The sequence below is a fragment of the Pipistrellus kuhlii genome, unplaced genomic scaffold (genome assembly GCF_014108245.1).
Source record: "Pipistrellus kuhlii isolate mPipKuh1 unplaced genomic scaffold, mPipKuh1.p scaffold_m20_p_26, whole genome shotgun sequence".
Lineage (NCBI taxonomy): Eukaryota > Metazoa > Chordata > Mammalia > Chiroptera > Vespertilionidae > Pipistrellus > Pipistrellus kuhlii.
The window spans coordinates 8181811-8323428 of NW_023425525.1; the positions used below are offsets into that span (position 1 = coordinate 8181811).

Sequence of the window (141618 nt, forward strand, 5' to 3'; positions counted from 1 at the left end):
GAGCATGTGCCCTGACTGGGAATTGAACAGTGACCTCTTAGTTCATAGGCTGACAAACGCTGAACCACTGAGCCATGCAGGCTGAGCAAGGCTGCTCTCTCTCTCTCTCTCTCTCTCTCTCTCTCTCTCTCTCTCTTTCTTAAAATATATTTTATTGATTTTTTACAGAGAGGAAGGGAGAGAGATAGAAAGTTAGCCTCCTGCACCCCCCCCCCCCCCACTGGGAATGTGCTCGCAACCAAGGTACATACCCTTGACCTGAATCGAACCCAGGACCCTCCAGTCTGCAGGCTGATACTCTATCCACTGAGCCAAACCGGTTTCAGCAAGGCTGCTCTCTTAATAACTTTTGAACCTGCCCTACATTATCCCCCTAGTCTTCTTCTTATTCTTTTTGTTTTGTTTTGTTTTGTTAATCCCCCCCGAAGATATCCACCCCTGTTTTTAGATAAGGTGGGAAGGAGTGGGGGAGAAACATTGACGTAAGAGACACACGTTGAATGGTTGCCTCCCGCACTCGCCCTTGTTGGGGGATCAGGGACTGAGCCTTCATCAGAATTGAACCTGGGACCCTTCAGTCCTTGGGCCAATGCTCTATCCACTGGTTAGGACTAGCCTCCTAGTCTGGGTGTACAGATGTGAGGCCTGTCATGAACCAGATCACTTAGTGACAATCAAGATCAGTAATAATAACAACAACAACATGATCAGTGCTGTAGAGGCAGTATTAACACAGCACTGAGTGGGAAACTGAAGCCAGTCTGTGACAATGGGCTGGGAGAGGGGTGATGGGCCATCCACATGAATAGGGCATTTATTTATTTTTAAAATATTTATTTATTATATTTTATTGATTTTTTACAGAGAGGAAGGGAGAGGGAGAGTTAGAAACATCGATGAGAGAGAAACATCCATCAGCTGCCTCCTGCACACCCCCACCTGGGGATGTGCCCGCTACTTAGGTACATGCCCTTGACCAGAATTGAACCTGGGACCTTTCAGTCCGCAGGCCGATGATCTATCGACTGGGCAACACCAGTTTTGGCGAATAGGGCATTTAATCAAAATGATGATCACGCTGTAATATGATATTCTGTTTTGAAACTAATCAGTGATTACATACAACAGTGGCTCTCAAACATTAGCATGTGTCAGAATCTCTCAGAGGGCTTGTTCAAGAACCATTAATTCAGTAGGTGTGGGGTGGGGCCGGAATATCCGCTTTCTGACAAGTTCCTTGGCAATGCAGATCCCGATGGTGTGGAATATCCCTTGAGGACCACTGATCTAAACGTCTGAATTAAGAGTTGTGCTAGATGGTGTTGCTAGGAACACAATTTAAAGCAAATAGAATCTAGCTGTTCCACTCTCTCACACACACAAATTAGTTTTCTTAAAACTACACTTTGATGGCTTAGTAACTGTTATACATTTTTCATATAACAATTTTTATTGTAAAATGTTTACTAAGATTTAATATTTACCGTAGATATTTGACAGTCAGACAACAGTTCTTTTGTGTGTGGCAAAAGGCATGCTTGCCATGTGCTTGCCAAAATTCTTTCCTTCTCTTCCTGGGAAGCACTCCTAAAACCACATTTCCTGACCCCTCTGCAGTTAGCTTAGACCAGTGGTCGGCAAACCGCAGCTCGCGAGCCACATGCTGCTCTTTGGCCCCTTGAGTGTGGCTCTTCCACAAAATACCACGTGTGGGCACGTGTACAGCGTGATTGAAGGAGTACCCTAATTAAGTAAATAACAATGTACCTACCTATATAGTTTAAGTTTAAAAAATCAGCTCTCAAAAGAAATTTCAATCGTTGTACTGTTGATATTTAGCTCTGTAGACTGATGAGTTTGCTGACCACTGGGTTAGACCATGTGAGTGGATTGTGAGAAGGAGGTTTGGCCTTTTTCCTTTAGCCAGCCAGGTGCGCAGGATCTAGTGAAGGACCAGAATTCCAGGGGCCTACTTAGGCAACTGGTAAGAGCATTTGTTCCTGAGTCACCACTTGCAGAAGAGACACTCAGGATTGCCCTGCAAGTAGGGGCACCTTTTAGACAGAGATGAGAGGGTGTACTAACGGACCTTGCCTTGTGCTTCTGTGGCATCACAGCCCTGAGGTTTAGGGGTTTGCCCCCTGTGTAGCTTAGTGTACCCTGATATTGTGCTGTGCCTCGCACTAACACAGAACACACTGAGTGAATGACCACTACAAATCCAATTTCTATCCCTTACATCCAACATTCAGCCTGTAAGTGGTCTTCTCACCACTCATTTACTCAACCAATACTTACCTGCAGGCTACTGTGTGCCAAGCACCGGTGATTGAAAAAACACACTCTTTCCACGCCGCCATGAAATTTACAGTCTTGTTAGGCATGGGAATAAATTAAAGAAATGTAACATTTCAATTGTTGTGAGTGGTGTGAATGCAGGACACCTGGCACTATAAAGGTTTTTTGTTCCTAGTTAGGAATAAATGTAGAGCACATGTAAGGTGTAATTACCATCTGGGGAAAAGTGACAAAACCAGCCAAGTTTGGACGTGATACAGCATAACATAAATCTGAATATAGCTAAGAGTCATCAGGTTTTATTGTTATCTTTCCATTTATTAGTTTTAACTGATGAATGGGGTGTGCTTCATAAATGTATGTGTGAAGATGACTGTGAAACTCTCACTTACCAGCTGTTAGCTCCCTGAGGACTTGCAAAAGTCCTTTACTCCTTTTTGAAAATCGGTGTTTATAATTTTTTCTAGTAGCAGTAGGTTCTTAGGATATTGGAAACAATTTACTGCTGGGCCAGAGTTTTACAATGAAGGCCTCATTTAGTAAAAGGTAAACCAAATCAAATCACTAAATACCTTCTTGAATAGCAGCTTGTCATGTTGCTAACCACTTTGGCCTTTTTAACATTTCTCTGCTTAACAAGTAAATGTTGGTTTCAGTAAGCTCATAAACAGGATGTATATGTGTGTGTGTATATACATGTACATACATATATGAATATAAATATGTACTTAGAGATATATATTTCACTGGTATCTGATATATTTACACACATATACACAATGTATTTATGGGGTGGGCAAAAGTATAGTTGTAAGGACATTAAGTTTATTCTTGTATTCTTATTTATTAATTGTATTATTTTCATGCGAACAATTGTAAACCTACTTTTGCCCACCCCTATATATCTATCTGTATATATATTCTTCTCTTGTTTAAAAACTTGATTCTCATACTTCAAAGTGATGAAAATCATTACATAAATGACCTTACAGGCATGGAAACTTTTTAAAAATTTATTTCTGTAGTTTGTACAAAAAAAAACAGTTGCTATTATTTTCGCATAGAGAACACTTTAGGCATTTTCAAAAGGGGAGGGTTAGAGCAGGCTGGTCACTAGACATGTAGCCATGTTCTACTACCAAGATACTAGGTCACAGGTAATTTTAATAAGTTTCATTCTAGCCCAGTGGGCGTGGCTCAGTGGTTGAGCATGGATCTACGAACCAGGAGGTCACAGTTCCATTCCCAGTCAGGGCACATGCCTGGGATGTGCTGGCTGGATCCTCAGTCCAGGGCATGCAGGAGGCAGCTGATCAATGATTCTCTCTCATCATTGGTGTTTCTCTCTCCCCTTCTCCCTTCTTCTCTGAAATAAATATATTTAAAAAATTCCTTTTTAGAGGAATTATCGGATTTCTAAGCTGCGAGCGCCCTAGGGATTTATATTTAAATACCCCAGAAAGGAAACTAAAGTAAAAAAAAAGGCAAAATAACTTGCTCAATATAGTAACTTAATTTGGTCCCAGACCTAGACCCAAGGTCTCCTAAATCGGGTGCAGCTTTCTCTACACCAGGGTTCTTGTCCTGCAACTGAAGGTCAAGCTGGATTATCCTTAGTTCCTCCAACAATGCGCTTCTTCCCTCCCAGGTCCGAGTGTTTGATCGGACAGGGCTGATTCAGATTAAGTTGCCTTCTGCCTCCCTGTTTCTTTTGTTCCCACTGTTCTTAGTTTTTACCATCAGCACTGCCGATCTTCTGTCTCAAATAAAAGACACACTCACTTAATAACACCCACAAGGAACGTAACACCCACACAAACTGATTGGCTCGGCGGAGGGGACAGGCTCCTGCCATTTCCAGCCGGGAAAAGGTGAAGGGGACACACTCTGCATCGCGTGGCCACGTGCGGGAGGAGGGGCCGCCTTTTGGTTGGTGCCCGGAGGGGCTGAATCCCACCAATCGGCGTGGGCCCCGCGGTGGAGGAGGGGGCGCGTTCCGGGGGGCGGGGGGAGGGCGGGGCTCGGGACCTGTCCATCACCGGACCCTCGGGGAGGCAGCACCTACCACACCGCGGTACCTTATGGGGGCGGGACCGGGGCGCGGAGGCCTCGGCTGGAGAAGGCGGGGCCAGGGCGGCTGGAGCCAATCCTCGGCGCGGCGCGGCACGAGGGGGCGGGGCCACCGCGTGCGACCCAAACACAGGGGCCCCGGCTCACCCAGGACCCGCGAGGCTCCCCGGCCTTCCGGCTCCAGGCTCGGCCGCCTCCTCCCCTCCCGGACGCCCCTCGTGGGCCACACCGCCCCCCGCCCCTCCTTCCCCGGGGTTGTGCGGCGCGGCGGCGGCGGCGGCCGTTGCCGGGAAGCGCGCGCCGCTGTTCTTGACTCCTCGCCATCCCTCCCCTCACGCGCCGCCCGTTTTTCCTCGTTCTCCGTTAATAACAGCTGGGCGGCTGGGGGAGGAGGAAGGTGGCCCCGGCGGAGTGTGGGCGGGCGCCTCCCACTCAGCCGCGAGCCGCCGTGCGAGCCGGAGGATGGCGGCGGCGGTAGCGGGGGCCGCCCGGGAGGAGGCGGTGCCGAGGCCCGCGGCGCAGAGCACGGCGGCGGCAGAGAGCGGCAGCAGCCCGGCGCGGCGCGGCAGAACCGAAACCAGCGGCAGCCGGACCGCCACCTGAGCCGCCCTTCCCGCCCCCGGAGCGAGGAGCGAGCGAGCCAGCCCGGACCGTCTCCCTTCCCGCCTCTCCGCGCCTCCCGCGCCCGCCGTCCCCGCCAGAAGGAGAGCGCGCCGGCCGCCGGCCGCCCCTCGGGGCGCCGGGCAGAGGCCCTGGACGTGCGGGCTCCCCGGCGGGCCGGCCGCGGCGCCCCGGCCCTGCCCTCCCGCTCCCGCGCTCGCCCCCGCCCTCCCGGCGCTCCGGGCGCTGCGCGCGGGCCCGGCCCGGGGCAGGGCGGCCATGGGCGCCAAGCAGAGCGGCCCGGCCGCCGCTAACGGCCGCACCCGCGCGTACTCGGGCTCCGACGTACCTTCCGGCAGCGGCGGCGGCGGCGGCGCCAATGGGACCGCGGGCGGCGGCGGGGCGCGGGCCGCGGCCGCCGGGAGGCTCCCGGCTCCGGGGCCGGGCGCGCACCAGCCCGGCGCCTCGGGCGGCGCCGCGGCGGCCCCGGCGGCCTCGCGCAGCCGCTCTCTCGGCGGGGCCGGGGGCGCCGGGGCGCCGGGGGCCCGCGCCGCGCAGTCCTCCCTCAGCATCCCCCACAGCAGCGGCGGCCAGTACGGCTCGCAGGACTCGGTGCACAGCAGCCCGGAGGACGGCGGCGGCGGCGGCAGGGACCGGCCGGCGGGCGGGGGCCCCGGCGGGCCGCGCCTGGTCATCGGCTCACTCCCGGCTCACCTCTCGCCGCACTTGTTTGGAGGTACGGCCCCCCCTTTCTCCCCCTCCGTCCTCCCTCCCTGCCCCCCTCCCCGGCTCCCGCGGCGGCACGTGTGTTTGCCTTCTCCTTTTCTCCTTCAGCCCGGGCGCCGCGGGCCGGGCCAGCCTCCCGGCAGGAAGGTCGCCCCTTAACCCTCGGGACGCCCGCCGCCCGGCCAGACCCCGGCGTGTTTGCTTTTCTTAACCACGGGGGACCCTTACCTCCCCGCGGCTCCCCTGCCCGGGGAGCCCTCGCTTCCCCAACCCGCCTCACCCCCCGGAAGGTGAAAGGAGCAAATGGTGTTTTATAACCGCCCGGACGCAGCAGCAGTCCTGGTGCCTGTGGGTTTTGGTATCAGGAAGTCAGAAGACCCGTTGCAAAATGTAGTTTCTATCTTGGGACTCGAGTGGCGAGCGGCGTTGAAAGGCCAGAAGTCAGAGGGTCTCACCTAAACTCGAGTATTTGGAAGCGGAGGGAACGATCTCCTTTGGGTGGTGGTTAATCTGAAACGAATGCTTAAGTTTGCAAACAGTCCCACCTACTGTGCACACTCGGATGGGATGGACGTATTCATGGGAAGTGTGTGTGTTAGCCCCCGTAAACTTCTGCTTTATATGCTGGTCCGCGGGAGTCCTGCTCCATTGGGACAGCATCTGAGACACTGAAAACGGTTTAAGGGGAGGGACTGGTAATTGTCACAGCTCTGCCCACAAGGTGCAGAGGGAAGCCTAGGCGCAGAGCAGTGTTGACTTGAGTTCAGGAAAAGTCACTTGTGAGAAATGGAAATTTTTAGTAGCAAAGTGATGTGTTTTTATGCAGGAACGGCAGGAAGGGGGCACTTGGTTTGAGGAAAATGAGTTGGAATTGTTCAGTTATGTTTTAGGGTGATCCTCGCTACCTCGGAACAGTTACAGGAAATGAATCAAGACACCCCTCTCTTCCCAGTTCAGGGGGGAGGGGGAAAGGGGTTAAGTCTGGTTAGAGATGCCGTAGGAGGTAAACATTCCCATCTCATTGCATTATGTATCTTGATATAACATCCACAACTGAGCACAGATAAACTGCACACACCATCCCCTCCATTTCTGTGCCTTTTTTATTCATGTTTATAAACGTGAGAAATTTGAGTAGACAGTTGGTAAAGTGGGATGTCCAATAATGTAATTTAGCTCTCTGTGCTGATGTTCTGTGCTGTCAGCCTTCACGTTGGCATAAATTAAAGATGGGAATGTCATGTTTAGTTTTTTTCCATCTTTTCAGTACTGCTTTGCACAGTCAGTATAAAACAACTCTTTACCTTATTTCAATAACTTGTTATAAAGTCATTTTGCTATGTAAATAAAAGTTCTTAATGCTTCCTAAAATTGGGCCAGTTTAAAAAATTTGTTTTTTTTTTTTAAAGAACTAGTGTTTTCCTTCTTTTGATTTGAGTATAATAAATTAATAAATGCAGTTGAAGGTACTGTAATCACCACATGGAGGAATAAGAAAAGCCAGTTTCTTGAGAATGGGAGATTAGTACAACAATAAAAGATAGCTGGTTTTAAAAATATTTCTTTATTAAATGAAAACTTGTATTTAGCAGTTAGGATGATCAAAAGATGTATGTTTAAAGCTTGCTAAAGAAGGGGAAGAAGGAAAAGGCTTGTCAAATTAATAGTTCTTATTTCTTTAGTATACTGATTACTGTCTTTTTTTTTTTTTTTTAAAGGTCTAATATCCTTTAACAAAGTATATCTATGGGTTTATTTTCTTAAAGTAAATGCATTCCAGTCAGAGCAGAGGACAAATAGTTGGCACCCATGCTATTAAGTCATAGTAAATTAGCAAATGAAAAAGACCTAGTTCCTGAAAGTTAGAGAGGTAAAGCACTCATCTATTTTCTTATCTAAGTCCCTAGATTTTTATGTTTAGCTTTTTTTTAGTACTTTTGTGTTTAGGGTAATTGGGCCTAGCAGCAAAACAGTGAGGAACGTGTGGCAGTCTTTCTTAATTAGGTCTTTGTAGAGAATCAGCACTAATGACCTAAGGCATCTATTGTATGCAATTAACTTTTTCTTCTATGCATTTAGGAGGATTCTTGAAAAACTTGCTAAGTGCTTGTACCTTAAGTCCTACTTGAGACCAGAAGATAGAATACACCAAATCTTTCCAGTGACATTTGCTTCAGTGAGATTTTTACCTCTATTTCAGTGGATGAGTTTGTCAGGGAAACTCTATAGAACCATATTTCTCATTATCCTGAGGTTTAGGGAGCCAGATGATAATTCTTATTTAGAAATTAGACTTGACTATATTTCACATTGATTTAATTTTTAGTATGTATTATAGAATTAATGTTTATTCGGTTACAAAGTGTACAAATGTGCATATATAAAGTAACTCCATCTGAGTAATGAATAAAGGAATATTTCTGAATTAGTGGAAATTTATTACTGTAATTCTATAAAACTTATTTTCACTGATGTTTGCATTAATATCTCCTAATAAGGAGAATTGATACTAATAAGATTCAGAATTATTCTCTTATGGGCTGTCAGATAATTTATAGAAAAGAAAAACCTAAACCAGTACTATTATATGTTTGTTTTTTAAAATTTGTTAGTTTTAGCAAGGTAAATTGTTTCGATTCCATCATAATGAATTACCAAATTAAATGAGGTGTTCTGTGTTGGTTTGTTTTGCTCTCTCTTGGACATGTATTTTGGTGATGTACACTTCTGTAATTCTCTCTGTTTAGAGAGAGAGAGGTGCTTAATAGAGATGTCTTAGTTTACAGACATTTCCTAGAACTGAGTTGTTGGATAAAACATCAGAATGTTATTATAATACAAACAGGAGTGTTTTTTGTTTTTGTTGAATATATTTGTATTGATTTCAGAGAGGAAGGGAGAGAGGGATAGAAATATCGATGACAGAGAATTATTGATCAGCGATCCCCCTGCAATCCCCCTAGTGGGGATGGAGCCTGAAATCTGGGCATGTGCCCTGACTGGGAATCGAACCAGACCCTCCTGGTTCATGGGCCAATGCTCAACCACTGAGCCACATCGGCTGGACCATACAGGAGTTTTTAGGTGAGGTATGTTTTTCTTGTGTTTATGTTGTTGTTTTTTGTTGTTGTTGTTAGTTTCAAACTGCTGAGTATAATAGTATTAAAGTGAACAAAAGCCTTCTCTTGTCTATCACTTTTGTTTACAACAGGTCTTAAGGTAATAGTCTACTATTTAAAAATCACAGAATTTTTTTGCTTTATTTTATGTCTACATTTTTTTCTGCTGTCAAGTTGCTAGTGTTCATCAAGGTAATTATTATGGGTGGTAATATCCAGTCTTTAAGATCCAGTAAGGATGAGGGAGCTAAATTGCACTATAAAAATATACCAGTGAACAGAGATTATTTCTAAAGAAATCATGTGGGTTTCTAATATTCATGAGTCTGAGAGTGAAAATGTAAAATGAATTAATCTAGACTATTAACCGGTGGGACTGGATTGCTTTTGACTTCTTCCTGATTGGCTTGAGTTTGTTTGGGTGTGGTGTGCTCCTGAGTATTTCAGTAGGCTGATTGTAATTCAGGTGCCACCTGTTATCTAAGAAACAAGCTTCTTTATATGGAAGGAATGTGGATTATCTCAAAACTGAATATGTCAAATAAAATCTGTATTTTTAGGCAGATTTATTTATCTTAATCTTCAAGACAGATGTGGGTTTATTGTGATTAATCTACTTCCTATTCTTGAATGTTCTTTTATTCAATTGAAGACTTTTAAGGGTGTGATAGAAGAAAATGACACTTTTAATGATAACTCATCACTCCCCCAAAACAACTCTGATAATTTGTGTTTTTCACTTGTAATTCCACATAGTTTAAACTCTAGGCGATACTGTGTGTTTTATGCCTTCTTTAAATGCTAAAGTGTGGAAGCTAAGTTTCGGCTTTGGGAATGTTTTGACAGTGCAAGGTGGATGGTGGGCTGCTGGGAGGCGTGTTTGTGTTGCACTGGACATCATCTGATAGGAGCTGCCTGGCCTAAGTACGGTTGATGCTCTGCTGGCTGCGAAGCCACTAAGAGCTCTGCTGTTTCACCTATAGATAGTGTCTCCAGCAAGTCCCCTTGCCCCCTTCAATATGATTGTTTTGCCTGGTAACTAGTAAATAGGTTCTTATTTCCTGGTTACCAATAACATTAATTAGATACCAGCTTGTGTCTTTAAGGAGAATTGCCTTAATGTTATATTTGTTTTATATACTGGGTATAAATACAAATGGTTATATTTAGTAAATAGGTTAAAAGAGAAGTATAGAAACTGCTTTATGTAGCAAAGTACTTTCTAAATGTTTTAATTTTCCATGTACTTGACTGGCATCAACTAATGAGTTAAGTTTGTTTTATACTTAACAGTTTAGAAATTGGGGAAAACATGCCCATTGTATGAATAAAAGGCTCAAAAATACCTTGTGTTAGTTTGTGTGATACTTAATAAATTACTACAAGTTTAGCTGCCTAAAACAGCATATATTTATCTCATAGCTTCTTTGAGTTAGGAGTCTGGGTGCAGCTTAACGTAGATTCTCTGCAAGAATGTAATTAAGGTGTTGGCCAGAACTTGGATTGTTATCTAGAGACTCAATGGGGATTGGGTCTGCTTCCAAGCTCCCTCTCTCCCTCAGGTTGTTGGTAGAACTCGTTTCTTCATAGTTTTAAAGCTCGGGACAGCTTGCTTCTTCAAACACAGCGAGGGAGAGCACCTAGCAGGGTGAGCTGGTGCTGCACTCTTTTCTTATGTGAATACTAGAGTACTGCTGGGGTCCTTCGGCCTAGCCTGTGGGGATTGGGCTGGAGCTGGCTCTCCAACATCCTCTGAGGGGTCTCAGATTGTGAGAGGGCACAGTCTATGCCGAGGGACCCACCTAGTGCATAATTGGGATGAGGGAGGGATTGTGGGAGGGCTCCAGGTGTGTCTAGCCCATCTAGCCTAGTCCCGATTGACTGGCCAGACCCCAGCAGCAAGCTAACCCACTGGTTGAAGCATCTGCCCCTAGTTGTCAGTGAGCATCATAGCAACTGGTCGAACGGTCAAAGGAATAGATGAATAGTCGGACACAGCATATTAGGCTTTTATTATATAGGCTAGGATGTAGAAGTGATCACACGCAGCCCATTGGTTAGAAGCAATTCACTGGTCCTATTCACACTCAAGACAGAAAGGCAGGGATCAGTGTGGACAAACACAGTCTGTCCGCCACATAGATTATAGACTTATTGACCAGCTAAACATACAACTGTTCTGATTTCAAACTCTGTTTTTATTCACTTTGAAAAAGTAATGATGTGTGTGGTGTTAGTTTAGTAAACAGGAATTGATCCCCTTTGGGGCTGGGCATTGTGTTGTTAGGGGTACTAATATGGGGCTGCTTCCTGGTCTTGCTCAGCTCTGGGTTGAGATTGTTATATACAGGTGCTATAATAGGACTACTAACAGTGCTTTGTAGGGTATCATTGTCTAGCAGACAAAGATTACTTCCAGAGCAAGGAACATTTGAACTGTTTTGAAGCATTTAGAAGTTTGATGCAGAAAGGATACTACAGATTCAAGGAAGCACCCACAAATGTCTCAGATTTTTATAGAGTATACTAAAGATTTAAATGTCTCTAGATTGTAAGGTGCAAGGAGGAATGATTAGAACATGAAACTTGAAAAATAGGTTTGGACCAATTGCAGAAGGGTTTTATAGTACTCTTAAGTTGTTTAACCCTACCAAGTTTAAAAGCAGGGTAAGTCATGATCAGGCCAAGGGTACCATCACTGTCAGTTAATGGTGGGTAGCAGCTTTCCAAGAAGTATAGTGCTCAGCCTTGAAAGTTGTATACAATACTTGTTAAGAGGGGAGAGTGGTACCAGGAAGATAAGCTAGAACTTCTTTAGAATACTAGAGGCCCGATGCATGAAGTTTGTGCACGGGCGTGGGGAGGGTCCCCTCAGCCTAGCCTGCACCCTCCCCAATCTGGGACCCCTTGGGGGATGTCCTATAAATGTTTCTCTCTTCTCCGCATCCAGCGTGGCTAGACAGCGGTCTGGTTCCTGAGTAGGGGTGATGGGGGATTGAGAAAATGAGACACACAAATACAGTAGGGAAAGCAGGGACTGTATAGGACCACTGACCTCTGATGGAGAGATGGATCCAGAGCCAATCCATCTTGTTTATTTTATACAGCGAAACCCAGGAAATTTTACTAAAGCCCAAGACAAAGGAGATTATGAACATTCTTTGTAATTGTCACTTCTGTTTGTTCCTGGTGCTTGACTGGATTTAGATAATGAAACCCATTCCCTGGTGCCTGGGCTGAAGGTCAGGCTGACAACACTCCTGCCTCTGGCAAGGTGTGTTTCCAGGACAGGGCTCTGCCAATGCCACTGGATTCAGTTGACAATAATTAAAGAAATGCTTGTGTGCCTTCCCAGGCGCTCTCTACAGTGTCCGACTGCCAGTTTGGATCAGGCCTAAACTGGCAGTTGGACATCCCTCTCATTATCCTGGACTGCTGGGTCCTAATCGCTCACTTTCCTGCCTGCCTAGTCTCCCTAATTGCGCCCCCTCCCTACCCCCCGCTGACCTGGTCACTCCTAACTGCCCCCCCACTACAGGCCAGGTCTCCCCCAACTGCTCCCCTGCTAGCTTGGTAGCACCAAACTACTCCCCCCTCCCCCAACCTGGTTATCCCCACTGTCGCGCTCGATTGGCCTGGTCGCCCCTAACTGTCCCCCCCCCTGCTGGCCTGGTCACTCCTCATGGCCTCACCCGCTCCGGCCTGATTGCCACGCGTAGCCTACTGTTCAGTCGTTTGGTTGTCCCTCACGAACCCCCCTGCCAGCCTGGTAGCCCCACGCAGCCTGCTATTCGGTCCTTTCATTGTCCCTTACTAGCCCCACTGCTGGCCTGGTCGCCCCATGCAGCCTGCTTGTTCAGTCCTTTGGTTGTCTCTCACTAATCCCCCCCTGCTGGCCTGGTTATAGGCAACCATCTTGTGGGGGCGTTAGGGTTAATTTGCATATCACCACTTTACTATATAATATAGTTAGTGGATGCCTAAATTGAAATCATGGCAATTGGTGAGGGAGAGGAAAAGTTGAATTTCATTGAGATTTCTTAGGTAGAATTAATTGATAGGATTGCAAACCTGAGTGCATAGTGAGGTCATTTATCAATACTAACAATACAGAAGGGATGAGCAAGTTTTAGAAATGATAATGAGTTCTTTTAGGCCTGTTAAACTTTGAGTGGCTATAGGATTTCCCATCTAGAAGCATCATTAAACAGTAGGAAGGAAATATGAGTCTTTAATTTGGGACACTACAAAAAAATTGAGAAATTGTCAATTTGCAGATGATAAGTGAAGCCAAAAAGTAAGATTCCTAAGGGATGGCTATAAATTGAAGAGCAAGCATGAAATTCTGGGGAGCAAGAACTTGAAGAGTCAGGCAGAGTAGGAGGCCAGAAATTAGAATTGAAACAGAAGGAAAATATTTTTTAATTTTAAAAGTATTTGTTCATTAGAGTAAATTAAAATACAAAAAAAAAACAACTGAAAATGACTTGTAATCTGATTACCAGAATAAAAATATTGATGTCTACTTTTTATAGATATAGATATGGATACAGATATATAGGAAGGAGCAAAAGTAGGTTATAGTTGTTTGGAAGGAAAATAATCCTATCTAATAAAGAGGTAACATGCAAATTGACTTTCACACTATCACAAGATGGCTGCCTACAAGCAGGCTGGCAGGGTGCTTAGTGAGGGACAACAAATGACTGAACAAGCAGGCATGGGGTGACCAGGACGGCAGGCAGGCAGGTGAGCGATTAGGATAGTGATCCAGGATTGTCAGAGGGTTGTCTGACTGCTGGTTTAGGCCCAATCCTTGGGATCCCTCAAGGGGTCCCAGATAGGAGAGGTTGCAGGCTCGGCTGAGGTATTCCTCCTCTCCCCCTTCCCCCCAAGCAGGAATTTCATGCTCTGGACCTCTAGTACAATAATCCTACCTAATAAAGAGGGAATATGCTAATTGACCCTCATACTATCACAAAAGATGGTGGCATCCACAGCCAATAAAAAGGGAATATGCTAATTGACTGCCATGCCCTCAAAGATGGTGGTGCCCAGTTCCCTCAGCCCCACTGGGGCGGCAGGCATGTGGCAAGGCCGGGCCTGCCTGCCTCTGGAGTCCCCCGCTCCCCTGCTGCCCAGGACTGGCCCAAGGTGCAGGCAAGCCAGGGCCAGCCGAGGCTTGTGCTGCTGGCAGTGGCAGCAACAGATGTGATGGGCATCACCTCCCCTGATCTCTGGGTTGCCTTCCATCCCTGAGGGCTCCCAAACTGTGAGAGGGGGCAGGCTGGGCTGAAGGACCCCCTCTCCAGTACATTAATTTTCATGCACCGGGCCTCTAGTAAGTAATAATGCAAAAATAAACTGTCTCATGTACTCAGAACTGTAAACCTACTTTTGCCTCACACTGTTTACTCCCACATGCACACACATTAGTTTTAGATTCAAAATTTGAGGCATTCATTCTGTATGTTTTGATTTTATACATTTTTGATGTTCTAATATAAGACTTTAAAGTTATAAATTTTCCTCCAAAAATTGCATTAGCTGAATTCCAAAAATTCTGATCATTCATCAGCTGCCTCTTGCACACCCCACATTGGGGATTGAGCCTGCAATCCAGACATGTGCCCTGACTGGGAATTGAGCTGTGACCTCTTGGTTCATAGGTCGATGCTCAACCACTGAGCTATGCCAGCCGGGCTATAACATGATCTTTTAAAATGACTGCTCAGTATTCCAAAATTTACTCAAATATTTAATGAGAACTACTTTGCTAAGTGCTGTCGGAAGAAATAGGATATACACTGAGTGGCCAGATTATTATGACCACCTGACATTTGTAGGCAAATTATTATAGTTCAATGCTGAATTGTATGGGATATGGATGCCGAAGGCCTGTTCAAATACCTTTGCTGTCTGCAGTTACCAAGATAAAACATTTCCAATTCGCACAGGAATACAAGGATTGGATACTCGAGCATTGGAAAAAAGTCATGTGGTCTGATAAATCACGTTTCCAGTTGCATCATGCAGATGGCAGAGTGAGAATTTCTGGGAGAAACAACATGAAAGCATGCAACCCACAGCCTGCATGAATACAACCCTTCAAGCTGTTGGGGGCAGTGTTATGGTTTGGGGCATGTTTTCCTGGCATGATTTGGGTCCTTTAATTCTTGTGGAAAAATGTCTGAGTAGCACAACATATCTAAGTATCATTGCTGATCAAGTTCATCCAATCATGTTGACGGCATATCCCAATGGAGATGGCTTCTTCCAACAAGACAATGTGCCATGCACGGTGGTGTTTCAAGAACATGAGGGAGACTTTACCTTGCTTAAGTGGCCCCCACAATCACCAGATCTAAATCCAATTGGGCATTTGTGGGACGAAGTTAAAAGAACCATCAGGTGGCTGGTACCACAACCATCAAATCTCACAGAACTGGACAAGGCTTTTCATCAGGCATGGTGTCAGATTCCTCGCATCACCTTTCAACATCCCATGGAGTCAGTGCCAAGAAGAATCGCCACAGTATTGAAAGCAAAAGGTGGCCCAACGAAGTACAGATGTGTCATAATAATCTGGCCACTCAGTGTATATTCCTGCTTTCATGGGTAGTTGAATTTTGAGTAATGTCTGTCAGAATCATTATTCTATTCAGTGCTCCCCCTTTTTTTTTTTTTTTTTTTAACAATAAGAAACTTAGTATGTCAAAGAAGAGTACATCTCATCGTTTGAATTTAATAAATTCTGACCATCTTGTATATCCTAATTTTTGTTGGAATGTAATTTGTTTCTAAGTCAGCTCTTGGTTTGAACAAAGAATTTTAGTAGTTTTATTATTTTTATTTCATTAGCTCTGCTCTTAACCCTTAGTTTCTCATTTGTAAAGCTAATTTTGTATTTTTCTTCTTAGTGCATTTTTTAAAAGTGTAACTTTAACATTTTTAGGTGGTAAATTTGCTGTTTTTGTTATTTTTAGTATTGCATTGTGGTCAGAGAATCTTAAGACTTTTTCAGTTGCAAATGATAGAAACACAGCTCAAAATAGCATTAAGTGGACAAATACTATATTGTCTCAAGTTATTAGGACCTAAAGGTAGCTCACGGAATTGAAGGAACAAGTGGAGGAATCAAGGTCAAGGTTCCTGGAGTTGAAACGTAGCAGTTCTGAACGTACCCACACCCACTGCCTGGTCTCCTTTGGCATTTTACCTAGTTTTGTCCCTTTCTATTGAGTTCTGTAGACCTTCTTTAAGCTGGTGGCCTGTAGGTCATTGCTATTTTCTTCACCTGTGATCTGAGAGGCCTGAAGGGACTATTTTGCACCCTTTCCAACAGAAGGACGCTGGTTTGCACACTTTAAGCCATGTGCCTAACGAGAGAGCAGTCACTGAGCATGAGATGGGATGCCTGTGTTTAGGCTGCATTCTCTTAACATGGGAAGAGCTTGGGTCTTCAGGTCGAGTTTCCTGGGTTTAGTCCATTTACTTCTTAAGTAAGTTACTTAACCTCTTTATATCTTACACCTTACTTTTCTCATCTCTAAGATCAAGGTAAGAATACTTACTTTGTAGATTTATGAGGATTAAAGAAATTTATATAGCTACATTATACCATATATTTTTAACCAACACTTGAACCTCTCTATCAAAAATGAAAGCATTCAAGACTCAGACGCCACTCCACATCCTCCTCTTCAAGAAGACCATATACTTTCCTCTTTTCAACTTCTCAGCTTTTGCAAAAGTAATCAAAAATCTTAGTTTTAGTTTTTATATGTGTTTTATTTCTAAGAGTCTCCCCTAAATATTTGAGTTATGTTTAAAGCACATTTCCAGCCACATTCCAAAAACTGTTCTTCAAAATGTATTTGATAACAAGGTTCTTGATTACCAAATTATTGTTTTTTAAAATCATATATAAAAACTTACTGCTCCAAAAAGAAATGTGTTTTATTTGCATAAAGAAAATACATGTAAACTGAATTTTGAACCAAAGCAAATAGATATAATGTGGACTATACAAATTGGGACAATTATAAAATTGTCTTAGAAATAAAATTATGCTGTGTTTAATAGTTCTTCTTTTATAAATATTTGAATGTGCTGCAAGATATTCTTACTCAATCTGAATGTGCTGTGTTGGTGGTTGGAGATGGGTGTGATGGTTAGAGAGAAGTCAAGTCTGGCCAGTTAGTGCAAGCTACTTCTCCAGGGCAGAATCTGAAAAACTTAGCATTCTTATAGTTACTGTATGATTTACTGTATCTCAGGCAACCTGGATGACTTGGCATTTGATAAAGCAATTCACTACATTGGCTGGGGCTTTGATACCCTCCAATCTCAGAGCTCTAAGGTCTGGATTTGGAATTCTCCAGATTTCTTATCCAGTATAGCACTTTTTCAGACACAGTGCACTTGTCACCTTAACTCTCAGTTCCTTAATAACTCCCACTGTTTACTTCTTCCACCTTGTTGCCTTATACAGAGTTGTTCCTTTGCTTTATCTTTTTATCTTTTTCTTTATCTTTTGTCTTTGCTTTTTCTTTTTGGGGGACTCCCCCCAATTTTGATCTCTAGTACTCTAGTGGATTTTTGTTTGTTTCTATCATTTTTTAATTTCCAAGAGCTTTTTAAAAAAGATTGGTTTCCCCCCCCTATATATTCTATTCTTCTTTTATGGGCATAATATTTTTTCTAAGAATATTAATGATTTGTGCTTATGTGTGCATATGTGTGTATAAATGTTTTTTTCTCCTTTTTTACTCAGTTTCTTCCCAGTTGCTTTTTCTCATTGTTTTCAGTCACTGGTTTGGTTCTTTCTTCAAATGTTTAGTGATCATGGCTGGTTACTTATACTTTAAATTAAGGCACTAACAAAGCAGATTGGAAGCTCTCCGTGAATGTAGGGTCACCCATGTTAAATTACTGTCTTGGTCTGATCATATTTTCCAAAATGGCATTTCTCCTTTTTCTTGGCCTGGAAAACATACTTCTTTTAATACCAAGTTCTAGGAACAAAATGAGAAGACAGTTGAGAGTCATAAACACTCAATATGGTCCCTTCATTTAATCATCATATTCAGTAGGTACCTCTGCCATTATATACTTCTGTTGTCCCCAAGTGCAAAAACCTTGCCCTCTCCAAATAACAGTCTAAAGCCAGCATTGCGAAGGAACAGTTGCCTACTTGCTTGAAGTCAAGGAGGACAGCTGGAAAACTCTTAACTGCTTCATACACAACATGCAGTGAATATTTCTGTTTTTAGGCCTCTTTTCTGCCTGCCAATTCTTGTGCTTGATGTAAATCAGGTTGCTTTCCTCGTTCTGCAATTAAAGTTACTAGTCATTTATTTTCTTTTAATAGTCTAGTGGTATTGCTTTTTTTGTTTTTCATTTTCGCTATCCTTTTATAGGCTTACTAGAGTGCATGAATTCATGCATGGGTGTGGTCCCTCGGCCTGGCCAGTGAACGGGCCACTTGGGGCAGGCCAGGGGGAGGGACCTTGGGAGGTTAGCTGGCTCAGCAGAGGGACCGCGAGAGGTTGGCTGTGGGAGTGCACTGACCACCAGGGGGCAGCTTCTGTGTTGAACATCTGCCCCCTAGTGGTCAGTGCACGTCATAGCTACGAGCCGGTTGTAACGGTTGTTTAGGTTTTTATACATATAGATTCCCTTTTAAAAAATACATTTTTAGTAATTTTAGGATGTTTGGTCTTCACAGAGACTGATAAATTTGATTATGCAGTCATCTTTAACTGCAAGTTCTCTTATTTTTTAATTGGTAGAAGAAATATGAATCCATTTCTTTGAAATTTAGACAATTCAGATAAAATGAAAGTCATTTTCAGTTCAATGATGATTCCACTCTCTCCATTGTCAGTGTTATATTCACATTATAACTAACGTCTTAATAAATTCATGTACATTCTTACAAGTACAGAGAAAAAGTTTTATTTTGTATGTGATTTTGCCATGGAAACTGTTATTGTCAAGAATGTGGGCACACTATATTCTAAAACCTTTTTTTCTCTTTAATGTGTTCAGAAGGTTTTTACATGGGAGGACATATAAATGGAACTTTAACTGCTTAGTACTTGCTATTCAGTAATATGCACGTGCTGTGTTTTCTTTAACCATTCTGTTGAGAAGCATTTAAGATATTTATACCTTCTTACTTTTCCAGTGTTGTAATAAATATCTATGAATATTTATACACAAATTCATTTCTTTACTGTGACGGAGGTCAGAGGTTCTAAATAGGTCTCACTGGGCTAACAGCAGGTGTTGGGGGGCTGCTCTGAAGGTTCTGAGGGAGAACTGCTTCCTTGCCTTTTTCAGCTTCTAGAGAATGTCTGCAGTTCTTGGCCTGTGGTGACTCCATCTTGGAACAAGCAACATTGGGCCAAGTCTTTCTCAAACTGCCATCTCTCTGACATTTTTAAAAACCATTTTCTGTTTCCAAGTTTTTATTTTTTAATTTATCTTTATTGTTGAAAGTATTATGTTTCCCCTCCCCTCTTTTTTATTTTCTTCTACATTTTTTTAAAGCCTGTTCTGAAATTGGACCTATCCAGATAATCTAGGACACATGTGTCAAACACAAGGCCCTGCGGGCCAAATCCGTCCCGCCAGGCCTTGCAATGTGGCCCGCACCGCGCTGTCATCACTGCACTCCACTGCGTTTCCATCACAATGACAGTTTATGACTGTTCAGTAAACCATTCGTCCCACGATTTAGGCTGGATTTTAGATTTTGTCCCCTTCTCTGATTGAGTTCGACACCCCTAATCTAGGATGATCTCCCTATGATAAGAGCAGTGATTAGCAACCTAAATCTGCTTGGTCATGTAACACTGGAGGGTCTCGGGGATTAGGTAGCAGTCTCTTTGGAGAGCTATTATTCTGCCCACCACAAGGTGATAATTCTTGAAATAAATTATATATATATATATATATATATATATATACACACACACACACACACACACACACACACACACACACACATATATATGATATTTGTGTGTGTGTGTGTGTGTGTGTGTGTGTGTGTAATGAGTTATCTGTAGGATAGAAAGAAAAATGATTGACATCAAACTATAAAAAAATATTTTGAAAATAAACTTTAGCCCTAGCCAGTTTGGCTTAGTGGATTGAGTGTCGGCCTGTGGACTCAAGGGTCACAGGTTCAGTTCTGATCAAAGGCATGTACCTTGGTTGCGGGCACATCCCCAGTGGGAGGTATGCAGGAGGCAGCTGATAGATGTTTCTGACTCTATTTCTCTCCCTTCCTCTCTGTGAAGAATCATTAAAATATATTTTTAAAAAACTTTAATTAGCTATAAGCTCCTGTTCCTTAAAGTTATAAAGAATTTTTTATCTAAAAGACAGTTAAATGCATTTTTTTTTACTTTTTAAAATTAAATTATTACCTATGTACATATTTTACCATTGTCCCCCCTCCCATATAAATGCTTTTTTAAATGTCTAAATTCTTAATGTCTTTGGCATAGTTCTCTGATTTTTTGTATAATTCTTTTATACTTGGAATTTTATGTATAAAACAGATTATTAAATTCTGCTATGAGGCTAGGTGCTATTGGTAATGAATGTAACACACGGGACCCTCTTTTTACTGAGCTGAGTAACTGTCATGTTCTCTGTCTTTTTTTTTTTTTTTAACTTTTAATTTTCCCTGTGAGCCTTCTAATTTTTTTATTGTTGGCTACTGACCTCTTTGTGGAAAGAAAGCAACCACTTTATTTATTTTTTTTAATATAGGATTAATTTTATTTGTTAGAATGCACAGAACCTGAGTGCATTAGTTTGAAGAGTTTTGACAAATACATTTGACAGTGCACTATGTCAGCAATGCTGTCAGAACAGAGAACACTTATCTTCATCCAAAAAATTCTCATGCTCCTTCCCAGACATTTTCACCCAGGGGCTGGTTCATATTGCCTGTTTTTGTTACAGCTTGCTTTTGCTTGTCCTTGAATGTCATATAAATGGAGTGTACAACGTGTACTCTTTCATGTTGAGGGTAAGTTAGAAATGGGAGACATTGGAAAGCTGAATGAGGTTATTTCTTGCCCATCCCATTTTCTCTGCTCTGTCCCCTAAAGGTCACAATGTACAGTAACATTGTCCTCTAATGTGTGGACAATAAAACTAAGAATACTCAAAGTGTTTATATAGTAGAAGGCTTGAATATGTAAATATATCAAAGGTAAATTTAAGAATGGGATCTGCTTATACAAATATATCATTCTTAACCAACTCTGAAAGTGGATAGATAGCTTAGAAACAAATAATATCAGCGTGGTATAAAATTTGTTTTGGCCATTTTCTTAACAAATTAGTGTGTATATCTATCTATAATCTATAATAATAAAAGCATAATATGCTAATTAGACCGGACTACCTTCAGGCAAAGCCAGGGCTACAAAGGAAGCCCAGAGGTGCCTGCTGGTAGCCTAAGGGAAGCCCAGGTCCTGGGTGCTGAGTGCCAGAGGGAAGCAGGTGTCAGCAGCCAGGAGTAGGAAGGCCTACTCTTACACAAATTTCATGCATTGGGCCCCTAGTATATATATATATATAAAAGCCTAAGTGACAGTTATGACTGGATGACTAGCTGGTAGCTATGAGGTGCACTGACCACCAAGGAGCAGATGCTCAGTGCTGACCTCTGGTGGTCAGTGTGCTCCCACAGTCAACCTCCCATGGCCAGCCAACTTCCTGTGGTCCCTCTCTCCAGTCAGCTGGCTCCAGTTGCCCTGATTGGGACTCAGGACATGGTCCCAATTGCTGATGAGGCCAAGAGACCCCACCCATGCATGAATTCGTTCACCAGGCCTTTGGTGTGTACATAAATGAAAAAAAGGCCAGAAGGTCCACATATTCCAGATTGGTTATTTCTGACTAGTATGGATACTTCTACCTTATTTTCATTTTAGGATTATCATCTTTTATTTTTTATTTTTATAGTAATCATTATGTGACTTTTATGAGCAGAAAAAAATTGGTAGTGATAATCATCATTATCACCACTCTTACTGTTGACTACTCTTGTCCTATCATTACTCATACTTCCAGAGTTCAGATTCATTGTTGAATCAGTCCGACTCCAGGTGTGTGTTCCCTTAGCCCTCAGACTAAGGAGCAAACTCTATACTGGACAGCATCCTTAAGAGTTCAATTTGGTCCCATAAGTTTCTCCTGAAAGGAAGTGTTCTGTAACCAAGCAAGTTTATAACCTATTAAATTTTTACAATAAAGAAATCTAGCTAATTCATTTTAATTCAGCATTTTCCAAATTAACTTAATAGCAATATGACTCGTTTTTATTTAATCCTTTGTTGGTGTTTTGTGGCTTTCAAATTTTAATGGGCATGAGAATTAACCCCACCTCCACGGTTTTGTTTTAGTAAGTTTGGGGTGTGGCCAGAGAGTTTGCATTGCTAACATATTAACAGGTGTTGCTGATGCTTCTGGTCCAGGAACCATACATTGTACTCCCTTTGTTATGCGATTGGCAATTCCATTCGCCTTGAGATATACACTCATAGAACTTTTATGTTAAACTAGTTACCCGGTGCATGGATTCATGCATATAGAAAGGAAGTTAATTAGAAGGTGGCTGAGACTGGCCGGACACGCCCTGTAGTCAGTCTCCCACGGTTCCTCCCCAGCTGGCTGCACCTGGCTCGAAGGGCTTTTCTGGAGGGAATGAGGTCCCTTTGGCAGGTAGGGTCTCTTGGCCTGGCCTGCGGTGATGGTGCGGAAACCAGCACTCCATCAAGCGTGCGAGAGGGCACTAGGTAAAGTTGCTGTCGTAAAGGGTGTGGAACACAAACACAATTGTGCAGTAAACCAGATTCAGGGCCAACAGTGCCCCAGCAATAACATAACCTACAGCCGAAGATGGAATCGCACGGCCCTGTGAGAAATTGGGCTTCCTCTTCTCTGGTTTCACTGCAGCTCAGCAGCTCTTGCATTGAGTATCTGCCCCCTGGTGGTCAGTGTGTTTCAGACCAGCTGGTTGGATTGTGGGAGGGACACAGCATATTAGCCGTGTGTGTGTGTGTGTGTGTGTGTGTGTGTAATGTTTTCCTGCTAAAGAAGGTATCTCAGAAGTAGGACAGAATTGACTGTAGCAGTGGAAAGAGCCTCCAAATGAAGCTTAACCAAGTTACCCAAGGGGCATTATGTCTCTTCTGTCACCAATATTTTTCTGCAAGTCTGTGAGCTTCAATTTAGTCATCTTTAGATGGAAATGATTAAACCTATGTCACAAGGTTGAATAGGATTAAATGACATAGTATTTGCAAAACCCCCACTACAGGGCTTGGCACATCCCGTGTGATTCTACTGCATGCTGAAGCATGAGAATTTCAGCCTAAGGTTTTTAGACCATCAAGAAATTATGAATTCAAATGGCAGACGCAGCATATAATATATTCATATTCCCAGTGGTGATACTCCACACCCTCCCCACCTAGTGTCGAGGTTCGGTGGATTCTCCATTTAGTGCTGGGAGGCGGGTAAAAAGAAGAATTATTTGTAATGTATCTTAGTAGTGAAACTTCAACCCTTTGAGGATATCCTAGCTCAAGGCAAAAGTCTGCTATTACTGTTCACTTTACTGCTTTGGGTTTCCAATCTTCTCCCATTTTAAATCCTGGATTTTGAATTGTTTCTATTAGGAGGGTTGCTCTATCCCTCATTCCACTACACTCCTGAAACAGCATTCTCCATTATTAAGTTCAGTAGGTTTTACCAGATTGCTTTGTACGCAAGTGCAAGCTGAAATAGTAATGTGGTAACATTTTATGCAAGTCAGATTGGCAGAAAGTAATAACATATCATTGCTGGTGACGGGGGTTGTAAATGATATCGATGTATATGTAAATTGTTGTGGTCTTTTTAGGAAATGTAAAAAGAGCATATGTCAGGCAAACAGTGTCATGTCAAAGGAGCAGGTTGTGGGAAGTATGTTTGCAGCAAATACAAGTGGCAATTTTTCAGTGATGAAGACTGGAGAAAAATAGGAACAAATACTGCCAGTCTCTTATGTTTAGGGGTCTGAGGTGGTTGGCCTTGCTTAACTGAAGAGCAAGAGTAGGTAGACTTAAGGAACATTCACATAGACTTATCTATACTAAAAGTGTAATATGCTAATTATACCGGACGTCCTTCAAAGCCAGGGCTGCGGGGGTAGCTCGGGTCCCAGGTGCCTGTCAGAGGTCAGAGGAAGCCTGGGTCCCGGGTGCCAGAGGGACCTCTGTGCTGGCAACTGGGGGAACGAAGGCCCACTCTTGAACAATTTTTGTGCATTGGGTCTCAAGTAAGAAATAATTGAGAGAGCTAGCTAATTAAAACATTTACAGCTTTCTTCCTTGAGAAGCCACCAGAGGTGGAATGAAAAAAACGAATGCCAAGTGTTATGCTGGAACTGGCTCTTCTTGAAGTGGGTTGTTAAATTTAGGATTTTGGTAACCATCATTAAAATTCAATGATATAAACTTACAATTCAACAAATTATATTTAAGACAAAGCGTAGTAAGTGCTTAAAACTTCCTAGTTATTTTATTACATCTCTTCCTATTATCGGTATTCTTAAGGTTATTGACATCTATTGTATCTATATGGTGGAAATACTATGTAATGACATGTTGCTGCTCATTTCTTCCCAGTTCTTTGTTCAGGGATGACACTTAGGAAGCTCAAAATTGGACACAGACAGTTTATACAATGGCAATAGCAAATACTTAAAAATTAGGACACCCTCCCTCACACCTCCCCCACCTCCCCATTCTGGAGAACAATTGCTAAGCATCTACTAGGACACCCCTAGGTGTAAAATTTTGCCCTCTGAGGTACCAGTTGCCTTTCATCTCTGTAAATGTACTTATTTTCTGAAGTTTGGGCCTCTAATTTTATGTATAAAGCTTTCATTGTTCTTGGGGAAATGGGGAGTTACTGGTTCTACTCAAATGTTTTTTTTTTGTTTTTTTTTAATGTCTGAAGTGTAAAGAAAGATACAACTTTTAATTTAGCTTTTATTTATATACTAAAATAAAAGGCCCGATGCATGAAATTCATGCTTGGGGGAGGTGTCCCTCAGTCCAGCCTTCACCATTTCTAATCTGGGACCCTTTGAGGGATGTCCAACCACCTGTTTGGCCGGATACAGGTGGTTGGACATCCCTCTCACAATCCAGGACTGCTGGCTCTCAACTGCCCTCCCCTGAAGAGCAGGTCACCCCCAACTGCTCTCCCCTGCAGTCCTTGTCTCCCCTAAGTGCCCTCCCCTGCTGACCTGGTCACCCCATCTGCCCTCCTCTGCTGGCCTGGTCCCTCCCCCCAACTGCCCTTCCCTGAAGGCCATCTTGTGGCAACCATCTTGTGTCTTGGTGTGATGGTCAATTTGCATATTACTCTTTTATTAGATAGGAAATATAGTATTTTTTGCAAATTTGTTCTTGTAGTTTTTTGAAACATTGTTATTTAAAGGTATCCTTGAAAAAATATCCTTACTAATAAAAGGCTAAGTAGTCGTCACACCCTCACATGTGATGCCCTCATGCCATCACAAGATGGCTGTGTGTACAGCGGAGGTAGGCTTCCCACAGCCCCACGCACACACTGCAGGGGTGGGGCCCCGGTGGCCACTCTGCACAGCTTCTGCTGGGCTTCCTGTAGCTACAGAGGCGGGACCCCTGGCTCTGACCTACCTCTTTGGGGTAATCCATCAAGGAGCCCAAGGTGGGTGGCGATCGATTTTTGGGTTCCTGCACTGTGAGAGGGCACAGACCAGGCTGGGAACCGCCTCCCCTCCCCCTCAGTGCATGAATTTCATGCACCAGGCCTCTAGTTCCTTTATAACAAATAACAACATATAATTTATCTTTCTTGTAAGCCATTGGTTTCATTTATTGAGTTCCTTGTAGCAAGAAGGAATACAGAAATATACTTTCTTTTTTTTAATTATTTTTTAAATCTTATTTCTTATTTTTTAATCTTATTCATAATCTTATTTTTTAATCTTATTTTTTAATCTTATAATAATGTGAATAATAATGTTCATATTATTACAAAAGTTCCTCATTTTTTCCCCCCTCCACTAGGTTCCCACCCCCCATTGTCCTCATCCATAGGTGCACAGTTTATGTTCAGTCTCTTCCCGCATCCCCACTGCTCTTTTCCCCGAGAATCACCAGTCCACTTTCCTTCCATACCTCTGATTCTATTATATTCAACAGTTAATATTGTTCATCAGGTTTTTTAATTCCCTTGGTTTTTAGATTCACTTGTTGATAGTTACATATTTGTTGTTCATAATTTTTATCTTTATTTTCTTCCTCTTCCTAAAGCAGTGTTTCCCAACCTTCTCTCATGATGAGAATCACCTGGTGGAGTTGTTAAAACACAGATTCCTGAATCCCAACTAAGAAGTGCTAAACTAGAATTTTTGGGAACATATAGGTAAAATTGTATACTTAACTAGTGCTCTAAGACAGATTTTATATACAGAGCACTAAGTTAGGTATGCAATTTTACCTATATGTTCCCAAAAATTCTAGTTTAGCACTTCTTAGTTGGGATTCAGGAATCTGTGTTTTAACAACTCCACCAGGTGATTCTCATCATGAGAGAAGGTTGAGAAACACTGTCCTAAAGAACCCCCTTCAGCAATTCATATAATTCTGGTTTGGTGGCGATGAACTCCTTTGGCTTTTTTTTTTTTTTTTAAGAAATATTTTTAAAAAATATATATTTTATTGATTTTTTACAGAGAGGAAGGGAGAGAGATAGAGAGCTAGAAATGTCGATGAGAGAGAAACATCAACCAGCTGCCTCTTGCACACCCCCTACTGGGGATGTGCCCGCAACCAACGTACATGCCCTTGACCGGAATTGAACCTGGGACCTTTCAATCTGCAGACCGATGCTCTACCACTGAGCCAAACTGGTTTCGGCTCCTTTAGCTTTTTTTTTAATTTGTGAAGCTATTTGGCCTTTGATTCTGAGTGATAGCTTTGCTGGGTAGAGTATTTTTGGCTGTAGGTTCTTGCTATTCATCACCTTGAATATTTCTTGCCATTCCTGTCTGGCTTGCATGGTTTCTGTTGAGAAATCAGCTGACAATCATATGGGTGCTCCTTTATAGGTAACTACCTGCTTTTCTCTTGCAGCTTTTAATATTCTCTCTTTGTCTTTTGCTCTTGGAATTTTAATTATGATGTGTCTTGGTGTAGTCCTCTTTGGGTTCCTTTTGCTTGGGGTTCTGTGCGCTTCCTGCACTTGTAAGTCTATTTCTTTCACCAGGTGGGGGAAGTTTTCTTTCACTATTTCTTTCAATATGTTTTCAGTATCTTGCTCTCTGTCATCTTCTGGGACCCCCATAATTCTGATGTTGGTTCGCTTGAAGTTGTCCCAGAGGTTTCTTATACTATCTTCAACTTTCTGGATTCTCTTGTCTTCTTGCTTCTGTGGAGGAGTGTCCTCAGGCTCTTTGAGTTCCAAATCTTTGACTTGATTCTTGCGATCTTCCATTCTGTTTTTAGGGTTCTGTATAATATTTATTTCATACAATGTATTCTTTATTTCTAGTTGATCCTTTTTCATATCCTCATAGGTCTCATTTATTTTATCAGCCTTTTCTAGGAAATTCTTGAAAAACCTTATAAGCATGGTTTGGAACTCTATATCCAGTTGCTGCTTGTCCTCCATTTCTTTCGTTTGTGATCTGTTTCCTTGTCTCGGCATTTTTGCTGCTTCCCTGAGTTGGTAGGGTGGCTTTGTGTGTTAAGGTGCCCTATATGGTTCAGTGGGTCAGCTTCCCAGTTACCTGAGGTAGACACTCTTGGTGCTCCCCTTTGTGGACTGTGTGTACAGCTTTTTGTAGTTAAGTCTTTTTTATAAAATATATTTTATTGATTTTTCACAAAGAGGAAGAGGAGGGATAGAGAGTTAGAAATATCAATGAGAGAGAATCATCGACCAGCTGCCCCTTGCACACCCCCTACTGGGGATGTGCCCGCAACCAAGGTACATGCCCTCAACTGGAATCGAACCTGGGACCTTCCAGTCAGCAGGCCAACGCTCTATCCTCTGAGCCAAACCAGTCCGGCTGTAGTTAGTCTTAATTGTTGTTGGTATCACTGGGAGGAATTGACCTCCAGGCCAATTGGCTGTGAGGATCAGCTGTGTCTATGCCGGGAGACAGCCTTATTCAAAAGCCTCTGTGTTCAGCTTGGATGGGGCGGAGTTTCAGGGAGGAGCCTACAGGCTTGGCTTCCTGTTAGCCCCGCCCTATGAGGTTCCTGAGTCTCAGTGTTCCTCAGTGTCCTTTGGTACTCATTGCTTTGGTATTTGCTGCAAGCACCTCTGAGAGAAAGGTGCCCTCGAGTTTCACCCACTACCAGACAGTCTAGTCCACATGTGTCAAACACAAGGCCCGCGGGCCAAATCCGTCCCGCCAGGCCTTGCAGTGTGGCCCGCACCGCGCTGTCATCACTGCACTCCGCTGCGTTTCCATCACAGTGACAGTTTATGACTGTTCAGTAAACCATTCGGCCCGCGATTTAGGCTGGATTTTAGATTTTGGCCCCTTCTCTGATTGAGTTCGACACCCCTAGTCTAGTCTCTCCCCCAATGAGCCCAGAACTGGGGTTCAATGCAGTTAGAACTGGGGTTCAGTGCAGTCCAGAGCTTTTGTCTACTTCCTGCTAGGGCAATCCAGCAGCACAGTCAACAGTCAGTCCTCTGCGCGCAATGTACGCAACTCCTGGGCTCTGCTTTTTGCCGCTTTCCTGAGTTTCTGCCTTATAGCTTAGAATCCCTCTGTATGAGCCTGGGTCCCCAAGGTCTCGCCCAGAACTGGGGTTCAGTGCTGTTGGATCTGGGGTTCAGCACAGTCCTGAGCTTTTATCTCCTTCCCGCTAGGGAACACCAGCCAGGCACTCAGTCTCCCCCTCCTCTCTGGCTCCGTCCTCTCCCCATGTGCGCACCGTGCCTCCGTACCTTAGGTTTTTACAGCTCCTCTGATTTTCCTTCTGGTTTTCTCTTTCCTTCTAGTTGTGGAATTTCCAGTCAGTCGACTTTCCTGTAGTTTTGGATGATGTCCACTTTATATTTTAGTTGTATTTTTTGAAATTGTTGTGTGAGGCTGCAGTTAGGCATTTGCCTATGCCTCCATCTTGGTTCTCCTACTTTCTTCTTTTTAATGTGGATGTGTGTGTGTGACTTAATTCTTGTACCAGTAGTATAGATGAGGTTGACCTCTTGATGTTAAGAAACATGACTTCTCTCGTGTTTTTACTTATGACTAGAATTTGATATTTTGTAAGTTTTAAGTTTCGTTTTATATTTGGTGTCTTTATGTTCTGGTACTTTAGATAATGAGTTGGAAAGTATTTCATAAGACTTGTGTTTTGTGTTACATTTATCTGTCATACATATTTTCAGTACTTACAGGAATAAGAAAACAAGATTGAAACATTGTGAAAATATTCTAAGTTGCTTATTTATTACTATCTGTATAATATAGTGGTTTAAATTTGGGGGTCTGTCATTGGGTCTTTGTGACTCTGGCCCAAGTATTTAAACTCTGAACCTCTATTTTCTCAAAATTAAAGTGGTGATAATAGTACCTACCTCATGTAGTGGTGTTTAAGATTAGATGAGATAATGTAGCAGAAGCAAATTGCTTGGCTCATAGTAAAGTGCTCTGCAAGTGGGAGCTGACATTATCAAAGTAATTTCTATCTGCACATTGCCTTAAATGATGGGTATGAAAGCTTATAGTCAGTAAAAGATTACACGAAATACTTAAAATGATAAAAGCATTGCAACAGTCATGAAGAGTAAATCCAATTTTTGATAGCACATTAGATGCATATGATCAAGGTGGATCTAGAGATAATAACCTTTCATTTGTTCAGGATAACAGTTAGATTCCAACCATACCTGCAAATAATAAAACCATCTACTTTATTCACTGAAATGTTACAGTGGCTATTTTAGTTTTAGAAAATATTTTGGATAAAAATAGGTGATTTTCCTGATACTGCATAGTCCAGCTTCTGTAGAATATAATTTAAGAAAAGGATTCTTGGGTCCCTTAGTAATTTAAGTTACATGTTGACTGGTGTCCATGATAAAAGTTACAGGCTTTACTCTCTTTGCCTACCCAAGTCTGCTTTTTGTTAAGAAACTCTTATGTCCAACTAATAAGCAAAACAGGAATGAGAGTCCATAAGGGGTGTCTTTTTGTGTTTATTTGCTGTTTTATTCTTGGTGCCTAGAGTTAAGATTGTGTTGCCACTTTTTGTTCTTAGTATTGATTGGGTTTTCCCTTTTTTTTCTACTCTGCTACCTATATCCCTTCTGGAACCAGTAGTTTAATGGTAAGTATGTAAATAAAATTTACAAAGTTTTTGACCTAGTGAGGAAGTTTTTACCTCACCTGTCTTGGTGAAAACTTTGTAGACTTCAGCTATCTCTGTGGTTCCCAGGTTTTCATTATTGCCTTGTTTGTGTGTAGATGAATAAGACTTTAGTTGAAGGTTCTCCTGTCCTTGCATGCTGTGTCAGATGGCATCCATCATTTGTGTGTTTCATAGTGATTTTTCTGGGAGCTTGCACTCTTCCCCTTCTTTCTGCCTTTTTTTTTTTTTTGTGGGGGGTGGGGTAGGAGTCATTGGGTTTGGAAGGAGAAAGATCATTCTCATACCCGCATTTTTATTTTTCCTACTGTATTTGGAATATTTCCAAATTTTGCCAGTTAGCTATCTGTAAGATGTTTTTCTATACACATTAAAAACATAATAACTATTGTCTTTGGGCAGAATTGTAGATTGAGCCCAGGTTCATTAAATGATACTGTTTTCATCCATTGACTCAAAATTGCTAAATACCCTATTCTGTGTTCAATCTCTTGTTTCATACGTCAAGATTCTTGAATCTTTTCACTATTTAAAAAAGGTAGGAATATGTTTATCATAGTAATATCTACTTGTCACCCAGGAAAAAAATGAGTCATCCTTCAAGATGGCTTCAAATTCAGGCTTAAATACCATCATCTTAACAGGGCCAGCGGGGAGGGGAAGAAGGCCTCAGGGGAGAAGAAATGATTTCTAGGATAAATAAGTGGGCCTTTAGAAGAATAGATGGGAGGTACGATAGTTTGTGATGAAGTCTGCCTGGGTGTAGTGTCACATCTAGTCTCCCCTTGAGGGATACGAGTCAGTTTTCCCTGGCTAATGACACTTCCAAGAAGGACACTTCTGACAAATACCTTCCTTCCTTCCTTTTGGAGGATCGTCTTCAGGCAGATAGATAAGAGGAGTTGTCTATTTTTTTTAAATGTGTGTTTTTATTGATTTCAGAGAGGAAGGGCGAGGGGGAGAGAAATGGAAACATCAATTATGAGAGAGAATCATTGATTGGTTGCCTCCTACTGGGGATGGAGCCTGCAATTGGGACATGTGCCCTTGACCACAATCGAACTCAAGATGCTTTAATCTGCAGGCTGATGCTCTATCCACCGAGCCAAACTGGCTAGGACCGTTTGCTGTTTTTTAAGTCCCAGAGTGGCATATTTTGGGGTGGTCTATTCTGCTGCTCTTTGGTAGCTGTGGTTAATTATCATCCCATTCCATGAATACACCACAACCTACCGAGTAACCATTCCATTGTTGGATATTTGTTTCCATTAATAGTGGCTATTAAGAACACTACTGATGTAAATATTTTGTTAATGTGTTCGGTGCACATGTGTGAGTTCTCTTTGTATTAACTCAAAGTGTGGTCCTCTGACCAGCAGCGGCAGTGGTGTCACCTGTGAGCTAGTTAGAACTGCGAGATCACGGGCCCCACCCTCACGTACTGAATCAGTGTCTCCGGCCCAGGGAACTGAAACAAGCTCTCCAGATGAATCTCACGCAAGTTTGAAAATCACTGTTCTGGGGTAGACCTTGAAGTGGAGTTTCTGAATCCTGGGCTGTGCATGCCTTCAGCCTCCCTTAACCGAGTTTCCGGTGTGTTGTGTCAACTTGCTCAGATTGGTGGTGTTGAGAGTCCATCATTGCTCAGCAGTCTCCATCAATTAATACTGTCAGTTTTGCTTTTTTGAAGTAGAATTTCAGTAGTTTCTGAATTCACTTCTAATTGTATTGTAGTTGGAATTTGCCTTTTCAGATTTACTGGGGGGGGAAATTGATTTAGAGTTAATGAAGCCTTTTACAATATTATTAGGAAAGCTTTCAAATAGACTCAGAAGTAGAGAGAGAGATTGCATGAACTAATAAATCACCCATGTTTACCAGTTAATTATATTTTACCTATTCATCTCATCTATCTCTTTTTTCTGAAATATCTTAAGCCAGATACCCTATCATTTCACCCCACATACTTAAATGTGCATGTCTGAAATACATATTTTCTTACATGATGATGTTTTTATTACTGAATGCCTTTTCTACTTTAAAAAGTTAGAGCAACATCACATTAAAATATGTAAAAATTCTGAAGGGCAAAGGACAGTTTATAGATTATTACCATTGGCAATATTGTGAGATTTTGAATGAATTTAGTCTTTCAGCATTCTCTTCACTCTTCTTATATATTCAGTTAGATAATCATACTGATGTGTTCTGTTTCCCAATAGTCAAAAGTTCAGGTTTTTTAAACTGATTAACCTAGGTTTTATTGGTACATAGGGATAAGGAAATGTGTTAGTTTGAATAAACTCAGTTTGTATCATGATGTAATGACAGTTAAAAAAGATTTTAGACCTAACTAGTTTGGCTCAGTGGATAGAGCGTCAGCTTGCAGACTCAAGGGTCCCATGTACCTTGGTTGCAGGCACATACCCAGCAGGGAGTGTGTAGGAGGCAGCTAATTTTTCTCTCATCAATGTTTCTATCTCTCTCCCTTACTCTGTAAAAAAAAAAAAAAAAAATCAGTAAAATATATTAAAAGAATAAAAAATAAAAGAGACTTTATTCTAATTTTTTATTATTAGAGGCAGCCCTTTGAAAGCCCAGACATACAATCTTTCACATCTGTCAGTACTTGCAGTTGAGTTTGCTGAGTTCAGTTCCCTGAATCAGCACATCCCAGTCTAAATAAACTTACAGCAGAAATAAGAACACAGTTAAGGTTTTATAGTGAATCAAGCGATAAGTATTTTTTGAATGTCTATTTTGTTGGTCATTGTTGGATATCTGTGAAAATATAGATAACTTATAGGGTAGATGAAGGCAGCAATTCAGTATTCTAACATTACATGTAATTATACAGGATAAAAGGTGCTCAGTAATTTTTGCATTATAATGATCAGTTAAATACTAAATCATGCTTACTCTACAGATATGTAGCATGTAATATATCTTTTTTTTTTTATATGTTGATTAATGGTTGGAAGAGATGAGGCCTGGACGTAGGTGAGAGGAAATAGATAATGCAAGGCTTTCTTTAATGAATAAAAAGTCTGTGTGTGAGTGTGTGTTTTAGAGTGTAGTAAACAAAATAGTGACATACTCAGATCTCTGTTTTGAAGATGGCTTATAAAAATGTGTGAGTAAGTGTGTATGTGTGAGTGACATAATCAGATCTCTGTTTTGAAGATGGCTTTTGGGGAGAGGGTGGGCTAGAGCAGGTGTGTATAGAGGTAACTATGGGTCCAAGAAAAAAAATACAGTAGCTAGATACAGGGTGGTGATGGAAGTCTAGAGAATTGGTTGAACTTGACAGATACTTGGGAGGGAAAATATACAGGTTGGAAATGGATTCAGAATAAACAGGTGTGGCTTCAGGGAAGCAGTGACAGTACTGGCCTGACTGGAACATCATTATTCCTCAGCTCTTTTGTAAACTCCATTTTTTTTTTTTTTAATTAAGTTCACTGGTAGCTTGCTAACAGGTTTTTTCATAACCAAAATTTTTCAAATGGGTTTTCCTAGTTCCCCCTTTTGAAACAAATATTCAGACATTTGAACAATTTTTAATGACTCCAGGGATCAGCAAATTTTCAGTGAAGAGCCAGATGGTAAATATTTTAGGCCATTTGATCTGTCATCTCTTTTGTAGTGTGAAGCCAGCCATAGGAAATACATAAATGCATACACATGGCTGTTTCGCAACAAAAGTTTATTAGTGGACACCGAAATTTGAATTCCATCTATTTTTCATGTATCACAAAATATTGATTTTTCTCCCCCCTCCCAACTATTTAAAAATGTAAAACTGTTCCTGACTCAAGGATTGTACAAAAGCAGACATTTAGCCAAAGGGTCCATAGTTTGCCAGAGTTATCTCAAGTAAGTTTCTTTACAAGAAACTTTCAAGATAAATAGCAAATAGGCTGTAAGATAATGCATTTTATTCCTAAGGAGTTATAAATTGTCAAATCTGTAATGTTATTATCTCATTCTTCCCATTTGTGACTTTGGGGAGTCCCAAGAGTCAGGTATACACATAGAAACGAGGAGCTATAAGCAAGCTATGGAAATAATTAATGAAGAGTGAAGTCCCTGAAGAACTGTATTTTTAAGAAGATAATTAACACCATACCAATGAGGGTTTCCAGAGGCCAGCCCCTGTGGGAAAGGAAGTCAATAACTTTTGTCAGACTGAATACAGATATCTTAAAAAAGTAGAAGTGGGTTATAGTGTAGTAGTTTGGGAACTTGATTTGTGCTTGGGAGCTGGCATTTCTTTTAGCCTATGCTATGCGTGGAATATCAAATATTAACAACTAGTAGCCCTGGTCAGGAATCTATATTCCAGTAGCTCTCTGCAGGACCTAGACTCTCCATGGCCCAGAGGCCCATCTGAGGCAAGCATTCTGCCAGGCTGCTCACAATCACTGCCCTCTCTCAGCGGCCTCCCCTCTGGGACTGGAGGACTCTGGTGGGGCTGAGAGGACTGGGCACCACCATCTTGTGACTATGGGTGCTGCCGTCTTTGTGACAGAGTGACTGTTAATTTACATATTAACCTTTTATTAGATAGGATTATAGGTCTTCTGCTAAACTGAAAAAATTCTTATAGAACCAGCCCTTTAATTCTAAATCAAATTTGACATAGTTAAATCACAAGGATTAAATTGTATATGCATAGTATTAGGAATTACTGGCAACATTGGGTCTGATTATATGATTAAAAATGTGGGCAAAGTTTAATCTACTTAAAAACAATATGATTACAGTCAGGTGCTCAACTGCTACAATTGGCATTATTTTTATTGTGATACTAAATATTAATGTATTTTTAGCCTTCATAATTATTTCTTCATTTGTCCTGGTGGCCATAAAAAATTAAATTATCAACAATAACAGAAAACACTTTTTAGCCAAATATGTTTAAGATTTTAATAAAGCTCCAGTTGCCAAGAGCATTTTAAAAACCTTACCAAATTTTGTTAGGTACATTTTGCATTTGATTAGGTATCTAAAAACAGTTATTTGGTAAAGATGTAGTGTTTGTGATAAGTAGATTTATGTTACATACACATGCTTTTGAATTACTATATTCACATTTATTGTTGACTAGAGGCCCGGTGCATGAAATTTGTGTACGGGGAGGGGGGTGTCCCTCAGCCCAGCCTGCACCCTCTCCAATCTGGGACCCTTCAAGGGATGCCTGTTTAGACCTGATCCCACCAGTCAGACATCCCTCTCACAATCCAGGACTGCTGGCTCCCAACTGCTCGCCTGCCTGCCTTTCTGATTGCCCCTAACCACTTTGCCTGCCAGCCTGATCACCCCCTAACTACTCCAGCCTTATTGATGTCTAACTGCTCCCCTGCCAGCCTGTTTGCCTCCCAACTTCCCTCCTCTGCCGGCCTGGTCACCCTTAACTGCCCTCCCTTGTAGGTCTGGTCCCTCTCAACTGCCCTTCCCTGCAGACCTGGTCACCCCCTAACTGCCCTCCCTTGCAGGGTTGATCACCCCCACCTGGCCCTCTCTTGTAGTCCTGGTCCCTCCCAACTGCCCTGCCCTGCTTGCCTGATCACCCACAACTGCCCTCCCTTGCAGGCCTGGTCGCTCCCAACTGCCCTACCCTGCTGGCCATTTTGTGGTGGCCATCTTGTGTCCACATGGGGACAGCCACCTTGTGTGTTGGAGTGATGGTCAATCTGCATATTACTCTTTTATTAGATAGGATAGAGGCCTGGTGCATGGGTAGGGGCCAGCTGGTTTGCCTGAAGGGTGTCCCAGATCAGGGCGAGGGTTCCCTTGGGGTATGGGGTGGCCTGAGCGAGGAACCTATGGTGGTTTGCAGGCCAGCCATGCCCCCCTGGCAAGCAGAGGCCCTGGTATTTGGAATTTATTTACCTTCTACAATTGAAACTTTGTAGCTCAGAGCAGAGCCAAGCTTCCTGCTCTCTCTGTGGCAGCAGCCATTTCTGTTGGAATTAATGCATCTTCTATAATTGAAACTTTGTAGCCTGGAGTGAAGGCCTGAGCCAGCCAGGACTGCAGAAGCTTGGCTTCCTCCATCACCCGGGGCAACCCTAGCTTCCTCCTCTTCCAGTTCCATGGCTGCCGCCATTTCTGTTGGAATTTATTTACCTTCTGTCATTGAAACTTTGTACCCATGAGTGGAGGCCTGGGCCAGCCAGGGTGTGTGGAAAGCTTGGCTTTTTCCATTGCCAGGGAAACCCAAGCCTCCCTCCTCTCTGTGGCCTCAGCCATCTTGGTTGGGGTTAATTTGCATATTCTTTCTGATTGGATAATGGGTGTAGCAGATAATTTGTAGCAATGGGTGTAGCAAATAATTTGCATATTCTCTCTGATTGGATTGTGGGTGTAGCAGAGTGATGATTAATTTGCATATTGCTCTTTTATTCGATAGTATAAGAAATCTTTGCTATGCCTTACTGGCATGGCTGAGTAGTTGAGCGATGACCTATGAACCAGGAGGTCAGGATTTGATTCCCAGTCAGGGTACATGCCCAGGTTGCTGGGCTCAGTCCCCAGTGTGGGGCCTGTAGGAGGCAACCAATCAATGATTTTCTCTTATCATTGACTAGAGGCCTGGTGCATGAATTCATGCATGGGTGGGATCCAGCTGGCCCACCCCAGTTGAGCCGATGGGGCCAGGCTGGCCTGGGGGAAGGACCGCAGGAGGTTGGCCAGCCCCCCACCCTGGTTGAACTCCTGGTGGAGGGAACAATTTGCTTGTTAAACTTTTATTATATAGGATGTTTCTCTTCCTCTTCCTTCTTCTCTGAAATTAATAAAAAATATATATTTAAAAAAATTGCTGGCCCTGACTGATTTGGCTCAGTGGATAGAGCATTGGACTGTAGACTGAAGGGTCCCAGGTTCGATTCCAGTCAAGGGCATGTACCTTGGTTGCGGGTACATTCCCAGTAGGGGGTATGCAGGAGGCAGCTGATCTATATTTCTCTCATTGATGTTTCTAGCTCTCTATCCCTCTCCCTTCCTCTCTGTAAAAAAATCAATAAAATAGATAAATATTTTAAAAATCTCTGCAACATCACAGCCATAAAACTTTTCATGGAAAACAATAGTATAGTTAAGTGATATATATTTGTTTAACCTGGTGTTCTTTTTTTCTCCAAATATTTTTCAGTTAGTTGACATTCAGTATATCAGTTTCAATTGTACAACATAATGATCAGAAATGTATATAGCTTATGAAGTAATCACCCTTTGTTCTAAGTCTCTGCTCTTGGGGAAAATCCTTGTTTTAGTTTCTAATTCCATGTCTATTAATGGGATATTAAGATTTATTTGATCAAGATAAAAGATTATCTCCTTTAGAAACAAAGTACCCACAAATTTTTAGGGTTTTATTAAAAAACTAGTAGCCCAGCTCACAAATCCATGCACTAGTAGCTTGCTGCCACCCTCCAGTAGCTCTGCACCCCATCTGCCCTCCTGTAGCTCCCCCTGCCCTCCCCGCCCCCTTCATAGCTTGCTGCCCTGCCCCTTCCTGTAGCTCTCTGCTGCCCACTTGTAGCTTGCTACCCTATCCTCCTGATCCATGATCTGGTCTTTACACAGTCATTATGCTTCCAGGCATAATGACCATTTGCATATTACATCTTTATTATATAGGACTAGAGGCTCAATGCACAAAATTCGTGCACAGGTAGGGTCCCTAGGCCTAGCCAGTGATCAGGACCAATAGGGGCCTTCTGGCCCCTGGCCAGGGCCTTCCTTCATTCCGTGCGACCCCCTGGTGGTCAGTGCACGTCATAGCAAGCAATCAAGCTCCAGGTCTCTGTGGGGACACTTCTCCCGCCTCCGCAGCAGTGCTAAGGACCCTTTGGGGGGATGTCCGACTGCTGGGAGTGGGCATAAGCTGGCAAACAGACACCCCCCAAGGGGTCCTGGACTGCAAGAGGGCACAGGATGGGCTGAGGGGCCCCTTCACCCTAGTGCACGAATGTCGTGCACCAGGACTCTAGTCTTCAATGAGGGCGAAAGTATACATAAGAGGGAGGATATAGTTGTCATTCATTAAATGTTTTTTTGAGTTGTCTACTCTGATCTGGCATGCTGCTGTGAAGTAAATAAAAAACCTTGATATGAAATATGAAGAAGATATATTTTAAAATCATTCTTACATTATTGAGTTCAGTGGAATATTTGGTGTTTTTATTTGAAAGTTCTAAAGATGTTTGACAATAGTTTCATTAAGATGATAACTGTGCCTGTATTTTTAAAATAAGTCTAATGAAATCTGGTACTACATATTGAATTTTGTTTTCATTTATACTTTTAAAAATTTAGAGCTTTAGTAAAATTCACTGAATCTTTAGTAAATAGATTTTATAGTAGCTAAAACTTGGTTAGACAATAAATGTAAATCTGATAGGAACAATGTGTATATTTGACAGACAAACAACTGCAAGCCATGGAGGTTCTACCCCCGCTGATACTGTTTCTAGAGCTAATGATCAAACTTCGGTCATAAGTTTTCTGCAACTGAAGGGAATTGGAAACATAAATATTTAGAAGCAAACTATTTGGGACATTGAATTTATTGTGAATTTTAACTGTGTTCTGATCAGAGTTTGAAGTGTTTTGCTTTAAGCCACTGAGTGCAAACAGTAACTGTAATGGTTAGGGTTCTGTAATAATTCTGAAAATTTTAGTTAAACTTTTGTTGCTCTTTATTTGACTTCTGTGTTACTCTAGGACCATGGCTGCTGATGGGCTTTATTCAGCTGCACTGTGTCTTAGATGAGAAACTGTGGCTCAAAGATGTATTTTTCCTTCTTTTCTGTGAATTCCCAGAGCAAATGCAGTTACTCTCTTCTTTACTTCACCTTTCACCCAACTGAAGAGAAAAAAAAATCATAGCAGAAGCTATTTTTGTCCTATTTATGAAAATAAACAAATAGGCTCTGAATGTGTTCACTCATGCTCAGTTCCAAAAGTGCATTACATACTGCTGTGGTTTCAATGTGTCCCCCAAATTCAGGTTGAAGCCTAACACCCAAGATGATGGTAATAGGATATGGGCTTCTGGGAGGTGATTAGGTCATGAGTGTGGAGCCCTCATGAACGGGATTAGTGCCCTTATGAAAGAGGCTCCAGGGAGCTCCTTAGCCCCTTACACCAGCTGAGGATACCACAAATGACTGTGTTGGCACCTTGGTCTCCAGAGCTGGGAGAAATAAATGTCTTGTTTATAAGTTACCTAATCTCTAGTATTTTGTTACAGCTATCTGAATGGCTGACAATCAATATCTTTCAGAGTTTCTCTATTATATCATATTTGTAGGTTATATGTATTTAAAACAATCTAGACAATTAAAAAAGGCAAAATATAGGATGATAGATAATGGGATATTGGGGGGGGGGATTGGCAGTAAGGTGATTGACAGGCTAGATTGAAGACAATAAAAGGAATAATAAAATAATGAGAGAAAAAAGGAAAAGCAAAAACTGCAAATGTTTATAGATTATGAATCTGCTGAAGACATAAAGTCTGTCATTCCTTCTCCTTGAAAACAAGCAAGATCAGAATAGATCCCCTCTAAAGGTTGCATGGATAGAACATTTTTGTGTATAAGATACTGTTAACGTAAAAGTATTCAAAGAATTTTTGTGAGTTTATTTGAGCCAAACTGTCGACAGTTACTGGGAAGCAGTATCTCAAGGGATTGGGATAATGCTACAGGGAATGTTGGTTTCTCATCTATTTTTATACATTGCAATTAAAGGAGGGGACATAGGCGGGTTACATGAACCATTGGTGATAGATTAGAGATGGGAGAAAGCAAAGCCGGGGGAGGGGGTAGGGGAGGCGCGGGGGCAGACCCCGGTATTGGATAAAAAGTAAAATGATAAACACATACTTAGGTGGGTGCAGGATAGTTAACAGTCAGCAATTAATGATAATAACAATGGAGGTATTTGTGGTGTCTGTCCTGGCATTCAGGCACATTAGATTGTGCCCCAAAAGGTCTGGAAAAAGGGAAGTTGCAAATTATCCAAACATTTGAAGGATACGTTATTGTAGATGCAAAAAGACAGATAGGCTCAGTTAAGGTGAAGGTTGATCTTGTCGGCGAAAGTACTGGCCTAGGACATGATTACCCACTGTAACTGCTTTTAGTTAAAGTTTTAATTTGACCATCTTTTGTGGTTACTTTAGGTCTTTAGGTTTGTAGGACTGCCATGCAGGCCTTCCCTGAACTTGTTAGGTTAGCATGTGGCGCCCCCACCCTTCACAGTACTGTTAATTGTTTATTTACAAATGCTTATGAGAGAGATCTGGTAGGTGTGTGTAGTACAGAGTGCAATGAAGAGAGCCCTAGCTCTACTGCTATCTTGTTTTATGACTTTTGGCAAAAATTTCACTTCACTGAGTTTTCTTGTCTTAGAAGGAGATTAGAGTAGATGCTAGATGCTTCCATAGGTCCCATTCACATTCTCCTAAACCTGTACCCAGATGGTGTGGGAGTTAATTACAGTGAACATGGAGAAGTCCCTCTTCTTAACAGCGAGGGTGAACCTAGTCTCAAGAGTGTAAAAATGTTATTCCTTAAGTATAATACTTTTGTTTTCTGAAAAATCAGCAACCAAACAAGGGAAAAGAAATTGCCCACCGCACATCTTTTTTTCAATCTGCAAAGAAACTTTCATTGCAGAGTTAAGCCTGGATCAACCTCTCCTTATTAGTTTATATTACCTTCCATTTCTTTTTTAATAGCTGCATAGTACTTCATTGTATAGGTGAATAATGTTTTATTCACAAGATCTGTTGCTGACCATAGGCTATTTCAAAGAGTGCCACAGTAAATTACTATGTGTGTATTTAATGAAAACATAAATTTATTTTTCTCTTAGGGTTCTGTGAGTAACGGGGATCAATTGATGGGATTCAGGGGTTCTCACTTGGAGTCTCTCAAGCAAGTGTAGGTGGAAGCTCGGGCTGCAGTCTCTTCAGCCAGAGTGCAAGGAGCTTAAACCAAAGGCATGGTGGCCCAAGGACCGAAGTGCCCTTCTCTGACCTCCTGGGTCAGAAGCAGCAATCAGCTATCAGAGCATAGGTTCCCAGTATTTGGTGGGCAGGGTCTTTTGCCCACCTTGGCTCCTGCAAGCTCTGTTTAAGCTGCTCCAGGAACCAGTTTATTGCCGCCTGTCATGTGACTGGGGTGGAGGAAGGGAAGCTGCTACTGAGCTGAGCTAAAATTAACCACAGTATACTGTTCCAGAGTTCCAAAATAGTGACGTCAGGTAGATGCCCTCGTGCAGCGGTTGTCTAGATGGAGAGAGAGATTCTTCCTACTCTGTCTTCCCAGAATCTTCTATCTTGCATATGTTATTTGGTATTGTTGGCGACACATCTTCAGGGTGAGATACTGCAACGTACTCTGTGTGGAATTGTACAGTTTTGCATTCCCACTAGCAGTGGATGAAGTGCCTGTGTCCCGTAGCCTCGACAGCAGTGCATTGTCAAGCTATTGAGTTTTTGCTGATCTGGGATGAGTAATAATATTTTAATGTAGTGATAAACTAAAGCCCAAGGAGAGAAAACAATATACAAAACTGAATTTTTAATTTAAAAAATGTTTTTTAAAAATATATGTATGTTTTTTTGATTTTTACACAGAGAGGAATTGAGAGGGATAGAGAGCTAGAAACGTTGATGAGAGAGAAACATTGACCAGCTGTCTCTTGCACACTCCTCACCGGGGATGTGCCCGCAACCAAGGTACGTGCCCTTGACTGGAATCGAACCTGGGACCTTTCAGTCCGCAGACTGATGCTCTATCCACTGAGCCAAACCAGTTTCGGCTTAAAAAATGCTTTTAATACAGTGTGGAAAATAGTGTTCGAATATGAAACCGGACTGTCAATGGGTCCGTGCTGACTGTTAAGTAGAGATAGGGTTGAATCATACCTGAGCTTTTATTCCAATACCGCCAGCAGTATAGGAGAGCAGCAGGTCATCCACTGAAGTCTGCTCTGCAGCCCCCCATAAGCCAGCTGCTTATATAGGGTAGGACAAAGATTACATGGGGAAGTAGGCAGTGCAGGCTGGGTTGGGACTCTGTTGTTTGGACAACAAGATTGTTAATCTTTCCATGATAATAGGCAGTTCTGGAATGGGAATGGACCACATTCTAACATTGACTTCCAGGTTGTCTCCCAGATTCCCTGGGGTCATGCAATGCCCAGCCAGGTTAGATTGTTCTTTCTTTTAAGCAGTCAATCACGGTTAACAGCATGATGAATATTTCCCATAACCAAAGCTAGTCCCCAATATTCTGTTTTTGCCCTTAACAAAATCTCACTCCTGAAGGAAAAAACAAAGGTCCCCTACTGGAGGGACTAAGAAATGGCATATCCTGTCCTAACCAGTTTGGCTCAGTGGATAGACCTTGGCCTATGGACAGACCACAGGGTCCGGGTTTGATTCTGGTCAAGGGAATGTACCTAGGTTGCAGGCTCCTCCCTCGCCGGGGCCTAGGTCGGGTTCATGCAGGAGGCAACCATTTGAAGTGCCCTTCTCACATTGATGTTTCTGTCTGTCTTTCCCTCTCTCTCCCATGCTCTCTAAAAATCATTGGAAAAATACCCTCAGGTGAGGATAAAAAAAAAAAGAAAGAAAGAAATTTATACCCTATGAAAGAGAAATCTTGAAAATTTCTAAAGAAAGTTGTCGTTTTTTCGTGGTGAAGGGGCAGGACTCCATGTTGATGAAAACACCTAGGTAACTGTGGTGGCCGACAGTGGCAGCAGCAGCAGGGTGATGGGGGCACCACCTTCCCCTGATCAGCCCGGTCACCTCCCACAGAGAGAGGCCAGACTGCAGCTTAGGGAACAGGCCTAAGCCATCAGTAAGACATCCCCTGAAGGCTCTTAGGCTGTGAAGAGGGGGCAGGTTGGGCTGAAGGACCCCTCCCCTCTCCAGCCCAGTGTACCAATTTTCGTGCACCAGGCCTCTAGTTGTTCTATACTGAGCTGGGAAAGGTAATTAACACAGCACAGTTAGAATACAATCATAAGTTCAGGTTAATGTAAAAAAATGAGAAAGATATGAGAGTGATGGGGCCTTAAATTAAAAAAAGATGGGGGTGTTTTGTAGTGAACCAAATTCTCCTCATTTGAACTTGTTTTATTGGAAATGGGATGATCTTATAAACTGATTTAAGTTGGATATTATAGTCACAAATTGTAATATCCCAAGTGGTACATAAGTAGTATAGTATTGTAAGTATAATATTAAAGTTTGAAATGCTCTTTATCTTTCATGCTTGTAAAACAAAATCATAGTTGGATATTTGGAATAGTTAAGTAACATGTCTCTCTTTTACTTTTTAGGATTTAAGTGCCCTGTATGCTCAAAATTTATACCCTCAGATGAAATGGATTTACATCTTGTGATGTGTTTAACAAAGCCAAGAATAACCTATAATGGTAAGTCCTGTAATTTAATGTCTTAAATGAGAATTACCTTAGATTTAATGAACTTCCTGGTTCAGTTAAAATTTAAAAGGCCAGGAAGCACCACTATGAGCCCTGGAGGCCTGCTGGTTTCAGTTAGGCTTGGTGCTTTGGCTGTGCCATTATTTCCTGACCACAGTGTCTCTAGATATTCAAAACCCTAGAAGAGATTTTCCATGTGGTTTTGGTACATTTTGAAATAGACTTGAAAACAAAAAATCAAATAGTTCACTCTTGACTTTAAATAAATGGAATAAAATAAAGGAAAAATGAGAGCTTTTCCTAAAATTTCATGAATAGAAGGACAAAATTCAAAAATTATGAGAAATTTCAGATTTTTCAGATGTACAATTTGGTTTGAAATAGAATAAGTATGAAGAATGCCAGTAAATAGTGAATCCAATTGAAAGATTGACTTAATTCAACAAATGTTTTGTGAATACACTTAAGTTAAAGAATGGTGTTAGGAACTTGAGATGAAACTGACTAAAACACAATGGACCCTTCAATCTGGGATCATCCACAGGTTAATCAGCGTAGGAACATTTAATAATCTGGGATTTCTCTTCATTAAAAAAATAATGTTGGGAGAGGTAGAATTTAGCATTGAAATGGACATGTTACTTTGAGTAGCTTTTTTTTTTTTTTTTTTTTCCAAATTGGTTTAGGAATCTCATAAGATAGTGTTTCGGCCACACTATTACAGTAGTGACAATAGAACACTTTTTCCCATTTTCCCATTTCCCATAAGTAAAAGTATTGTTTAGTAAATGTACCTTTTGGTTATATCCATACCTTTTTATATTATGAAATTGACATTTTTTTTATTTTTTATTGATTTTGTACAGAGAGGAAGGGAGAGAGATAGAGAGTTAGAAACATCGATGAGAGAGTGTCATCGATCAGTTGCCTCTTGCACACCCCCTACTGGGAATATACCCGCGACCAAGGTACATGCCCTTGACCGGAATCGAACCTGGGTCCCTTCAGTCCCCAAGCCGACGCTCTATCCATTGAGCCAAACCGGTCCCGGCTATATTATGAAATTGAATTGGCTACTTTGCATAATGCAGTTGAATTTCAGTTACTTAAGAAATAAAAAAGCTTTCCCATTTTCCCTCTAATTTCAGGCAAAAGTGATTGGGCTTTCTCATACTTACACTATTATCTTATTGTTACTCTATAATTATTATGTTTATTATCGATGTCTTTAAAGTAAATATCCTTAAATCTTAATACTCTGGCCTTGAACTTTAAAAGCACAAATGTATTTCTTTTGTCCATGTAAAATAGTTGCACACAGTCTTAGTATTCTGTACATTTACTTTTTGTACAATATATTTAGAAAACAGTCTTTTATGTGTCAATATTTGGATAAAGTCATTAAAGTTTTCTATATCACTTGTTTGAGATCTTAAAGAACCAATAGGTAGTTTTCTGCTTGGAGATACTGTAAACAGAAGATTTAGGTGAGTCAGAATCTTTGAAACAAGACTCTTTTTAGTCACCTGGACACCTCACAGCTTCATATTTGAATTCCTAGAAGTTGATTCCTTAGAGAAATATGCATCTAAATTGTGTTGTTAAACAAAATTCAGCTGAATACATTTAAATATCTAATTGACTTTATTCAGTGTTTCAGGAATTGGGCAATATCCCATCTAGCTGATACTGGGACTGTACATAATGAAGGGCTTTTACAGGCAAAGGTGGGGCCAGATAAGGAAGTTTTTATGAAAGAGCCAGTAGTTTGAGGCAAGACCATCTTTCTTGACGGGAAGATGGGTCTGTCCAGCAGATTACCTAGCTAGTGTTGATCAGCTAATTTCAGATTGACTGGCTATAGGTTACATTCCTGGGAGAGGCTGAAACTGCAATTAGGTGAGGTATTAAGCTTTGATTTGCTGACTTGGGACTTAGCACAAGTGACTCCATCTTTGGCCTGTTGTCTCTTTTTTAACAACTCAAAAGAGAATTTTATTCAGCATAGTGGTTATTAATTTATACTTCTTGCAGTCTTATCTAAAGTAGCTAGATCTGAATTTTTGAATTCTATATGTTATATGTATATGACTTAACTGTACAAACATTCATAGTGAGCAAGGAGGACTGGACTTGTTTTTTATGCTGGATGTATTTATAATCAAATTCTAGAAGCGGATGAATTGTAGAAATTTGAATATAAGTTGGTAATTTGCAGTTTCAAATTCATACTCACAGAGATGATATTCTAAATGTTAGCCTAGCCCGCAACAACTTAAAAAAAACACCTGTGAATATATCAAAATACCAAAGTCCCAGTAACTGAAGAACAGAATTGACTGATGAGGTAGAAGCTCCTCAGGGTTTAGGCAGCTGGTTCAACAGAGGTTCAGATAGGAGGTCCAGAGCCATCACAGAGGGAGGATTCAGAGTGTTGTGGGTGGTTATCTACTACTGGTGGTATTTTGGTAGGATGGGGAAAATTTCAAAACCCCACAGTGAGTGTCCGTCTGTATAGATTGCCCTTAAATCAGGGACTGCCTACTTCATATACCTTCCCTCTTCTCGTACTTCAGTTTATGCACCTAGAGATTCATTGTGTAGTCGGTGAACGTGATACAAATTTTATGAGCATACTCACTCTTCATTTCCTCGTTCCCCATCTTCTAAAATGTTTAAGAACGAGCCAAAACATGAGGTAAACATTGTCAGCAAATTCTTAGTCTTGGTTTTGTTGGTTTTTAAACTTCACTGGATCTTAGCATGTTTTGTGTCTATTATAAAGTTCAGTTTTTATTTTAGAATTCTGTGGTTGAGGGCAGTAAAATTTGTATTTAAGAAAACTTTGTTTTTTCTTTAATTGGTATCTTTTATTTGTGTGTGTGCACTTGTACCTGGAGGGGAGGGGTAGCTTGAAATAAGTTTGTCTTCTGAGAATTCATGATAAACTCATGTAGTGAATCAAAGCAGAGCTTTTTCAAATCATCAGAAAGAAGTAAGATGTTACTCTTACTCTGTTAAATTGACATATTTGAAGAAATATGTATGGAGTCATTTGGTAGGGAACTGATTCTGTAATGAAAGTGAGTTAAAGGAATCCACCTGTGTGCTGTCCTTAGGAGGAAGTGCTGTCAAGCTCACTGGAATGTGGAGGCAGATGCTGCAGCCTTCAGGTGCCTGGCTTCTGTGCGCGCGGTGCAGGCAGCGGCAACGTGCTTCCTCCCTCTGGATACTGTCTGGCTTTTCAGCCAGTTGTGGTTCCCATTATAAGTTATACACTTTGCTTTCTGCCTTACATACTACATTTTCTTGGTTTTAAGACACACATCCTTTACATACACACACTTTTTAATGTTTCTCAATTCAGTATGTTTTCTGAATGGGCATGTCTCTTACAAGTGAGGCTAAAAAAAAAAAATTGCCAGCAACCACCAAGCAGAATTTTAAATAAGGAGGTGGTTATTGTCTGAGTTTCTGTGAACTTGCCCTTCTGTGGAAGACTTCTGTTATTATTTATCTTTTTGTAAGAGAACATTTATTTGGTAAATTATAGAGGTAGAAGAAGTAATTTCTAGAAGAAATGGGCTTAGGAAACAAGGTAAGAAAGCAGATGAAGGGCCACTGGAGTTTGGGAGTGAGGATGTTGATAATTACAGGCTGGAGGGGAGAAAGGAGGCAAGGGAAGGGGAAAGGCAGGGATGTGCTCCTGGAGAAGGGACAGTGCCCGATTTCTGTTATTGGATTTGGTGCCTGTGCTCATGTGTTTGAATTGGTGATTTCTCTGGCTGAGTTTTAACCTAAGTGTGATTCCTGATTGCAGTTTTAAGTGACTTAATAAAGATTACATTATAGAGCGGCATTGAAGTGAAGTGATTTTTTTTTTTGTACTATAAATTGGCTGTCAAGCCATGAAGTAAAAAAATTAATGCAGTAGGAAGTGTCACATCTCTTACTCTATATTATGGAAATTTCAAAATAGGCGGTATCCCAGAAGAGGTTGGCTAAACTATTCTAAAACCTACATGGGATTTCTATAGAAAAATAGTTACCTTCTGTAAATATATATATATATATATATATATTTTTTTTTAATTGATTTCAGAGAGGAAGGGAGAGGAGGAAGAGAGAGCTAGAAACATCAATGATGAAAGGGAATCATTGATTGGCTGCTTCCTGCACACTCCCTACTGGGGATCAAACCCACAACCTGAGCATGTGCCCTTGACCAGAATCGAACCTGGGACCCTTCAGTCCACAGGCCAGAGCTCTATTCACTGAGGCAAACCGGCTAGGGCTACCACAGCTTTTTTATCCACTCATCTGCTGATGGACACTTGGGTTGCTTCCAACTATCGCCTATTGTAAATAACGTTGCAGTGAACATAGTTGTGTATATTCTTTTGAATTAGTGTTTTGGGCTTCCTCTGTCAAATTCCCAGAAGTGGAATCTATGAGTTAGAAGGCAGTTCCATTTTACATTTTTGGGGGTAACTCCATAATGCTCCGCTCTACAATGTAATCTTTATTAAGTCACTTAAAACTGCAATCAGGAATCACACTTAGGTTAAAACTCAGCCATAGAAATCACCAATTCAAACACATGAGCATAGGCACCAAATCAAATAACAGAGGGTGCACCAATCTGCATTCCCACCTGCAGTGTACCAGGGTTCCCTTTTCTCCACATTCTTGCCAACATTTGCTATTTGTGGATTTATTGATGACAGCCATTCTGACAGGTGTGGAGTGATCTTACTTTTTTTTTTTTCCTTTTTTTTTTTTTTTAATATATTTTATTGATTTTTTTGCAGAGAGGAAGAGGGAGGGATAGGGAATTAGAAACATCGATGAGAGAGAATCATCGATCGGCTGCCTCTTGCACACCCCCCACTGGGAATGTGCACCGGTGGGGTCCCTCGGCCAGGCCTGCACCCTCTTGCAATCTCGGACCCCTAGAGGGATATTGGAAAGTTGGTTTTGGCCCAGTCCCCACAGGTGCACTGGTGGGGTCCCTTGGCCTAGCCTGTGGGGATCAGGCTGAAACGGGTAGTCCCACATCCCTCGAGGGGTACTGAATTACGAGAGGGACCCTACCGGCGCACAAATGCATGCACTGGACCTCTAGTATGCAAATAAGATCTTTGGTTAATCTCTTTCTGCCCTCCCCCCACTTTCCCTCTGAGATTCTACAGTCTGTTCCATGTTTCCATGCCTGCCTATGTGTTGAACGTCTGCCCCCCGGTGGTCAGTGCATGTCATAGCTAATGGTCGAACAGTGAGACACTTAGCATATTAGCATTTTATATATGTAGACTAGAGGCCTGGTGCATGAAAATCGTGCAAGCCAGGAGTGGGGGAGGGGGCTCAGCCCAGCCTGTGCCCTCTCGCAGTCCAGGAGCCCTGTGATGAATCACCCCTGCAGAAGAGGCCCCGCCCACCTGCCACAGCCCACCATTGGTGTCCTGGGCTTCCCTCTTTGGGGCGATCATGGAGCCCCCCAATTGATTGATCACCCCACCAGCCTGTGGCCTGGGCTTCCCTTTGTAGGGCGATCATGGGGTGATGGCCAGGTCCCCAACCAATCGAATCCTACCCTCTGCGGCTGGCCTGACACCAGTGGGTGTCATAGCGTGGTCATCCAGGTCACCTGGATGGTCGTCCTACCGTTGGGTCAATTTGCATATTATGCTTTTATTAACATACGTATGCATAGACACAGACTATAATGCCTTGAAGGCTTCGGTTGGGGCAGCTCCCAGGAGGGGAGAAATGGGGACATCTGTAATACTGTCAACAATGAAAACAGATTTTAAAAATTTATTTAAGACCACTTTGGAGAACAGTATGGCACTTTATGTGGGAAGTGGTTATGATGTGCTGGGAGGAGTAAATTAATACAGAAACATAGGAAGACTTGGGTTTAGTGATTGCTGGACTTGGAGAGGGAGGAGTCACTGGGACTGGAGGGTTGGTGGTGGAATAACTCACTTTGTGGTAGAGAGCATAGGAGAGCAACTAACTGTTCTCAACAATATGCCAGGGATGGCTCTTTCAGATGTAAAAATTATGAAATGTGATTTTTTTAAAGGGTTTTTCTCAAGGAGAGAAGTTAAGGATTTTCACAGAAGGTCATTGAGCATTTTGTTCATTTCAAGAAAGATGTTAGAACTGTTAAAAAAAATGACTTGTGAATATTTTTTCAGTGACCACTTATTGCTTGTATAACGTTTTTTTAAAAATGCTTTTCTCCCCCTCCCCCCCTCCCGTCTCTCTGGCCCTGATAATTCAGAACACTGCCTGGATTTGCCTCAGAGTGGCCTTGAGAAGTATCTCCCGAGCCACTCCCTGGGGGTTTGGTTTCAGGGTAGGCTCTGCCTTTGGAGGATTGTATTTAACTCTTAGCATCTTAACAGTGTATTAAGGTAATGTAAGAGTAAAAGTAAAAAAGAAAAATATTCTAGATAGTCTTATTCCTTTGCCATCTAAATATTTATAGTGTTTATGATTTACTTCATTTTTCATTTTCTGCTAAACTGATTTTGGGATCTTGGGGGTCCTTGACCCTCCAGCACCTTCTAGATTTTAGTTACTTTTAAGCCCTTTAAACTGTACTTCTTAGCATTCATCTCACTTCCTAGCACTTCCCTTGTAATGCTTTTTTAACTGAAAAAAAATCTTTGACACCAGTTCTTGGTTTTGAAATACCATTTTCTGGTAGAGAGAACCAGGCTCCTTGGATAAAGGGTTAGTTCTAGGCTGGAGATCTATATTGTCTGAAAGCCAGGAGTTGCTCAAAACCAAAAACAGGAGATTAGGTCCAGGGACATGCAAAACAACCTGAAAGAGCAACACGATTAATATGGCATGGTATTGGATTACAATCCAAAGTATGAAATAAATATATGAGTGGATCAGCCCATTAATACATCCTACAGAAGTGTAAAAGTTTAACCTGAGACTTAATCCTACGAGGCAAGTCATTTATTTCTTCAATTAAAAAAAAATAGTTAACATTTCCATTTGTTGTATGTACAAGATTTTTTTCTTCCAAAATGTTCTAATGTGCTTTCTATAAAGATTTTAAATATCCCCAGATCACACTAAAACATACTGTATGTGTACGTATATAATTTGAAATACATAATCTTAATGTATTATCAGCATTATAATAGTTGATGAAATGGATTTAGGGTGATGAGAGAGCCACTTTTAGAAGCCCCAGTTTTTAGAGGGAAAATGTGAGTTAATTTTGTTAGGTTTTATATTGTGGAATTCCTAGTGAGGACTTCTATTCTGAAGTCTTCCTCTCTGGACATTTTATGGTAATTACAGTGTACAGATGAGTGCACATATAGTTTATTATTTATTAATGTAAGACTCAACTGGACTGTGTGTTTTGCTCTTTATTAACTTATAAATAACTAAGAAAGATATACACTGTTTTATGCTCAATGCTGCTTTTTTTTTTTTTAAGTTTATGTCTGGCATTTTATAGTTTTGTTACTGATATGAATGACATTTGTTTTTACCATTTGAATTTCAAACTGGTTTTGCGTTTTTCCAGGTATCTTTGGTTAGGTGAAATTCATCCTCATATAAATCTTTTGAGAAGAAGTGGTGGGAAATAATACCCTGAACTTATGATATTGCTTGTCTGTAGTTTGTCACTGAAGCAGCAAACCCCTGGCTTTTGGGCATTTTCTTTGTCCATTGGCTGCTCATTTGTTGTTTTGTGTTTTCTCTAAGTCTCCTGAGATCTTACGTTTCATTAGCTGTTCAAAATATTTATTGTGAACTTACTATATGTAAAATACTGTGCTACTTGCTAGAATAAGCAAAATCTAGGTTCTGTGCTCTGGTAGAATTTATTCTTATTTCTTAAATACAGAGGTGGCAAAATATTGGCTACATCTGTTTCACAGACTTTTTTTGTTTGGCTTACACAGTATCAAAAAAGTTTTTTGAGTCAGTGTTTTGAAAATAAGAAATGTCACCTGAAAACTTAACTTTGCAGCTTGCTCCTTTCAATATATATGCCTTTTTAATAAGACTGTGTGTACCAGTTTGTCATGGTTACCTATTAATCCCTGAAAGCTAGGCCAAGTTCAGGTGGCATTTATTGTCACAACTGGGCTGTTTTTAAACAGTTGTTTTTTGTTTTTTTTTAAATGAGCTACTTAAATGTTTTCTGGCAACTCCCTTTAGGCATTTGAGTTGTGATCCTTGTACAATGTTTATCACTCAGCCTACTAATTTTCTTACAGATGGGTTGGAAGCAGAAGGGAAAGACTGTTACACTCTAGCCTCAATCAACAAAAGCAATAGGCATACACACTTGAGTTGACTTTTTCCACTTTACTTCAGTAAGATGATATGTAAATTTTTTGTATTTAAGTATTTTTACGTTCATCAGCTCTTTTATTTTTAATCGTCAATATTAAAGAAAATGTCAGGTGTAGGTATTAATGACCTACAATTTATTTGAAGAAAATGAGGCTCAAAGAGGTTTGTGCCAAGTTCAAGCCTGTTCTTTTTCCATGTGACTGCCTTTCATTTGCTTGTCTCATTACATCTTCTCAGCAATCTGGAGAGACAGGTGCAGCCTGCAGGTTTCATCACTTGTTTAGCTTGGAGGAACCAAACTCAAGAAGAGTGCTTTCTTGCCATTAATCACATAACTATTCCTCAGAGCAAACCTGCTCTTGCCAGGTACAGTGTTAGTCATGTACCAAGTATAATCTTATTTAATTCTTACCATGCTGTATGAAGTAGGTATTGTTATCCCCATTATTTCCTGAATAAGATGGAGAGTTGGAGTTTGAACCTAGAACTATATATAATAGCATATTATCCGATTGTTTGGTTCCTTTTTTGTTGCCATTATGAGGCTACATTTGGTTAGGTGTAGGGGTTTTTTCAGATTGCTATCTTGCTCTGCAGTGATTCAAAACAAAAGGGGACCTGAAACTTAAGTTTAATTCAAAGTATACTTTATTTTTGTATATTTTCAGCAGTTTCAAAAAACATATATACATATATTTGTTTTCTTTTTAATGTGGACAGCATATTTAAGAAAATACTTGTTTAGAGTTCAGCAAATCAGTGTAGCAATTAGTTTTAAATTTTGGTTTATCATTGATTTTTTTGCAAAAAGGGCATATGAAAGTTAATTTGATTTAAAGATTAGGCAGTATAATAATTTCTTAGGTGATTTGTATGACTTTTTGCAGCTTGTGAGATAATTAATTTTATAAAGTACTTTATCCTGAGCTAGCTTTTTTACGTAAGTTAAGAACAAAAAAGGCCCAAGAAAGCTAAATATGTAAGTATTGAGTTAGTGTCCTTTTGTATATTTTACCTTCAGTTTGGGTTCCATTTTATTTTACTTACATTTTCTTGGAGAAGGTGCCCAATTTCAATTTTCAGAATATTCCCAGGAATACATGTTTTTTCTTAAAAATCATCAGAAAAGTTACAAGTTTTTTTCCCTCTTGAGGAATTAGTCATTCATATATATATATATATATTTGAGAGATAGAGTTAGGAAGAGGGAGAGAAATGACAATTGGTTGCCTCCTACATGCCCCCTACTGGGGATCAAGCTCCCAACCCCAGCATGTGCACTGAATCCAACTGGCAACCAACTGAGTCGTACCAGCCAGGTTAGTTGTAGTTTTAAATTAAGTTTCTAACAGTGCAGATGAAAAGTGGCTGTTTTTGTCAGTTCTCAGTTATATTTAAACTAAAGAAAGCGTTCATGCAGTAATTGTCAGTGCAGAGGAAGCTAGTAATTCCTACTGGAAACAGAGTAAGTTTCATAAGAAGTTATAAAAACTGACACTGACTAGGAACTTTGAGTTTTAAACAGTTTAATGAATGCTATCCCATGTTTTTATTGATATATTTGTCTTACACTAAAAATGACAATTTCCCTTTGTTAAAATATTATTCCTAATTCTCTTCGGTATTCAATAACAGCTCTTGGATCTAAATCTAGAATAATGTTAACTTCTTTTAAGTTCATTAGAGATAACTTTGTCAAAAAATACTTATTAATAAACCTTGCAAGCCCCAATTTTTCATACTTTGAGTAAATGCTTCTTACTAATGTTGTGAATTTTTTTTTAATTCTTGATTTTTCTAGGGATTATTTCACATTTCAGCTGCTTTTGTTTTCTACTGCTATCATTGAGGGTTCAAGAACAAAAAATAAGTCTTCAGGTAAAAAGCCTGATACATAATAGTGCTTGGCATTGTATTTTGCTGAAAGGATCATATACCTGTTTGGATGCTTGATCGGAAAATTGTGATGATTATGAAATTTTCGCATGGAGTTTTCTTGGCTGCCTCTAACAAATTTGGTTTTATTTGTCATTTTTCTTTTTCTCCCCCTCCCCCCCAAAAGGATTTTGGCTGTCTGCTTTTATTCATGTGTCTTGATCTGCAATTATTGTATGGATATGTGCTTGTCCTTGCTAAATATTTTAATTTTATGTATTTGGCTGCTTGAATTTTAAGTAATTTCTTTGGTCAATGAAAATTAAGAGCTTGAGGCTACAAGTGAAATATCAAAGTTGTGTGTTTTTTAATTAGTTTATAATTGTATGCTCCTTGTCTTCTATATTTTAAGGTTTCATGTTTATGAAAATTAAATAAAATTTAAACTGTAATTCCTCAGTTGCACCGGTCACATTTCAGTGCTCCTTCTGGGCCATACGTGGCTTGCAGCTGCCATTTTGGGCAGCACAGAGGAGGGACTGTTTCTGTGGTCACGGAGAGTTCTGAGGGCAGCGCTGTTTTCCTGTCCGGTAGGAGGAAGTTAGCAGCAACATGTGAGCTCATTTCTGGTACCAGTTTTTATAACAGTTTAGTAACTTTCCAAGTTGAAGTATATGACTAGCTGTGAGCCATTTTCTTTACATATGGTAGCCATTTCTGTCTTGAGTATTTCAAACTTACAGTTGCCTAAAACATTCATTTGCGTTAGTAATTATGTTATTTCAAAGTGAAATTGTTTCTTGTACCAAAATTCATGAAGTAGTAAAAAGGCCAAGTAATTAGTCTAAATTTGAATTGAGTCCAGGACTCACTAATTGTAGTAATTTCTGGTAAGTTACTTAACTTCTTTTAGCCTCAATTTGCTTATCAGTAAAATGGAGGTAGCATTAGTTATGTCGTAAAATTAAAAAATTTAAAAGACTTAAATATGTCTAAAAGCATGTAACAAAGGGGACATTTATAATACCTTTAAATGTAGAATGAAGCCAAACATTTAAATTAATTAGGCAGTATTATTCGATTGGGGCTGTTCTCAGCCTGTCTATTGTAACTGGTCTCTAGAAGTGGCTAGGTCAGGAGTATTCTGGAGAAGTTTCTGGTGGCCAAGGTATTGTTTCTGACATTATGTAAAATTGAAACAACTATTAATAAATACCAGAATGGGGAGGAGGAAAAATAGAAAAGGAAAAAAAAAATGTGGTTATTGGAGAAGTCTGCAAAGTACTTTCTAATATTTTATATAGTTTTACAACAAAATTTTCCATATAATTCTTTAAAATTTCATCTCCATAATATTTGAGTGCCTTTATTATACTTATGTTAAAAAAAAGTGAAAGGAAACTCAAGGTTGACCAACATTTTGCAGTTGCCTAGCTAACCAATAGTGAGAATGGAAATTCATATTATGTTTTCAACTTTAAGTTTTATGCTCTTTCTACTTCAATATCTGTTTCCTTGATAGTAGTTGTGTTTTTCAGGTAGGTGTATATTTCAGAATCTCTAGGGATGCGTCCAGGTATATGTAATTTTTTTTTCTTACATTGAGACAGAATGCATACCCAAGTGATTCTGGTGCCCACCTCTGGCTAAAAATCATTGCTTTCTTCCAGGTTTAATCTTTCTTCTCCTGTTTCAGTACATCTAGATAACTTAGTGTGTAGGCCACATGAATAAGACTGATATGTAGGTAGATGAGCAACAACACTTGAAAAAGCAATTCAGTTTCGTTTCCTGTTCACAATCTTGATGGTTTGTCTCTCCATTTGATCAGTGCTGGTGGCTAGGAGGATTCCAGAGTAACCAGCTCCAGAAGTTAAGTTCATTAGTGTTTCCCCTTCTGCTTCCCTGAGATCAGTTTTGGCTCCTTAATACTAATGGTCTGCTCTCATTGTGTCCAGGTCCTCAGGCATTGCTTCTTGATGTTTTCAGTTGCTTGACTGAAGTTTTTTTGTTTTTGTTTTTTGTTTTTTATCTTCACCCAAGACATTTTTCCATTGATTTTTAGGGAAAGTGGAAGAGAGAGAGAAAGACAGAAAAACATCAATGTGAAACACATCGATTGGTTGCCTCCTGCAACCAAGATATGTGCCCTTGACCAGAATTGAACCCAGGACCCTTTGGTTCACAGGCTAATACTCTGTCCTGTGAGCTAAACCAGCTAGGGCTTGGCTGAAGATTTTTAATAATATTTCCTCAGCTATCTTGAAGATGCTTCATTGTCCTGGATTTAGTGGTATTTGCAGGCCATTTTTAACTCTGAATGCTCCACATTACTAATAAGCTCAAAGGTGAATGAAAAGACCATGTCTTGATGAAGTGGGAGAGGTGCATACTCTAGCAAACCCTCAGGTAGGCTACAGTTAATCACATTGTGTAGTGGATTTTCAAAAAAAAAAAACATTTTCAAAAATACAAAGTCAGATTCTATTGGAAATTACTTTCAAATTTGAAAATTAAGCATTTGCTATTGGAGGCAGTTACTGAGGTTTTGCAGTGAGTGAACTGTCTTATAACTCAGAAATTCTTATCAAAATGCAGTTGAGCAGGGGCAATAATATGCTAATATTGGCTTTTAATTTTCTGATCAGAGATCGTGTCACTAGAAACTTTACAGTGAATAAACAGAGGGCTACTCCTGTGTTGAAATTAATGTACTTGGAAGGTCCTTCTATATAGGTGTGCCTTTCTTAACATAAAAAATATAGTTCTGATAATTTTTCATTACTAAGATTTAGGGAGCCTATGATTAACATGACTGATTTTAATATGGCATTCTAGATTAAACAAAAAGTTTTAAACTTAATACCTACAAAGTATAACATAACATTCTTATTTTTCAAAATACATTGTTACGATAGATATTACATGCAGACTTATTTATGCATTGGAGGGGGCGGTCCCTCAGCCCAGCATGAAAATTTATGTATGAAAATTTATGCATTGGACAGGGGTGTCCCTTAGCCCAGCCTGGCTCCTCTCACTGTCCAGGAGCCCTCCAGCAGGAGGTGACTTGGCGATCAGGGGAAGGCAACACCACCATCACACCTCTGCTGCTGCCACTGCCAGCAGCACAAGCCTCAGACGGCCCTGGGCAGCTGCCATCTGAGGCTTGCCCGTGCCTCAGGCCGGCCCTGGGCGGCTGGGAGGATGAAGGGACTTGGGAACTTCAGAGGCAGGTCTTGCTGCACTCCTGCCAGGGCTGAGGGAACTAGGTCCTGCCATCTTGTGGCTGTGGGTGCTGCCATCTTTGAGGCTGTAGCAGTAAATTAGCATATGCCCTCCTATTGGCTGCGGGCACCGCTATCTTTGAGAGCGTGGTAGTCAATTAGCATATTCCCTCTTTTTTAGATAGGATTAGATTTATCTTTGTTGCACTGTAAATAAATGGTCTTATAAACAAGATAAAACCAAGGCCTTTTAAGATGTTAGTTATCCCAAATCAAAGATTAATAAAAATACTATTGCAGTAAACAAATGAGACTTAACAGTCATAGACAGTTATTTTTCTGTGAACAAAGCATTCAGAAGCCTGTACTTAGTGAATTTCTACTTCTGTTACGTAGGCTTCTATGGCAAAAATGTAATACTTTTTCTCTATTAAAGTCTGGTCCATCTCATTTTCTTAATTTATGACATTTGAGATTCTATGGCTTATTTAGCCTTAAATCTAGATGCATTGTTCATATATTCCTAATATAGAAAACATGATACCCTATTTCATCAATTTTAAGACACAATTCTTCATACTTTGAAAAATGAGATGCATCTTAAAATTGATTTGTATGATAGGTTGTTTTTTTGTTTGTTTTTGTATTATAGTTTAATGGAGGCATTTTCCCCCCTTGATGATATGTAAAACTAATAGGTAGTCATTGATGTTTTATGCTTGATAAAAAGTGATGATTCTTTTTAAAAAAAACCTTATGATGTGTGGTATATCTCTGTGGTAAAAAAAAATCTTAAGTGGTGAGAATATACTGGTATCATACTAGAGGCCCAATGCACAAAATTTGTGTAAGAGTGGGCCTTTCAGCTGAAACCGGTTTGGCTCAGTGGATAGAGCGTCGGCCTGCGGACTGAAAGGTCCCGGGTTCAATTCCGGCCAAGGGCATGTACCTTGGTTGCGGGCACATCCCCAGTAGAGTGCGTGCAGGAGGCAGCTGATCGATGACTCTCTCTCATCGATGTTTCTAACTCTCTATCTCTCTCCCTTCCTCTCTGTAAAAAAATCAATAAAATATATTTAAAAAAAAAAAAAAAGGGTGGGCCTTCCTTTCCTGAGCTGTCAGCACCAGCTTCCCTTTGGCATTCGGGACCCAGGCTTCCCTCGCAGCCCTGGCTTCATCTGGAAGGTCGACAGGTTTAATTAGCATATTACGCTTTTATTGTTATAGATTATTTGGAATTATAGACTTTCAGTGTTTTCTTCAGATCCCTTTCTTTTTGTTCTTACTATTATCATCCTAGTGTCAAAGCTAAAACAATTTAGTAATAAGTTTGATGTTCTTTATTCATTGGAAACCAGCCCAGGGTTTGGGGGGGTGCATTGCCTAACTAACACTTTCTGAGGGTTTGGGGCAGGAGCAGGTTTGATAGAGTGTTCAAAGAGACAAGAAAGGGATGATTGGCAGGGAGCTCCAGGTCCTACTTTCTAGGGTAGAGTAAACTGGCTGAAATTGAGTGGGAGGACTGATTGGTGTTAGGTTCCTTTGGCAGTGAGGTGTTCCCCTAGTGCATGCTGATTTTGGGTTAGGTTTGTGACATGGATGGGGCCACTAGGATGGCCTTATTTTGTGGGTCTCCATATACCAATTAACTTTATCACTAATTAGGTAGGTGCTTTACATAAAACTGGTTCCCTATCTGTGGAAAGCTGTCCAGAATTTAAAAAAGGAGAAGGAGGCAAGACTTGGGGTTGGGGATGAAGTGGAGTTAGGGTAGTGGGTGGGACCTCCAGGGTTAAGAAAAAAAAAAAAACACTGAGGGGCCATTATTAAGCAGCATTTTTCATTTACCAAGCTTTACTTGTCTGGAAATCCTTTTCAGGTTAAGACCCTGGCTGTGACATATTAGCTTGTGTGCTACTCAGTAGTTATCTAGGGAATACTCACCTCAGCCGTATTCCCTAGATTTCAAAAGCATAAATCCTTCTGCTAAGGCCTTTTTTTTCCCTGCAGAAGTTGCCCTGGTACCCCGTCCAGCCTTTCGGGTCAATCATCTGCTGCTACCTTCTCTTTTATAGGCCACATGGAGTTTGTGTTTCCTCGTAATTTGCGGTCTCAAAATTAATAACTAAAGGGGAATGCTTATGGAATGTACTTTTCTACAAGGAACTATTACATTTATGGGCACAACTAAATTTGTTGGTTTTTATAGTACAAATACTTTTTGGAAACTTCCTTACCTTACTCTGTCTTCAGCGTTTAGGTAGAGATTGGTGCATTCTTTCCGCTTTACTTCAAATACGGGTGCTGAGTTTTATATATTCCTGACAAAACATGCTAGTCATCACTCTTTATCAGTTAGCATTCACGTGGTGCTTTTTTCTGCTTATTGTCCTGCATTTGTTTCCTCTTTCCTCAGAGGATGTCCTGAGTAAAGACACTGGGGAATGTGCGATCTGCCTGGAAGACCTGCAGCAGGGGGACACGATAGCACGGCTGCCTTGTCTGTGCATCTACCATAAAGGGTGAGTTTATCTCTGCGCTCACACCGATGTTAGCCAAGATCTCCCTCAGCGTCTCAAACATTGTACTGAGGCGGAAAAGGCTCTTCTTCATTGACATACTCTCCCCCATTTCTTAACAAATAATGCCCCTTTTTACTGCTAGAATTAAGATTTTAGCCCATATCTGTTTATACCCCAAAATCTATAATTTGTCCAGCATTTACTGTGACCCAGGTATTGTTCACAGCTTCTAAAATAGGTCTCTCCTGTAAGCCTCGTATCAGTCTCATTTCTCAATAGGAAATGAGCTGGGGGACCATAGTAAAAACCTCTAGGTCACCTGGCTAGTGAATGGAAGAGCCCAGGTTCTACCCATGTCGGTTTGGCTCCAGATTCGGCCTGGTTTCTTCTAACGTATTTGTGGTTTAGAGCAACACAGGAAAAATTTTAAATTAACTACAAGAAGAGTATTAGCCACGCTGGGTTTTTTTGTTGGTGGTTTTTGTGTGTGTGTGTGTGTGTGTGTGTGTGTGTGTGTGTTCGTGTATTCTGTGTTAATCCTCACCGAGGATGTATTTTTACATTTTTTTAAAGAGAAGGGAAGAGACAGAGAAATACTGATTGGTTGCCTCGACCAGGGCTGGCGATAGTGCCTGCAACCAAGGTAGGTGCCCTTGACCAGAATTGAACCTGGGACCCCAGGGCCAACTCTCTATCCACTAAACCAAACCAGCAAGAGCCAAACCACCTTGGTTTATGGCATGTGCAAACTGGAGATGTGTCAATGGAGAGAATGCTAAATAGTTTGCATCTTGCTGGGGAAAATTCCTAGCTGTTGGGCAAGTTACTTAACCCTTTGCACTCCGCTGTCCCCTCTCAGGGGACATCGGAATTCTAGCATATCACTCGGATGTCCCCTCTCAGGGGACATTGCAATTTATTAGTGATTACGGGGAATTGAGTTAATTCAACGCACCTGCCGCAAAGTAGCGTCGAGTAGCTGGTAGCCAATGTCCAGAATGGTTCAGAGTGCAAAGGGTTAAGTTTATCATTTGCCACAGGGCGCTTTCTGTGGTGATGGAAGGGTTCTGTATCCGTACTGTTAGCAGAGAGCCACCAGCCCTGTGGCTGCTGAGCACTTGAAGTGTGGCAGGTGTGACTAAGGAACTGCACTTTTCCTTCATTTCACCTTAATGAATTTAAGTCTAAACACCCCCATGTGGTACGAAGCTACTGCATTGAACAGTGCAGATTGACAGGATAATGGTGTGCACCCTAATATTTAACTTCCCAACAAAATCATAAAACACTTCATAAATGCAAGTGGATAATGATATACTTATTGTGTATGTATATGTATTATAGGATAGAATAGAGTTAAAATAAGTACTTAATATTCACATATAAATATGGTCTTTTAAAATGTAATGCAGTATTGTCAAGATTTAAAAGCAGTTTTTGATTACTCTGTTAGGTTGATATTTATATAAATGAATAACTTTTGAAAAGAAACAGCTTTTTTCAGATTTGTCCTTTGATTTTGAATATTGGTAAAGTGGTAGTTCTTTTGATTCTTTTTATAATGATTGTTGCTTAAATTTTCAAGTGTTTTATAGCATAATTTTACAAAGATTATTTCTTTAACTGGTTAGAGTAAGCAAAATGTAATAAACACATTTTTATCTTTTACTTATATGTATATGCCAAATATGATAACTTAAAAGTATCTCATTTTTTGCAAAGAGGTAAGCATTTTTATTATGGCTATTATGACATTAATAATTAAGCATAAGTGTTTCTCCTTTTCTGGTTTTATTCTTTTCTAGCTGCATAGATGAATGGTTTGAAGTAAATAGATCTTGTCCTGAGCACCCTTCAGATTAAGCATCAGCTTCCTGTTTTATAGGTAATTTCTACCTTTTTTGTTTTAATTGCCTTTTGAAGTGTTATCTGTATTATACATTATCAACCATTTTCTTGGCTTATCCAAACTACTCCTCATCTTTCAGGCATTTCATGAAATTGCCACAAGTCAGTCCCATCTTCGGGCTCCACTTCTAATCCTGGTTCTCTTGCTGTTTCCACTGCATCTGCAGTTACTTCCTCCACTGAAGTCTAGAGCCCTCAGTCACCTATGAGGGTTGGAATCAACTTCCCAACCCCTGTAGTGTTGATGGTTTGCCTTCTTCCCATGAAGCACTAATGTTTTCAGTGGCATCTATAATACCAAATCCTTCCAGAGGGTTTTCAAAGGAATGACTGGCAAATACAGCTTTGCGAAATGTATTTCTTGAATAAGACTTGAAAGTCAAAATTAGTGCTTGATTTCCTGGGCTGCAGAATGGATGCTCTGTTAGGCATGAAAACAGCAATCATCTCGTTGTACATCTCCATCAGAGCTCTTGGGTGACCAGGTACATTGTCACTGCGCAGTACTATTTTGAAAGGAATTTTTTTCTGAGCAGTACGTCTCAGCAGTAGGCTTAAAATATTCAGTAGCCATGCTGTAAGCCATGGTTTATATGCTGTTCTCCAGGTTTTGTTTTACTGTTTATGTAGCAGATTAGGTTGAGCATTCTTAAAGACACCAGGACTTTCAGGTTGGTAATGAGCATTGGCTTCAACTTAATTGTATTAGCCCCTCGCAAGAGAGTCAGCCTGTCATTTGAAGCTTCAAAGCCAGGCACTGACTTCTCTCTGGCTATGAAAGTCCTAGGTGACATCTGTAAGGCTGTTTTGTCTCCATGCAAGTGTGTGGTGGAATGTAGCCACCTTCATTACCTTGGCTAGACCTTCTGAATAACTTGCTGCAGCTTCTAAATCATCACTTGCTGCTTCACCTTGTACTTTTATGTTATGGAGATGGCTTCTTTCCTTAAACCTTATGAACCAACCTCTGCCAGCTTCACACCTTTCTTCTGTCTCTTCACCTCTCAGCCTCCATAGAATTGAAGAGAGTTGGGGCTTTGCTTTGGATTAGGCTTTGGCATGGAGGCATGTGGCTGGTTTGATCTTCTCTAGACCAGTAGAGCTTTGCCCATATCAGCAATAAGGCTGTTTTGCTTTCTTATTCGAGCATTCAGTGCAGTAACACTTTTAACTTCTTTTAAGAACTTATCCTTTGGCCCCGGCCAGCATGGCTAATTGGTTGAGCAACCTATGAACCAGGAGGTCATGGCTTGATCACCAGTGGGGGGGCATTTAAGAGGTAACTGATTAGTGATTCTCTCATCATTGATGTTTCTATCTACATCTCCCTCTTCCTTCCTCTCTGAAATCAATAATTCAAAAAGAAGAAAAAGAAAAGCTTATCTTTTGTATTCATAATTTGGCTAACTGGTACAAGAGCCTAGCTTTCAGCCTATCTTATTTTTCAACCTGCCTTTCTTACTACACTTACTCCTTTCTAGCTTCTGATTTAAAGTGAGAGATGTGGGACTCTTCCTTCCACATGAACACTTAGAGGTCATTGTAGGGTTAGTAATTATCCATTGTTCAATATTGTTGTGTCTCGGGGAATAGGGAGGCCCAAGGAGAAGGAGAGAGACTGGGGACCTGGCAGTTGCTGGAGCAGTCAGAACACACTCAGCATTAAGTTTGTCTTATGTGGGCATGGCGTGTGGTCTCCAAAACAATGACGTTAGTAACGTCAAAGATCACTGATCACAGATCACCATAACGAGTAGAATGATGACAAAGTTGAAGTGTTGACATAGTCTTTATTGTAGAGAGAAAGTACTATGTGATGGTGATTTTTTATGATATTTTAAGCATTAATTGGTTCTTGATCTGTTCTTTTGAAGAACACTACCTTTATGAGTTTTTAGAATAGTAAGTGTGTGAAATTTTACGGTAACTGAAGCAGTGTTCATGGGAAATGAATGTTTGTTTTGATTTGTATTACTAGTGTGGACCTTTGCTTAAATCAAAATGTATCTACTTTTACACAGGTTTTCTTCTCTTCTCAAGATGCTTAAAAAAACAAGAGGAAATGGGGATCTGTCTCTGGAAAAACAAAAAATGCAGGCATACTCAGCCAAAATCTGAGTTCTGTGCAACTCAGTTGATGCAGAGGTGGACAATCATATAGGGAAAAACCCTGCTGGAGGGAGGACATTTGCCACAGAACTCAGTGCACCAAACATGACATAAGGACTCACAGGGATTTTGAAAATGCTGCACATCCCTTACTAGTCATCTACATCGGTAATGCTGATAAACATTTTGTATGCAGACGCCAAAGTTAACTGATTTAAAAGTTGATTTACTTTTTATTAAGTTCTCTAGAGCCGCGCAACTAGTGTTTTGATTTGTTGTGTTTTTTAGTTTGGGGGTCTTTTTATTTTCTCCAACATGATGTTTCTGCATTCATCTATTTTTAAGTTGAAGACCACATACTTTTCTTCCTATAAATTAAAGTTTTAAATGTGAAACCAAGAAATGTAATCAAGCAGTGAAACATTCTCTGAATGTAGACCATGATCTCAAGTTCTAATATTTCCCCCCAAAAAAGTGGAAAATAGACTTCTACATAGGAAAGCTAAAATACTTAAACATTTTAAATTAAAAGTTTAATGTTAACAGAATGCAGTCCAAAGAGTAAATCAGGTTACATAATTACATTTTAATGAATTAAATATTGGATTGTCTACTGAATTGTAATTTCTTAAGTATATTCTCTCCTCTTAAATAAAACTGCTCGACAGCCAATCAGCAATGAATCATCTTGCAGCTATGCAATTTAAAAAAAATACAAATTATCAGTTTTAAGTGCTGCCAACTGCAGTAATGTTGTTTTAACGGGTATTTTCATTTGTTCTTTTCATGTAATTATTTAATTGTGCTTTGCATCTCCAGGCAGTTTTCCCACATTTGGGTAAAATGTTTTAGCAGGTTGTAAGCTTCATAACTTATGAAAAGAGTAAAATAAAATTTTCTTGAGTGGAACTTGGAATAATTTGAGGGACTTTTATATACTTTTAAAAATCAGAAATCAATTAGGATGTCAGATTTATAGCAGTATGCATCTTTAATTTTCCAGATAATCTGGAAGTTAGTGTTTGATAAATGATTTTTAAAGCAAATATGAAGATTTTGTTAATTTATAATTTATTAGTGTGTTGTTGCTGTAATTGAAAATGTTATAGAACATTTAAATTCAGTTTTGTGTAGAAAGAAATGTGTTAAACAAAATTATGTGAATAAATATTCCCACAAAATACATCTGAATGGTTAAAAAACACTGGGAGAGAGTTATTAGGGCTGCAATATGGAAATATCCTATTTTTCCTTTTTTTGTGTTTGAATATCAGAAATCCCAATAAGTAGATTGCTATTTTCAACCTGGGGAAATGTTATCAGTGAGCATTTAAGCAGTGCACTTCTCTCGGCATAAGTGAAAGTTGCACAGAAACATTTTCTTGTCTTAAGCCTTCTTTCATGTATTTAAGTATTTGTTTTTCTATTTAATGCTACTATTCTTTATTCTCTTTTTTCCTCTCTATTGCTTCTGTTTCTTTCTCGTGTGTGTGTATGAGTGTGTGTGTGTGTGTGTGTGTGTTTTGTTTTTGTTTTCTTAAAGGGCATGTACAGGAGCAACTGCTGCTACCCAGCAAATTTGTGTATTATAAACAATTAAAAGAGTTTTTTATTGCTTTCTGTGTGATTTTGGACCAGATAACATTTTCCCTAAGTTATACTGTGAAATGCCTTTGTTATGCTGTACTTGATAAAAGAAGCCCAAACCTCCAGTGTGACAGCTGACAGCACAGTTTCATAGGTGCTTTCTGAATCAGTTTTGGAAAATAATTTTTTCCTCAAGGGAGATATTCTTAAATTTTTTCTGTTATCATGAAATCTTAATATGAATCTATTCCACATTTTCAATTTTGTGAGTTTTCACACACACATACCGCAGGAAAAACCTCTTATAATGTGAATAATTCATTTTTTTCTACCTCTGGTATAATGTTACTTAGTTTTCTTCCATTCTGGAAGGAACGAGTTTACTGTGGCAGTGGTGGCTCACTGCTAGAGCTCTTCTGGAAGTTGACTTTCCGATGTGATTTGCTCACTGACTTTTAGAGCGTGTCGGCCTAGGCTCCCCTCGGTTCCCCTTGGTTCTCCTCTGCGCTGATCCTGGGCCGCGTCTCCGTCTTTCTCTGTGAGGTCTGCTGCGGCTGCTCCGCGTCTGTTAGTGTCAAGTGCGACTTGTCACAGCGTTTGTCTGGAACGTTATTAACTTGTTTATAGCAGTCCTTTTTTAATTAAAACTTAAAAAAGTTAAAAAAAATTTACTTTAAATTCAGTCTCCATCAATAAGTTCCTAAAAAGAACTGAGAAATTGAAAAGAAAATGCTTTTCAAGCCCCCGATGCTCTAGTTTTTATTCAATGTTGCTCTTCTGGAAGATGTTATAAGTAATATTCTACATAATGCCACATAATATTTATAACTTGTATGCAGACACTGAATAGTGTAAGTAGGACATAAAATGACATTAGATATTTAAATGTGTAGCTCAAAGTACTGGCAGCTGAATATTATGGAGACAAAATAAAGATTGAAAACCTAAGTTGTCAAGTTGGTGATAGCTTTCTAGAATCTTTGTAAATACTTATTTTCAAATAAGATCACACTTGCAAATATAGGAAGCAGTATGTTTTGAAATTTCACTCACTGGCACCTTCTTCATAATGGATTTAACTGCCAGTTTTGACTCTGTCTTACTGAGATCTGACTGCCCCCCCCCCCCCCCCCCAAGGATGTGTAAGAGCAGAATTACTGTCTGACTTTTGGCTCTTTGCCAGAGAAAAAGACTAAGTAAGCACATTAACCTGTGTTTTTCAGAGGTGGTTATGAATCGGATATAGATTGTGTTTTAAGAGCAGTGTTTATGATTGAAATACAAATAATGGTTTCTATAACTGATTTTTCTGTAGTAGCTGAAACATTTAAAAACATGCTGTTATCTGTTACTTACTATATATGTTTTCTATTTCTTTTATAGGCTATACAGTTATTTCAGTTTTCACCCACTAAATTAGTGGAATACGTAGCCCAAATGCCTGAGGGCACCCTCAGCATATTTGCAATATGTATTTTAGTTAATAAAAATGGCAGATTCTATTTCAAAGCTTATTTTACTTTCTAAAGTTGGGTCTAGTAACCTGTAAGAGCAATCATTTAAATTAACATAATCATAACAAGACATACGGGTCTTCCTTTAAATGAAACAGATTGTAAATTTATAGTAAATATTGCCTAATTTTTTTTTTTTACTGACTTGGCGTAAAGGGAAGAAGGGAAATTTCCTAACAGTAAGCTACATTTGAACAAAGCATGAGATTCTTTAATTAAAAACTCATGAATGATTGAATTAACATCTAATTGACATACACTTTATGCATTGATAATAATAACGAAGTCATCTTACTCTTTGTAGAGTAAGGGTCCATATAGATTCGGTTATTGGGAACTTTATAAAACTGCATAGAGGTAAATGCTGCTTAGTAAATATAGTACTGTGTGTTGCAGGAAGTCTTCTAGTTCATTTGGGCCATTCTCTTGCAATTTGATTTATTCTGAGGTGAGCTCAGTACGTATTGGCAATGGTGGTTAAATGTGATATGGTTAAATGTGATGTGTCCCACATCACATTTAACCACCATTGCCAATATGTTCTGATATTTTCTAAGTTAAAAACAGATATTTTCTAAGTTAAAAACTCTGGCATACCAATATTTTGTGTTTGGCCCATTCCCTCCCCTCCACCTCCTCCCCCCACCCTCACCCCAGATATGTAACTTCTGATGTTTTCTTTGCTGTATTGTGAATAACAATAGTTCAGTTATCTTTTTTCTGGGAACTTCTCATCTCTACTGGGATCTTTCCGTTCAGAAACTAAGTTGCCACTTGGCTTTCTACAGAGGAAGTGGCTACTTGTTGTGCTCCAGTGGTGAGTTTTACTCAGCAACAGCTGGTGCAACTTCCATAAGGATTTAGCCAGAGAACACTCGGAGTGCCTATCGCATTTTGTGAATGCTGTGCTTAAGATAGGGAATTGAATGTTCTTTTTAAACACAGAATTCCTGCATTGAATGGGGAATACCTGGTCTTTTATGTCAGGCGAGTTTACTTTCCACATTGATTTACTGTGGAAAGTAAAAGGCATTGAAGAAAACCAGATGTGTTGATGTTGATGAAAATACAGCGTTACTTTCTTTACCGAGTCAGTACATTTTCAGGTATTAAAGCCATCATTAGTTTTAGACCAGCGGCTAATAATAAGGTAGACTGTTGGTTGCTTATTTATAGAGAGGCAAAGAGCAGCATGGTATGAACATACACCCCAGCAATAAATGAAATTTTTGGAAGTGGTATTGTACTGCTTAACTCTGCCCTGGACTGTGGAGCACCTGTCAGGACCTATTCTTAGACACAGAGTAACTTGTTTCTTCGATATCTAGTTCTTAATTAAAATGGAACCATTCCTAATTGATATTTTTAATAAAGCTTCCAAATGAGCTTGCCAAAGTATCCTGTAATTTAGAATAATGCTTTCAAGAAAATCTGTCATTTCCACTTTTATGTCTATAAGTTTACAGTACTTAACAGTAAAATAGAGTTATCTGAATGCTGAAAGGTTACGATGGGTTAATTAATGTTACAGTTTCTCTATCTGCTTTTGTATAATCATTATCACAAAGTTGGATCCAAAAGTATTGGTTAAAATTTTGTGGTAATGTAAGAAATGGCTGTTTGTGGTGGTAGTGGAGAAAAAGCTCTTTCTTCATTACCTTAACCATTTGTGCTGATTTACTTGGAAATTTCTAATGTAAAACCTATCTGTAAATTTTGTATTTGCAGCACAGTTTTCAGGATGAAAGTATTGTTTGTAGCGTAGTGGTTAAGTGGTTAAGGGCATGGATTCTATCTGGAACCAGACTGCCTAGTTTACCTTCTCCGTGCCTTGCCTCTGCCTATAGAAAAGGTAATGCTGCTGTCTACCTCAAAGTTGTGAGGATTAAATGCACCAGACACTAGAGCATCTAATAATGTTCAGTGGTTATTATGAACAATGAAAATACGTGTGCCATCTATGAATAAATATTTTTGTTAGTCTCTCCAGTCATAAGGTGTAGGAGTAATGCCTTAGACCTAAGCTGATGTGTTTAAGAAACCTAACTATAATAGAGGACATTGTGAGTTCTGATCTTTCCTCTTGCTAAAATCTAGAGATTTCCTATTTTGGCAATTATATATGAAACACTACTTGGTTCTATGGACTGTTGGGGACCAACAATATTGAAATCAAAGATAGCTGACCTCTAGGAACTAATCTTTATTGGGTGAAGTGAACCAGGGTAACATAATAAAGAATAATAAATGCTGTGATTGCCAGATCCACAGCGTGTTGTGCAGGTAGCAAGGAGAGTCATGAGTAAACCAAGTCTTTATGAGCAAACAGATCCTAACTGTAGGACAGTGGTCGGCAAACTCAAAGTCAACAGAACCAAGTATCAACAGTACAACGAATGAAATTTCTTTTGAGAGCCGAAAACCCGATTTCTGCGCATGGGCCACAAAGTTTCAATCGTACTGTATGTGCACACCCGCACGTGGTATTTTGTGGAAGAGCTACACTCAAGAGGCCAAAGAGCCACAGTTTGCCGACCACTGATCTAGGAGATACAGATAAAAAAACGTGTGGAGTGGGAAGTTTGGGAAGGGTATTCCCAAGGCAGAAAGCATACCTCAGCCAAACATGACAGTCTTGGAGTTGGTATATCTAGATAGTTAAACAGATGACAAATCCTGAAGGGATGTATTTAGGCCTAGTAATAATTAATGTTGTTTTCTAATACTTTTTTAAATCGAATTTATTTAAACTACAACAAAATTTAATCAACAATATAGTTGCCGTTGTTTTCTACTAGTGCCCAACGCTCAGGAAGCATTTTAATCCCTCTGTTGTAAAATTCTTGTGATTTTGATGCAAAAAATTCGGTCAATGCATTTTTGAGGCATTCTTCATTATTAAATTTTTTTCCAAGAAGAAAGTTTTGCAAAGAACAAAACAAATGGTAATCAGAAGGGGCAATATCAGGAGAATATGCAGGTTGAGGGAGAACTTCCCATTCCAACTGGCGCAGTTTTTCAGCAGTGATTCTTGCAGTATGCGGTCGTGCGTTATCGTGGTGAAGAATTACGCCCTTCCGATTAATCAGCGCGGGTTCTTTTTCTCTTAAAGCTTGGGCTAACCTTTCCAATTGGGCACTATACACTGCACTTGTAATGGTTTGGTTAGATGGTAAAAGTTCATAATGAAGAATTCCTTTAAAATTCCACCAAACACACAACATCACTTTTTTCGCATGCAAGTCAGGTTTTGGCGTGGGCTGCGGAGCCTCATTTTTGTCCAACCATTGAGGCCGCCTTTTCAAATTAACATACAGCACCCATTCTTCATCTCCGGTAACAGTTTGCTCTAAAAACGGCAAACGGTTTTGACGAGAGAGGAGTGAACTGCAAATTGTGACTCTTTGATTACGGTTGTTGTCTGTCAACTCATGAGGAACCCATTTTCCAAACTTTTGGACTTTGCCAAGTGCACGCAATTGATTGGAAATTGTTTTTTGTTGGGTAATTTGAGGATTTTGCACCAAAAGAGCTTGAAGAGCTTCTTGATCAAAATTGGACACACGGCCTCGACCACTCTTGTCATCTAACGAAAAATTTCCCTCGCGAAATTTCTCAAACCAACGCTGGCATTTTCTGGCGCTAACTGCATCTTGACCAAGAACACTACATATGTTTTTTGCAGCCTCACTTGCTTTTCTTCCTAATTGGAACTCGTAAAGCATGCAGTGCCAAATATGCTCTTCATCCGCCATCATCTTAGCCCTAGTTTTGCAACAAAAACCAAACCAAACAAACTTTTTCAAGCAAAACTTGTTAATTGCACTTCACACGTTCTGTAGATACCACGTGTTTGAACGTTATGTCAATACAAGTCAACGCCAAGCAAGATTTTAAATGAATGTTTAAAAACGACATTAATTATTACTAGACCCAAACTCTGTGCCAAACTATACTTGAGAGATTTTAAACAGGAAAAAGACAAATCAGGAAGAAAAGGAGGAGACTAGCGGTAAGAGTGCTGTAGAAACAATTCATTTTGGTGGTCATTTAGTGTAAGGCATGAAAGACAATACCAGGACAACTCCCAGTTGTACTTTTATCACATCTTAATACACTGTGGACCCATAGTTTTATTGCTAGCTTTACCCAGTGGCCAGATAAGTTGCTATTGAACGAGTACAAAACCGTTTTACATAAATGTTAAAGGCTTGCTTTTGAAATTAATTATTACATGTTCTTACAAGCTAATACCTTTTTAAAGTAGGATTGGCCACAAGCCTTACAACAGAAAACACGAGAATTCTCGTGATCCGTCTGCAGTGTGTTAAGGACAAGATCTCTGCCTGGGAAAAGCTGATGATGCCAGAAGTATCTGCTGGAGAACCTGAGATAAAGAACACCAATTCTGACACCCAAGGATTGGATCTTAAATGGAAGGCAGAGCCTTGAGAAGCCAGTCAGGAATACTGGGCAAGTCGTGAGGAAGAAGGGGAGTGCGTGCGTGCGTGCATTAGGGTTCAGGAGGTATTAGACACAGTTGTTGCCAGTGCTGTTAGAGGAGGCGGTAAGTACAGGTGTGCAGGTAAGTACACTGAGCTAGTTGGATGTCTAGGTTGGCTGACCTGGACCTTTCCCGGCATCCCTGCTCCCTCCTACCCACAGTTGCCTGTTGGAGGAGGGCTGTGCTTCCCCTCCTCCATCTGTCCCATATCTCTCATCTGTCCCATATCTCTCCATTATACCAGTGTCCTCAGACATTCACACCAGAAGAAAGCTGCTGTTGGGAGCAGAGTCTATGGAAGTAGCAAGATGGGAAGGGTGAATATTGCTGTCTGAGGGATGCTGTTGGGATGGGTGGGTCAGGTTGGCAAGAGGAGGACCAGGAAACATGGGCCAGTTCCTGGGGAAAACGATAACTCCAGGCAAAAGTTGGTAATGGGTATGGCATATGAAATATATGACTAGAGTGGGTGTGCGAAACCTACTTCCTGAATAAGCATCTGTGTCAGACCTGTCAAGGGGTAAGAGAAGTAAAGTCCCTGAAAATTCTTCATCTGACTGGTAAGTGTGAGTGCTGCTGAAGCAGATGAAAACCGGTGAGAGTGCTGCAAACAGGGAGTGCGGTGCAAACAGCCAGACACGGATGTGGGAACTCGTTTTCATTTTTAGGGGCTTGTTTCCTCAACAAGAACAGTGTTATATTTCTAACCCATTTTTTCCCACAGCTTTTAAAAATCAACTCGGCTAATCCGAAACCGGTTTGGCTCAATGGCTAGAGCGTTGGCTTGGGGACTGAAGGGTCCCGGGTTTGATTCCTGTCAAGGGCATGTACCTTGGTTGCGGGCATATCCCCAGTAGGGGGAGTGCAAGAGACAGCTGATCGATGACACTCTGTCATTGATGTTTCTAACTCCCTTCTTTGTACAAAATCAATAAAATATATATTTTTTAAAATCAACTCGGCTAAGTTCTAATTTACACACAACAAAAACATCCATTGGAAGGGTACAGTCTGATGAGTTTGGACACCTGAGCAGCTGTCGTCATAACTGAAATAGGGAACATTTGTATCACCATCACCCTCAAAAGTTACCACCAGCCCTTTCCACTCGGGTCCCACCTACCCATCCGTCCTCAGCCCTGGGCAGCACTGACCTGCTTCGTGTCGCTGCGGACTGGATGGAAACACTCAGAATGCCCCTTGTTTTGTGCATCGGCTCTGTGCTAGGCATCAATGTTGTTGCTTGAGTCAGTTCTTTTTTTATTGCTGAGTAGTAGTCCATTGTATGAATATACCACAGTTTGTTAACCATTCTATTGGTGGACACCTGGGCCATTTCTAATTTGGGGCTATTATGAAAAAAGTGTTTATAACATTTTTATATAAACCTTATGTGAACATGTGATTTCATCTTTCTTGAATAAATGCCTAGGAGTGGAATTACTGAGTGGTATGGTAAATATTTTTTTACCTTTGTAAGGTACTGCCAAACTGATTTGCCTATTTCTGCCCTTCCCCAATGCTGCACTGTCTTGGTTATTATATCTTTGTGCTTTGCAGTAATCTTGAAATTAGGGAATGTAGGTATTCCAACTTTTTTTTTTTTCTTTTCTTTTCAAAATGTTTGTTTTTTTAGTTCCTTTGGTCCTTCATGTGAAGTTTAGAACCAATCTGTCAATTACTATAAAAACTCCTGCTGGTACTTCGAGATTGCATTGAATCTATAGCTCACAACATGAACTCTTCCAGCCATTGAGCACATTAACATCACCATTTCAGTTTTTTAAACAGTCTTCAGTATTTTTAAATAGTTTTCAGCATATGGATCTTGATAAACTTATATCTAATTATTGCATGGTTTATAGTGTTATTGTAAATGATGCTGTCCTTAAATTTTTAATTTCCAGTTTTCTGCTAGTACATAAAAACAATTGAATTTTGTACATTGACTTTGTATCCTATTATCTTCTTTAACTCACTTATTCTAGTAGCTTTTTTATAGATGCTTTTGAAATTTTCTGCATAGATAGACATAGTGTCTATAAATAGATCATTACTTTGTAATCTGTCTTTTATTTTCTGTTTCTTTTCCCTTTTCTTTATTTTTAGCTCCTGTCAACTTCTTCCTTCTTTATTTTCTTCCCCCTTCTTTTTTTCTCTCTTCTCCTCCCCTCCTCTCTCTCCCTTCCTTGGTTCCTCTTTCCTTCTCCCTTGTACATTGGCTAGATCTCCAGACTGATCTGAATGGAAGTGCTAAAAGTTGAGAACGTAAAGGGAACACATTCTGTCTTTTACTGTTACATTTATTTAACTGCAGGGGTTTTTTTTTTTTGTAGGTGTCCTTACAAAACTGAGGAATTGTCTTCTGTTCCCGTTTCCTTAGAGGACTTATGAATAAATGTTCAATTTTGTTAAATACTTATTTACTGAAGTATTGGGTCTAGTGATAATTAATGTCGTTTTTAAACATTCGTTTAAAATCTTGCTTAGCGTTGACTTGTATTGACATAACCTTCAAACACGTGGTATCTACAGAACGTGTGAAGTGCAGTTAACAAGTTTTGCTTGGAAAAGTTTGTGTTTGGTTTGGTTTTTGTTGCAAAACTAGGGCTAAGAAGATGGCGGATGAAGAGCATATTCGGCACTGCATGCTTTACGAGTTCCAATTAGGAAGAAAAGCAAGTGAGGCTACAAAAAACATCTATAGTGCTCTTGGTCAAGATGCAGTTAGCGCCAGAAAATGCCAGCGTTGGTTTGAGAAATTTCGCGAGGGAAATTTTTCTTTAGATGACAAGAGTGGTCGAGGCCGTGTGTCCAATTTTGATCAAGAAGCTCTTCAAGCTCTTTTGGTGCAAAATCCTCAAATTACCCAACAAGAGCTTGCGACAACTTAAAATTGTTCACAAAAAACAATTTCCAATCAATTGCGTGCACTTGGCAAAGTCCAAAAGTTTGGAAAATGGGTTCCTCATGAGTTGACCGACAACAACCGTAATCAAAGAGTCACAATTTGCAGTTCGCTCCTCTCTCGTCAAAACCGTTTGCCGTTTTTAGAGCAAATTGTTACCAGAGATAAAGAATGGGTGCTGTATGTTAATTTGAAAAGGCGGCCTCAATGGTTGGACAAAAATGAGGCTCCGCAGCCCACGCCAAAACCTGACTTGCATGCAAAAAAAGTGATGTTGTGTGTTTGGTGGAATTTTAAAGGAATTCTTCATTATGAACTTTTACCATCTAACCAAACCATTACAAGTGCAGTGTATAGTGCCCAATTAGGAAGGTTATCCCAAGCTTTAAGAGAAAAAGAACCCGTGCTGATTAATCGGAAGGGCGTAATTCTTCACCACGATAATGCACGACCGCATACTGCAAGAATCACTGCTGAAAAACTGCTCCAGTTGGAATGGGAAGTTCTCCCTCAACCTGCATATTCTCCTGATATTGCCCCTTCTGATTACCATTTGTTTCGTTCTTTGCAAAATTTTCTTCTTGTAAAAAAATTTAATAATGAAGAATGCCTCAAAAATGCATTGACCGAATTTTTTGCATCAAAATCACAAGAATTTTACAACAGAAGGATTAAAATGCTTCCTGAGCGTTGGGCACAAGTAGTAGGAAACAACGGCAACTATATTGTTGATTAAATTTTGTTGTATTGTTTAAATAAATTCGATTTAAAAAAGTACTAGAAAACGACATTAATTATTACTAGACCTAATCATATGGTTTTTCCTCTTTCATCTGCTGATATGATGAATTTCTTTTTCTTTTTTTTTAGTGTTAAGCCAATTTTTTAAAGTACTTTTGGATTCAATTTGTTACTATTTAGTTAGGGTACCTCCCACTCCCCATCTGTATCCATGAGGGCTGTTGGTCTATAGTTTTCTTGTAGTATCCTCGGTTTTGGTGTCATGGTAATGGAGGGCTCATTAAACGGGAAGTGTTCATCTTTTCTGAAAAGGTTTGTACGGAATGCTGTAGGTTTTCCTCTATGCCCTGCTTTAGCCATATCCCACAAATCATTGGTTGAAAAAAAATAATGAAAGCAACATTGGTTGAAAACAAGGATTGGGAGTGTAAATAACATTTACCACATTAGACAAGAGCCAGCCATCTGTCCTTTGAGGCAGGCAGATTCTCCGAATGAAGGTAAAGAGTCTCCAAAGAGGACAGACTGGTCGTTGCCACAGAGATAGTCCCAGGATTTGTTCCCCCTCCTAGTGAGCTTGTAATGTCTGTACTGTAAGAATTTCAGCAGAAGTATTTCATTGAGGTTAGGTTCAGATGTGAAGAAAATGCAAATAACATAAGGGACCTACCTTTGGAGGCATATAAAGTGACAGCTGTTAAGTTTTTGTTAGGGGGTAAGACAGGATGAAAGGATGCAGCAGTCAGATCTAGAGCAGTAGCAGTGGACTAGGACAAGCAGAAGAGAGCTTTGCCTTTGTTTCCATCAGAGAAGATGGGCGAGTGAGATGTTGCCCCCGTGAGAAGAGGTAAAGGCAGTCTGTGAGACCATTAGGTGGCTGCTAGGGGGCACCAAAGGGTAATGACGAGAAAGTTAGTTGAAGTTTGAAATACCTGTCTAGCTGGTGTGGCTCAGTGATTGAGCGTCTACTGATGAGCCAGGAGGCCACCATTGGATTCCCAGTCAGGGCACATGTCCAGGTTGCGGGCTCAATCCCCAGTAGGGGACGTGCAGGAAGCAGTCAATCGACGATTCTCATCATTGATGTTCCTATCTCCCTCTCTCTTCCTCTCTGAAATAAATGAAAATATATTTTTTAAAATATGAAGTACCAAATTTAGTTATTTTTATTCTTCCGTTTATAAGGTGAAGAGGCAAATCACAGGTTACCTTGTAGTCATCCCAGGATACTCGAGAATGTTTAGCTGTAAAAGACGTGGCAGTTCTATTCTCAAATTGGTGAAGGCAAAGAGTTACAGAGACAAAATGTAAACATAAGAAATATCCAAATGCAAGAAATTTTTATGTTGATAATGTAAAAACAATGTTAGAAGAATTTTTTTTTTCCAGCCAAAACCGGTGTGGGTCAATGGATAGATATAGCGTCGGCTTGGGGACTGAAGGGTCCCGGGTTCGATTCTGGTCAAGGGCATGTACCTTGGTTGCGGGCATATCCCCAGTAAGGGGTGTGCAAGAGGCAGCTGATTGATGACTCTCTCTCATCGGTGTTTCTAACTCTCTATCTCCCTTCCTCTCTGTAAAAAATCAATAAAACATTTTTTAAAAAATTAAAAAAAAAATTTTCAAAAAGAAGGAATTTTGTAGTTAGTTCAAAAGCATGCCAACAGTATATTTAGCTATTTATATAAGCAGTAGATATACTTCTGTTGTATGTAAGCCATCATGCAATTAGGAATCCATTTATTATAGCAGCCTTTCTTAATTGTTTTTTTGTGATACATTTTAATTATCCTTTGCTGGGTAACAAACCAACCCAAATTGAATGGCTTAGAATCACAGTATTAATTAACTCATAATTCTGTGTCAGAAATGTAGGCTCTTGCCTGTACTTGTTCCTGCAGCTACAACAGCAGGTGGGCCCAAGGGGAGGGACCGATGGGTCTGGCGTTGGTTGCCTCAGGCCAGAGAGAAGTGCTGGCTGCTGGCTGCTGAATCCTGTGTCCCCAGCAGGTTTGCCTGGGATTAGTCACATGATGGGGGGGTTCTCAGCAGAAGGAGGGCGAATCCTCTTGATTGCCAAGGCTTCTGCTTGCGTTCGTTTGGCATGGTACCATTATCCAGTGCAAGTCACAGAGGGAAATGTGATTTATTGGGGGGCATTCACCGCAGCCATCTGCTGTACCTGTTACAGCTCTCGTGCACAAATTAGGCTGGCCATTCACATTTAAATGACATCTGCGTGACATTGGATGCATCTAACTATGAGGCTGTTTTTACTATCCCTGAGTTAAGTGGATATCAGCATTGGTTACAATGAAAATCATATTGGTTATTTTTATTTTTTATAAATATCTTATTGATTTTTTACAGAGAGGAAGGGAGGGAGATAGAGAGCTAGAAACGTCGATGAGAAACATCGACCAGTTGCCTCCTGCACACCCCCCACCGGGGATGTGCCCGCAACCAATGTACATACCCCTGACCGGAATCGAACCTGGGACCTTTCAGTCTGCAGACTGACGCTCTACCACTGAGCCAAACCGGTTTTGGCTGGTTTTGTTTTTAAATTGTATTTCAGGCCTGTATATAGAAATATTTACCAATACATGCTAAATTTAGAGTAGTAGAATTGGCATTTAAAGAACGGGATCTTGCCCAGCTGGTGTGGCTCAATGGTTGACCGTCGACCTATGGACCAGGAGGAGGTCACTCTTCGATTCCTGGTCAGGGCACATGCCCAGGTTGTGGGCTTGATCCCTAGTAGAGGGTGGGCAGGAGGAAGCTGATCAGTGGTTATCTCTCATCATTGATGTTTCTATTTCTCCCTCTTCTTTCTGAAATCAATAAAAATATATTTAAAAAAAATAATGAAATCTTATTTCTTGCAACCACTGTAGCCATGATGTTTTAGTTTAAGGCCCAAACCTCTTTACCTGAGGTTTAGTGGACCCAGTTTCTCAAAGCCCCATGGGCTGACTGTGGCCAAATCCATACTTCTGCTAAGCAGTCTTTAAAAGGCTAACCTTAGGTTTACCTGTACTTAGAGTGCCGTAAGCAAGCGGTGCAGTTACAGCTATGGGGCGCCCTGCATCCCTCTTCCGCACAGGATGCGCTCTCGCCAGCACTGCTCTCGGCTTTCCCTGTGGAGGCGAAAGGCCCGAGGTCAAGTGTCAGGTCCCCGGGCTCACTGACCGTTACTTCTGCTTATCAGTTATGTGGCCCTGGGCTTCATTCTTCAGCACCTTCACTTCTTCTACACAATGGAGATGATTACAACCTTCCTCCTAGGGTAGTTGTGAGGATTAAATGAGAAAATACCTAAAGCCTTTCATTCAGAGATAGCCCACTTTATAGGAAAGTCATCCTGGTTTTCATTTCTTGTAAAGTTCGGTTTTACTGAGGTTTAAATGACTATTCTTCAGTTACTCTTTGGACCTATGTAAATGCGAATGGAATGTTTACCAGTATCTCCTAAATTAGGTTTTGTAGGCGATTACCTATTTTCTTAGGTGATGCATACTAAAATACTACTGAGAGAAAGTTATATGATACATGTAAGTGCCATAACAAAAAGAAAAAACATTGAAAATGTATAGTGAGAAAGGTAAACATAACAAAATGCTAATAATCGTTAATATATGTAGGATATGAATGTTCATTGTGTTTTAAGTTTCTGTGCATTTGAAATACTTCATAATAAAAATTTCAGAGAGGATGGAAATCTTCATTTCTCTCAATCCCGTTCCTTTTCATTTCCCCCAAACTGGCACCCAAACCCCCTCTTCCCCTTTTGCAGGGCCTCGAGTGAGGTGACAGCTCATTGTGGCTTTGACTTGCATTTCCCTGATTGGTGATGCTGAACACCTTTTCATGGGCCTATTGGCCTCCTCATCCCCCTGTGTGTCTTTGAGAAACGCTTGTTCAGGTCCTCTGTCTATTTTTAATCAGATCGTTAGGGATTTGTTCTCAGTTGTATGAGTCCTCTTTGTAAGTTTTAGGTATGAATCTCTTACTGGATTTGTCCGTGCAAACATCTCCCATTCAGTGGCTGGTTAAGACAGTGCAGGGGTCAGATGCGTTCAGAAGACCCAGCCACGTGCTGGACTTGCTCAGGACCGTGAGGGAGATGACAGGAGACAGAAGTTTCTCTGTGTGTGTCGACCTGGAGGAGGTTTTGGTCAGCCAGCTCCTCTCCTGACATGTGAACTGCCCGTCAGGGGCCGCCCCTCCGGCAGGCAGCCGCTTTCATTCCGAGTCAGTTGGTTGTCCTAATAGCTCGCTGGGCTCAGTAGCGGTTTGTGGTGAGGTGGGCAGAGGCCCGGGTTCCGTTTCAGAAGGGGAGTCTGGACGTTCCCGGGCCTCTTGCGGGGGGGGGGGGGGGGGGGGGCGGGGGAACCAGGAAGTGAGAAAGGGAAGTGGGGCAAGAGCAAAGGCGAATGTGGTCACCTCAGGCTGTACCCGGGCCCTGGTGCCAGGAGCCGGGCACACTTCAGGGAACTGGGACGTGGGGTAGGGCTTCAGCCAGCAGCACTGCAGTGCCGACTTCCCCTTTCGCCACGCACATGGATTCCACTGTGTTCAGGCAGATGGAAGCGTGAGAGGCCGCGTGAGGAGGTTAAACGTGTGACCGTCACTGAGATTGATTTCATTAGCAGCTGAGCAGTGGATGTGTAGAAAGCGGTCGGCCATTAGGGTTACAGGAGCTGTCAAGTGTCTGCCTAGACCAGTGGTCGGCAGACTCATTAGTCAACAGAGCCAAATATCAACAGTACAGTGATGGGAATTCCTTTTGAGAGTCAAAAATTTTTAAATATATTTTATTGATTTTTCACAGAGAGAAAGAGCGATAGAGAGTACCAGGGCCCGGGTACAGCCTGAGGTGACCACATCGATGAGAGAGAATCATCGATCGGCTGCCTCTTGCACACCCCCTACTGGGGATGTGCCCACAACCAAGGTACATGCCCTTGACCGGAATCGAACCCGGGACCTTCCAGTCCGCAGGATGACGCTCTATCCACTGAGCCAAACCGGTCTCTGCAAGAGAGCCAAATTTTTACACTTAACCTTCTTCTAACATCACTTCTTTAAAATAGACTCGCCCAGGCCGTGGTATCTTGTGGAAGAGCCACACTCGAGCTGCAGTTTGCTGACCACTGGCCTAGACTGAGCACTCTCAACAGAGCAATGTCACCCCTGAGGGAGTGGAAGTTGGTTCTTGGGGGACAGAAAAGAACTTGGTATTCAGTGGTTTGCGGCCTTCCAAAGATCCCAAGTACATCAAGTCCATAAAACAGTTTGTCTGTGGTGTCAGAATTTCATGGTGGGAGTGGGAGGAGGGAAACGGTCTGAGAAAATCTTCCAGGGGCGGCGGTGAGCACAGGTTGAGCTGGGCCGGGTGATTCCAATGGCAGGGCCTCGTTCACCACCACCAAGGCCTCCTGGGGAAGGGGAGCGAAGTACGCGCCTCTCAGCAGGAGGGAGCCCTGCACGCTGCCTGTGGGCACCCCTGGGCCATCTGGAAGTGCTGGTGGCAGACGGGCACCCATCACAGCTGCTCTGGCCCATGAGCTGCCGGCTCCACTGGACTTTGTCCAAGAGGCGGGCTGGTGGCCCACACACGCGGGGCCGGTTCCTGGACCCAGGGCGACAGCAGGGTGGAAGTCAGGGTTTCCGGAGTTGGCCCATCCCCCTCCACCTTCCTGATTTGGTCTGTTTTGTTCTGTCCTCTCCTGCTGGCTCTCAGGACGCCCCTCTTTCCCTTCTGCTTCATGCAGAGCCATGGTGACGAGGGAAAGAGAGAAACACTAGGACCCGGGAGCCGCCTGCTGCCATCAAAGAACGCAGTGCCCTTGGGCCACGGGGCTTCCGTGTGGGGAGCAGCTGGTGGAGTCGGATCGGGATGCATGTGGGCTCGGGCTTCCCTGCCGCAGCTTCTGAACGGCTGGACGCGTGCCCGTGTCGGGGCTGCTTGGCGCTCAGCCCACAGGTGTTCAGCCTTGGCCATGGCCTCCGGTCTCCGGGCTGCTGAGGAGTCGGGAGCTTGCGCTGTTTGAAAATAGCTGTGGTGTTGTGGGGTTGGTGCGCGGGGCTCAGGATGGGAAGGATGGCCAGCCGGCCCTCTGCTCTCGCCTGGTCCCTGATCCTCACTGAGGCAGTGCTGGAGGGAAAAGGAGCTGGAGGTAACCTGAGCTCCCATTGCTGGAGCCCTACCCCGTGTGCTTTACATACACTCATCTATGATAATACTTCGCACAACAGCCCTGCGAGGGGAGCTGCTGGTGTGGGCAGGAAACTCAGGCACAGAAAAGCTGAGTCACTTGTCCAAGGTCACACCGCTTCTGGGAGCACTGGGGTTTGAACCCAGATCCTAGCCCCCGAGAACGGTCTGTCACAGTGGTGTTCTGGGTGCCCTGGGCCGGCCTCCTTGCTTACCAGTGTCTCTGAACTCAGATGAATGGGCTGGAGCAATGCAGTTGCTTTTAAAACCATGTACTTTGGAGGGAGTCTTACCCAAATAAATCCCTCAGTCACCCTCCGTCACTGGTCCCGACTCCTCTGGGCCATGTGCGTGATGGGTCACTGCTGGGCGTGTGCTGCCCTCTTGTGATGAGAATCGCCCACTCTGACCTCCAGCTTTCCCTGTGCACCTACTGCTTTGGTCAGTCCGGTGCTGGGGGTTGGAGGGCCTGTGGCCAGTGAGGAAGCCACTGGCTCACTCGCCAGGAGCTCCTGTCCCTGCGACTCTCAGACAGCGAGGCCTGTACATGGGGCTCTGGATCCTGTCGCTTTTAGCTCCTCGGACCTAGGCGTGAAGACCAGGCTACCCAGCGAACCCTAGGGCAGGGAGATCATTGTTTCACCCACCCCAATGGCTAGGATTACTAGGAATGGGTGTGGCAGAAAGGTTATTGCTGAGTGAGCCGAAGGTCACACAGTCAGAACGGGGAAAGTAACACCAGCAGAAGGCCCGTGTCCTCGTTCTTGCCCGTAACGTGTGTGACCGTGGGCATGTTAGCACGTGTCCTCACTGGCCACACGAAGGGTTTTGTCATCTCAGACTTTGTCAACTTTTCTACGTTTGCCAAAACGTCTTTATTGAAGGGTTTTGCCTTTCTTTTGTTCCATTAAAAAAAAAAATGTCTTTAGAGAAATAGCGATGTGAGAGTCAGACATCAGTTGGCTGCCTTCTGCATGACAGCCCACTGGGGATTGAGCCAGAAGCCAGGGCATGTACTCTGACCAGGAATGGAACTCATAGCCTCTGGGTGCATGGGACAGCGCACAACCAACTGAGCCACACTGGCCAGGACTTGTTCCATTTCACGTGCGTCCTGATCAGTATGACACGATGCCTATCCACCCTCACTGGGTCTGTTTCCTTATTCATGAGATCAGTCCTCCTTCACGGGGTTGCTGAGAGGAAGTTGCCATCAGAACCAGTGTGAATGGGCTCGATTAGATTGGGTTTTTTTAGGCAAAGTAAGGGCACATCCATATATACGAATATTTTATTTATTTAATATGTTTTTATTGATTTTAGAGAGGAAGGGAGAGGGAGAAGCATCGATGAGAGAGAATCGTTGATTGGCTGCCTCCTGCACCCCCAAACTGGGGATTGAGTCTGCAACCCGGGCATGTGCCCTTGGTTGGAATCGAACCCAGAACACTTCAGTGCACAGGCTGACGCTCTATCCACTGATAGAGCCATACATATGTATACTTTTATATCAAGGAAACCTGATTTTGAAAACGCAGCTGTCCTGTCTACTAAGTGGTTCTAGCACAGTATCAACCTTCAAAGAGATGCCAGCTTGTGGGCCGTTCATCTTCCCTGCAGCCCAGCTGTAGTTACTGCCTGTGCCCTTCTGAGCGATGATCTGTGTGGGGAAGTGAGGGGTGAGAGTGGGGGTGGGGCAGCCTGAACACCATCCAGGGCAGTGGTCGCCAACCTTTTGGACCTTGGACCACTGGTTGGTGACCGCTGACCTAGGGCTAGCATGCCCACACGAATATTTTTGCGGCCCAGCCAATATAATGGTGTGAGCAGTATTGACAATTATGAAAGGAAATAGGTCTCCTGTCCAGATCCCAGAATTACTGACCCTGACCTTGGAAGTAATCACTGCAAACAAGGTTTCCCCTGAAGTAGGAAAGATGGTGGCAGAGGAGAGAAGCCAAGTGTCAGGAAGAAACATTAATTTTGTCATCGCTCTTGTTCTTTTTGTACTGCACTTCCCGAAATAAACCTACCTTTCTATGAGAACTGAACCTTTTGATTTTTTGTGGCCCACAGACTTAAACCTTGTTTATTCGGTCCGTGTTAGCCTTTGAGTTTGACATGCTTGAACTAGGGCGAGAGTCCAGGGCAGGAGTGTCAATCCTATTCAAAGGGACACTGCTGGCTTCCTTCTGTTCTCTCACTCCACCTGCTTCCAAACCACCTGCTTCACCCCTACACTGCATGGAAAAGAAGCCGGACACAACAGATTAACACTGCATGATCCCCTGTATATAGGGGCATTAGAGTAGTCAAATCATAGAAAGAGAAAGTAGAGGGCTCGTTGCCAGGAACATGGGTGTGGGGGTTTGGGGGAGAGGATGTGGCATTAATGAGGACAGAGTTTCGGTTTTGCAAGAACAAGAGAGTCCCGGAGCTGGGTGGTGGTGATGGTTGCGCTGCAGTGTGACTACATGTAATACCATTGAACTGCACTAAAAATGGGTAGGATGGCAAATTCTATGTTATATATTTTACCACAGTAAAAACAAAGAAGGCAAAACCCGGGAAGATGACATGCAAAAAGGTAAAATACTGAGTTAGTATAATGTTATCACAAGTTTAAATTTTTATTTCCATATTGTGATATTGCTTTTATAGTTAAAAAATAAAGCACTGAGACAGAAAAAATAATGAAAGAAATTTGAGATATTTTGATATTTGTTATTCTCCAAGAAAGTACCCAAGTTGTCATGGGAAAAACCAGAAACTTGTTTAGCATCCTGGCACTTACTTTATAATTTACTATTGTTTATTTATTATTATTTTTTTTAAGTTACAGATCATCAGGGGCCCATGACCGTTTCAGTGCTTAGTGCCACTAAAGGTTCTAAGCTGATTGTGGGTGCAGCTGATGCAGTTTTAAGGCTGAGAGAATGGTGCTGGGATGGCCCTGGGCCCTGCAGCTCTGCCTTGAGCCCATCTGCGGGGTAACTTGATCCAGGGCCTCCTCATGAGTAAATTCCACCTTTATTAAAATTCCTATCCATGTGCTGGGATAATGGTCATGGCTTTGTCTTCCAGCTCCACAGCAAGGTTGGTTGGTTGGTGGTTGTTTAATTACTGAAGTAGATGAGTGCCAGCCCTGGATAGCAGTGAGCCAACTGCTCCTTCCCAGTTCAGGAGCTGGAAATGCCTGGCAAAGGCTCCTGGGCTGGTTTTGTGTGCTGGGGCTGGCTCCCCGCGGTGCCAGGAAGACATGGGCCCGCCTCGCGGTCAGTGAGTGATGCTTACATGGCAGGGCTCTTTGTTAACAATGATGGAAACTAATGCCTGTGCTTTTCACTGACAAAGCTAGGCTGTTGCAGGAAGCTCAGTGTTGAATATTTTTTGGACTTGACTTTGAGACCTTCCAGCCCTATGTTTGACCTTGTTGAGAAGTTCCCTAAACCTAAGAGATGTGGACAACCTGTGGGTTCTCCTGTGAGCGGAAAAGAGAAACATCGGTTTGGTAATAACCAGCACGTGCTGAGCAGCGGCCGTGCGGCTCTGTGTGACTGCTTTCCTTGCATCAGCTGTTTCATCCTCAACCCGCCCTGCCAGTCGGGGCTCTCCATTCCCTTTTCAAGGCAGAAATGGAGGTTCCAGCAGCCTCACTCAGGACCAGCCCGATGCCGCCCGGTAAGTTCACAGCCGGCAGGCATGTGCCAGAAACACACGTCTGAAACGTGGGAGCTGTGGCTTCTTTCCTGTGAAAAGAAAGAATTGTATCCGAGTTTTCGGAATTCTCTTTTCTTGTCCTTTCCCGTTTTCCATTGTGTCTGTCTTGCCTAGGAAAGTCCCCACGTCTCTGCCCACCAAGTTAAGGTCCCGAATCTACTTTTGTGAGAGAAAAACCTGTCATTCCTCACCTAGAAGACCAAGGTATTTCCAAATGGAACGTAAGCCAACAGCATGTAGATTTTGAGTCTCTAAAAGCCATCACTTGTGGTCGTTTCCGAATAAATTTTAGACTCAGAAGTTGAGAGCGAGGGGTGTAATCCAGTACTAGTGTGTCGGCTAAGAAATGTGGCTCTCTGGCTCTGTGCATCCGCCTTGGTGCTTTTGGCATATCTGTGCCCAGATTCTCTGGCAGAGGAGGATTGCTGCCTCAGGGTGACTGTAGGTGAATGTGCAGATCTGGGGGAAGAGGCGAGGTGGGTAGGAACTGCCAAACAGCGCCTATGGGAATGGCCACCACGCGGCTGGTGACTGCACAGAATTTCCCCCACAGCCCAGGCACCGGTAGAACTGCACCCTTCCCAACAGGCTGCTGAGGACACAAAGGTGCTGCTTCCCCTTCCCCTCTCGTGTCCAACCCCTCAGCTTGGTACCTCTGGGTCCTCCACTCAGCCCAAGGGCCGAGGAACAGAGTGGACATCGGGCGTGGCCTGCCAGGACCTCTCTTGGCACAGCGGGGAGGCCGTGAGATTTGGTCCAAGCCAACATGCCCTGGCCCCCGCCCCTGCCTCAGTCATTCCCTCCGAGCAGCCACTGTCTGGACTTGGTGGTGGACGGAGAGGCCTGTGAAAGACCAGAATGAAGACGCCTCTGACGGCACCAGGCTCTCCCCACGGTCACCCAGGGCCCCGCCCAGTGCACTGGAGGTGCCAGCGTGGGGATCAGGAAACTGCTCACCAGATCTAGTCCCTAGGGCATCCCGGACTCAGGCAACAGAAACAGTGTATTCAGGATTTATTAACAAACTAACTTGCAAAAGGGCAGGTCATCTAGTCCCACCGCCACCCTCCCCCGTTAGCACCCAACGTGCTAGCGGGTCCTCAGAGCTGCCTGACTCTTGGCTCCAACTCCGTCACCCTCACAACTCCTCAGGCGGGAGACCTGAGGCGGGCAGGGGAGAGGGGGCTCTGTGGGTGCCAGGACACAAGGGTAAGCCACGCCTGTTCCTCAGGGCGGACAGTCTTCCTGGGGCAGAGCAGCTCTGCCTCAGTGGGAGTCTCTGGAGGTCAGCCCTCGCCGTGGGAAAGCCAGCAACGCCCTCGCTCTCAGCTAGAGCATCCAGTGGTCTTGGTTGGCAGGGAGGCCCCAGGATGGAAAAGCCTGTGCCGAGCCGAAACCGGTTTGGCTCAGTGGATAGAGCGTCGGACTGAAAGGTCCCAGGTTCGATTCCGGTCAAGGGCATGTACATTGGTTGCGGGCACATCCCCCAGTGGGGGGTGTGCAAGAGGCAGCTTGGTCGATGTATCTCTCTCATCGACGTTTCTAACTCTCTATCCCTCTCCCTTCCTCTCTGTGTAAAATCAATAAAAATATTTTAAAAAAAGAAAAAAAAAAAGAAAGAAAAAGCCTGTGCCGAGTCTTCTCCTTGGCACCCACTGCCACCCCACACGGGGCTACAGCTGTGAAGTGGGAGGGCAGCACCACATTGCAGGCAAAACACTTGTTGTTCACGGAGCATCTTCTCTGCACCATGTCCTCGGCGGCTCGGTGAGGGGGGCATCGACATCCCAGTCCCCCAGCTGCCAGGGCCGGCGTCCTATGAGCTCAGCCATTCCTCTGGATGCGGTTTCCATGACCGTGGGCACTTGGGACCGTCTCTGCATGTACGCTTCCAGTAACAATATGGCTCACAAAGCCCACGCTTCTCCGTGAAACTGCCCGTCAGAGCATCTGTGAAGGCCCTGGGCTCCCGGCAGGCCCCAAGCAAGACGCCACCTAAGACGGGTGACCGCAGAGCGGCTGCTGCTGCTGCCAGCGCCCCTCCCAGGGTCAGAGCCTCGGACAGGAAGGCATCCTCTCAGGAAAGGACCAGCCGCTTCTCACCCTCAAAGCCTCTGACCTCCTCGAGCTTGAACAAGTTCCCATTTAGGCTGTTGGAGAAAGAGAGACAAGTAAAATGCAAATATGATCATACCCCCTTTTGCTGCACACCCTTCAGTGACTTCCCACGGCTCTTAGGATAAACACCCAACGATGTCACGGGACACACACGCCTTTTGTGGTCCAGCTTCCCCGTCCTCCGCCCCCGTTGACCCTCTCGCTCACTGTCTGAGCCCCGAGGCGCACGCTCCTTGACATCATGCTCCTTCCTGCCTCCGGGCTTTTGCATATGCTGTTCCACCTGCCCGGGACCACCTTCCCTCCCACTCCGCCGGCTGACTCCTCGTCATCTTTTACGGCTTACTTCCAGTGCCACTGCCTTAGACCGTCCCGGGACCTCACCCGTGGTAGGTCCCCTTCCTAGCTTTCCCCTTTGTAGCACTCACCACGATTTAATTAAATAATTACTTGAGTGATTTTTAAAAATAATTTTTAATGTTTTTATTGATTTCAGAGAAAGGAGGGAAGAGATGGAAACATCAATGATGAGAGAGAGTCATTGATTGGCTGCCTCCTGCATGCCCCACACTGGGGATCAAGCCTTCAACCTGGGCATGTGCCCTGACTGGGAATCCAACCTCGACCTCCTGGTTCATGGGGCGCTGCTCGACCACTGAGCCACACCAGCTGGGTTTGAATGTGTGTTTTTTCACTGTGTCACCCTCACTAGATGACAAACCTACGAGGGCAGCTCCATTTCCTTCGCCACTGGATTGTCAGTGCCAACACAAGCACTCGGTTATTCAGCAAACGAATGAAGAGCAGCGCCAGTTCCTGGGGACACAGCGGTGACCGGACGCAGGCCCTCCCTCAGAGACAGCCTCACGGGGAGCTGCTGCCTGCAGTGTGGGATTGGACTGGTTTCTACGGACAGGCTCACGGCGCTGGGAATAGATGGAATTGCCCTCCTGGGGGCAATTGGTACCTGGCGCACAGCCAGTGGTGCTCAGCACACACTGCCATCACCACGAGGGATGAGCGGGTCTTACCAAATCTCCATGATGCCGGTGTTCTTCTCTAAGGCGTCTGCCAGCCGGGCGACCCCCTTGGCTGTGATCTGGTTCTGGATAAGCCTGGAAGAAGGATGTGTTGTTAGTGTCAGGCACACGGCGCCGGATCAACCCTGCCCCCTTCGCCAGGGTACCTGACAGGATGGTGGGGGAAGACGGGGCCGGGGAGAACTGAATCCTCATGACCTTTAACCTGGGTAAGATCACCTACATCCAATCCAGCCTTTGGAATGCTTGATGTCTCTATTTCTTACAGTGAGCATCATACATCCGTGCGTTCCCACAGAGACAGCTTAACGGGTGAGCATACATATGTGTGTGTGCTTGGCCCAGCTCTCTGCAGAGGAGCCCAATCAGGAATGCCTGGAGACCACACAGACTCTCAGACGCATGCTGGGGAGTAGACAGGCAGGTCTCCTTCCAGGTGGTGAGGGGAAGGCAAGGCAGTTTTCAAAGCTGAAGTAGCAACCAGCTGGCCATTCTCTTTTTTGCGGGGAACAATGGCTTCAGGAGGGGGCCATGCCCTCCCCGCCATGAGAGGGCGAGAGGAGCAACAGTCCCTGATGCCCCTCGGGGCCCCGTGGGGAAGCAGTGATCAGTGATAATGGGGCCTCGAGGAGCAATCCCGTTTCACTGGGCAGCAGCGATCGGGATGGAGCAGTGGGTGCAGACCGCCGGGAGCCTGGCAGAGCCTGAAACGCCCCCCTGGGCAGTTCCCTCTGCAGCGATGTGTCTGCTTCATCACGGGCTCTCCCCTCACTCCTGGCCATCTGCAGTGAGCCTAATACCGAACTGAACCCTGAGACCTCCTGGGCTTTGACCCAAGGAGGCAGCCTTACCAAAGTGCGAAAGGGCCAACCCCTTAAAGAGGCGGCAGATCACAGCGGTTCAACTCCCCACTCCCCAGCGATGGGTCCTTGAAGAAATACACAGGCTCTCTGTGCCTCAGGTGCCTTATCTGTAAAATGGGAGTAACTGAGAGCATCTTCCTACCAGCAGTGTGTGAGGTTTGAATGGGACGACATGTTTGAAGCCGTTCTCGCAGTCCGTGCCACGGGCCCAGGGGAGGGGAGCCCGTGTTGCCATCACTGTCCACGCACACGGGACAGTGACAGCAGCCTGCAGCTGGGACCCAGTGCTCCAGCCCCCTCTCCTCAAGGCTGGACCTCAGACCCCGTGCAGAGGTGATGACCTAACACGCGTGACTGCATGTCACTTGACATGCTTGCCAAAAGCAGAACGAGCACCTGGCCGTGGGCACGGAGTTCTGCGTTCAGTCCAACTGCGTTCAGTTCAGCTCTGCCGCTTTCCAGTGACTTCCTTCGAGGCAGCCACCCCTGGCCTTGCAGGGGGCTCAGGCACACGCTCTCCAGGCTATCCCCACCCGGGCCCGTAGAGCTGAGCTGGCACGAAGCAGCCCAGGCTCCCTCTCCAGGCCCGGCCAGCTCGCTCCCCCCGGGGGGCTGGCCTGGCCTCACCTCAGGAAGCGCATAAGAGGAAATCTACCGGCCAGGAAAAAGAAAGGAAACCAACCAACCAATCAAATTATATAAAAAGCACAGTCTGGCTGTTTCCACCGAAACTGACACGGCGATCTAAAATTCATTAGGAAATGCAGGGGGCCCAGGATGGCCAAGACCCAGGTTGTCCTCAAGACAACCTTAAGGACGAAGAACACGGCCAGAGGACTCCCAATTCCCAAGCTCAAAACTTCCCAGGAAGGGGCACTGACCAACCAGCACAGCGCTGCTGGCACGGGGCGAACACGTGCATCCGTGCACTAGACGAGAAAGCCCAGAAATTACCCGAGAAACGCTACTCTGGTGGTCAACTGACTTTTCAGCAAAAGTGCCAGGGCCGTGGGAAAGGGGAAGATGGTTTTTTCAGCGAGTGGTGCTGGGACAACCAGGGGCAAGAGAGCAAAGCTGTACCCCATTGTCTCGTTCCACACGCAAACATCAACCCGCCTGGATGGAAAACCAAGACGAGAGCAAAACCACAGCACTTCAGAGAGTGGCGAGCGGTGAACCTCTGGGGCCTGCATCTTAGAAAGATACCTACAGCACAAGCAGCCAAAGGGGAAACAGACAGACCGGACTTCCCCAAATTCAAAGCTGCTGCGCTTCGGAGGTCGCCCTCCAGAAAGTGAAAAGCCAGAGCAGCGCCGGGTCTCGTCCCGTCTGCGGCCATCGCAGAAGCGTCCGCCGTCAAAGGGAAGTTCTCCGTGGCTTCTGACCGGCTCCGGCTCCTTCCCGCATTCCCGTCACCCACTTCCAAGGAGCTGAGGCAGAGGGGCGGAGTTCAACCCACGCCGGCCTGAAGGGGTGATGAAGTTCAGGTGTGTGGGGACACTGCGAAGGGCCACACAGTGGCAGGAAGTGCAGGGTTCCAGGAAGGAATACGTGGTCTCCGCTGGAGGAGGCGGCGGGAGGGAGCTAACGGTGGCGCCTGCTCACATGGCCATCCCCAGCACGGCCGCTAGCACTCCACTAACGCTGGACAGAGACCACAGGGAGATCCCCACACAAACAGCCACATCGCACCACGTAGGAAGGGATAAGGTCAAATACATGGGAGAAACTATTTTGTTTTAAATACATTTTTACTGATTTCAGAGAGGGAGAGGGAGAGAGAGAGAGAGAAACATCAATGATGAGAGAGAATCATTCATCAGCTGCCTCCTCGCACACCCCACACTGGAGATTGAGTTCACAACCCGGGCAGGTACCCTTGACCAGAATCGAACCCAGTGCATTTCGGTACACAAGCCAACGCTCTATCCACTGAGCCAAACCAGCTAGGGCACAAGGAAGAAACTATTGAGATGATACAGGAATACAACTTCCATTAAAAACAAAAAAGTGAGAAACCCCACAGAAGAAATATTTGCAAATCCTATCTATACTAATAAAAGCATAATATGCTAATTAGACCGGACGGCAGAACAGCGGAACCACCAGCCAGACAACCTTCCCGGATGAAGCCAGGGCTTCGAGGGCTGAGCCCCTTGCGTGAATTTCGTGCACCAGGCCTCTAATATCTAACAAATGTCTGGCACCCAGAATATATCAAGAACTCTTACAACTCGGTGATAAGAAAGGCAAATAGTCCAATTTAAAAAGGGGTAAAGGATTTAGAGACATTTCTCCAAAGAAGATATATCAACGGCCAACAGCAGCATGAAAAGACACCCACCATTGTTAGTCATCAATGAAATGAAGATCGAAACCACAACGAGACACCACTTCACACCCACTAGGAGGGCAAGATTCAGAAAGACGGCCAATGACAAGGGTTGGAGAGAACTTGGAGAAAGGGGAACCCTCCTACGTTGCTGATGGGAATGCAAAGTAGAGCAATGCTTTGGAAAACAGTCCGGCAATTCCTCACATATTCATAGTGATCACGTGACCCAGCAATTCCATTCCTAAGTAGACACCCAAGAGAAATGAAAATGCATGATCACACACAGGCATGCACATGAATGTTCACAGCAGCATTATTCATGATAGTAAAAAAGGAGAAGCAACCCAGATAGACATAGAAAATGTGGAAGAACCATGGACATATGGAATGTCACCCCTCCATAAAAAGCACGGATATGTGCTAAAATGTAGGTGAACCTTGAAAACGTGCACTATGAAAGAACACAGAGACAAAAGGTCACATGCTATGATTCATGTCTATGAAATGCCCAGAACAGGCAAAGCGGAGTAGTGGTTGCGGGACCAGCAGGGGAGGGGAAGGCTGGGGAATGAGTGTCTAATCATACAGGTATTGGGGGTAGGGAAGTGGGAAGGGTAAAACTGCCCTAGAATTAGATAGCAGTAATGATTGCACAACCTTGAAAAACATTGCAGTGGTGAATCAAAAAGGTGAATTGTATGGCATACGCAGTTTAAATCCGTGGTCGGCAAACTGTGACTCACGAGCCACACACGGCTCTTTGGCCCCTTGAGTGTGGCTCTTCCACAAAATACCACGACTTTGGCAAGTATTTTGAAGAAGTGGCGTTAGGAGAAGTTTAAGTTTAAAAAATTTGGCTCTCAAAAGAAATTTCAATAGTTGTACTGTTGATATGTGACTCTGTGGACTAACGAGTTTGCCGACCACTGGTTTTTTTTTTTTTTGTTTGGTTGTTTTTTTTTTAAATATATATTTTATTGATTTTGTACAGAGAGGAAGGGAGATAGAGAGTTAGAAACGTCGATGAGAGAGAAACATCGACCAGCTGCCTCTTGCCCATCCCCTACCGGGGATGTGCCCGCAACCAACGTACATGCCCCTGACCGGAATCGAACCTGGGACCTTTCAGTCCCGCAGACCGACGCTCTACCACTGAGCCAAACCGGTTTCAGCCGACCAATGGTTTTAATCAAACGTTTTCAAAAGCAGCCCAGTGTGGAATCCCAGGGTTCTGAGTTACCATAAATGCTTCAACGTCTGGTTGACTTTCAGCATCTCTGCCATGCTGTCTGCCACTTCATCATCGAGTGCGTTCTGGGTGAGCCTGGAGAGGAAGGGGGCGGTGACTCGGAGGGTCTGTCTGGCGCACCTCTCTAAGGGATTCTCAGCCTTCCGGCGGGATCTGGGAATTACCAGAATATTCTCAGCGACGTGTTCCAGTGCAAGGCCTGCGCGAGGCTTTTTCCGCCTCCTGTCGAAATGCCGTTGGCAGCCAGGCTGGGAGGAAGACACGTGAGGGGATCATTGCAGGAGGCGTTGGCTTCCGCAGCCCGAGCAGCCCGGAGACTGGCTGGAGGCCCAGCTGCCTGGAGACAGGAAGTCTCACGGGCAGCCACCGGGCGCTGCTGCTCCAGGGCACAGGCTCAGCGCGGGAGGTCAGGTGGAGACAGCAGGCACGGTCTGTCCTCCCAGAGCAGGGACTGCCACTGCCCCGCCGTCTCAGACTCATTCCAGGGGCAGGAAGAACGCCAGTGGCGGGGAACACCGAGGCTCTGAGGTTTGGCCAGAAGGACAAGGGGTCCCTCTGTCCAGCACTCGCCTTGAGAATGAGGAAGGGCAGGAATCCACTGCCCAGTGCCCCTCTCAGTGTATCTGGACTTAAGAATTCCTCCCACCCCCATGGGGCAAGGGGACACGGCCGAGGGGCTGGCAGTATCCTCGGCCTCGGCCTGGGTGGGTGCCTGTGTCAAACCACCGAGCTGAACACAGAGCCGTGGACTTGACTCACTTAATGTAATGTCTCCTGTATGTCCATAGAAACGTTTAAAAAGACACACACACACACACACACACCTCTCTCATTAGGAAAGCCGGCCGCCCTCTTCCCTTTGGCTCCTCCCCTGCCACCCAGGGGTCAGACACAGCGGTTACCTGAGGTTGGTCAAGCTGGGGTGGTTCCTCAGAGCCTCTGCGAAGGCCTGTGCTCCTTCATCGCCGATCTGATTGCCCCACATCCTGAGGGCAGAGGCGAGACAGTGAAGGGAGCGCCCGCTCCCCCTGGCCTGCTGGTGAGCCGTCAGCCCCTAGTGAGCCGTCATCCCCTAGTGAGCCGTCATCCCATAGTGAGCCGTCAGCCCCTAGTGAGCCGTCAGCCCCTAGTGAGCTGTCATCCCCTAGTGAACTGTCATCCCATAGTGAACTGTCATCCCATAGTGAGCCGTCATCCCCTAGTGAGTCGTCATCCCCTAGTGAGCCGTCATCCCATAGTGAGCCGTCATCCCCTAGTGAGTCGTCATCCCCTAGTGAACTGTCATCCCCTAGTGAACTGTCATCCCATAGTGAACTGTCATCCCATAGTGAGCCGTCATCCCCTAGTGAGTCGTCATTCCCTAGTGAGCCGTCAGCCCCTAGTGAGCCGTCAGCCCCTAGTGAGCCGTCAGCCCCTAGTGAGCTGTCATCCCCAATGAGCCGTCATTCCCTAGTGAGCTGTCATCCCCAATGAGCCATCATCCCCTAGTGAGCTGTCATCCCCTAGTGAGCCGTCAGCCCCTAGTGAGCTGTCATCCCCAATGAGCCATCATCCCCTAGTGAGCTGTCAGCCCACTGTGAGCCGTCAGCCCCTAGTGAGCTGTCAGCCCACTGTGAGCCATCAGCCCCTAGTGAGCCGTCAGCCCCTAGTGAGCCGTCAGCCCCTAGTGAGCTGTCATCCCCAATGAGCCATCATCCCCTAGTGAGCTGTCATCCCCTAGTGAGCCGTCAGCCCCTAGTGAGCTGTCATTCCCTAGTGAGCTATCATCCTATAGTGAGCCGTCCTCCCCTAGTGCCGTCATCCCCTAGTGAGCCATCATTCCCTAGTGAACTGTCATCCCCTAGTGAGCCGTCATCCCCTAGTGAACTGTCATCTCTTAGTGAGCCGTCCTCCCCTAGTGCCGTCATCCCCTAGTGAGCTGTCAGCCCCGTAGTGAGCTGTCATCTTTTAGGGACCTATCAGCCCTGCAGTGAGCTGCTTGGGGTTTCAGAGTCAAAAGGATAAAGAGCATCTCCTGGGCAGAAGCCAGTGGGGCCCCGAGCGCCCGGTGAAAGCTCCTGTGCCTCCCACGGCTTGCCCAGCGGCCTGTGGTGTGTTCGGAGCAAGAAGACCGGCAGGTGCTCACGGAGAGACCAGGCTGTCGGTCTCTCCACGTGTGCAGTTGTCCATACTCACCCGATCTCCAAGATGGATTTGCTTTTCTTCACAGCCAGGGCAAGACACTTGCCTCCCTCGCTGGTTATCTGGTTTTTCCCCAGTCTGCAGAGAGAGAGTTGAGCCCGCGTCTGCCTCCTGCTGGGAGGGGACTCGGTCACCCTCATCCCAGCACAGAGGCCCCTCTGGGCCCTCTCGGGGGCGTGGCCTTTCTCTGGGACCCACGGCAGCTACGCCCCACACTCCCACTCGGAAGGACCCGAAGGCCAGAGGAGACCAGTCAGGATTCCACTCCAGGTGATGGTAACCACCTGCAGAAGCTCGGCGACTGGAGCGGCCCCTGGGGTTAAGTGACCTCTGAGTGTCACTCGTGTCCGTCAGCAGAGTGAGGAGGTGCTGGCTGCAGCCGCAAATGGTCAAGGTGAGTGTCCCCAAATGGTTAAGGTGAGTGCCCTCTTCCAGGCCTGCTGCTCTGCCACCGGGTAAAGCAAGCTCCCCCTTGCAGCTAGATGGGTGCCCTGGTCTGAATGTGTGTGTCCTCCCCAAGGTCATGTTCCACAATCCCCACCCGCAGGGTGATGGCATGAGGAGGTGGGGCCTTTGGGAGGTGCGTAGGTCATGAGGGTGGAGCCCTCAGGATTGGGGTGAGCGGCTTATAAAAGAGGCCCCTCTCCCCCTTTTCCACCAGGTGAGCACACAGTGAGGCCCCATCTATGGACATGAAATCGGGCCCTCACCAGACACGTAATCTGCCACCACTTTGGTCTTGGACTCCCCAGCCTCCAGAACTGTAAGAAATGAATTTCAGGTGTTTATGAGCAGCCTACCTTATGGTATTTTGTAACAGAAGCCTGAAGGCTAGGCTGGTGTGGTCCAGGAGGTCACGGTTCAATTCCCGGTCAGGGCACACGCCCGGGTTGTGGGCTTGATCCCCCGTGTGGGGCGTGCAGGAGGCAGCCGGTCAATGATTCTCTCTCATCACTGATGTTTCCATCTTTCTCTCTCTCTCCCTTCCTCTCTGGAATCAATTTTTTTTTATATAGAGATGTAAACATATAGATATAAAAAAAAAAAGCCCGAAAGGGGAAAAGGACCTTCAAAAAGGGTGATAGCTGGGGCCTTTCTTCCTTCATTAATTAATGTCATTAAAATGCCAAGCTATCCAGCCGCCAACTCCGAGCCTCACCCCCAGTTAATAAATCCTGCGCGTGGCCAGCTCACCTTCCACGCACAGGTCTCCTGACTCGCCAGTAAGGCCCCCGGGCAAGCAGAAGAAGGCTTTGCGGGGAGAGTCTTCACGGAGAGTCTGTTTGTCTGAATGAAGAGCCGCCCCGCCTGCCCCACTTACTTCAGGTGCGTGAGGCCTGTGCACTCTTCCACGATCCTGGCGACGTAGCCGGCTCCGACGTCCGTGATCTGGTTGTTGTACAAGCTTCGGGAGAAAGCACAGGCAGAGAGCGTGGTGAGTCACGACGTCATCTAAAGGAGCCCAGTTTTAAACACTGAGGATGTGCCGTCTGGGTTGAAAGAAGAAAGAAAGGGAACGTGGGGAGCCGAGATTGGGGCTCTGGGGCCTCACAGGCTGGGTTCAGAGCCGCTCTGCCACGTTCCCGCTGTATGGCCAGCGGCAAGTTCCTTACCGCCTCTGTGCCTGTTTCTCCGTCTATAATACTGGGGTGAGAAGGAACCCCGACAGGGCTGTCCTAAGGACTGTGTGAGATCATTCCATATGTGCTCGATGAATGACAGGTGATGGGCATTTTTAGATGAAGATGCTGATGAGCTTCTTGACGGGGAAGTTTCTGAGTACCGGGCCTCCTCAGTGTCTGCCTTTCAGTCATTTTTGCCACTTGATACCAATTCAGCAGATCGCCCCAAGAAGTGGGCAGTGGGGACTGTACGGATGCACAGAGCTCTGAGCTGAAAGGGGCCTCTCTCCTGTGTTCCCATGTCCTCGCTGCTCAGCGTGGGGAAGTGAGGCCCAAAGAAGCTGATTAAAATCAATTAAAAAAAACAGTGGCCGTGGGGCTGGCTGTGTGGGCCCACAATCTCCCATCGCAAGCTCCAAAATTCCAGACGCTGAAAACCCAGTTTTTCATCACAACTTTGGCAACTGGTATGGAGCTGCTCATGGTCCTCATCCCACCCAGCTTGAATAATCATTTACGTCTGGCTGCAGAAATACGGAAGTATTTTAAAAGGGGGTCCCGCCATGTCAGCACTACTCGGCATGTGCTCTGGGTTCTGACCTGTGTCTTGCCCCCAGGGTTCTGGCCGAGGGGTCACGTGCCCAGCGCGGTGAAGTCTGATGAACAAACAGTATTCTGTTTAGAAAACGAGCCCTCGCTACCTTCTCATTGCATCCCCCGGCCAGCACGCATAACGCCACTCGCCTATATTACCAGGATCGTAAGATACAAGCGAGGAGACTGAGGCCCAGCGTGACTGCCCGACTTGCTCCAAGAGTGGGCAGCTGGCTGGACCCAAAGCAGAACCAGGACTCCTGCTTCCCCCTCCGGTGGTCTTCCTGTGCCCGTGTCCATCAGTCCCAACCATCTGATCACACGGGAATGGCCATCTCCTGCTGCTCGGTCCTTTTACTGAGTAGCCAGCCCAGGGTTCTTGGGAAACACGTACCCTAAATACATCAGAATCTTGTACTTGGTCAGCTCTTCATAGAGCACCTTGACCCCACTGTCCGTGACCTGGTTCACGCTGAGTCTGAAAGAAAACAGCAGAGAAGAGTGACCCATCTGAGCAGCTGCTCACTAGGAGGGGCATTCACTCCACCGGGACGCAGAAGCCTCCCCTGGAGGTCCTGGCCTTCCCCGTCCGAGAGGACGGCCGGAACAGCCGGCCACACAGCCCCCACCGCGCCTGGTCATGGTGGGGCCGACAGACCCACCCAGAGCCAGCCCCTCGGCGAGCCTGCAGCTCAGCCCGGATTCAACTCAAGGACAAGAGGAGACGCAGGAAGGCCACGCGCGGACAGCCCGCTCTGATATCCTGCCTTTGGGGGCAGCCTCCGTGTGAAGGAGCCAATGTGTAAACAAGTGGTTTTGGCTGTGTTCCAGCAACACTTCACCTACAGACACAAGCCAAACGGGGCCGCAAGTTGACCTTTTTAATCCCCTACTGGGGATGTGCCAGCAACCACCGTACATGCCCTTGACCGGAATCGAACTTGGGACCTTTCAGTCCGCAGGCCGACACTCTATCCATTGAGCCAAACCTGTTTCGGAGGCCCCTAGTCTAAATAATCAAACAGGAAGCTAATCAAGAGTCAACAATAAGAGTCATTGTTCTTTACTGAGATCTCTGGAAGCTCAGGGCTGCTGGCTTTGATCATGGCAAACAACTAATGCTAACTTGCAAAAACTCTGCCTTTTATTTGTTTATTGTCTTTGAATTTATCGGAGTGTGTTAAGAGGGTTAAGTTAGGTAGCATTTGTAATGACTTCACCCACTCTCAATGAATGCTGATTGATCTTACAGTTGACCTTTGAACAACAGGGGTTTGAGCTGTGTGGGTCCAATTATACTATGTGGATTGTTTTCAATCAATATATTGAAAAAATTGGGGCATTTATGAAAATTTGAAAAATTCACAAACGGTATAGCCTAGAAATACCGGGGGGAAAAATTAAGAGAGAGATATACAATATAATGAGTGCATAAAATATATGTATTTTCTCTTCCTTATGACTTTAGTAACATTTTCTTTTCTCTAGCTTACTTTAAGAATACAGTGTATAATACATATAACATACACAACATGTACAGAAGTGAGCAAAAGTAGGTTTACTGTTATTTGTATGAAAAATAATACAATAATTGATAAATAGTAATACAATTATAAACTGTGTTTTGTACATTCACTACTGTAAACCTACTTCTGCCACACTCTGTATTAATCGATTGTTTATGTTCGTGTGAGGCTGCCAGGCAATGGTAGGCTTTTAGTAAGTAAGTGTTTGGGGAGCCAAAAGTTATATGTGGCCCGAGCTGCTTTGGCTCAGTGAACAGAGCGTCGACCTGTGGACTGAAGGGTCCCAGGTTCGATCCCAGCCAAGGGCACATGCCTGGGTGGTGGGCTCGATCCCGGGTGGGTGTGTGTGCAGGAGGCAATCAATCATTGATGTTTCTCTCTCCCTCCCTTCCTCTCTGAAATGAACAAAAAAATGTATATATTATATAAAAAAAGTTATAGATGGATCTTTGGCTTCCGGGGGCCAGCGTCCCTAACCCCCGCGTTGTTCGAGGGTCTGCTGTACTGCAGTTGCTAGGATACGAGCATCTCCTTTTCCCAATGAGGACCCTGAGGCTCAGAGATCAAGCAACTTATTCAAGGACACCCACCGTTGTCAGTCTGCCTGACTTCAAAGCTTTGTTCCTTGACCAATGTCACCCCAATCAATTTAATTAATAACAATAATAATAATAATAATAAAAGCTTTGTTCCTTGACCAATTCACCCCAGTCAATTTAAATAATAATAATAATAATAATAATAACAGTAATACAAGCTTTGTTCCTTGACCAATGTCACTCCAATCAATTTAATAATAATTTTTTAAAAAGCTTTGTTCCTTGTTCTCAGCCACCCTGAGACAGAGACGGTCTGGAAGTTCCAAGACCAGTGGTGGTGACTCTCAGGGTGATCAGAAGACCCCACTCTGTGGTGCTAGTCCTGGTGTCACCCAGCCCGGCCAACCCGGCCCGCCAGCACTCCCGGTGCCCAGCCCTCCAGCGCCCCCAGTGCCCGGCCCGCCAGAGCCCCCTGTGCCTGGCCCACCAGCGCCCCGGGCAGCCTCACCTGACGACCGTGAGGCAGCTGAAGCAGGGCTGCAGCTCCCGCACACCGTAGTCGTTGAGGTTGTTGTTGTCCAGGTCGAGGGCCAGCCGCTTGCGGAAGTGGTGCAGCACGAAGGCCAGGGCGCTGCAGTCGGCCGAGCAGGCGTTGCAGTAGGTCAGCTTGAGGTAGTTGGCGCAGATGCCCTTGGCCGCCAGCCGCCCCACCTTCTCGCTCTGCGTCTCGTAGATGCAGCGCAGCATCCAGATGAAGGTGGGCATGGCCTGCACCTGGCTGAAGCCGTCGGTGCGCGTGCGGGGCAGGCTCCGCAGGTGGGCCCGCAGGCTGGCGCACAGGTGCGCCCACAGCGCCCGGCGCTTCCTCCGCAGGGCGGCGGCCGGCACCAGGTGGCTCAGGAGCTTCTGCTTGGCCTTGGACAGCAGCCCGCACAGGAAGAGGTTGGTGAACTGGAAGTGGTCCTTGTTCTTGAAGGGGTTGTCCCCCGCCGGGCGGCGGGCCCCCAGGCACGGGAAGGGGAGCAGGTGGGGCGGGCAGGCCGCCGTCACCGCCGCATCCTCCGGGGGCGCCCACTCCTGGAAGAACCGGAGCAGCGCCCGCGTGCCCGCCCTGGCGTCCACCACGAGGGAGAAGGCGGTGAAGAAGGCCTGCAGGGTGGTGTGGAAGAACTCGTAGGACTGCCCGCCCTCCCCCAGGCCCGGCTCGGGCACGGCGCGCAGGAAGCCCAGCTGCAGGTCGGCCTCGGGCAGGGCGCAGGCCTGCACCTCCTCGGGGCTGAACACGAACAGGTCCCGCTCCATGCCCCCGCGGGCCAGCCGGCCCAGCGCGCCCAGGGTGGCGCGGCCGGCGCGCAGGGCCTCCGTCTGGCTGCGCGTGTTCCTCTGCACCAGGCTGGTGGGCTGCGTCCGGTTGAGGTGGGCCTCGGTGGCCAGCAGGAACACGTCGGTCAGGGTCACGGTGCAGTCGGGCAGCTCGGGGGCGCCGCCGTCGCAGGCGCCGCGGTGGAAGTGGCGGAAGCAGCGGAAGATGATCCAGCAGAAGAGGGGCACGGCGCACAGGCTGCAGAGGTTGGGGCTGGCCTCCAGCTGGTCCAGCAGGCGGTCCCGCGCGGCCGGCTCGGGGAACATCCTCCCGGCGTAGGCACGCAGGTGGCCGCGGGAGAAGCCCCGCAGCTGCACCTTCTTGCGCAGGAGCTGGCGCGGGATCTCCACGCCCGTGCGGGCCGTGAGCAGCTTGGTGGCCCCCCGGAGCAGCGCCCCGCTGAGCAGGTTGGCCAGCAGCACCAGCGGGTGGGCCGGCTCCCAGGGCGACGAGGCGTCGGGCGCGCGGCTCAGGTCGAAGTCCGAGTGCAGCTCGTCCAGGCCGTCGAAGGTGAAGAGGGCGGCCTGGGGGAAGCGCAGCAGGAAGGCGAACACCTCCTCGGGGTCCCGCTCCGGGTAGCAGCAGTGCTTGAAGAGCAGGTCCTGCAGGCTCAGCGCGGCGCCCGCCCCGAAGCAGCTGAAGGTGCGGCAGCGGAAGTGGAAGGAGAACTTGAGCCGCGGGTCCAGCTGGCCGGCGGCCCACAGGCCCTGCAGCCGCTGCAGCAGCATGGACTTGCCCACGCCCGCGTCGCCCGAGACGAAGATGGTCTCGCCCTGCTCGTTGAGGACGCCCGCGGCGGGGTCCAGGAGGCGGGCTGGGCTGTCGAGGCTGCCCAGGCTCTCGTTGCTGAAGCCGACCAGCTCCATGATGGTGTCCGTGTACACCTCCTCCAGCAGCACCTCCTCCTTCTGCGAGTAGCACAGGATGAACTTGGAGTCTCGGCCCAGCTGGTGTCGCAGCTTCTGGATGTACAAGCTCACTGGAGGGGAGAGGGGGAGAGGGTGGTGAGAGGACCCAGGAGAGGTGGAGGCAGAGAGAGAGAGAGAGAGAGAGAGAGAGAGAGAGAGAGAGAGGCAGAGACCAAGCAATCAACCAGGGCGGCTGCAGGAGAAACCAGCTCACAGGTAACCCCACAGCCTGACCCTGAGGCCGAGGGCAAGGAGGCCTCACACGCAGGCCCCGAGGACGCTGAGGAGCCTGAGCTCCAGGATCTGCAGGTCGTCAGCCCTGACGGCTCTGCCCGACCTCAGACCTGGCCAGTCAGAGGGTGATGGCTTCCACAGGGCCCAGAGAGTGGGACAGACCCCCTCTTCCCCCCCACCGTCCTCCACACAAGTGGTCATGACAACTCCAGCTGAACACTAAAGCTCCCTCACCTTCCAGGGCCAGGCCTCGGGGCCCTGCCGCCCCGCCCATCCCCGGGGCCCTGTTCCACTAGCTGGAGCCAGACCCCGCCGAAACCCGTGTGTTGAGAAACTGCCCTGACCTTCCTATGGCTTATGTGCTGCCCTGGAAGCCACACGCAGCCTCACAAAACCACACGCCAGGGCTTTCGGTGATGGAATGAGCACTGGATGTTCCTCTGGATGACAAAGGAGCTGCGTCTCCTCCGACTCACCCCCCGTGGGTACACGAAGATGAAACCAGCCTTCTCCCCGAGGAGGAGCACACAGCCCTGTTCCCGGGGGAGGCCTGGGCAGCACCGACGTGTAGCAGGTGCCCCAGGTGACCCCGCTGCCTGCCCCAGCGGCGAGGACGCAGTGACGCGCTTACGTGGGGGCCGCGCTCTCAGCAAACCAGAGCTCGGAAACGGGGCTCACACCAGAAGGCAGGCGGGCCTTCCCCGCACTCCAAGGTGCCCAGGCCCTGGCATCGGGCGCACTAGCCCTGGCACACGAACACCTGTTGCCTAAGGGGGCGCCACGGTGCTTTGCAAATAAGCACTGGCAGTCAGGGGTGACAAGGGAATACGTTGCCTAGAGTCATACCTGGAAAGATTTTTTAAAAGAAAAAAAAGAAATGCAACCTTGAACTTGTGCAGCTGAGAACAACAGGAAGTGAGCAGGAGGTCAGAACAGAGGCATTCTCACGGGCCCCTACACAGAGCGACCCCATGCCTGTGGCCACTTCCATGGCAGCCCCTGGGCTGCACGTGGGCAGCAGGGACAGCTCTCCTCTGCTGTAAGGAGCACAGCACCTGGGCAGGAAGTCAGGGCTGGCCGGGGTGGACCAGCTTCCTGTCCTCTTGAGCCTACTCCCTACACTACAGCCTTTCCCGGCCCGGGCTGTGTGCTTGGTGTCTGCAGTCCACCCCCCACCCACCCACACACACACACACACACACCCTGCCCCGCGGACTCCTACCTGGGTCAGTGTTGACCACGGTCTTGCTCTGGATGAGCGGGGAAGGGGAGAAGCCGACCTCCAGCAGCCAGGGCCCGAGGTCCACGAAGGCATCGGCGAGCCGCTGGAGCACGTAGAGGAGGAACTCGGACACCTCCTCGCCCTTGCTCTGCACCAGGTCCAGGATCTTGCGGACCTGGTGGTGGCACAAGCACGAGGGCGTGAGCGTGGCACCAGGGGTGCGCTTCCACGGGCCCGGCCCACACCACAGGCCCCCCGGCTCTGACTGCAGCCCGGGGCTGGACCAGCCAGCCAGCCTGCCAGCCAGCCCGCGGAGATGCTATGCACCGAAGGCCTAGAATCTGTGGCCTGGGCCTCCTTAGCTGGAGAGAAAGCCACGCAGATCCACAAAACCACGAGGCTCCCCTGGGCCTAAAAGTAAGGGTAGACTCACAGCGGGACTGCGCCCACCTCTGGGATGTGCTCCGTGTCCCCTTTTCTCTCTTGAACTAACACCACTGCTCTCTAGGAATGAGTCTCAGGAGAGAGAGCCAGCCCTCTGGCATATGTGGGCACCGGGCCACCCAGCCAGGGGACAGTCAACCCCCATGTAAGCTGTGCTGTGAGAAAGGCTTTGTATGTTATTAAAAACCAAGGGGGGAAGTTACAAGGGTGAGCCCCTGTGCCTCCCCAGAACCCCTTCAGGTCTCTTCTGAGGACGGCAGGCTCCCGTGGCACACAGGTCTGTCACTCTCCGCGCAGGGAGGAGTGTGGGGTCTTGCCAGTTTTATTTTTCAGATGACACAAGGCTGGGTGGAACGAAGGGCTGCTCAGACCTCCCGCCGTGGCGTGGGGAGAATTCTTTATGATGGGCCCGGCTTCGAATGCAGCCGTTCCCGGACGGGAGGGCCACGCTCAGAGTCTAAGCAGCGAGCAGCTCCCAGACGTTTAAAGTCCCTGATCAGGGGTGGGGAATGTCTTGCCCACAGGCCAAACGAGGCCCACAAAATCATTAGGTCCGGCCCTGCCAAGGCCCTAGGGGCATGTTAATTCAATGTGTGCCCGCAGAGAACAGGCTGATTTTTCCGTTGACGATTCTGTATCATCAGCCAGCGAAGGATGCTATAACTATCCAAGGGGCCATTGGCAGAAACGAGGTTCCCCACCCCCTGCAACGCCCTGGCCGGTGCTTTCTGCTTGTTTTCTCTCCTCTCTCTCCTCATCATCTAAAGTAGGGGTGTCGAACTCAATCAGAGAAGGGGCCAAAATCTAAAATCCAGCCTAAATCGCGGGCCGAATGGTTTACTGAACAGTCATAAACTGACAATGTTAACCAGAAATGTGAATTTAAAATGAGTGGAACAATCTTTTCCTTAACAGTGCTGTTAACCAACTCACATGCTATCAAGGATTTGGCCCGCGGGCCTTGTGTTTGACACGTGTGCTTTATATTCTAGGAATGGCTGTGGTGGCCAATTCTGCCCAATGTACACGGCATCCTGCCAAGGCCACCTCCCTTCCCTCCCTCCGTCCCTCCGTCCCTCCGTCCCCCCCTCCGTCCCCCGTCCCCCGTCCCCCGTCCCCGGCACCTTGTCCGGCTGCGTGGGGCAGGCGCCCACAATCTCGGCGTCTTCGGCCGAGAAGTAGTCATTCTCCAGCAGGTTGTCCACCAGGCACTGCGTGTTGCGGATGTGCATGACCAGCAGCTCACGGTTGGTTTTCAACAGCTTCACGTGGGAGCGAGGACGCTGCGGCCGCGGGACCGTGTCCATCTCGCCGAGGCCCCGCTTCTCCATGGCTACAGCGGCGAGTGGCTCCGGGTCCCAGGTTCATCCTGGCTGCACGTGTCTTCCTGGCGGCGGACGATCGGGACCCAGGGCCCCTGCCTCTCCACGCGGCCCCTGAGGAGACGAAGGCGGTCACCGAGAAGGCCTGGGCCAAGGGGTCCGCCCCCCTCCGGTCCCGGACCGTGTCCACCCCGAGTGGGCGGGGGTCACGCCTCACACAGCGGCCGGAGGCCACCGGAGGAAACACCCTCGTGGACACGCGTCTGCCGCGGCGGGTGCCACTGCTAAGGTGGGTGCCCGGAGGTAAACAGACCTTTTTGTTTGCTTGTCTTAGCAAAACTTGTAAATAATGTTTTTTATTTTAGAGTGTGCCTCAATCCCAGACGAGAACAGAGATGAAAAAGGATATGGTTTTCCATAAAAAGGCGAACTGGGACTGGGAGCCTCTCCGATGCGGTAACCCGTCGGTTCCCACGTGTGTTGCATGTGTTACGTACTGTGTTCTTACGAAGTAAGTGAGAGGAAGGAAAGCACTGTTAGGAAAATCGTAAGGGAGAGAAGATATGCTGACAGTATTTCCTGCCTGTAAGTGGACCGGCGCAGTTCAAGCCCATGCTGTTCCGGGGCCGATGGTTCCTGCCTTTTTGGTACCTTTCCCATCGCCGTGAGTTTCTTGGAACCACCGAGACCCTCTTCTGAGCGGCGGAAGCTGGTTTCTGACAGACGCTCTGCTGACCTGGCTTTCTGTGTGTAAGGAGGAGTGAGACCCACCCGCCAGCTTTGTCTGTTGAAACCCCGCCCCTGAGAGTCCCAAACAGAGGATCAGAGATGATAATGATGCTCAAAGGTAACACCTCTTTGGCCAGGCCCTGTCTGCCTGAGCCTCCAGGGCAAACCTGAGGGCCTTCGCCAATGCCAGTCACATGACAAGATGCTGTCACCCAGGGGGCCGAGGCAGGCGGCCTGGGGTGCAGGGAGCCTCCAGGAGGCGGCGGGCCCTGCAGCCTTCCCCTGAGGGCCGTGTCGCGAGGGGATCCCAGCGGCACACAGAATGGCCAGCGGCCAGAGCTCACACCGAGTACACGCGCTGCCTGGCCCAGCTCGGGTCCAATGCCCTCCTCTCGCTGGGAGAGGCAGGATAACACAGGTCAGACGTGGTCTCTGGGGCCGGCCGGGCTTTAACCATCCTCCCTGGGCCTCAGTTTCCTCCCAAGGAGAATCCCTACCTCCACGTGGTACTGTAAGCACTAAGTTAATATTCACCAGATGCCTAGATCAGGGCTTGCTACAGCAAACGCTCGGTAATGATCACCTCATTTAATCTTCACTCCATCCTTAGGACAGCCGTAGATGGTCCCTGGTCCTGCTGGTTTACAAACCAGGAAACTGAGGCACTCAGAGGTTAAGGAGCTCCCTCCCTGCAGTCACAGGGCTTACAGTCCGGCGGGGCAGTGTGGTGAGCACAGGGGATGGATGAGGAATGGATGGAGAGGGCCAGGGCATCCATAGCTCTCCCGCGGGCTGCCTGGGCCCCCTGGAGCCCTCTGGAGCGGAGGGAGATGTGGGGAGAGCCCCCGTCTTTTAGGGAACGTGAACTTGAGACATCCAGAGGGTCCCAATAGCCCCTACCACACGAGTGGTGGGTCAAGGCCGCCCACCGCTGAGGGACATGGCCTCCAGGTCACCCGGGCCCGCACCCCTTTCCCCGGATGTCAGGTGGTTTCCCACTCTCCTCGGGAACGCACCCTCTCCCTTGAACTTGAATAAGGTGTGTTCTGGCGGGCGGGCCCCGCGGCTCCTCTGGCCATTGGCCGTGAAGGGAGGGACGCCAGGTGTGCTGCCACGAACCCCCTGGCTATTCAAGGACAAAGTGGTGATGGGAACAGCATGGCCTCCCCGCCCGCCAGCTGCCCCGAGGCAACCCAACAGGAAGCCAGCCTCGGGCACACGCCACGGAGCGCGGACAGAGCCGCACCGAGGACAGGGCACGTCGCAGGGCGGGCCACCTCGTGTGGCTCCTGCTTTCCCAGCTGCACCTCCCACCCCACCGGCAGCTCCCTCGCGCTCCCAGGCTCCGGAGACGCAGCCAACCCGAGCCTCCGTCCTCCGGAGACCGTCTCCTGGCCCGCTTTCGTCTTCTGTGGGATTTTCTTGTTTTACTCTATTCGTGTTCCTTGTTTTATTTTCCATCTCGTCACCTGGAACACCAGTCCAGTCCCAGCTGCCTCTGCCATACCAGGAAACGAGGAGCCCCCGAGGAGAAAACTTAGCAGATGGATGAGGCTACAGTTATTATTTGAAGCTTTTAAGCTCCATTAACTCTCTGAAAGCACCAAATTCCTCAGAATTTCCAAGCAGATTCAAAGTCTCTCTCAATCTCTCTTCTCCTTTTTGCTCTGCCTCCCCGCTCTCTCCCTCCATCTTTCTGTCGCCCTCCCCCCCCCCCCCCCCCTCCCTCCCTCCCTCCCTCCCTCCCCCCTCCCCCTCTCTTTCTCTCTTCTGAATGTGCCAGACAGCCTGCGCTGCGGACACAGAGCTGCCACCCTGACTGCGGAGAAAGGCACGCAGACAGAGCCAATGGGACTGATGCTGAGGAACACAGACAGCCTTTCACAGCCGCTGGACTTCCGGGAAGCCACGTGCCTGGCTCCTCATTTCTCGGAGCTAAGCATGTCTTTCTGGCCAACAAACCCCGCTGGGTGCACGCAGAGCCAGCCCCACCCTGACCCGCTGAAACCACGGACTTCTGGAATGGAGCAGAGTGCTGTCCAACACCCCCGTTTTAGAGACGAGGAAGGGCAGAGGCCTGTCTGATCAACTAGTTCTGGAGCCCAGGTCTCCAGTGCTTCCTGCTTCCCTGAGAAGCTGCCTCAGCAGCTGAGGGTGTCATCCCCCGCCCCCAGCAGAGAGGCCGCTGGCTCGGAATGGGGCAAGGACAGGGACTCCACCTCCCCCTGGGCCTCCCCTCAGCCTCTCCCTCCCGCTGGAAACTCCCAGGCACTTTATCCCCACCCTTCTCAGAGGTCAGGAAACTTTCTTTCCTAAATTCCCCCTTTGCACGGATGGGCGGGGTCAGTGAGGACAAAGACTCTAGGGCCAGCAGACTGGGTTCCAATCATCCGCTGTGTGATCTGCACAAAGGATAGCGCCCTCCTGGGCTCCCGTGCTCTTACCCGCCAAATGCAGAGATAACAGCACCTCACGGGGTCCCCAGAGGATTCACACACACACACAGACACACACACACACACACACAGAGACACACACACACACACACACAAAAAGACACACACACAGAGAGACACACACACACAGAGAGACACACACACACAGAGAGACACACACACACACACACACAGAGACACACACACACACACTGCTCAGAACAGCGCGGTCACATTGCAGGCACTTTGCATGACCTCCGTCTGCTCCCTCGCTGAGGCCCAGCATTTGGCTGAGGGGTCGTGTCCAGCTGGTCAGTCACTGCATCTCCCGCAGAGGGACAGAGGAACCAGATCAGAAAGGGCCAGCGGGATGAACCTGGCACGGGCACTGCCCCAGCAGGGGCCTCCTCGGTGCCCGCCAGAGGAATGTGTCCATCTCCAGAGCTCGCAGGCTCTCAGGGAGCGTCAGGCGCCCAGTCTGCTGCTGGGGAAGCTCCGGTTTGCAGGCCCCCGTCGTCGTCGTCGTCGTCGTTACCGCCCTACGGTCAGCGAGCTTGCCCAGAGCCCAGCTCTCGGCTCCCAGAACGCCGTCCTGGCACGGAGCCCCCTCCTGCCGTGTGGCCGTGGGGTCCTCGTGACTGCCGTCCTCCTGGGGGTACCAGCTTCTGAAAACCGCAGCTCCAAAAGCACCCTGCTTGGGACTCATCTCTGAGGGCCAGTGGCACAGACACCGTGACGAAGGCCGACGGCCGCCTGCAGCCAGCCCCGGCCTGGAGCTCTAAGTGGACGTAAGTGCTTCCAGGAGGAAAGGGCCGCTTGGCCACAGGTCCGGAAGCCAGGGGACGTCCGGAGGCGGCTCTGAGGACCCACACTGAAGGTGTCTGGGGTTTCTCGAGTGAAAGGCACGCGGCAAGAACAAAATGTATTTGTCGTCTGAGAGGCCGGCGGTGAACTTGGCCTTGGGTACATAAACACTCTGTGATCGCTGGCCAAGGCACTTAGCCTGAGACTGATTCTCCCACTGGAGTGTGTGTCCACACACAGCCACTGTCTGGGACACAGGGCGCCGCGCAGCGTGGCCGGAGGGCACCTGCGACGTGTCGGGGCGACTGAGAGGTTGGGAAGGTGGCACACCCTGCGCCTGGACCACCCCGTGGGGTGCTGCTGCAGGAGCGGGCCCGCCCAGCCAGCCGAGACGCACCCGACCTGCTACTGCCCCTCACTCTGACCTCAGGACAACGTCCCAGGAGCGAGAGGGAGGGGGCCGTGCGGTCCGCTCCTCACCAGCGGGCACGCACTGGGAGCTCTCGGCCCCTCGCCACGGGAGGCTTCTTCTGTGACCGGAAAGCTCCAAATAAAGAATTTCCCCCCCTAAACCCTGTACCTTTGAAGTGTATGCAAATTCTTCTGGTGTGAGGAAGAGGGTGAGGAGTAAGGAACTTTATAAAAGGTGGGGAGTGCCCATGGAGAAGTCCGTTGCGCCATGGATGGGATGGTGTTTAGGTGCAGTTATGCCCACTGAGTCCTGACCTGGGGACTGCCAACCCTGGTTTCTGTCTTCCCAAATGCCCCAGTCATTGTTAACATAACATCTGTCTGGAGGAAGGTTATTTCAGATGAGTTATCTGAAAATAAACATCATAATCCACTTGAATAACATTAGCTGATACCAGTATCAAGGTTCCCCGCACCGACCCCACCCAGTGACTGTTGGCTCACCCGGCATAAGCAATGGCTGAGGTTAACAGTTGCAGATCTGGGGTGGATTCATAAGCAGGAAGTTCTTCAGAAGTGAGGCCCTGGGTGCAGAAACACAGCTCTACAAAGAGCATCAATAAGCACTCTCGTCCTGTCCAGTCAGCGAGTGCTGGTTCCGTGCTTAGCAAACGGGAGCCTGCTCCAAATCCTGGGTGCAGCACTTGCTGCCTGGTGACTTGGGGCTAGTTAGTGAACCTCATTGTGCCTCTGCTATCTCATCTCTAACATGGGGCAAATGATCTACTGCACAGGATTGCTGGAAAGATTACATGAGCTTAAAAGAAGAAGAAGAAGAAGAAGAAGAAGAAGAAGAAGAAGACGACGACGAAGAAGAAGAAGAAGACGACGACGACAAAACAAAGTTCCAAAGAAGAAGAAGAAGAAGAAGAAGAAGAAGAAGAAGACGACGACAAAACAAAGTTCCAAAGAAGAAGAAGAAGAAGAAGAAGAAGAAGAAGAAGAAGAAGAAGACGACAAAACAAAGTTCCAAACCTAAAGCCTTTGGAGATGTTATTCATAGTAAGTTCTATGTTGGCCATTATTATCCAGGGTCTACCAACCAGATCAGCTGCATCGTCATTTAATTCCTTCCAAGCCTCACACCAACCTTCCACACAGGTAGAGTCAGCCCCATTTTACAGATATAACCCGGGGCTCATGAGGACTAAGTACCTTATTTAAAGCAACACAACTAGGAGATGACAAGACGAGCCCTGGAACCAAAGGAGTCATCATAACCATTATTAACATAACTAGTGGCCTGGTGCACAAAATTCATGCACATTAAAAGGGAAATAATTAGAGGAAATATTTTAATACTGCTATTTGCCCTTTATAACAGAAGTGTCAGAGATGAAAGAAAATTAGTAAAACATATATCAAAATCTTCCTCCTGTCAGAGTCTGGGACGCACCACGGGACCCAGAGTCAAGTCCCCGCCCACCCACGTGCACCTTGAAATCACTCGAGACCCAGACCCGGCCAGCCCCACCTCGGTCAATCCCTGCAAGGCAGGGGGCGCAGCCTCGGGTTCCCAGCCCTAGCACCTAGGCGTGAGGGCGCGAAGGCGTGACGACCATTTGCATATTAGCTGTTTATTATATCGGATAAGTACCATTTACTTGAAAGCCACTTGGTGTGCTAAACACTTTACATCAATTATTTCATTAACTGCTCAAAACTGCTCTAAGGAAAGAATTATAACTGTTTTTACAAGGAGGACAAAGGGTTGGAACAGTTCAATATGTTGGCTGAGGTCACATGGTAATTCAGGAACTAAAGCAGGGGCCGGGTCCCAGTGCTGACACCCGAAACCCATGGTTTCTCCCACTAAAGGCCTGCCTGTCTGGTATTTTGTTATAGATCTTTTATCTCCGCCTGAAATCATCAATGTGCCTGAATTGACATTACATGTGAGACCCTGGCCTTGTTAAACAAAGTCCAGGAATGGCCCTCTCCATCAAGGGACCATCTGTTGTCCTAGGTTGGAACGAGTTAAGCTCTCTGGCCGTAAAAGCCTAGTTTCCCATCCAGTTCCTTCTGAAAGTTTGGGTTGAGGAGCCGAGATAAGCAATTGGGAAGTGGGTTGAAACAAATCACACAAAGTTCTGAATCACTAGACTTTTATCTTTTGGGAATTAGAACAAATATTTTTCTCAAGTGAATCATCATCTGCTCACAGATCTTCTTCCCTGGAAGGATTTCCCTCAGCAATATGTGGCTGCCCTACCCAGTTACCTGAGGCTCTGAAAATACCTCAGTCTCTACATCTTTACCGCCCCAACCTGTATGGTGGTGCGAACACTGTGAGACCTTGTTCTGCATCCCAAAACAAAGGTATCACAGTGGCAACTTCATCTTTTATTAAAACATTAACCGACCAAAGCCTGGTGCTAACCATGTGCTCCCTTTGCTCATCTACTTATTAGCTCTTTAAACTACAGTTTTCTATAACTTATTGGAGGCCTGGTGCACGAATTTGTGCACCAGTGGGGTCCCTCTGCCTGGTCTGCTGGATCAGGTAGAAACCGGCTCTCTGACATTCCTAAGGGGTCCCGGATTGTGGGAGGGTACAGGCCAGGTGGAGGGACCCCATTGGTGCAAGATCAGGCCAGGGAGGGACATGGGAGGTTGGCCAACTGGAGGGGGATCAGGGGCCAGCTCCAGGGCGTGTCCGGCCCATCTTACTCAGTCCCGATTGGCTGGACCCCAGCAGCAAGCTAACCTACTAATCGGAGTGTCTGTCCCACTGGTGGTTAGTGCATGTCATAGCAACTGGTTAATCTGTCATCTTCTGCCCCCTAGTGGTCAGTGCAAGTCATAGCGAGCAGTTGAGCACCTTAGCACATTATTAGCATGTTATCCTTTGATTGGCTGATCAGCCAATGGTTGACTGGACACTTAGCATATTAGACTTTTATTATATAGGATAGGAACATGACTATTTAGGAAAACAAATTTCAAACTGGCAGCCTACTCCGTTTACTAGAGATATCCTATTGATTTTAATGGCGTGTAACACAAAACAGCCTTGCCGACGCGAAGGAAGCACATTTCTTACCCGGTCACTCTGCCCCATCTGAGGGCCAGGCCTCCCTCAGAGTGATAGCATCCCCCACCCGGCTGGCTCCCTGGCTCCCTGGCTCCAGAGGATGGAGGACGGCAAAAGAGGGGGTGGCAGCAAGTCTGCCTTGGCCCAATCTGGTCTGGGGCAGTCCTGGGTGAAACACAAGAGTAAGAATTCAAGCCAGGAAGTCTTGCTTCCTCGCACTGTATAAAAATCATCAATTAATGGAAATGCCAGTGACTACACACTTTTCAGTTCAAGAGTCAGGTTTGGGGAAAACACGTGCCCTCAGCGAGCATTTGATGTGCCAAAGAGTTTTCCTCCAAAGCAGTTCAGAATCTACAAGTGGATGAAAGGAGGCCCTAGGTGTGAGACACAACTGACTGTGCCCAGAAGATAAAAGAAAACAGGACTTCCAGAAGCCTGCAAAATACATATAGCTTCTGCAGGACTCAAGTTTAGTACAGATAAAAATTTTAGTTTTTCTAATTTCATCTTGCCTAAAATCCTCCCAAAAAAGAAGAATCATAAGGAAACTGGTATCTTAAACCTCAAATCCCAGACTTTTGCCTTAGATTTTGAAGAAATATTGAGCTCATTTACTTGGATAAAAAGAGAGAAGAATTTGATATTCTCCTTCAATTGAAAATCATGCTTGCACATATACTGTAAAAACACTTGGCCTTACACCTATAGTACATCACTGTATTAATATTTCTAATGACTTAACAGGGCTGTTGTTACTACCCAAGTGACCACGGATGACATATGGAGTGGTACCAGGGTGAAATATTCAGCTGGGATGCCGTCATTGACAATTGTAGGATGTGGGTCCCCTCCCCCCCAATTCCTGACTGTTTTTGGTCTTCCCAGAATTCACTGTTCCTAGGCCCAGAGCCAGAGCCAGGCGCAAAACAGGTGTGGCCTAAGGAAGCTGCCAGCAATTCTGAGACCCCGCAGACTGCTGGCTCCGCTCTCGGGAGCCATTTTATTGATGTATGTGGTATGGGCAGAGGAAGTCTCCAGAGGAAGGGCCAGTTTCTTTCATCAAGAAACTCATTCCTCACACAGGGAGTAAACTGTATTCCAGGGCCATGAATAAGTCCTCTTGCCTAAACCGGTTTGGCTCAGTGGATAGAGCGTTGGCCTGTGGACTAAAAGGTCCCGGGTTCGATTCCCGTCAAGAGCATGTACCTTGGTTGCAGGCACATTCCCAGTGGGGGGGGGGGGGGTGCAAGAGACAGCCAATCAATGATTCTCTCTCATCGATGTTTCTAACTATCCCTTTCTCTTCCTCTCTGTAAAAAAAAAAAATCAATAAAATATATTTTAAAAAATAATAAGTCCTCTTGGTGGGAAGCAATCTGAGAGTCCAGACCTCAAAACACCCAGGTTCCTCCTCCGGGCAGGGAGGAGGAGAGCAGGGGAGCAGTGTTTAGACGGAGATGATTTTTGGACAAACACTTGCCCTCCTCTGGCTGGACTAGATAATTGCTAAACACCAGTCACCTTGGCTGTGCCTGAGACAGCGTGCCCGCCATGTGCCACCTGCTGGGGCATTTGATATTCATTTTCTCATTTAACTATAGATGCCCCAGGACAGCTGCAGTGTTAACCCCCGCTGTTCCGGTAAGAAAGCGGGGGCTCTGAGAGTCAGATAACTTGCCCGTGGTCAGAGGCCACATGTGACAGATTCTGAATTGGGGCTCCCATGGGATGGGCTCCAAAGCTTGAACTTCTTTCTTTCCTTTCCACAAAAACAAAACCTACTCCTCAGACCCGTTGCAAGTCCATGCTTCTCCTAGGTCTCAGGTGTGGTTTGTTTTCAATCCACCTTTCTTATCTGCCCTGCATATTCGGCAGAAGCCTGTCTCGGGGAGGGGGGGGGGGCTGCTTGGGGGATCACAGCTCTCTGCCCCCAGCATCTACCCCAGGGTGAGGCGGGTCCATCCTGTGCGCTCCTAAAACCCATGGTAGACTATGGTTCCCTGAACATGGTAAGTCTTATGCGTATTTTATCCAGACCGACCTGTTGCAAGCTTCATCCTTACAGCAGGAAACCTAGACGTCGTCAGGCCACGGGTTTCCTGGTTTCCCCCAGCTAAAGGTGAAATGCCAGCAACTGAGGCATTTCCCAGAATGCAGAGCCGAGCCCGCAAGGTAACCACATTCCTCCTGTTTTTCGCAAAATGCCCAAGGCTGACCTGCTTGGGCTCTTTCGGACACACCCCTCCTTTCCCACGCCGGAGGCAGGGGAGCCGGGCTGCACGTTGGAATCGCCAGAGAGTTTCCGCGAGGCCGAGCTGGGTCTCACGCCCAGGGGCGCTGATGGGACTGGCCTGGGTGCGGCCCGGGCATCTGGGTGTTCAAAGCCCCGGAGATCCTAAGGTGCAGCAGGGCCGAGCAGCCCCGTCCCGACCGCCGCGGTGGCTCAAGTTCAAGCCTCCGGACCTCCCCCGCGCCCCGGACTCGCCCGGAGCCGTTCTGCGATTCCTCCCTCCACACCCCGCAAGCTCCCCGCACGCGGGACCCGCCGCCCCGGACCCGGAGCCGCGCTGCGATTCCTCCCTCCACACCCCGCACGCTCCCCGCACGCGGGACCCCGCCGCCCCGGACCCTGAGCCGCGCTGCGTTCTCCCCGCCCGGCGCTGGGACTTACGTGGCCGCCAGGTCTGCGGAGGGGAGCGGGCGGGAGCCGCCGGCCGCGGGACGGGAAGTGGGGGAGGCCGCGGAGGCCGCGCCGGGCCGGGCGGGGGCCGGGCGGGGGCGGGCCTGCGGGCGGGGGCCGGAGGCCGGAGCGCAGACGGTGGCCTCGGGCGGCCCCTGGGCGGTCCCAGCGGAGCCCGGCGGTCCGCCCAGGGGGGAAGGGGGGCAGGGGAACTGTCGCTCCAGCGGGGCCGAGGCCAGAGCCCGGACCCGTCACCCTAAAAGTGCCAACACAGTAGCTGCAGCGAGAGGCAACGCCCGGGCCCGGCAGTGAAACTCTTCTCTTTCTTGCCGCAGTTGAATTAGTGGGGTGACATGGGAGAAAGTGCCCGCGTCTACAACCCCATCTGCACGCCGCATCCTCCGCGTACCACCCCCGGGCAAGCCCTTTCCTCACCATCCAGCCCCGGCCCTCGTCCCCACGAGCTCTCCCAGGGCTCCGAGCTCAGAGCCATCCACCTTGTTCACGGCCGAGCACACACGTGGAGGTACACTTTTTTAAGTCTAAGCTTCTTCTCCCATCCGTACCTCGGCTCCTGGCGGTGTGCATTTTATGATCTGCACGTTTCTGCTGTAATGAGTTGTAAAGGAACCCTTAACATAATAAATGTCCCCATAAAAATATTGTAAACCTTTGAAACGGGGGAAACCTACATTAGGCTGTAAAACAATTGTCGCTTATTCACACAAAAACGCTTTCAGTCCCGGGCGCACAGGCTCTTGAATACTGACATTTCCGGCAGAGGCTGCCTTCCGGGAAAGAATGTTCCTAACTCAGAAGTGAAACTTGGCAAAAAGTGGAATTGATGTGATACATTGTGCAAACTTCTAGGCACTAAGAAGATTTCTGCTAACGATACTAATTCCGCCAGTTTACCCTCCGGCGAACCTCCAGGACTCTGCATTTTGTTTTCCGTCTTTTCATTCTCATTTTCTTTTTCCATATCCTGTTTCATTGCATTCTGAGTAAATTCTCCCGTTCTGTTTTTTTCCATTCATTAATTATTCTGTAACTATTTGCACCTGCTGTTTAACCTGTCTGGGATAGGCAGACTAGTCCCTGCACCTCCTCCATGAGGTCCACCCACCTCCTATACCTGGGACCGGAGAAGTAAGGTAGCAGGTTGGATGAAGGGTGCTAATCGGCTGACTTTGAGACGGAAGTTGATCATGGATTGTGTGTACGTGGGCCAGATGTAATCACAAAGCTCTTACAAGCTATGCCAGCACAGCCAAGGGTTCGGTGAGCCTGAGTGTGTGTGTGTGGGGGGGGGGGGTGGGGGGGGGAGAGAGGGTGGTTGGCGAAGGATGTGGAAAAGACAGAAGAGAATAAGCTGGATCTACAATAGGTGGATCTCCTGTGTCTGGATGAGGCCACAGAGAAAAGATCCAGAAGGCAAGATGATGCTTTATTTTATAGTCAGAGGTAAATAAACAAGGTAGTGGTCACCATAGTTACAGTGTTCTTAGGAGTTTCACTTGTTTTGGCAGCACTTGCTGCACCTCCCACAGCCCATTAGCTCCTCGGGAAGGATTTAGGGAGTGTCATAATTATGCTAAGGGGGCTGTGCCCTATAAACTGGGACTTGTTTGTGGGTTTGCAAACAGGCCAGTCTGAGGCTTAACCCTATAGGCGCTCCCTACACTCTTATACGAGGAAGAGGGAGACAGAAGAACCAGAGATGGCAGCCGGACAGGACGTGGCCTGATGCTGCTGGCTTTGATGAGGCGGAATGGGGCTGTGAGCCACGGAATGAGTGTGGCTTCTGGAAGCTGGGAAAGTAGAGGAAACAGATTCTCTCACAGATCCTCCAGAAGAGGCTCTGTCCTGAGGGCACTTTGATTTTAGCCCTAGGGAGACCCTTTTAGACTTCTGACCTCCAGGAGATAATAAATTTATTTTGTGTCAAGTCACTAAATTTGTGGCAACTTGTTACAGCAGCAATAGGAAATCAATATACCATTCGAGTATTTAATTTCAACAATAATACATTTGCTTTCTAAGAGTCTTTTGATCCTATTTCTCTAGTTTTCTTGGTCATTTAAAAATATATATTAATTTTTTACAGAGAGGAAGAAAAAGGGATAGTTAGAAACATCGATGAGAGAGAAACACCAATCAGCTGCCTCCTGCACACCTCCCACTGGGATGTGCCCCCAACCAAGGTACATGCCCTTGATCAGAATCAAACCCGAGACCCTTCCGTCCACAGGCGGATGCTTTATCCTCTGAGCCAAACCGGTTAGGGTTTCTTGGTCTTTTTTTTTTTTTTTTTTTTTTTTTTGGTGCCAAAACCTGGGAACATCTTGGTCATTTTTAAGGCTCCTGTTCTTTGCTGATTCCATCACTTTCTAAAAAATGCATATGTAGTTAATTTTTGCTTTTCATTAAACTTTGAGATAATTATAAATTTGCAACGTAGCTTTCAGAAATAATTCTAAGATCCACGCATGTACTCTTACTGGTAACATCTTGCAATATCACATACAGGATATTAGGCGTTGACACAGTTAGGATACAGAATATTTCCATCACTACAAAGATCCCTCATGTTGTCCTTTTATACCACACCATCCCTCTTTAACCACTGGCAACCACTAATCTGTTCTCTATTTCTATAACTTGTCATTTCAAGAGGTTATGTAAATGGAAGCATACAGTATATAACACTTGGGGATTGTTTTTTTTATTTACTCAGCGTAATTCTCTGGTGATTCATCCAGGTCATTGCATGGGTCAATAGTACTTCCCCTTTTACTGGTGAGTGAGTAGTATTTCACAATATTACCACACAGATAGCTTAACTGTTCACATGTCGAAGGACGTCTAGGTGATTTCCAGTTTTTGGCTATTTTGAATAAAGTTGCTGTAGACATTCATGTACAGGTTTATATGTGAACGTAAGTTTTCATTTCTCTAGGAATGAAAATACTCAGGAGTCCAACTGAGTAGTTACATGTTTAGTTTCTTAAACTGTCAAACTATTTTCCAGAGTAGCTGTACCATTTTATATTCTCACCTATAAATGTATGAGTGACCAATAGTTTGATAAATTGTGGTATACTCATACAATATAGTAACACCATAAAAAAGAATGAAGTTTTGCCTGGCCAGTGTGGCTCAGTGGAGGCTGCAGTTTGATTCCTGGTCAGGACATGTGCCTAGGTTGCAGAATTGATCCCCAGTGTGGGACATACAGGAGGCAGCCAATCAATGATTCTCCCTCATCATTGATGTTTCTCTCCCTTTCTCTTCCTCTCTGAAATCAATGAAAAAATATATTTTTTTAAAGTGCTGATTTATGTTACATGTTAATGGACCTCAAGGACATTATGTTAAGTGAAAGAAGCCACACACCAAAATGTCACATATTGAATGATTCCTTTTATATGAAATAGCCATCGATGTTTGTATATTTCTTTTATGCTGTGTGTGACCTTGAACTCATTTATTGGTTCTAAGAGATGCTTTTGGTAGATTCTTAGGGATTTCCTACATCGACAATCATGTCATCTACTATATATCTGGACTGTTTCATTTATTGCTTTCCAATCTGTATGCCTTCCATTTTCTTTTCTTGCCTTATTGCACTGGTTAGAACTTCCAGCACGATGTTAAAGAAGTCATTATGGGGAGGAGGTGTGGGAGGTGGGGCTCATTTCTGCTGGTGGCTCTCTATTCTGCCTTTTCTGTCACTACCCTGTTAGTGGTGGCCAGGGACTGGTCAGGGTACCTTGTTACAGCCTGGTGAGGGTAGAAATCTAGATTCCCTCTTGACCTTTGCTGGCTAGAAGTCAAGGAGTCCACAATTTTTCTGTGGTTTGGTTGGAGTAAAGCATTTATTCTCTAAAAGTTTTGTCTTGATAGATTGTTTTCTACTCATTTTGCTAGACACAGCAGGCTTTATTATTACTGTTATCTATTATTTTTTGTGTTCTTCACTACTTTTGGGTTACTGGCTTCTTCAGCTACAAGCCTCAGTGAGATGTGTGAAGCAAAAGAAAACCCAGGGAATTCAGTATCACGACATGCCTTGGGTCCTGAGGTCCCTGGCTAGTCCGCCTTCTCTCCAGCTTTCAGTCTTGTTTGTTGTACATAGAATGTTCAGGGATTTTAGTGGTAGGTAACTAAAGGATTAGGGAAGAGTATGTCTACTCTATCTTCCCAGAAGTCAAAGTCACCATATACATATATAGCTAGTGTTTTAAATTCTTACTTAAAAGGTTATAATTTTAGGTGAGCTAGATCATTGGAATATTAGATTTTTAGTATCTAAGCAAAATTGAGCTTTGCTCACTGTTATTACCATAATTGTATTAGCAAACTTGGTCTTCTTTGGAGGAGTTGAGAACTGGAGGAAACCAGACTATGGAGGGTATGCTTGAAACTGGTGAGGTGTAACAGCTACGAAACGTGGTCTAACCAGCAGGCTCTGGCTGTGTCGCTGTAGAATCACAGCTGTGGCTGGAAAGTCCTCTGGACATTTTTTCCCAGCAGAACACACCGAATCTTTGTGTGATGCTCCTGCAGCTAGTTCACTCACATTCCAGGAACCTGTTTGGAGGTCCAGCTCCCTACCTTTCTGAGACAGAGGATAGCTTTTTATAACCAGGATTGCTCTATTCATGACTCTTCTTTTCTCCATTTATTCAGCTAATAAGTGTTAAGAAGGTGATCATTTCTTTCTAGGCCAAGAATTGTAACTTCCAGAAAACATTTTTCCTTCTGATCTTGCTTCTTCTGCTTTAAAATCCCATTCCAAGGGCGGCCTTGTACGAGCTTAATTCTTCAATAAGAACAAGCATGAGGCTAATACTTCCTATATACCAGGTTCTATTCTAAGCGCATTACATATACTTACTCCTCAAAACAATCCTAAGACATAAGTGTTTCAGCTGTCCTCAGTCTACAGGCGAGGAAACCGAGGCAGAGAGTCAAATAACCCAAAGTCTCCCAGCTAGAGAGTGGTGTCTGGTTCCCGAGTCTGTGCAGTAATCCTCTAACCGCATACACTGCATATGGCCAAGGGCAGACCCATTATGTGTGATGATTGGAATCTAACAAAATGAAATGTGGTACTTTCGTGGGGAATGCAGGATAAACTACACATATAGGTAGTCCTTGAGGAAGAGTATGCCAGTTTTTAAATTTAAACTTTTTTTTTTATTATCAACTGTCTCTGCAGCTTGCTTGCTCTTATTAAGCTGATAAAAGATTTCCAGAGCAGAGCGATTCACCAGCACCATCAGTAAGTTGCAGATCTATCCTCTGTCACAGAGCAAGAATACACTTCAGATCAACTCAAGAAAATAATTTCACAGAAAAGTGTTCACAGAAAGACCCACATCCATTTACCATGAATTCCAGTGCCTCACGGTCCCCTCTGCAACCGCCTAACTCCTAACCTGGTTTCTTTCCATAGTCCAAAAACAAGGAACCGCTCATCTGAGATATCCCTTCGGAGCAGTGTTGAAAATATATTAAACGTAGAGATACCCCAGATCCCTGTTCCAAAGGTTAAAAACATAGTAAATGAGCACATAGAGAAAATAGCCAGAGGTAGAGTCTATTATGTTCTAATGAGTTTTTGTTTCCTTGCTTTTGATAATGTCTTCAATTTCTTCCGAGACCCTTCCTCTGTAATCATTTGGCTCTATCGCATTTAACTTCTTTTGATACTCCAGGGGCAAACCATTCTCTTTGGCACCCATGCAAATGACCTAGAAATAGTAAAATAAACAAAAAAAACACTCTTTTAGTATTTAACTTAGTATAGCACAGCTTTATTTGCAGTGTCAAAGCATGAAATATTAGCTTTCAGATGATTTTAGAGTAACTCTAGAATAAACAATTCTAGAACAAAATGGAGATATGGTCCCTTCTTTCACAGTAAGGAGGAATGTGCAGGGAATTTCCAAAGTCACCTGCTAGGTCCTCATGGAATATCAACTCTAAACATAGTATGACAAAGTATTTTTATATTAAGACAAAAACCTTATTTATAGACTATGCATAATCTTTCAAGAAAAAACATTATTCTTTAAAAAAAAAATTAAAGTTTATAGGGAGCAGTTTTTGTTGAATCACAGAGTCTAGTCCACTGATGAATTAGACATGAGGGAGTCAAGGGCCACCGTGTTCGGTGGTACTTTTCAGATCCACAGCAGGCTGATCGGCTAGGTTCTTTCTGGAAAATTCCAGAGCTGGCCCGGAACTGGGTCACCCCTCTGGGTGCCATTCCTGACTGCGCCTGCTAGCAATTCCTAACTTGGGATTTCTGGTAACAGATGTGGAGGTCTCTACCCACCTTTCCCCCCCCCCTGTGCTTGTGGGGAATGGTTTCCTGAAAGGCAGTGTGACTTTCTTTTTTCTAGCTAGGGATGGAAAACATTTCAGCAGTAGGAAATATATATTTTTCCCAATGCATATTGGTGTTCATGTTTTGTGGAGAGAAAATCGATTACAAAAGCCCGCATGTAAGAAGAAAATACATGTCTAGAATCAAGACTCATATATATTTCTAACAGCGTCTTAAAATAAAGTTTTAGGAATATAGTGTTATTGTTACAAATAAATCTGAACATTGTATTTCAGGTAAATAACTATCATTTTTGTATTTAATTTTTTTTTATTAAAATGAATTGTTCATGTAGAATTTAAAATACACAAAGCTTTTAAAAAACAAGATACTCTTTAGATTAGTTCAGTGAAAATTAAGAGGATTCCCCAAAAATCTTAATAAGTAGCTCACCTTTTTATACTGGGGCGAAGGGGGAGCACTCTCATAATTTTTCATCTGGTAACTTCGACAGGTTATTTTTTTTCCTTCTTGAGTGTAAACATTAACTTCCATTGGGGCATATGTTCCACTATTAACCCCTTCTTGCCTGAAACCAGAACAGCTGAGTTTTAATCATACTTGACTTAGCCAAACTAGTTTACTGGATTAAGAATTTAACTACCTATGGATATTTTAGGATATAGTAGAACATATTATAATACTACTGCATCCAAAGTAAACTTAGCATTTCAATGAGAAAACCCTAGGTTTACTATTATTTGTTATACTTCTAACAGATCTCTGTACTTGTTTTATGTAAAAACATGCTTCAGTGTAGCTATTTCATCTGTATATTTTGGAGACATGGGTCTCTAGGCTACAGAAAGTGGACTGTGTTCTGAGAGCAGGCGGGAATCCAGCCCGAGCAGAGCAGAGTCCGTGGCTTCCTCGCTCACAGGTGAGTGAAACACCACACGTGTCAGATAATCTGCTCTCTGCAAATCCTACTCACTTCTGCCAACTTCCTCTGTACTAAATGCTCTGCCTCACCACTCACAGAGACTCTAGTTATAAAAAGTATCAAAGCATTCCTAGTATGTTAAAAGGTTTTTACAAATTATTATTTCTTTTTACTGATTCAACTGCCACCATAAAGAATTCGTTTTTAAAAACTGGCTCTACAACTCCTACTTCGGAAATCAATCAATATATGTAACAATTTTAAAAAATAAAAAAATAAAAATATATGTAACAATTTTAAAAACCTTCATGCTATTTTACCATATGACACTAAGAAGATTTATGTAAGACAACAGGATGCAAATAAGGATTTCCATCTTTTACAGAAGAGATTACACATGTCACCCCCAAATCTCAATCACAAAGTGTGACCCTCGAGGCTTTTCTTTTTAGGAAATGCACATTATGCCTTTTATTTAACTCTAAAGTATAAAGAATACGTCCGTCTGTAGTACGTATATGGTTTTGAAAAACACATGTAGATACACATCCTTGCATATATATGATCCACTTTCAGAATTTGTAATTATTTAACTTATAATTAGAAGCCACCTACTTATCCAGAGAACTTAAATTGCTTTTGTTCATTTTCCATACTATTCCCCACACTTCATCGCCAGGACTGTGAAAAATGGTGGCTATCCCTCCATGCCAAGTTTCACTTGTTTTGCCTTGGGGATTGCCAAAGTCAAGCTTAAAATCCTACAAAGAAAACCAAAGGGACATGATCAATGTTCTCTTGAACCAAAATTTCCTCAAAAAAGAAAAAAAAAAAGATTTACGTTGAACTTTATGCAATTAAAATGTAAACTGAGTTCCTTCTATGTGTAAGAAACTATGGAAATAGAAAGATAAACAAAAACCTGTATCTCAAGGGTTGTTATGTATTTTTCATATTTTTCTTTAAAAATGAAATGTATACTGAGTAGGTACAGTATCTTACCATAAACAAAAGGTTTAAGTGGGAAGAAAAATCCCATAAATCCCAATGCCTTAACAACTATTTCCATTTTTAAAAAAATATATTTTATTGATTTTTCACAGAGAGGAAGGGAGAGGAATAGAGAGCTAGAAATATCAATGAGAGAAACATCGACCAGCACACCGGGGATGTACCTGCAACCAATGCACATGCCCTTGACTGGAATCGAACTTGGGACCCCTCAGTCCGCAGACTGATGCTCTATCCACTGAGCCAGACTGGTTTCAGCTCTATTTTCATTTTTGAAAATTACTTTCCAGCCTACTTACAGATAGATTTTTAACTTAGAAGCAATGACAGTGTATATAATTATTGAAACTGGTATAAGCTACATAGGAGTTATAATAATCTCTATTTTTATGGACATAAGGAGTATTGACTAGTATATATCATGACGTTTGCCCTAAGAGAGCTGGCATTTGAGGGTAATTTGTATACAATGAACACTAATCTAATATTCATAAACTCTAATAATATATCTATAATTATCATAAAAGCAACTAACACACTGGAAAATTACTGGGTTCTATATACATACTGTGCTGTGAGCTTTATATGGACTCTCATTTGTATCTTGCCTAATAAACTTATTACACCCATTTCACAGCAAGAAAAACTGTGGCTTACAAAATCAGGCAACTTGCCTAAGGTCTCACGATTAATAAGTAATGGAGCCAGGTTTCCAGTTTAGCTTCTTTCCTCACAGAGAGGGCACAGTCCTGGGGAAGATGAAAAATCCTTACGTGGCTGTTTGATCTAGGAAGACTGCTTTCCATCTTCCCAGAAATTAGTTCCCTTAATGATAACGTGAACAAGGATGGGCTCAATAATAAGTCTAAGGTTTAAATTTTATCCTTGTCAACTTTATTTTCTTAAAAACCTTCTTCAGACATTTTAGGAAAAAGTGTTTGTTTGTTTTCAGTGACTAGTACCTTTCACTGGTATCCTGGATATTCTAGGACCAAGTGTCCCTTCAAAGGATCTGATAGGAGTCACCGCCACACTAGGAACTGGCTGCCTATTGCTAAAGGCAAGAGACAATTTCAGTCTTCGTCTTGTCCCAGTTCTCAGCTGCTTCTGACACCACCCTGTCTTGATCTGCTTTCTCCTGACTTCCAGGTTGTTCCTTGATCTCGATTACCTTTGCCAACTCCTCCTCGACTACCTGGTCTTAGATGTTGGAGTTCCCAAGGGTTCAGCTTAGGCCTTTTCTCTGTTCATTCAGAAGCTTGTTCAAGACAACCTCAACCCTCCAATAACTCCAAATATCATCTAATATTCCAGTCACCTTTAATCCAACCCAAATCTCTCTCTGGGCTTCCAAAGTGCCTAAAGCAAGCCTACACATTCCAAGTATCTAATAAATGTTCATTAGTATTGTTCTGCTCTCTTGGATGTAAAACCAGCATATCAAATTTAGTACGTGTAAATCAAGCTTGATTTCCCCTCCCAAACCTGATTCTCCTCTTTACAAACACCACCATCACCCACCCTGTTATTGCACCAACAGCCTTAGTCATCCCTATTATCTCTCCTGCCTTCAGAGGCAATCACTGTTGACATATCTCCCCCACCCCCACCCCAACGTGGTGTTTCTGCTGTCTGTGGGCAGATGATGACTGTTATTTCCTAAATATCCCCCAAACCCATCTACCCTCCCTTGCTACCACTCACGGTGCCATGATCGTTAGCATGGAGCTTTTTAACTGGGCTCCCACACCCTCCATTGCCACCCGTACGCCTTCCAAGCCATTTTCCACAGCAACCAGAAGAGGTAAATTAAAGACGTAAATCTGATCTCTCCTTTGCTTAAGTTCCACAGTGGCTCTTCTCACGCTCCCAAGATAAAACCAGTCTTCTTTGACCTGTGGTCCAGCAACAGGTGGCCCTTCCTTACCTCGGCAGCCCCCATGCCACGTCTCCCTCACACACTCAGCGCCAGCCTCACCAGCTGGGGGACCCAGCTTCTCTCCTGAGGGAGGTCTTTGGTGCACACCACTCCTGTTTGTTCCTGCCCTCCCCCGATCATTCAGGTCTTGGCTTAAGCAATCATATTTTCAAGAAGAGCTTTACTGAACATTCTGGTTAGGTCAGGTCTCCATGTCATACACTCTTCTCCTTAAAAAAAAAAAAACACCTTTTTTTTTTAGAGGAATTTTAGGTTCACAGCAAAATTGAGATGAGGGTAAAGCTCCGTTTTAAGACTAACCATACCTATAACTGGATGATCATTTTCTTGATAGCTTTTCTCATCATCTGAACTATCAAGTCCCACATCTGGGGGACTCCCTACCTTATGCACTTGAGGGGTAGAGTGCCAGAGCCCAATTCCCATTTTGAAGCTTTGAACACCAGAAGTTGGTTCTCCCAGCTTTGCTTGGGCACGTGGCCAAGATTTAGCCAAACTGGACAACTCCCCCTGAGTCTTTGAATTATGCCCAAGGACAGCAGACACTCCACGCTGGTGGTGGCGGCCACATCTGGGTTTCAGGATCTGCAGGGGTGTTGTGACAGTGGCAGGCAGGGTCCAGCACAGATAGCGCTGGTGCTGCGTGAGGCAGTGCCCACGTTTACCCAGTTCAGCAGGGGTGCAGCCCGGCCTCCGGGGCTGCTCCTGTCCTCCGTGGCACTGGCTGCGTTACCATCGCCATGCCTCCCTTTATGCTTGCCTGTTTTGTCAGCTTTGTGGTCCTGACTTCCTGGTCATTCTGTAAGCTCTCCAACAGCCTTTCAGTGCATTCCTTTTCTGCTTAAATCAGCCACTTTCTGTGGCTTGCAACCAAGAACCCTGATGATGACAGCAGAGGCCGGGCTTGTCAAGTACAACAAGCAAAATGGTTTTGTATTATAATGTAATTTGTCTGCGTGCTTCTCCTGGAGCCTGGAAGGTCAAAGCAGCCAGCTCTGCTCAATCATCTCTGTGTCTGCAGGTAAGTGCTGGAAAAACATGCAACTAAGAACCCCGATGACAGCAGAGGCCGTGTTTGTCAAGTTCAACGTGCCAAAAGCTTTTGTAACATAATTTGTCTGCGTGTTTCTCCTAACAGCCTGAAAGGTCCTCAAAGCAGCCAGCTCTACTCAGTCACCTCTGTGTCTCCAGGTAAGTGCTGGAGAAAAAGGAATGAATGGACTGAGTGGAAGAGCATGATTTTTACCCAGGTTGGCTCCGTTTCACCAGCCACTTAACTGAGCAAAGCCCTTCAGGAGGAATAAGACATGGTTCCAGCTTCCAGGGCCTCTCAAGTTCGGGGGACGGTGAGGGATGAATGAGGAAAGACAGAAAAAGGATTTTTTTTTTTTTTTTTTTTTTTACAATACCAGGTGACAAGTCCAGTAGCAAAGATACCTCCCAGAACAGAAGGCAACTGATTCCCTGACCTGGGTGGGAGAAAGCTTCTCCGAGGTGTCAACGGAATGGATTGAGAGGATGCCCCTAAGGCAGTGGACGAGGGGCAGCCAGAACTGGGCAGAAGGAGCAGCTGGAGGGCATGATAGGACAGGAGGGGAGCCACGGCGGCCTGGGGCACCGATGCTGGGGTGGCAGCGCTCAGGGGTCAAGCACAGGCCGCGAGGGCGCGGTGGGCCTGCCCAGGAGGACTCATCGTGAAGATGAGCCGCACTCTCATGGGTGAGAGCTGCGTTCCCGGGCCCCACGTCGCAGGGGCCGGGCGGGGAGCACTGACCTGCAGGCGGGCCACGCAGCAGAACTCGGCCGAGGGGTTCCGGAGGTGGATCCGCTCGGTCAGCAGGTTGCTGCCATAGGCGAAGTACATAACACTCTCCTCCTCCTCCGGGCCCCGCGGGTCCTCGCTGCCCGAGCTCGCCATGACGCCCCGCGCCAGCAGCCGGGGTAGGAGGAGAGGACGCCGCCGCCGCCCCCGGAGTTAGGGGGGAAAAGGTGGGAAGTGTGGGCCGGACGGGGAGCGAGCGCTCTTCTGATTGGCTGTCGGCCCCCAACGACGCCAGTCGCCCCTGCTGATTGGCCAAGCCCGCCGCCCTCGATCCACTTTCCTCTTGGACTCGGAAATGCTCAGTCCGGAGGCGACCGGGGTCTGGCTCCTCATTGGACACGCCTTCTCTTGTCCCGCCTCCGTGGTCAAAGGCCGCCTCTGATTGGCGCGTGGTCGGGCGCTACGCGGAGTCAGGTCAGGTCGCGTGGGCTCGGTTCGGCGGTCGCGGCGCGGATCGCCACCAGGTTTCTCCCTCTCGGGCGTGGGCCGGGGCGGGGGGTGCGTGTGGGTGGCGGCGGTGGGGGCGCTTTAGGGAGCTGTGGGCAGATCTGGGGCGAAACGGCGGCCATGTCGACGGCAGCTTCCTCCCCCGGCAGCTCGCCTTGGCCCGGTTCGGATGAGTCGGCCAGGACGGGGCTGTTCACCCCGCACCCCCAGCCCTGAGGGTCTGTCTTCCCGATTCCTTTTCTAGGGACCCTTCGCCTCCCGGAGAAGTCCCTCTGGACGCCTCGGGCTCCCTTCCCTGACGGAAGTGCGGCGCCGGGTTCAAATTCCGACGCTGCCGGTTGGTGTAAGTATTGCCATTAAGTGCACAGACCCCCCGTGTAAAATAAGATGTGAAAGTATCAAAACAACGGAATAAAACCCTATCTTGCTAACTTTGAAGTGAAGGTATTAATATGAACTCAGGCCTAGAAGCAAATCTTCGGCACCCAGATTTTGACCCCTAAATACTATTATCCACAAAAAGATACATGGAGAAGGGGCTGAGGCCCGGTCAAGAGCTGGGAATGAGGGAGTTCTTGGAATATCTCCTGACAGGAAGTCGGGAATATCCAAGAAAAAAGAGGTTCTTATATTTAAAAAAAAAAAAAAAAATTGATTTGGCTGCCTCCTGCTCATCCCCTACTGGGGATCAATCCTGCAACCTGGTCATGTGCCCTTGACCAGAATGGAACCTGGGACCCTTCAGTCTGCAGGCTGATGCTCTATCCACGGAGCCAAACCAGCCAGGGCGAAAAGGAAGTTCTTTTAAAAGGACCCTGGAGCCAACCTGACAGAATGCCCACTGGCCAAAGTTACAACAATTTGAGGGTCAAAAATACTGACTGCAGTTGATGGAAAATGTAAAACATGTAAAAGTCATTTCCTGGAAAGAGTGAGCCAAATCTTAAAAAAAAAAAAAAATTTCTAGAAACCCCCATTTGTCATATTACTGGTGGTGACTATTATACCAGCTCTTTACTCTGAAAAGCGGTTAAGTGAAAAAAACAAAAAAACAAAAAAAAACATTTATCCTGCCTTTCTAGTTGCAGGTGTATTTCAAAGTAATCAAATAGTCCCAGTTGATATTGAAACAGCTGTTAATAAAACCATTTGGTGAAAGGGAACAGAATATTAACATGTGCACCATTATTCCCCAGGAATTACTCGATAACAGTGGAAACATGTGGCCTCTCCCATCTTAGCCTTGATGAATCTTACCACCACTGAACGTGGGCCGTGACTTTTTTTTGTCTCCAGCATCCGTCTGTGAGTATCATTTCCAAAAATCTTTAACTTCAACATCATAAAGCAGGAACTACAGGATTGAAAGGGGGAGGAAAATGACACCAAGAGGAAAAATCTAAAGCAAAGGCTAGGACGGACTGCAGAGCAAATAGCTTAGCCTCTTCAGTTAAGCCAGTGTCGTTTAATGAAATAAAGGCTGCTTTTGCTGGGCTGCTGGTCCGGAGCCATGGTACCCTCGCTGTGGAAGGGGCTGGTGGGCGTCGGCCTTTTTGCCCTAGCCCACGCAGCCTTCTCCGCCGCCCAGCATCGTTCTTACATGCGATTAACAGAAAAGGAGGATGAGTCCCTGCCCATAGATATAGTTCTTCAGATCCTCCTGGCTTTCGCAGTTACCTGTTACGGCATAGTTCATATCGCAGGGGAGTTTAAAGACATGGATGCTACGTCAGAACTAAAAAATAAGACCTTTGACACATTACGGAATCACCCATCGTTTTACGTCTTCAATCATCGTGGTAGAGTACTGTTCCAGCCTTCGGATGCAACAAATTCTTCAAACCAAGATGCGTTGTCTTCTAACACATCCTTGAAGTTACGAAAACTCGAATCACTGCATCGCTGAGATTTTTACCAATCATCACAACAGGACAGGACACGGAGCTGGAATATTGGCGTTTGGGGTCTATAAAACACCTCCCCTCATCGATACTTCTCTTGATCTTTCAGACCTAATTTTTAAAAGGTTGATGCCCCTGGTTTTTATACTGTTAAATTATCGATGCAGTATGAAATAGCTGTGAAATGAGTCTTTGATCTTTCATAGAGTTCTTTTTCCCCCATTTTAAACAAATAGGCATCTTTTGTCAAAGTCACTGTTTTGAACACATTTCTTTGGGGGGAAAATGTTGATGTGTTTGTAATTGTTTTCTCACATTTCGTTTCCTTAGCACTACAGTTTTTAGGACCCTTTTGGAAACAATGTGCTGCATTTTGCTGCATGAATGATAATAAAATGGTCTTCAGTTTTTTTTTTTTCTTTTTTTTTTTTGTTTTTTTTTAATATCTTTTGACTTTTTACAGAGAGGAAGAGAGAGAGATAGTCAGAAACATCAATGGAAAGAATCATCCATCAGCTGCCTTTTGCACACTCCCTACTGGGGATGTGCCTGCAACCAAGGTACATGCCCTTGACCGGAATGGAACCTAGGACCCTTCAGTCCGCAGGCCGACCCTCTATCCACTGAGCCAAACCGGTTTCGGCATGGTCTTCAGTTCTTAACAAGTGGACTTATCTGCAGAGATTTAAAAAGGTGACATCAGTTTTTTGTAGGGGCTCTAAAAAGGGGCTCTGCTTCAGGAGTCACTTGCCAGATTTTAATTTATCTCTCACTTCTCACCCCACCAACTCCCATATACCTTCTAACATCAGCCATCTCCTGGCATCACTTCTCTGGAGTTTCGTGTGCAGTGAGCAATTTTTGTGTCAGAAATTCTTTGTCATAACAAATCTACTTAATAGACTCAACTCGCTGTAAAGCTACTTGTACTCTTTGTTTATCTGTAAAAAATGTACCTAATAGGTTATGTAGTGTTAGAATGTTGAAGGTACACCAAAAAGACCCTTTGGGATTTAATTATCCTGTTTATGTAGAAGAAGAATCACTGAGGAAAACTGATTGTCATTAGTTTAATTTATTCAAATTGTTATTTTATTGCATTCTACACTAGTAAATTAGTAAAAATAAACTTCTCATTAAAAGAATTGGGCCCAAAATGGTTTAAATATTTGGAACTACTATCTTTAATTTTTTTTCTCATAACATTTAAGAATTTTTTTTGTGGCTTCTGGCTTGTCGCAGGCTTACAGTTTTCCATCTTCGTTGTACGTTACTGAAGATGATACAGAGTAGTACTTTTTTAGGAACAGTAATTTTAGTTTTAGGGAAATTTGACTAGCCTTTTGATCTGCAGAAAGCTTAACATTTCTTGGTAGAGAGATTTTATTGAATTCTCAGGTATGAAAACATTGCTTATGTGGAATTGTGTAGATGTAAAGGGAATAACTATGCAGATTTGAAATGGAAATGAGCTTTAGGCAAGAGTTATGTGATGCCCTTACGCTTGATGGCATTTTTTCCTCTAGAAATGAACCTTAGCACTTCTGTTCTGCCTGGAAACACACAGCCCCAAAGCAGCAGGTTTTGTCATTGGGCTTTTATTGTTTATTTAGTTTTGTTTTGCCAACCTAGTCTACCTGTGGAATACTAGCTCTGCTCTCTAAAGAGAACAAAGTTGGAAATCTTCTAATAACCTAGAATAACTTAAAAGTGAGTTAAAGAGGTGAAATCGGGTTAAAAGTGGTGATAAAATCAAAACTGTGTGTGAGAAACAGCTCCTTATATCGGTTGTATAGCGTTTCCTTGGGGATGACTAGATTCCCAAGGGCCTCTTGTAATCTTTTCTTGGGGCTGTCTTCCTTTCAGAACAACTTTATTAAGATATAAGTCATATTCCTTATAACTCACTCACTTAAAAGGTACAGTTCAGTGGTTTTGTAATATAATCACTAGTTGTGCAGCTATGACCACAGTCAATTTGAGAATAGTGTTATCTATCACCCCCAAAAGAAACTAACCCTTTAGCAGTCATCTCTCATTTCCCCCAATGCCTCCCAGCCCCGAGCAACCACTTTCCTGTCTCTCTGATTTGCCTATTCCTTTTAATTGAATTTATTCAATAGTTGATCTTTCATAACTGGTTTCTTAAATATAGTTTTGTTCTGTGAAGAGTGAGAACTTCTCATCTTGAGAATTGTGAGTGCTGTGAAAGAAAGTGTGGTTGGTGAAATCAGTGGATGTAAGACAGAGGGTCAGATTTTAATTATAATATAAAACAGGCCATGACTACCTAGGGTAGTCCCAAAAGCGTTATGCAAGCTAGTTCAGTCTGCAGTGGACTACTGAAGAATCTCTAGAATATGAGAAGACTCACCTCTTAACCAGGGAGCCAGCTCTCTGCGATGGGCTAATAGCCCCGCTGCACATAGTGCCCTGCAACTCCCTTTTTCACACGTCTTCCATCCAGAATGGCTCTGTGGTCAGAGCTGGAAAAGACTGTTTTGTCTACTTCCTCTTGGACAGTCCAGGGTCCATGACCACAGGAAGGAATCGGAGGATACCTGTCATGAAGAAACCTGCTGAGCTCTGTTCAGTCCTGACTTCCCCAAACCTTTGGTGTGGGGAAGCATGTTACCGAGCATGTGGGAAATGCCTTGATTTTTGAAGGATGATTGCTTAGTTCTTGCAGAATCATATTAACTAAACCCTTATATTATCTGGAAAATTGAAGACAAGCAATGATGTTGGCTAGATGTTATTTATTGCTTTAATATGATTTCAAAGCCATTTGTTGATGACTTAAACGAAGTTGTTTTAATCGACCTGTTTATGGCCTAGCAACTTGAGAGGACAGCTTATCTCCTCTGTTGGAAAGCTGTCAGCAGCTCATCTGCTAGGGGAAGCAACCCTAGCTATATTAGTATTTTATATAGAGTATCTAGATGATACATACAGTATGTAAGGACTGTTCAAGAGGCAGTCTGGGCGAGGCGCACTTTGCTGAGCTAGCTCTCTGAAGACTTTGGGCGTTAGCTCCTGTCTTGGTGAGGTGTTGCCTCACAGAAGGTGGTGGTAAGACTTGCAGCGACCCCATTGCGGAATCATCCTGCCCACTAACACGTTCCTTAGCAACGTGCTCTGGCAACAGTGGACTTACATTTTGTGCTGGCCGCTGGGAAGTCAGCTCCAGGTTGGCTAAGGGTGGCCCTCCCCACTGCCTACTTGTAGAAACAAGTCCACCCCAGCTAAATTTGGGCATTATTTCTCTCACTTTCCCTTGCCTGAATAATAGTATAATTAATCTAGCATTGCTTTGGCATAAGTTACTATCTTTTTAAGAGACGTTATCCTGGATGCTATTCGCACGCTTTTGACATTCCCTCAACGAACCGGTGTTAAATAAATGGCTGGCAAAGACAAAATTAGTCTCTGAGTATAATTTTACCGCCAAAACATAACACTAGAGAGGGGAGAATTCCAAATCTTTGTACTGTTCTGGTTTGCTGCTGCCGGGCTTGGTGGGTGATACAACCTTTTATCACAATTCCAGTCCTTGAAATCTTACCAGACAGGGAAGCTGGCCTTGAGCAGGTCTGCCTAGAACCAGTGGGTAGTGTGTGGGTTCTTGGCTTCACGTAGAAAAGAATTCACAATACAAGCCCAGGTGACTAAAGGTGTGTTTATTAAAGCTGGGAACAGAGAAACAATGGAAGGCCTTCAGGAGAGCGTAGGCTGGGCTGCTTTAGGTCACTGGGAAGTCAGAGAAAAAGGAGCCGTGGAGATAGGTTCAGGGGGTTAGCCTGGGATGAGCTGCCGCTGCCTGTTGCTTGCCTAGTTGCAAGTCTTCATGAGGTCCCTTAGAGTTTAAGAGGTGCATGCCTATGGGGGAAAGCAAAGGGGGCAGGGGAAGGCACAGAGGGAGAGCACACACTGGGTCCTTTGTCCTGAGGGTTTTTTTCTCTTGCAGGTGGGAATCTTACGGGAGGGTTTCAGCAGAATATTCACCAATTTTCCAGGTGTGCTCTTTCAGGGTTGAGGTCTCTACTGGTTGGTTAGTGCCAGGGCAGGGGACTGTTAGTCATTGCAGCTGCCCTTATTGTTGCATACTTGGTCTGGGCCTGGAGCTAAAATACAACTGGGGCCTAGATGTTATCTTTAGGGAGGTGACCTTCTTTGCGTAAGTTGCTGGGCCAGTCGGTTCAGCTATCTGTCTCAGTTTTCCCATTCCACCTGTCCTGGCTTACTGGCCTGTTTGAGAAATATTGCCTGCCTTTGCTGATTAAATTCCTGATAATCAGGTTGAAACTGCAGTTATATATAGAAATACCTATCAACCTCTATTACATGCAATAGTGGTTACAAACTGGTGAAAACAAGAATTTGATTGCCAGGCTGAGTGAAAAACATGTGATGGAGTTTAAAATTCTCAAACTGGAAAAGGTTTGGCTCCTTGGTCCTTAATATTTTCCATCCTTCTTCCTTTGCTCTTTCTTGTTTCCTTTAAGGTTGTCAAAGCAGTTTACAGGGGTTGTAGAGCAGGTTAGGCAGCTTCATGGAAATGTACCTAATTAGCAGCATTGGTAGCAGCAGCTGCTCTTTTTAGGCCAGTACAATGGTCGGCAAACTGCTGCTGCGCCGCCATTTGCCGCTTTGTTGACTAATGAGTTTGCCAACCACTGGGCTAGTAGTTTCTTAAAATGTTTCAACTTGCTCATTAAAACATTTTAGTGTTAGTACTGATTCATGTTTCCCACTACCAATGAGAAATCTTCCCAAATTCCAATTTGGAGGAAATTGTTGGCTTAGCAAGTTCTACTCGCAAGTAATATGATTTTCCATGCTGCCAAGAAATTAAGAATCGCCTCAATATGTATCATTACATGAATTGTTAATACAAAGTAGATGACTACATTTGGCAGTAGGCCAGTCTGGTTTAGAGGGCACAATATCTGATGATCTCTTGAACTAATTCCAGTGAGCAAATAGTAGGCCATGTCTTCGTGGAAGCAGGGATGTTTTCTGGCTTCTCGGCCAGAGAGGAAGGTTTAGCGGTAACAGGGAGATCATTTGAAAAATATATTTATTTATTAAATGGGTTGGGTTGACATTGGTCAACATGATCATATAGGCTTCAGGTGTGGGTTTCTACGTTGATCTGACTACTGCACCATGTGTCCACCCTTGAAAAGTCAGATCTCCTGTCACCTTCTATTAGAACTCCCTCCGAGGAAGATCATTTTTAGGAAGAATATCTCCCAAATGTTTTATAAAATTTAGGAAGAATATCTCCCAAATGTTTTAATTCCTCATAAGATTATGAGGAATTAAAACTTTTAGGATGAAACAGAACACATCTTTTTTTTCCTTTAAATAATTTCATCCACTCTGTCAAAAATAATCTGTTTTGTAGAGTTGTTTTGCATATAACTTTGCTGACCTCCCAATGCCTAGGGAACAAAAGTAAAAATAAACTCAAAAGACTGAAACCTAGCAAAATAGTTGTTAATATTTATGTCAGCAAAATAGGACTAAACCGGAATGGAAGTAATCCTGCTAAAAAATAGGAACTGTGAGTAGTTCTGGTCTGCCTGTAAAGACTGCCTTTTTAACTTTGCTGGAAATTTCTTATTTATTCATCAAAATTAAATAAATGTTACCTCTTCTATCAAACCCATCCCTAACTTCCAGGTAAATAGTCTTCTATATTTATAATACTTGATTGACTACTATTTCATTAAAACAATTTATTTGTTGACATGTTTCCTTCCCCTACTAGACCAGGATTATTACAGAGGGCAGGAATTATCATTCATTCAACAAGTATTTATTGGGTGTTTACCACGAGTGAGCAGGCCATTTTGCTTCTGCTCAATACTGAGGGGTAGTCATCTCTTTCTTCCCAGTACATAGTACATACCTGTCCCATTACTGAGTAGGCATTACATGAGTCACTAAATAATTCCATAACTGAGTGAAAGGATGAATAGATGAATGGCCTCTATTGTGTAAGGGAGAAAAGGTACCCATTTTGCAGTGAAGTTTCAGATTTCCCAATGTGCAAACAGAATCGGTGCAGAGAGAAGGTAAGCTCCCAAGGAGAATAGGATCTCTCCTTCTGCAAGGAGACACAGTGACTCAGTGCCTGGTGGGCCTTTGGAGAGCCCAGGGCAGTGCGAGCCTGTGGGTTTCCCATTTTTGCAATATGTTTGTCGCAGAATACATATAAGGCTTGTTGATTTTTCTCTTAACGTACTTTCCTCTGATAGCTAGCGTGCCCCTCTTCCTCAGTATAGTTGTTGCAAATCATTTTGACAGCAGGGAGTCCTTTTCCAAGCCTGAGCCATCCTCAGCTCTGCACTCCCATCAGCAGTTGGCCCACACGGGCGGTGTCAGGCTGGCCCAGATTTCATACTTGAGATGAATACTCATTCCATGGAGCCTGATGTAGTTGTAAAAGCAAGTGTGATTTTTTGTGGTTGGGTCTGACATAAAGGAAGATAGGCACAAAAAAGAAAACGACCGATTTTCCTTGTTTATTCACGGCAGTAATACATATAAAAAAACTCTTCTGTGAAATTAAACTTTTCTACAGACTTAAATTTAATTACACAAGCCTGTCTTCATAAGTAAAAACAGGCAAACTAATTTGCCAATTTTTTAACATACGCATGTGGGAAACCTCTTTTATTATATAATGGACTTTCAGCTTTAAAGGACACCCCCTCACCCGAATTAGTCTGTGAGATCGAGGTTTTACCTATAATACAGTATAAAAGAAAACATTCTTATAAGTATAGGAAAATATACATAACCGGGTTTTTCCAGCCTTTACCAGGATGTGGGGAGAATTAGGGAGTCTTGTAGCAGTTATAACTCTTGTCCCTACCTGAGAATGCAAGACTTGTAAATCCTTGCAAATTTCTTTCCAAGTAATCTCTCCCTCTTCCATCCCAGGGAATGTCTGTCTTGGAACTGGTCTTGATGGACACAGTGTCCTAAATCATCATTTCCACAAGGTGGCAGCACTACACCAGCAGGCACAGCCTTCAGGTCACTGAGCCCTCAAGGGTGTGACCAAGAATTCTTTCCTTCCCTTTACATTACTATTAAAGAGTTCTCAAAGAGGCAACTTTTTTTTTTTGTTCCTTTTAGACCAGCGGTTGCCAACCGGTGGTCCGCAGACCACTGGTGGTCCGTGAGGTCCGAAAGGTTGCCTTACTGTCAAGTTGGTTTTAGGCAGACCTCCAGAAAGCATTTCACCTGAACTCCACATCGCTCAAGGCAGGAGGGTATATGGATGGGGTCATTAAGTCAAGATAAAATCTTTTTAATAGCCACACAAAGACCCAAGGGCCAGAAGAACCTAGAGAATATGGATAGTTTATAAAAAAGAAATAGACATTTCCAGAGATGGGTCATATTTTAATTTGAAACCCATGGTGGACAGGGTGGCTGGGTTTTCCCATGGTAAAGAGTGTAGGGTTAGCGGTGATCACACTTGGCTGTGCTAGCATTTGGCTCCTTTGATCTTCATGTTGAGTGAGTGAAGTCAGACATTCATTCTCTTGGGAGGATAAACTCAAGCATGATGCCTCTCCGACATTTCTTCTATAGAAAGCAAAATCAAAATAGTTGACATTAGCCTTTGTTAGCTAATGCATTTTAGTTTTTTCCTCATGATTGGTAAACATAGACTCTCTTTCCAGGAAACTTGAGGCCCCCGAGAGACATGGAAAGTCCAGAGCAGCTCCCTCAATACAGAGTCTGGTGTTCTATTGCTCCTTTGACTCCAGGATCCACAGTAGGTTATCCTGGAATTAAGATGTCCAAGCATTCAGACTCCTAACTGGGTCTGAAAAGGTTCTTGGTCCAGCTGGAATCCAGGGCCAGGTGGAGGAGAGATGTGATGGTGGCTACATCAGGAACATGTGGAAGGTGGATGGAGAAAGGAAAGCTGGGTGTCGATGCATTGGCTGGGCTGGTGTCTGTTCCCTGTAACTTAAGATTGTCAGTTGACATGATGCTAAAGCCTGCTGTGGTCCCCTCGGCCCCTGTGGTGAGCCCCCGTCCCTGGCAGGAGAGGGAGAAGCTCTTGTCCTCCCTGGGGCATCACCCTGGGGATATGGACATATGGACCCGTGGCAGAAGCTGTGTCTTCTGCTGCTGCAGCTCCTGTCCATGCTGCTGAAAAGTGGCGATGGTGTGGCCGAGGTACAACCTTGCCACCCTCTGCCTCTCCTCTGCCCCAGCTCTGGGACATACACTTCCCTCTCATTATTTAGGCAGCAAATGAAAGAAATGAGTGAAAATTAAATCATGCAAACATTCACAGAGGCAGTGTCTTCGCGTTCCCGGGGGTGCCCAGATGAGCCTGTGCTGAGAACTGAAGGCTGATCAAGCTCACATCTAAAACTCTGGGTCCAGCCGAGACCGGTTTGGCTCAGTGGACAGAGCGTCGGCCTGCGCACTGAAGGTCCCAGGTTTGATTCCGGTCAAGGGCATGTACCTTGGTTGCGGGCACATCCCCGGTAGGGGGTGTGCAAGAGGCAGCTGATCGATGATTCTCTCTCATCGATGTTTCTGACTCTATCCCTCTCTCTTCCTCTTGTGAAAAATCAATAAAATAAAATTTAAAAAATAAATAAATAAATAAAAATAAAACTCTGGGTCCAGAGGAAAATTCCAGCTAATGGGAAACACTGGCCTCACCTCTCCCACGTGAGGCTTCAGCAAAGAGCTGGTCCAGGAAAAATGCCACTCACTCAAAAGATGAGTCATCAGAAAGGAAGCCGCAAAGGATCTCTCTGGTATATAAGGATCTCTCTTATATACTGTACTACTAAATATATAAGCTTAGAAAAGGGACAGGCAAAGCATGTGGCAGATGCAGAATCGTCACCAGGCAAATGCTGCTGTGCAATGTCACCCCAAGAAATTTAATTTAAAAAAGGAATTGCATAGCCCAGCCCACGTGGCTCAGTGGTTGAGCCTCAACCTATGAACCAGGAAGTCAGGGATGGATTTCCCGTCAGGCAGATGGCACATGCCAGGATTGTGGACTTGATCCCCAGTGTGGGGCATGCAGGAGGCAGCTGATCAATGAATGATTCTCTTTTTTAAAAATATATTTTATTGCTATTTCACAGAGAGGAGGAAGGGAGAGAGATAGAGAGCCAGAAACGTCGATGAGAGAGAAACATCGACCAGCTGCGTCTTGCACATCCCCTACTGGGGATGTGCCCGCAACCAATGTACATGCCCTTGACCGGAATCGAACCTGGGACCTTTCAGTCCGCAGACCGACGCTCTACCACTGAGCCAAACCGGTTTTGGTTGAATGATTCTCTTTTATCATTGATGTTTCTCTCCTCTTCCTCTCTGAAATATATATATATATATATTATAAAACAGGAATTGTATAAAAATATTTAAAAAAGGAAAATGCTGCCGAAGAGCTGATGAAAGCTGTCACCAAACAATTGCCAGTCATTTCAAAACAACAAAATGATTGCCTCCTAGAAGAGAGAGTACAGAAAAAAACTGGGAATGTAAAATGAAAGAATCGAAATTGGCCCAACACATTATTTTGTACTCCCTCGATGCAGAAGGAGTTCAGCTGTTCTGGCTGGCCAGCCCACCCTGGGGACAGGAGGAAGGGAGTGAGGCATCGCAGGGCAGTGGCCTAATCACAGGAGGCGGGTCCGCTGATGCCGAGCCACGCAGGAGTCCCGCGCCCCAGGATGCTCCTCGCCACACCCTGCATCATCACGTTCCCCAGCCGTTTATCATCTCTCTGCCCCTAGCCTTTCCTCGTCTACGCCAGTTCAAATTCTGCACACGCTGAAGGGTACTGACCTCCAAAAAGCCCGTGCGTGCTCCTCCTCTCCCTTCCCCAGCTTTTGTCTGGACATTGGCAAGGCATGGATGAGTGGAGTAGGGCAAATCATCTACCTCTCCAGCCTGTTTCTTCCTCTGAGGGACGGCTGAGCTGGAGCAGCACTGACTCTTAAGTCCCTACACGACTTGGTGTTTGATGACCCTGGAAAGCGCAAGGGACGAGAGATCAGACGCTTCTGCAAGTCTCGGATGGAGCTGCGTCCAGGGATGTCCACATTATTGGGGTGACTTGGCGTATCCCTATGCAACTATGTTCGCGGGGGGGACTCCCTGAGTCCCCACAGCTCTCCCGGCCGCCCCGATGGGAACCTAACCTCCCGGGGCCTGGAGGATCCCGGGTCCTTCCGGGTTTCTGTGTCGAATCTGCCGGCGGCGGCCCGGCGCCGCGCCCCCGTGTGGAAAGTGCGGCTGCGCGCGCGCCGCGGCGTTTACGCGGCGATTTCATCATGCTCGGGGCCGGGCCGCTTCCGCCGCCGCCGCCGCCGCCGTCGCGCCCAGGCCCGCCGGCCCATGCCCTGCCCGCGCCCGGCGCTGCTTAGAGCCGCCCGCGCCGCGCTGCTGCTGCTGCCGCCGCCGCCCCGGCTCCCGGCCCCGGCCCCGCCCCGCAGGCCCCTCGGCACGCGCGCCCCCGGCCCGACCTCGTTCCCCGCGGCCGCCTCCCCGAGCAGCATGGACGGCGCCGGGGATGAGGAGGTGCTGGCGCCGCTCCGGCTCGCCGTGCGCCAGCAGGTACCGGCGTCCCGCGCCTTCCCCGCTGCCCTGCCCTCCTCCTCCTCCCCCCGCGCTGCCTCCCCTTCCCTCCCGGTGCCCTCCTCCCCGCGCATCCCTGCCCCTCGCCGGCGACCCCGCTCTGGGAGCCCTAGGCTTCTTGGCACCACCTTTGCGCCCCCCGCGCGCGTCGGCCACCTTCCCTCCCGAGGACCCCCGTCCTCCCCTCCTCGTGGGCGGCTCCCTCCGCGCGCGATCTGGTCCCCTTCCCCGGTCCTGGCTCCTGCCCGCGCCCTCTCTCCCGCGGGGCTGGATCTGGGCCCCCCGGGTCCCTCCGATCCCGGCTCAGGGTCCTCCACTTCGCTTTTCCAACCTGGGCTGCGGGCTTTGTGCGCCCCGGGGGAGAGCTGCCTGGTCAGCCGGGGCTGCCGGTTCCTGCCTTTAATCTCCAGCGTGTGTCCTCCTGGACATCTTCCTGCATTCCTTGCTTAGCCGAATGACAGGCCGAGAAGATTATAAGGGGAAAAAAAGTTGGAACGTGGGTGTGGGAGGTGTTGACGGGGCCCCTTTCTGATAACGATGGGAGTTCTTGGTCCTTCTCTCTGTCGGGTTCCGAAAGGGCCCTTGGGAGTGAGCGAGCCCGGGAAACTGTGCATGCTGCCGGGTTCCTGGCGAAGCCGGCCCTCCGAATGGAACTTTCTGAAACTTGATTTTGCCGGAGGGAGGGAGGGAGGGTTCCTGCGCTGGAGGACTCCGCGGTGTGCGCAGGCCGGCTTCTCCCGGGGCAGGGCCTGGGGAAGACGAGGAAAAGGCTGTGTCAGAGGGATTCCCACGTCCAGGCGGGGAGAGCCCCAGCGCTGGCGATGATGACCTTATAGTAAACAGCAGGCAGGTTGGGATCGATGACCTTGTAATAAACGACACACGGGTTTCTCCTCCTGCACGAGCGGCGCCTGATGCAATAGCTTGTCTCAGCTGGGAGGGTGGAACCCTCCCTCCATCATTCATTGGGGGCAGCTCTGCTACACATTCAGCAAACCCTTCCACTTGGCGGTCTCTGCTTCTTGCTATATGAGCCTGACTCACTCAGTAGTGTTTTATTTTGCTTTTTCACTATGAGCTTCATATTTCTCTCCTTTCTGATAGGGATCAGAATGCTTATTTTCCATCTCCCTTCACCCACTCTCCCTGAATCGTATTAGGTGTGGTTCCTTTGTCGTTCCTGTAACTCAATTTTTGTTTCATGTCCTTCACTGTGGAAGGGAGAAAGCATCTAAATTAAAAAAACAAAAAAAACAAAAAAACCTAAAAAAAAACAACACGTTCACAAACCCCTCCCTCTGCCACGTTAGCTGGAACTGCAGTGCAAATTATCTGTCTGCAGTGAGACTGTGGAAGCAGTTCAGTGCACTTCCATCGGTTCCCGTGCCATTACCGTATTGCATCTTGTTTATGCTGACCTGGTTCACTTTTTTGTTTAAGATAGTTTTTGACTATGTAAGTTAGTTTGTGTAAGTTAGGTTAGATTCTTTATCTAGTATTCCAGGACCACACATAGGAGTTAACTACCTGAAACTTTGAATCACACCGATTCCAGTGTCATTTGGAAGGGGGTTTAAGGATCATCTACTCACCCACCCCCGTCCCCCCACCCCTTTTTTTTTGGCTTATGAGGAAATGAGGCACACATCACATCTCTATATTTTTCACTGTGAAGTTTGTGCAATTGGAGACATCCTTGGGGATTTTAAGGTGCTTAACAACTAGTCGTGTTAGTGAGATGTGTTTTATATAGTTATGTGTTTCATATGCACATCTGCTAGGCTATGTGAATGCTGTTGCTTTTTGGAGGTTAGGTTTGTTTGACCGAAATGCATGCTCCTGTGGCATATTCTTAGTTGCTTATTGGAGAATTAGTTATGGGACTCCTAAAAGGGTTTCAGAACACCAAGAAAAATGCATCATC

General features: G+C 45.1%; 5 protein-coding genes and 1 long non-coding RNA gene across 22 annotated transcripts in view; 3 read left to right on the top strand and 3 right to left on the bottom strand.

The window, feature by feature from the left end:
- Positions 1 to 5244: 5244 nt before the first annotated feature.
- Positions 5245 to 66824, top strand: ZNRF2 (zinc and ring finger 2). Of its 5 annotated transcripts, none has more exons than XR_004990679.2 (5): positions 5245 to 5704; positions 43649 to 43744; positions 52018 to 52128; positions 53898 to 53974; positions 59615 to 59720. XR_004990679.2 is itself a non-coding variant. In XM_036453762.2 (5 exons), the coding sequence occupies exons 1-4, from the start codon at positions 5248 to 5250 to the stop codon at positions 61581 to 61583; spliced, it is 717 nt and encodes a 238-aa protein (XP_036309655.1). In that variant the 5' UTR covers positions 5245 to 5247; the 3' UTR covers positions 61584 to 61605; positions 63650 to 66824. The 5 variants fall into 5 exon arrangements, 3 of the variants coding, with proteins under 3 accessions (XP_036309655.1, XP_036309656.1, XP_045443183.1); XR_004990680.2 differs by having other exon boundaries at positions 52018 to 52121; XM_036453762.2 differs by lacking the exons at positions 52018 to 52128; positions 53898 to 53974 and adding exons at positions 61526 to 61605; positions 63650 to 66824.
- Positions 66825 to 86494: 19670 nt separating this feature from the next.
- On the bottom strand, positions 86495 to 114732 carry NOD1 (nucleotide binding oligomerization domain containing 1). 5 transcript variants are annotated; one of them, XM_036453754.2, is made up of 12 exons: positions 114639 to 114732; positions 104294 to 104605; positions 102726 to 102900; positions 99507 to 101340; positions 97328 to 97411; positions 96039 to 96122; positions 94712 to 94795; positions 93439 to 93522; positions 92701 to 92784; positions 92528 to 92611; positions 88081 to 88164; positions 86495 to 87081 (listed from the first exon to the last, which is right to left on the bottom strand). In XM_036453754.2, exons 2-12 carry the CDS (start codon positions 104498 to 104500, stop codon positions 87009 to 87011), a joined length of 2877 nt encoding a protein of 958 aa, XP_036309647.1. In that variant the 5' UTR covers positions 104501 to 104605; positions 114639 to 114732; the 3' UTR covers positions 86495 to 87008. The 5 variants fall into 5 exon arrangements, 2 of the variants coding, with proteins under 2 accessions (XP_036309647.1, XP_036309649.1); XM_036453756.2 differs by lacking the exon at positions 114639 to 114732 and adding an exon at positions 105143 to 106236; XR_004990673.2 differs by lacking the exons at positions 86495 to 87081; positions 88081 to 88164; positions 92528 to 92611; positions 92701 to 92784; positions 114639 to 114732 and adding an exon at positions 95428 to 95478 and having other exon boundaries at positions 93464 to 93522; positions 104294 to 104712.
- Positions 114733 to 120239: 5507 nt separating this feature from the next.
- Positions 120240 to 126884, bottom strand: GGCT (gamma-glutamylcyclotransferase). Of its 2 annotated transcripts, XM_036453764.2 has the most exons (4): positions 126652 to 126884; positions 122543 to 122688; positions 121438 to 121573; positions 120240 to 120406 (listed from the first exon to the last, which is right to left on the bottom strand). In XM_036453764.2, the coding sequence occupies exons 1-4, from the start codon at positions 126793 to 126795 to the stop codon at positions 120263 to 120265; spliced, it is 570 nt and encodes a 189-aa protein (XP_036309657.1). In that variant the 5' UTR covers positions 126796 to 126884; the 3' UTR covers positions 120240 to 120262. The 2 variants fall into 2 exon arrangements, with proteins under 2 accessions (XP_036309657.1, XP_036309658.1); XM_036453765.2 differs by lacking the exon at positions 121438 to 121573 and having other exon boundaries at positions 120349 to 120406.
- A 107-nt stretch (positions 126885 to 126991) lies between these two features.
- LOC118727814 (ER membrane protein complex subunit 5) lies at positions 126992 to 129327 on the top strand. Of its 2 annotated transcripts, none has more exons than XM_045587230.1 (3): positions 126992 to 127113; positions 127391 to 127489; positions 128343 to 129327. In XM_045587230.1, the coding sequence occupies exon 3, from the start codon at positions 128657 to 128659 to the stop codon at positions 129050 to 129052; it is 396 nt and encodes a 131-aa protein (XP_045443186.1). In that variant the 5' UTR covers positions 126992 to 127113; positions 127391 to 127489; positions 128343 to 128656; the 3' UTR covers positions 129053 to 129327. The 2 variants fall into 2 exon arrangements, with proteins under 2 accessions (XP_045443186.1, XP_036309660.1); XM_036453767.2 differs by having other exon boundaries at positions 127070 to 127163.
- A 5084-nt stretch (positions 129328 to 134411) lies between these two features.
- LOC123653024 lies at positions 134412 to 140696 on the bottom strand. Of its 4 annotated transcripts, none has more exons than XR_006742658.1 (3): positions 140026 to 140696; positions 138999 to 139086; positions 134412 to 137039 (listed from the first exon to the last, which is right to left on the bottom strand). It is a non-coding gene; the product is annotated as an uncharacterized LOC123653024 (long non-coding RNA). The 4 variants fall into 4 exon arrangements; XR_006742657.1 differs by having other exon boundaries at positions 134412 to 137045; XR_006742656.1 differs by lacking the exon at positions 140026 to 140696 and having other exon boundaries at positions 138999 to 139138.
- The window catches only part of GARS1 (glycyl-tRNA synthetase 1), a 35218-nt gene continuing 32879 nt past the window's right edge, over positions 139280 to 141618 (top strand). For 3 of the 4 annotated variants that reach the window (XR_004990676.2, XM_045587228.1, XM_045587229.1), the window contains exon 1: positions 139440 to 139673. Coding sequence is in view for 3 of the 4 variants with exons in the window: in XM_045587228.1 (XP_045443184.1) it covers positions 139455 to 139673 (219 nt within the window). In the remaining variant the exon portion in view is untranslated. Of the gene's footprint in view, positions 139674 to 141618 lie in introns of all 4 variants that reach the window. The other variant, XM_036453758.2, reaches the window with a different exon arrangement.

Coding starts and splice junctions, on each gene's coding strand:
- ZNRF2 (XM_036453762.2), top strand. CDS start 5,248: ATGGGCGCCAAGCAGAGCGGCCCGGCCGCCGCTAACGGCCGCACCCGC. Junction 5,705..43,648: donor CTCGCCGCACTTGTTTGGAG/GTACGGCCCCCC, acceptor TTTACTTTTTAG/GATTTAAGTGCCCTGTATGC. Junction 59,721..61,525: donor CTGTGCATCTACCATAAAGG/GTGAGTTTATCT, acceptor ATTCTTTTCTAG/CTGCATAGATGAATGGTTTG.
- NOD1 (XM_036453754.2), bottom strand. CDS start 104,500: ATGGAGAAGCGGGGCCTCGGCGAGATGGACACGGTCCCGCGGCCGCAG. Junction 96,123..97,327: donor AAGATTCTGATGTATTTAGG/GTACGTGTTTCC, acceptor TTTCTCCCGAAG/CTTGTACAACAACCAGATCA. Junction 93,523..94,711: donor AAATCCATCTTGGAGATCGG/GTGAGTATGGAC, acceptor CTCTGCCCTCAG/GATGTGGGGCAATCAGATCG.
- GGCT (XM_036453764.2), bottom strand. CDS start 126,795: ATGGCGAGCTCGGGCAGCGAGGACCCGCGGGGCCCGGAGGAGGAGGAG. Junction 122,689..126,651: donor GCTGCGTGGCCCGCCTGCAG/GTCAGTGCTCCC, acceptor TTTTCTTTGTAG/GATTTTAAGCTTGACTTTGG. Junction 120,407..121,437: donor CTTCGCCCCAGTATAAAAAG/GTGAGCTACTTA, acceptor TACTATTTCTAG/GTCATTTGCATGGGTGCCAA.
- LOC118727814 (XM_045587230.1), top strand. CDS start 128,657: ATGGTACCCTCGCTGTGGAAGGGGCTGGTGGGCGTCGGCCTTTTTGCC.